Raw genomic sequence first — 139,355 nt, 5'->3', positions numbered from 1 at the left:
ATTTTGTAGTTTTATCTTTTCCTATCTCTGCATATCTGTGCTGACAAGTGATCACAGATCTCACCTGATGAGAAACCCGTGAGCTGTGTCTGGATATGTGTCTGTGTGATGCTCCCTTCCTCGGGGAGGCAAAACCCATTTATTTACACGTACCCCATTGCAGTGTCCCTATTACACAGGATTTGTGTCAGGGAGATGCATGTGAGCCTTGGCAAAGAGCAGAGGAGACAGGGACTCCCAGGGGAGCAGCAGAAGGTCAGTGTTGACACTCAGCAGAGCGATTGTTCACCCTGCATCACCCCTGAGCAGCATGAGGGATACACATTGCTATATTCCCCTCAGTGGCAATGATTAAAAAGGCATGTTGCTTGCAATCCTGATCTGTTTACAGTTTCATGCTAGTCATTCAGGTCAGGGGTTGTAATTAAAAAATTAAGGAAGAATAAACCTACCACTTTCCAGAACAAAACTGCTCTTCTAATGCTCATTAGGCTCATTTGTGCAGCAAAACATCCCCAGGGGACAATTCTGCACTTATAAAATAAACATTTTCCACGCGTGTGATTAAGGACCCTCATAAAATATGTAGTCAAGGCATTTCTGCTCCATGTATGCCTGGCTTCCAGGCAGGAAAGTACTTGCAGTGGATTGAATGCAATGGTGGAAAGAGAAGAGAGTGAGATAATGAGAAATCTATGGATTAAAGACAGAGATTGGCAGGGAACACGACAACCCATTACTCTTCTATTAGTACGTATTTCCACTGGGAACCAGATTCTAAGAAGGATACAGGTTGTTCTCTCCAATTTGTAAGTCAGAGGAGAGCAAATCTCAGCAGACCTTTACTTAAAATTTCTCTTTCTTTTGACTCTCTATAGAAATCAGAATAGAAACAGTTTATTATCTTTTTGAGCTTCTCCCCACAAGCACTGCCTCTTCTGCAAGTTCTGAGGAATTTTCCCTAGAGCAAAACTCCCTCAGCACTCATCACATTCCTCAGTTTTGGAGTGCCTTCTCCTGACCTGTTCTGTGGGTTGCATTTTGTGGGAGAACAAAGCCAAAGCACTCAGGAGTCAGCCTGCTGGCATTTTAGAAAAATCAATGCCACCTGTCAACAGAACTGTCTTGGACTGACAGCAGGAGTATCAGTGAGAACAGCTCACAGCTTCACCAAGTCTAAAGTGCTGCTTCTTCAGGACTGCAGGGAAGAACTCTCCTGATTTATCACACAGCACTTCTAATTACTCATACCCTCCTTTACAGATCTATGGCACACCAGTTTATTAGACAATTACATTAGTTATGAGATCAAATGTGATGAACCTATATTGTCCTTCAAGGAATTTGGTTTTTTTCTGCATTTTTGTTGTGTGAGTAATGTGAAACTGAAACAACAGGGTGATATTAAATAATAGATATATCATATTTAGGCTGCATGAATAATTTATTTTTATGTCTTGTAAGAGGCAGCTTCCTCCCTTTCTCTATAATGCATGTCTAGATTGAAGAAACAGTTTGTTCAACCTCAAACTGATTTTTTTCAATTTTAAGGTGGAATTTTCAAAATTAATTTAGATATATTAGGAAGAAAAAAAATCAAATGGCCTTATTTGACAATGATTAAATAAATGCTCTGACTTTTATAGCACTTCTGCTCATATTTTAATGTATAATTTTATATTAATTCAGAAACACATTTAAAACTTAAATAGGTCTGAAATTGAAAGTTTTACTGACTTGTGAAGAAAACATTTTTCCAAAACACTGCTTTCACTTCAACATTACTCTTTGCCTCTTTGTGAGCCACAGCATCTAAAAGTGATGTAAAAGTCCTGGCCAAACTGGTATTTTATCTTATGGTGCAACTTAAATTTGCTCCAAAGAGTGCCAAAGACTCTGTGTCCCACACAGAGCGCTCCCTGCAAGAGGCTTCCACAGCCAGATGAAACCATTACCTTTTACAGTAAAAGGATATGCATTGTTGACCTTATAATCTGTACCAATTTTTATTATTAACAGCAGGGGAGTGTTATACAGTGCATGGCAAAATATATTACCAGCATAGAGATGGTGTCTTTCTTTATGAAAGATGCATTTTTTGTTAATCAAAAAGTTCTAAAACAAACAACAGCGAGGTTGAGGAGGGATAATGCCACTTACAAGAATCCCAGCTGAGACATTAGCCAAAGAAGCTTTTTCTTTTCCAGTGATTGCTTCATTAAGTACAAAGTAAATAACTTCCTTTTTTTTTTGTTTTTGTTTTTAACATAATTCAAAACACTTTGGGTTTGTCTACCTTTTTGTACTTTTAGTTCTTTCTTTCTAGATGACACAACGTGAGAAATACCAGCTGAATTTGCAGTTTAACCTATCTGAATTTCCATTTTTGGTTAATAGAGTGCTTAATGAAAACAAACATAAACAGTCATCCTCTTGTGTCAGAAAGGATTGTTTCTCGCCTCTTTCCTATTTATTTTTATTTTCTTTCTAAACTGAAACATGGAGGATTATTTAGCCATATCTCCTTGCTCATGTAGGAGGGACTGATGCAGTGACCTGCTCAGAACACTCTGAGCCAGGCTTTCTGCTCTGCTTTCTGAGACATCCCTAGAAGATGCTTTGGAACAAGTATTTAGATCAATTGTATAACACAGCTCTATTCCAGTTATATAGCAAATCACACAGAGAACACCAGCTAAGGATGCCAACGTAACTTAAAGCCATTTGGACACATCATGATAAAACTTTCAATCACCTGAGCACAACACTCTTTCTGCAAACTCTTCTGCCATCAGCTCTGCTGTGCACTGCCCATGGTGGTGGTGACTGCACTTTGTGGAAAAGCCATCCATGCTCCCTGGCTTGCAGCCTGCATCCCTCCCAGCACAGTGCTCCACTGGGAATGGGACCTAGCCTGGTGCTCTGCCTCAGAGAGGATGCAAGGACTCAAGCCACTGAAGCACCATGAAAGAGAAGGTCAACTTGTGCAGCTGCCCAAATCTTTTTGCAGAACTCTCTCCATAGTACCTGAATGTCTTGTGGGCAAAATCTGGATTTTCTTATAGTGAGGATCCTAGAGTGGGGAAAATGGTGATATTCAAAGCTCTATTTATATCTATCTATCTATCTATCTATCTATCTATCTATCTATACATATATATGTATGTATATGTGTTGAAAGCATTTATGCAGTGCATGGGTTTCTAAGTGCTTCTAAAAGCTGATACTCCTCTGTCAGTTTTTGTTTCACAAAAGCCCTTTAAAGTAATTTAATAAATAATTAAGATATGTTTTAGAGGAGGAGTTTGCTTTTGATCAGGCTGACACAAAACGCAGCACTCCCGCATGGCAGGCATTTCACCCTCTCACTTTTATTACTATGTGTCTCGACTGCTGAGTAGAGCAGATGGAGTTCAAGATTCCAGTTCACAAAAACAATAAAGCTGTCTGAGTAAGAAAGAGATAAAAAAGGAGGGATCAGGACCATGGGACTAAAACACACCTGTTGTAGCTGAACTAATATTGAGGAAAGCTGAACATATTCTTTAGTTCTTTCCTGCTGTGAATATTACAGCTCTCATTTTGTGTTGGCTTGTCTTTCTTTAGTTTTTCATTGCAGAATGCCTGTGATGCCAAGCAAAGCCTGCAGGGTTTGGCACTTTGCTGGGAAAAAAAGACAAAATGATGAGAGATGAAAAATACCTGTGTAAATGTGCTAGTTACCTGATAGGGGCAGTGTTATGGTTGAATTAATTTCTATTCATCTAGTGCCTTGGTCTTCGCTCACGTATACAACTTTCATATGATGGACTGAAACTGCCTTAGCAGAGAAAAAGAGATAATGTAATATGTCATATCTGCATTCTTCTTATTCTGTACAGATGCAGCTTTGCCAACCCACCAAATGGAGTCCTTCGAAATGCCTGTCTTCAAGATGGATGGAACTGTTAGAATATCACGACTCTAAAATAGCTTGGTTATTAGATTCAAATAATGTTGCCAGTGCTCAGAGATCATATTCAAACAGAGGCAAACAGCATACAGATGCCAATTGGGATGCCAATCTTGCCTTTCTCTAGCTTTTACAGTAAGGAAGCTGCCTCATTTGTTTACCTCTGAAGGTTTAATCAATATTAGATCTGAAAAGCAAGATGAATATTAATAATAGGCAAGGAACAGAATAACATCCATGCAGCAGCTGCTTTGGGAAGCTTGCTGCTGTGGGAAGACCTCATTTTGCCTTCCTAATCCTAATTGCCAGAAGTATTTTTGCTCACAGCCAGGCTTATAAGCCAAAGCCAAAGTGACGTGATGTGGGCTAAAGCTGGGATGCCCCAAAACATCCCAGCCTCTCCTCGTCTGCCCTGGCTTGTATTGCCAAAATCCAAGTGTGGGCTTGCACAGCCCCAGAGATCTGTGTAATGCTGGAGATACTCCTAAGAGGAGCCTTTAAAGAGAAATCCCATGAATGAGCCAAGTCCCAGCCCCTGAGAGCCTGGCCAAGAACACCGGACAGGATGCACCAGTAACTAGCAAGACAAAAAAATTCTCCTTTGGTCTCATGAACTGGGGACAACCTCCCTGCATCCCAGCAAGGAGGGAGAAGAGAGTCCTACCATGGCTTCTCTGTCCATGGGTCTGCAGGCTCCTGCCTCCATAGGTCTCCATGTCCCTGCAAAGAGCCTGCTCCAGCACTGGATATCAGCTCCAGCATGGGTCTCCATGGGCTGCAGGGGTGCAGCTGCCTCACCAAGGTCTTTACCACAGGATGCAGGGGAATCTCAGCTCCAGCACCTGGAGCACCTCCTCTGCCTCCTGACGCTAACCTTGGTGTCAACAGGGCTGTTCCTCTCACGTTATCACTCCACTCTTCTCTGACCACAGTTACCTCTGTGAAATAACGTTTTTCTTTCTGAAATATGTTATCACCAGGCATTACTACCATCACTGATGGGCTTGGCTTTGGTCAGCAGCAAGTCCATCTGGAGCTTCCAGGGATTGGCTCTGTTGAACATGGGGGAAGCTTGTGGGAAGTTCTCACAGATGCCAGCCCTGTAGCCCCCTCACTACAAAAACCTTGCCACAAAAACCCAATACACTTAGGTTCAGAGCCCCTAAAGCTCCAGAAGCATCATCTCAGTTGCAGCAGAGTAGTGGCTGTCTGTAGCTAGTGGCTGGAAGAGCTTTAGAAAGGCAGCACTTGGTTTTAATTCATAATTTTCAGAAATGTGGGCTGGGGTGGGGGGCAATAAAATTAAAAGAGAGAAAATTCTTTTAAACAATTAAGCAGTTTGGTGATCCATGGTAAAAGACATTGACATATTGGAGAAAGAATCACAGGACATGCAGAGCTGGAAGAGCCCCATTCCTTGAATCCAACTCCTGGCCCTGCACAGGACACACCAAGAATCACACCATGTGCCTGGGATTTATGGCCACCCAAACCACCAAACCATCCTGGGACACACACATAAACACTGAGAGATCTGAGTCTGCTTCAAAAGGGAATTCTAAATAGAGATTTTGCTGCTCTCTTCAGCTGTTTAAGGGGAAATCATACAGAAGATGAATTTGTACTGTTCTCAGACCTGCACAGTAAAAGAAGAAACAAGTTCAAACTGAAGAAAGGGAAAGGCCAACTTCATTCAAGACAAAAGGTTTCACCACAACAGTGGTCAAGAGAAGGAACAGGTGTCCAGAAGTTGTGGAATCTTCATCCTTGTAAGCACCTGAGGACAGACTGAACACCCTAACCTTGATCTTGCTAGGAGCAGAGGCTTAGAGAAGATGGCATCCCATCCAATCTACATGATTCTGTGATTCTAAAAAAAAGTAATAAAAGGTTCACTTTTTGCATAATGTATCTCCATACCCAGCAAAATAACCTCTAAAATATAAAAACAACATTAGGTAAATCAACCTTCTCAGTTTCTCTACTGCTTATTCAACAAGAATAGATCTGTTAAATGATATTATTTTCTGGAAGACCGTGAATCAGTGTCCTTAAAAATAACCTAACCATTTTTTCAACAAACCTTAGTCCATCTGGTTTATGCTAGATACATTCATTTTATTAAATTAAAGTTTGGACATGCTATCTATCCAGCAACAGAGAAAAACATTGCTAAAGACAGTTGGTCCAGTCTGATCTCTCTCTGCTGTGTGAGGGCAGGAGCTTCAGTGAAGTCAAATGAATTTATGTTGGCATAATAGTTGTTTGTGGGGGAGTAGAACCGATCTTGGGTGCCCAAGTCCGTTTGACAATAGAAGAGAGCAGTTCAGCAAAAGCTAATGGGTTTATAGTGCTTACTTCTATAGTCCCTGGGAAGGCAAAATACTTCTGCAACTAAAAATTTCATGTCTAGCTACATTGGGTCAACAGCACAAAATCACCTCTGGCAGAAGAAAGACCTGTTCACCAGGTGCTGATGGGAATTGCTGTTATAGATAGGCAAAGCATTCACTGTGTTTGGTGTAGGGGCTCAGGAAAAAATTCAGAATTCATCTGTCTTTATTTTATTTTCGTTTTTATGTCTCTACTAGTGTGAATTAGCTCTACTACTATCTGAGCCGATGGAAATGTGCAACTACCACATTGATCTTTGAGGAGGCCAGACAGAATGAAAACTGTGGGGGCTTGTTCCCTTTTGTGGATGAAGTTTAATAAAGAATCTGCTTGCGGTTTACTGATGAATTGCTTTGCTTAAAGTGAAGAGAAGGATTGCTTGTGTTTTGTTCTGGGGGCCAGCAGGAGGAGATAAGGACATCAGCTTGTGACAGTCTTCTGGATTGGTTTGTGCTTTCTGCAAACATTAAGTCTGATCTGAGTCTGTTCACTAGTTATGGTCATTATAAATCTAATCAACACACTAGAATCAATGAGAGGGAAGACAATCTAAGGAGATTAAAAGAAAATTCTGGTAAACAAGAGCTGAAGCAATTCTCTTCCAAGGTGACACAGACAAAAAAGTTTAAGATGAGAGCATTGGTAGTATGCATACAACCTCAAGAAAGCAGCTGAAAATGGCTTTATTATAGCAAATAAAAGAACTTAGCCATTTATTAAGATTTCATCTCAAGTTTAAAGCCTTCTATCAATTTATGTTCCAGCAATGCACTGCTTTAAAACTTCTGTAAGTCTTCATAAGGAAGACATGAATAATGATTTCAGAAAATACAGAGGCAAATAGCCAATCTGAAGATTTGTAAAAGCTTATTTGGAGGAAGGAAGAGAGTTACAGAAGCCTGCCTCCATGAAAATTAGCCTTAGAAAAAGGTTTGCATTTCTTAAACTAAATCAGCTGAAGTTTTGTGCGCCTTTAAGAAAATAATGTGAGTATTTTTATATGCTTTTTCAAGCATATTGAGACTAATTTAAATTACAGAAGGTCCTTTCTGGTTGAGCAACAGCTTTCAGTCTGAATATCACTTTTGGTACAATAGACTTTAATACAATTCAAGGTGGGTTTTTGTTACGTCCAAAAATAAGTCATTACTGGGTGCTGCACAATGAATCATTACAGTATATAGAAAATACACATAAATACATATAAATGTATACATATATTTTTTCTACTTCTGGTGGAAGTTCTGGAACTTTCTTTCTTTGTTTTAAGTTTTCTGCTATTGTCTCACATCACACCTGGTATTTTTTCTGAGTCTGTGTTCCTTCAACTTCCAGTCTCTGAGAAGAGATGAATCATCACCACGTGTGAGAGAGAGGCAAATGGAGAGCATCAGGCCCATGTAATTCTGCCTTGGTTTTGCCCTATATCCCCACAAGAGGCTGGTTTCAGGGCAAGAGCAAGGGTAGGAGGGGGTTTAGGTGCCTTTAGATCCCTTTCTGTATTCCAGATGTGAGTATGTTGAGTGAGTACAGACAGGGCACATGACTTGTATTCCTTTGCCAATGGCACATCCCTCCCTCACAACACCATCCCAAGGCAGCTGCAGCTGGCAGGACATGTGGCAGGGACACTGCCTTTGCTGCTGGCGGTCTGTTTGTTGCCATGCTCTTCAATTAAATCACCTGCTGTCCCCTAAAATTTTGGTTTTATCTACACGTGAACAGTAGCTAAGTTATTAAAGTTCTAGCTAACCTTGCTCAAAACAATCCAGCTAAAAGTAAAAGATGAATGGCAGCATTTGCATAGAACACCTCAGATCTTTTTAACAATAAGATACGTTTTAGAAAAACAATAGCACCTTTGAAGTAATTCTTGAGTGCTATAATAATGCACAGGAAAGTGCAAGAGCAATTAAAGAAGGGATCGATTTGAGACTGAGTAATGCAACAACGTGTGCTGCTGACAGTGCCAGAGAGCCATGGAGAATCAGAAATTACCACGTTTTCTGTCTCCATAAAAAAGGAACCAAGACAGCCCTTATTTCCAATAATGCAAGGAAATTTACTGACATCAAGAGCTAACATGGGATTATGTGACCAACATGTGACCGATTATCCACCAAAGTTCCTCTCCATACCAATTGATGTAGCAGGTGGGACCCTGCCTTAGAGGTTATCCAGAGCCCTGCAGAGCCCTCCATTGCAACAGTCTGGCATCAGCCATCAGAATCTTAGCTGGCCATTTCATCTAAAAGGTTGCAACATTTTTACAGGCAGAAGGAGGGCAGAAATTGTAATGAAAACAATATGGTCATTCCTGACAGCTGGTTTGCCCTTCTGAGAACTGAGACAACTTTTCCCATGGGATTTGACTAGAGACTGTACATGACAAGGATATCCCTTCTCTCACTCCAAAATTTATCTGCTCAGGCTCACCAGAGCTGAGCAGCTGCAGTCAACAGAAGCTCTGCCATATGAAGTGTGACGTTGCAATTTAAAATTAGATATAGCACTTAGCCAAATGGAGCCCATTGCAGCTGTAAGGCATTCTCTACCTGGGTGTCTGGTGCTCTGAACCTCACAGGGGCACCTGAGGACACTGAGCACCTGCAGCAGCTAACACAGCAGCTTTCCTTTCCTGCATCCTAACCTGCTGTCCCTGACTCCCAGCACCTGCTCTGACAGACAGCCCAGAGGAAGCTGATCTCCCTCCTGTGGCACAGCAGGAAAAGGCACAGCCAGCTACAGTGGGAAAGCCCTGCAGTGCATCCTAGGGTGCAGTGCTCTGTTGTGCACCTCCTGACTCCCAGCACAGCCCAGTCACTCGAGCTCGTGGTTATCAGTGTTTGGGTTGGAGCTCAGGCTTGGATCCCAAGTACCCTCGATCAACTGTCCTCAATTTTCTAAAAAACAGAGATGGCCTCTGAGCTTACATCAGTCCAGAAAAAGTTTCTGCTTTGAAGTAAGTTTTATTCTTCCCAAGTTACACAGTCCTGGGATTGGAGATGAGTAGATGTTTTCTATTCAGCTGATGTATTGTATTAGCCTGCTCTGTGAATGCCATTATAATTAGAAACAAACCTATACAATTGATAAAATAAGACACTAATTGTTGTATTTATTCCCCTGTGAAGGCACACTCTGGCACTATTAATTGTACTTAGTCACAATCTGTTCATCATCTAATTGTTTTCCACAGAGCTGAAGAGAACCAAATATTTACCCACATGAATTTATAAATATCTACTCATGAATCATAGCTGGTCTACAATGATTTCTTTTTAAAGGCAAGAAAAAAATGCAGAAAATGAGATGTACAAGACTGAACAGACTTTGGGTGTTGGGGCTCTCTGGGGACCAGGAGCTATGGAGCCTCTCTGGAAGCCCAGTGCTCATCCCACCTCCCTGTCCGGGACTGGGACAGCTCCATCCCTGGGCATCACTGTGGGTGCTGCAGCCATGGGGGAAGGGGCTCATGCCCCACCATGTGGGCACCACAGCAGCTGCGGGGGCCTCTCAGCCTGTGGGTCCAAGAAATTCCCTGAGGATGCAATCCTGGCCTCAGCTGGCATCTCTTCCAGACCTTGCTTTGGCTTGTCTGTGCTCTCAGGGTGATATTTCTACTGCATTTAAGTTTAAGGCAGATTAATCTTCTAACTGCTGTAGCGACACCTTCTCTACACCCAGCGTGAATTAAACACATGAGCTGGCACTGCACTGATCAACCAGTAGGGCTAATTGACTTTCCCAGCATGTCATAGAAGAAATGTACCAAAAATACTTCTCTGATAATATACCAGGTATTTTCAAACTCTAAAGGCAGAGTCCTCAAGTCCCCCAGAGAATTGCCTTTGCTGCAGAGGTGTGAGGTGGGCTGTTGGCTCACATTAACTCTTGTTTTTTTCCAGACAGATTCTCCCCTTTACAATGTACATTTATTGTGATCATAGATGTGGTGAATTATTTGATCATCTTGTAGGGAGAAAAATGACAGACTTTTCTTTAAGTGGCAAGGGACATTTTCCTTTTGACACATTGTAAAATATGTAAAAACAATATGTGCTTTGTCAAACACTATTTTTCAAAGGATTGTAAGAGTCAATTTCATATTAAGAATTGCAGGGAGTTTTATAACTTTTATGTTGAAAATAATGCAAACTCTCTCTATACTTGAGCAGCACTCAAATTTAAAGACAGAAAATTGGTACAATAGGTAACTGTAGTACAAACGGAGTCTTATTAAAGCACACACAGGAACTGTGGTTCCCCTGCACATTTCATAGGAGAATATAAATGTCCTCTGTGATCTTAAATTTGGTTATTTGAGGTCTCCCTTTTCCCCTTGGAAGTTATGCAGCTGTGAAATCTCTGGAATATATAGTATGGATAGATATGTAAAAATTCTTCTGCAGAAAACATCTTCCCCTTTGTTCTGGGGTTTGATAGCCAAAATTACAGATCCAAACATGCCTAGGAATATTCTTTCTATAAGTCAAAGTGAAATTTATGTTGTTAAATTATTTAAAATACAAAGTACTAGAAAGTTGAATGTGCGTATGTGTTAAGTTGAGTAGATGAAGTACCTTGCTTGGGAAGCTTGAAAATATGAAGAATTGTAGTTTTAAGTCTGATGGAACTCTGATACTCACTGATAGCGACTGTCTCCCCAGAATCAGATGAAATCCAGAACACAAATTTATATGTGTAAAGACTGTGGACCTCATTAACAGCATCCACCCCAAGACACTATCTCAAAGTAACACTAAATATACTGAAACACTCTTTTCTTTCACCAGTGGCTGTGGCTCACTGTGTAGGAGGTCTGGATAGAACTGCTGCCATAGTACACTTGATAAGAGGGATGTATCACCAAACTAAAATCTCCTGGCAGTAAAAGCTCACTGTAACAATAAAAATCCCAACAAGCGATATCCTTATTTTTTTAAAAAAATTAAAAATAAATAAACACAAAAAAAGAAGTATATATGATCCTGAGGATAATTAGGAAGATACTATAAAATCAGTGTACTGGCATATCCAAGTGAAGTGATTACATAACCAGTCCACATATTTTTGTTGTATATTCCTTGCCATGATGTAAGAATATAAATCAGAGTGTCCACAACTGGTATCCCTCCAGTGAAAGGCTGATCCACCCTGAGTGAAGATTGAAAGAAATAAGTCATGGCCAAAATCCAGTATCCTTTCTCTGGGCCCCACTTTTCCAGCCACAGGAGATGAGTACAGAAACCAAAATCACTTCAAGGCTCCTTCTGCCTCTGTTTCTCTAGGCTGGGATTTTTACACCTCCTGCTACATGGCGTTGTTAAATCCCGGTAACCAAAGTTTGCACTGAAGTAATTCTGGTCAGAAAAAGAGGGAGCAGAAATAAATTATCTGAATGTTTTTATGTTGCTATTTCTTAAAAAAAGGAAGCATTCCACCACAATAATAGCATTCCTTCCAAAATCCTTGTATATCTGGATTATAAGGGGAGACCCAAACTTGCCTGGTAGCTCAGTAAGTTGTTCCCACCAGGCAAGCCTCATACAATTCCACATTACAGTAACTGCAGTATTTTCAAGCCACAAGCAATGGCAGAAAAACCATGAGTATCTCTACTACCATCAGCAACCTCACTCTTTTGTGCAGCTTCACTTCCTTAGGAGCTTCATTAACAGGGGAATTACCATTTTTGAAGGCATTTTGTGCAAGTTCAGTTGGCTTTATGCTTTTTTTTTTGTGAAAAAGAAACACAGAAATTTTGCAATAAACATCAGATTCTTCAGCAGAATGCTTATAAACTATTCTATAACAAATCAGAAAACATTTAAAGTGCAAAATTCAGGAACAGGTTAAAAGAGATGGGGAAAACTGAGCTAAACCCTGGTTCTACCACAGTCCAAATCAGACCTGACTTATTCATTTCAGCCCAGTCCTGCTCATCAGAACACCACATCAGAAATGTCAAACCTGACTATGTAATGAACACTGTAAAGAGTTTTGTGTTACCTTTAAAATAGTGTGTGGATCTGTCCTTTAGCTCTTTTTAATTTCCTTTCTCCCTCATTGTTAAACCCTACATAATAATCTTTGATGCTTGGGAAAGTACAAAGTTATTTTCATAAGGCTTCAAACACCCCCAGTTCACAACCTGCACGATTCTCCTCTGCAAACCAGCAGCCTTTAGCCTGTGCTCTGCTTCTGCACTTGGACTTTTCGCAAACCTGCCCCTCTACTTTGCTCTTATGAGACCCCACCTGGAGTACTGCACCCAGACCTGGGGCTGCCCGAACCAGAAAGACTTGGACCTGTTGGAAGGAGTCCAGGGGAGGCCACCAGGTTGGTCACAAGGCTGATCTCCTGTCAAGGAGACTCAGAGAGCTGGAGCTGTTCAGCCTGGAGAAGAGAAGGCTTTGGGGAACATTCCAGTGCTTAAAGATGGCTTATAAAAAAGACGGACTTTTGCAAGGGCATGTAGTGATGGGACAAGAGGGAATGGCTTCAAACTGAAAGAGAGATGGTTTACACTAGATATAAAGAAGGAATTCCTTGCTGACAGAGAGGTCCCTCAATATCAGACTCTGCTACGAACAAGTTCCCCTGTGTACATTTATCTTTCCGCTTTTTTCATGGTACTGATTTTACAGTAACTGTATCCCTTTTCTCCAGACCCAGGTACACACTCTCACCTCACTGCATCTGCATCACCCTGAATGGCCAGTAGACTTCCCCCTTTCACCCACCGATATCCACAGCTACAAAATGCAGTGTGGCAAGCCTGCAGCCTTGGTGTGTCAGGTCAAGGAGAAGAAAAGCACACCAGCAGTGTCACAAGGACTCTGACCACACCATGTGTGAGTCACTCTGATCCTGCTTTCCACCAGACTACCAGGAGAGGGACCTGTGCCTGGAACCTGAGTTGCACAGCCCTCTTGGGACCTCTATGGCCACTAGGTGTGACAATAATGACAGCATTAAATTCTCCCCTTGCAGGGGAAGTGCTTGGGCATTCCCACATACAGCCAAGCCACATTAATCCATGGAACTCTGTGTTTTGTGGGACCCCCACCGTGAGCTGGCTGAGCCACAGAAGCAGTGACATGGTGAGCTTGGACATGGGGCTTCTTCTGTCTGTGCAAGGCTCCCTCCAAGCTCTGGGTGCTCACGCTGGGTCTGCCAGCAGCTTCTCTGGCACACCTTCAGTCCCACGACATGGCTGTCCCCCAGCACCTCTCTGTGCAAGCTGATCTTCAAGGCTGAATTTACACAGGGTAATTTAATGATGAAAAAATAGAGAAGAGGATGACAGGGCAGGTATTTCAGCTTTTTTTTCCAAATTCTTTGTGGGATTTACAGCTGGTTTAGCGAGGACATATGCCAATGGATATTAAAGAGCTAGAGTAACTACAAATATGACAGCTACTAACAGATTTCCAGAATTTCTGAGGCATATGTTGAAATTCTTAGTGTTATGACAGCCAGCATCCTTCAGAGCTGCTCTTGAACCAAGCATGAATCAACACAGTGGTTTCAGCCATGAGAAACTAGAATATTTATAAGAAACTGATTAACAAAGCACAACACGTACATTCACCTGTCTGAGAAATTAATGTGAAATTTGGGGAGGAAATTAATCAATAATTCCACATTTTTATACATCTCAGTATCCTACCAACACCAAGTTCCCCACAGAGCAAGTCACTCCACCCAAGCTGACAGATATGGGTACTCAGTGGCCTAGAGCAGCAGTGAGAACACTTCCCAAAAGAAATGAAATTGCAATGAATCACTATGACAAATAGCCTGGGGCAACAGCTCATCTTGTGAAGGACCATTTAAAAAATGTTTTTCTTTTCTGTCAATGAAATATTGTCCCATCAGAAAGCACTGATGAATGAGTTGTTCTGGACCCATCTCTGTAGCAAGATGAATCTGCTTATTCCCAGGGAAGGCAACGTGAGGTTTAGTGAGCCCGTCCATGAACCAGGACACTTCTGCAGCACTCCAGTGCAGACAAGGATGCAAACCAGCATCCTTGAGCCAGCATCTCCCTGTGCAGTGTGCTCCAAGAGTCAGCGGGTGCAACAAAAGCTTGCTCATATATGAAATAACAAGGGGAGCTTGGGGCTGTAAAACAAAGCAAAGAGCTGTAAACCTGTTTCTAAGTGAGGCAATCATTTCAAAATCAGGATCGTGTTTTTCAAGTGTATTACAAGGTTTCACAGTGGAAATTAGGTCAAATCTGTGTTCCTCATCTTAAATAGAGGTTACCAGGGACCTATTCAGAACATATGTGCCATTGTCATACATTTCATGAATAAAGCAGATTTGCAAAATGAAATTGAAATAGGGAAAACACCATGCTTTTAAAGACCGGGGAATGTTTCATAAAGACCACGTGCCATTAAGCTCACAGCAAGAAAAACAGGATGAAATATAACCCACTCATGCCTGCACCTATGGAGAACATCCTCTAGCTAATTTGAGCCAAACTGGATCCTGGAAATCTATAATAGTTTGAGACAAGCATTCTTATCTCTCTGAGAAACTCAGGTTTCAAAACAAATCAGAGGAAATTGCTAAGAAATGGAAAGGATAGGCTCTGTGTCTGTCTCAGGACAATATTGAACAAGTCCTTGCCACTAAAACCTGCACCCCATTTAACTCTGTGATTAATAGTCAGACACTACTGACTTTCGGTATATCTTTGGGTGTTTGTGTCAATTTCACAGCACAAAGTCCTCTTCTGCTCCTTTTGTAAATTAACAAAATGTTAGCACTTCATTAATGTTAACTGCATTTCCCAGCACACTTCTAATATTCATTCACTTTTCATGACAGCTCACATTTGGGTGTTTCTGGGTGTCTTGGCCAGGATCCCTGACCTAAGTAAATAGCGTTTTCTATGTCTGGAAAGACTGACATTTGGAAATCTTAGAATCCTTCTCACTGGAGCTTTGGCAGAGGAGAAGGAGGTAAGACACTTGCCCACTCTTGAGGCACCTGTCCCAGTACCTTCTGTCCTTCACATCCTGACAGCACAGTAGCATCCACAATGGCATCCCTAAAATTCACTGGATGGGGCAGAAAATATCCAGCCTGTGTTTTCTAGTGTGGCAGCAGAATTTTTAGATCCATTTGAAAATTATTATTTTCTTTCTTTTCAGAGACCAGAAAGACTCAGGTTTACAGTGATAGTTAATTGCACCTCCATTATAATCTTATAATTTTTTAATTTTTTTTAATAGTTCAGTTGCTAACAAAGGGATTTGGATGTAAATTTGAACTCTGAAAGGGTTAGGATTACTAGGGATACATAACACACATATGTTATATATCCCTATTAATGCTACCCTTTCAGAGTTCAAACAGAACTCTGTATAGAGCTGGTTTTGAAGTACTACCTACAAGAAGCTGGTATCAAACATTACAAATATTTTCAAATTTTGCTGCTGAAAAGAGCCTTCCTCATATGTTTTACCAAGAGGTGACAACAAAGTTTCTTCTCTAACCAGACAGGCTTGGGAGCCCAAGCATCCTGCACTGAAGGAGTTCACCTGGACAGGTGAGCAAGGCTCAGTGCTCCAGCCCTTGCTGGAGGAAGCTGTGCCAGCAGCAAGGAGCTGTGAAAATGAGTGTTGGCAAGGGCAGAGGCACTTGCTACATCTGTGTGATTAATGCAAGCCATGCTTGCAAAAACACACAGCAAACCTTGACCTGCATTAATCACACCAAGAAGGGGAATTACTTTGCCTGTCACTATGATTAGGCTGTGTCAGAAGGAAACTTTTTCCATATTGGCAGTTACTAATATTTACTGAAATGCTTTAAGGCATTATTTAACTAAACTTCATTTCACTGTGACTAAGGCCTTCTTTCTTGCTCTTTTCATCCAATTACCTTCATCATGCTGGTAAGGGGGCTTTTGTCTCCATTTGTTGCAGGGCTTGGGTTTTGTTTTTGTTTTTTTTTACTAGTTGTGGAATTTTTAGTGACTTTTTGATTAAAGTGAATACTGAGCCTTTCTAATTTCTGAATTGTTTCACTTTGCTGTAGAAACAGGAGATAACAATAGTATGCAAGGAATTTTTCACAGTGGCTGTGTTTCTCCTGCCTGCTTAGGAGGACCACAGACCTCTACAGGATATAAGAATTGTCTTTCACTCAGACAAAAAAAAAAAATCTCATAAGGTCTGATTGCATACAGAAAATACAAATTTTTTTCCTGGAAAAAGAAAAGCTAAAAAAAAAATACACATTAGATAGTCTTTAGACAAACCAGTTAAGATTAACATTTGCAGCATCAGCAGGACCTTGAATCTGGGTCTGCTGCATTTCCATGTTCAGCCCACTCCCTCCCTCTGTCTGACTCACCACAATTACAGCAAAAGATTCTATCTCAAGGGATGTAGGGATCTTCATTTGTAGGGATATCTGTAGGGATCTTCATCTCCAGCCAATCTACATTTTGTGATGGAAAAATGTCTCATACTTCATACCTTCAGTTAATTGTAGTATTTCCAGGAAACATTTTTTTTTAAATTCAAAACTACTCTGGATATTGGAGACTTTGCATCCAAAGATTCTCTTTAATTTCTTTTTCTGAATTTCAGCACTGATCCATTAACTTATCAGGGATAATGGAGAGCATGTTCCTTCTTGTGTAACTGTGCTAATGTATTGCATTTATCAGATTTGGTAATTTTCTGTTTACAGGAAGCCAACATTTACCAGTCATTAGTCTTTATCCTTTTCATCCTTTGCAGCAAGGAGTGATCTGTATTTTCTCCAGTGGAGCCACTGAGATTTGTAAGCCATACAGCCTTGAATCTGATATTATTCACAATGGGAGCACTCTCTCAAATTAACTTATTGCAGAGAAATGTAAATCAATTATGTTTACAGCTCTCAACAAACAGAATTAAAATGTTCCACCAGTCTGTTTCGAATTCCTAATCATTTTTGTGATTAACCCAGTGTCTGGGATTTGCAAGAGAGTAGGAGATGAATTGGTTTCTCTTCATTATCTGACACAGTTCAGTTATTCCTGAGGTGTCCTGAAGAAACAAGCAGCCAAGAAAATTCCCCTTAAATAGTTATCCATGAGGAAATGGTTAACACCCGCTGGCATTCCTCAGGATCACTGTGCCAGTCAGAAGGTCATGCTCTTGAGATGGCAAATGAAGCAAATTGAATCCCAGGCCAAGAATGAGCACACAACCAGCCTGGCAAGGCCAGCCTGCTCATGCACTGTGAGAGAAGGCAAGAGAATTGGGTGCATGATAGACAGAAATGCAACTTTGGAAAATAACAAGCAGCATCCAAAAATGTGAAGCTCAAAGCACCACACATCTCCCCACCATAACATTTCAACACTGTTCTCTGCAGCAGCCATCTCCCATTAATTCCATTTCATTTAGACCAGTACAAAAAGAAGGTTTTGATTATCCCTGGGATCTGTCTGCTTTTGCAATCACATTAAAAGCTAATCCCTCAGTGTATGTTTGATTGTCTCCTGGCTCTGAAGAGCCTTTTGGGGCAGGAGAGGTCTGCCTAAAGATTCTGCTCCCTGCTGGCAGCCGTCAGGGCTTGCATCCAGGCTCCCCATCCCTCTCCTGGGGAGAGCAGGGATGTCCTTGGGGACACCTTGTTGCTCTCTACAACAATTTCAAAGAAGGTTGTAGTGAGGTGGAGGTCAATCTTTTCTCTCAAGTAACAAGCAACAGGATAAGAGGAAATGGCCTCAGGTTCTGCCAAGAGAGATTTAGATGAGATATTATGAAAAATTTCTTCAGGGAAAGTGTTAAACACTGGAGCAGCCTGACCAGGGAAGTGGTGGAGTCACCATCCCTGTGGGTATTTAATGGATGTACAGATGTGGTACTTACAGACATGGTCTTTAAGGTCTTTTCCAACCTAAACTACTCTATGATTCTATGATTCCATTTCTGAAGGACATGTGTCTTTCAGATATGCCAAAAAAAAAAAAAAAAAAAAACACAAAAAAAAAAAAAAAAAAAAAAAAAAAAAAAAAAAAACAAAAACCAAAAAAACAACACCCAGGGCTGGAGCATTTTATGTTTTTGTACAGTAAGACACCACCATTTTTAACATAATCACTTTTGTCTTCCCAGCACACACATGAAGCAGAAGCTGCCCCATCAGACAGAGGAGAGGCTCTGGTAGTCTGAGCATGTGACAGCTCCCTATGTAATATTCCAAAGAAGTGCATTAATTCAGGAGAATCCAGTCTGCTCATACTGCCCAAAAACCCAGACAACTTTTTTGAGATGCATTGGCTGGGTCAGCTCTGCACAAAACAACAGCCTGAGCTGCCAGGCAGACTGTGCTCACTCTACCTCATGAAGAATGTGGCCAGCTGGGAGGGAAAGGAGCAGCCTCCAGCCAGAGAAGAGACGAGCCTCCACAGCTGCAGGAGCAGCTCTCCAGATGTGCAGACTGTGTGTGTCTCCTCCTGCTCTCCAGATGTGCAGGCTCCCATGGGACAGGCTCTGCACTAAAGCACCGTTGCACACAGCAGGAGCAATGCTCTTACAAAGAGCTTGCTGTACTCAGCAGCTTCAGCCATCCCTGAATTTCAACAGCCCAGATCCTTCACATCCTTATGTAAATCTCTGCTCAGTCTAGACTGACTTACGCAAAAGCCTGCACTGATTTCTACAAATCCAGCATTTAGTGGCTTGACACACTGATAAAATATCACATTTTTTATTCCAACCTTATAATCAGAAAGTCAGAATTACAGTAAATGGAATCTTTTCTATCCTCTGTTTTAAAAGGTCTAATTATTTTATTATTCAGTGTATGTACACGCAGATAAGTAATAATTATTCAGAGTATTATCCTGCATAATAGAGCCAGTTAATGTTCAGAGATAATAGCACAGAGACAGCTCATTATACCAATTTGTACAAAAATAACATAATTATTTTCTTCTTCTGAACAAACTTGTTCTGGTGTGATAAGAACAAGTTTCAATCACTTCTTTATTTGCTGAAAGATTAAATGCTATGCAGCCAGTAAAGCGATTATTATTTTCATGATGAATCATCATGTGCAACGAGGAATTAGCCATCCAAAGGATTTGAAGACAAACTCATACAAGGCTACATTAAAATAAGGATGCTCCTGAAATTATTGCACGTATGTTTCTAAACAGCCTTCTTACCAGAAATATCACTTAGGAGTTCATCCTGCTAACAGCTGAGAAAACTCAGATGAGTATGGAGAGGCAGAAATGGTGATGTTTCCCAGACTGCGAATTTGAGATGCAGAAAACCAGTTCAGCCATTGAGTGGTTTCACCAAGGCTGAACTTACACTCCAAAGCAGAACAATGGCAACACAGAAGGAGGCTTTCCTGCCAAAAGACAGCTTTGCTCCCTGATAACTCAGTGGCCTGGAGTATCATGGTCTCTGCTGGATCTAGCAGCCTGCTGTCCTCAAAATGGGCGTGGAAGTCCTGTGACAAAGTATGCGTTTTACTTTTCCAGCCATTTTTTCCTTCATTGCCACTAATCCAAGCCCTCTTGGATTCAGTACTTCTTTATCTAATCCCTTATTCCACTTTTACTCTGAAATTAAAAAAAAACTCTGGGGAAAAAAAGGAGACAATATAAAACAAAGCTTGCCAGTCTTGGCTCCTGTCTCTCTTACTCTAGTGTCTCCCCAAAGTCAGCTGTGCCCCAGCTGTGTCCTGGGAGCAGGGCTGAGCAGCAGGAAGGAGACTGACCTGCCATCGCCTCCTTTTCTTGTGGGATGGGGCTGCCAGGGCCAGAGACTCTGGTGAGACAAGTTACTTTCAAGAAGGAAAAAAAAGGAGGACAAAGAAAGAGCTAGAATAAAATCCCCATGGAAAAGGAAGACTTTATTTCAAGCTTTTCTGTCTTGCATACCTTGGAGTCTGTCCTGCAGTGGAAAATCACCATTATACTGAACACAATTTCATCACTCACTTCTGCTTTTGATGAAAACTCATTCATGGTGAGTTTTATTCTGCACCAGTATTTATGCATGTGCTCAGGGAATGGGAAGGTTCCCCTTAACCAAATGAAATACTGTTCATGCCTCTAGACAGAGATTATGGATCATTGTAATTTCTATCTCCCAGCAGAGGACCTGAGACTGTGAATTTGTCTGCAGCCTTAGGTATTTTCTACACCAGCTCTGTGAGGGTGAGCAATGAGCAATGCTGCTCCTTAATCACAACCTGTGCTGCTCTGACTGGAAACTCAGGCTGGTTCTCAGGCCAAGATGCTGACAAATCTCCTTCTCTAACACAAGAGCAGGAGCCTGGCTCCATGGACACAGGTGAACCTTGCCACCCTCTCCCCTGTATCTGGGGCTTACTGGAGGAATGGTGCTTGTCCTTGCTCTGGATTCCAGTTAGTCAGTGACACTGCCATGTGTAAATCTTATTCCTACAGTGCTGATGGATTTATTTTCTGTGGATTAGAAAGGGCATTTTTATCATCTGAATTGCATGAGCCAGCAATAAAATTCACTGGAATATAGTGCCTCTATAAATATTTCATAGAGATATGCCAAGTACTATAAATTGTTTCATACGCTGCTCCCAAGCACCATGGAAGCACAGTGCACACCAAAGGCCTAGGAATGGTCCAAAGTCTAGGAGGATCTGCCTGTCCCACCTGTTGGGAAGAAAATACACTAAAAATCTTGCTCAGACAAGGTGTTCACCAGCATGTCAAGTCTCCATGACAGCTCTGAATTTTCACAGCATGCAATCTGGGCAGAATGTCAGAAAGAGTAGAAAAAACCCTTCATATTTATGGCTGAGACATTTCTGGGGCTTGGGAAGCCTTCTTCTCCATGTTGAGTGAGGCTGACCAGGGATGGCACAGGGCAGGGCAGTGGTATGCATGAGGCTCAGAGAGCAGCTGTACCAAGAGCTGCTTCACGCTCTCCACAGCCTCTTACATCTGCTCATCCCCACCCCTCACCACACCCTCCAAAAATGACCTCTGTGGCTGCCCCCTCTCCCCCTGCTGAGCAGGTGTGCTTTTTATGCAGCAGATGTTGCTACACACTTGGTACTTGGCAAAGGAAGTGAGAATCATTTCTTAAAAAAAAAATACAACAAGCAGCCTATTTTGGAGCTTATTGCAAATGTTTATATAAAAGTCCTTTTTTTATTTAAAGATATGGAATTTGAAGGCCATACTCTTAAAAAATGGTGTTCCAGGTGCTATGCAGTGACCTGCGGCTAAAAAACACATCTAAGCAGCCTGTCCACACCAAAGCATCTCAGAAATTTCTAGAAAGGCTCACTTGCAGTCCACGACAGACGGTGCAAAGGTTCTCTCCTAATCCCCTCTGTGGCATGTTACATTTAATTCAGGAAATCCACACAGATCCCTTGGAGTGACAACAGAAGTTCTGTTCATTTGCACAGAGGCCATTGCAGTGGGTCCTGAGCTCCCAAAGCTTCTGATGTTTCAGTAAAATAGCATCCATTTCAATAATCTTAGCCAAGTTTGCAAACCTCGAGCAGACTTTCTTACCTGCAAAGGGGAAGAGATAAGAAGTCCTTTTTCCCAGCCAGGCTTTCCATTTTCTCAGCTGAAAAGCAAACAGTTCTGGTCAAGAAATTCCTCCTTGGGACTGGAAAAAACACAGTAAGAACAAACGGAGCTGGGACCAGATTTGGTTTGATCCAATTTTCAGTTTCTTCCATTTTGTTTCCCCACAAGGGAAGGTAAAGGTTCGCTGTGGGCACACCACCTCAGCCCACGGATGCTTTGCTGGTGTGTTACACAGGGAAGAAGTGTGGACTTTGCAGTCCAAAACTCAGCCTGCGGAGAGCAATGGGCAGCATAATGTCAGGTTTGCTGGGCTGTGTCAGAAGAGCCCATCAGAGGATGGAGGTGGCAGCCCTGTGTCCCCTGAAGCTGGTCACACTGCCTGGGAAGGAGGCAGGAGTGGGGACCGTGGGGAATGGGTCCCCCCTTTCCATAGGAGGACATTCCCTGGCTCCCACCAGCACAAATACACCATAGGATGTGACACCCAGTGTTTACCTGATTTAGAGGGTAGCCAAATGAAAGACAGGGTATGGCTTAACCTAATCATGGCTTGATATCATGCTTCATATTTCTGAAACATCCATGCTACAGGAACAAGCTGTTAAGGATTGCAGCTATTGGAAAACAGCTATTTAATTCCATATTGATATTTCATGTTTATTGCTTTTCCCCAGCTACCTTTGTGCAGGGAACAAACTTTTGTTCTTATAAATTACTATTCCATCACTAATTACACAGTGATCAGTTAGTTATAATAGAAGGGGTTTTGTGATAAAGATGAGACCCAGAAGTGATTATAAAGCATACATAAGGTTTATGTGATATGAAGAGCTTCACAGGTATCTCATTACACATATTTTGTTCAGGAGTGATTAATAACATTATTCATTTTCTAAGCCTTTTTCATTGTTTTGTGGAATATAGCCCAGGCATTTTCAAATTTCTCATGTCTTAGTTACTTATAGGAACTTTTTATACTGATGTTAAGTTTCTGTATTTATTTCTGAACTTGAAAAAAAATAGCTCCAAATTTTAACTCATCAAGTAGTTCTTACGGGAATCAAGAAATGAATTAAACTAAGCAAAATAAAGAACAGAATCATAGAATCATTAAGGTTAGAAAAGACCTCCAAGATCATCAAGTCCAACCAGGCAAGAGCTGTCTTCAAGCTAGAATCAGTTTCCTAACTTGCACTTAGCACTTGAAGACACTCTTGAATTAAAACAGTTCCCCAGATCCCCTTGCCAGTTCTCTCTCTTACTGATCATGTGCTCTCAAGGAACAGGTACATGTTCATTCCTTACTATGCTGCTATACAGTTGCTACAGCAGATTTTTTTTCAGGTGATGGACCAGCAAGGGAAGACCACATCCACAGCCTTTTAGGAGGAGGTAAAGTCCCAGATTTCATACCCCTGTTGTTGAAAGATGCATATTGCAGATAAAATGTGGGTAGGTTTCACTGTTTAAAAGTGTTACATTGGTCTCTTAGCATCAGACCATGACCAGGCTCCATGAACTGCAGGGCTGGAGCAGTGGCTCTGGATAGGGAACACTGGATCCTCCAAAGAATCTGCAACCAGTGGTTGCTCTTATGTTCACTGTGATCCTAGCTCCTTTTCTAACTTCCTCCTAGTTCCTTTTCTGCAGAAAGAAACTGTCTTGACCCACAAAGACCTTTTCTTCCTTATTCCTGTCAGTTTTATTTTTCTTTGCAATATTGCTGAGAGGTCATTCAAATTGTAATCTCATGTCCCAGAGGTTTTTGTCCGTGATATTTTCATGTTTCTTTTCTCTTTGTTTTGTTGTTTGTTTGGGGTTTTTTTGGTCTAAGATAAAGGAGACAGAAAACAGAACAAGTCACTGCTGCATAAACTCCAGTCTCCATAGCAACAATGAGAAATGTTTCCTTCCTCAGTTTTATAATTCCAATCCTATAGTCTCACCTGATGGTTGGGAGAGTGGGATGAAGTTAAAATATTTTCTAACTTACTTGTTCATTGCAGTTTTAAAAGCAGGCAACTGGGGCGAGTAACATAGGCCAAATTAGACCCAAAAGCTTTCCTGAGATCTGGGGTGTGAGGCAGGGGCTTGGGAAGGGCAGGTAGGAAGTACTGGATTTACCACTGTAGGACTTATATGCAGTAAAGTACGCTGCTGTAACACAAACTGCCTACAACAAAGAAAGCAATGGAGAAGGGAAAATGTTAACACTAAGCAGTGCTGGTCTTCCTCTGACCATTCCACTACTGTGGGATGTGCAGATGTGTGTGCCACACTCCTGTCCACACCACAGCAACGTGTCTGTGACACACCATTAGGCATCCGAGTTGTTTGTGGAGAGGTGTTGATTTCCCCTCTCTCAGTCTGAGCTAAGTTCCCCCATGTGAAATCAGCAACCAACAGCATGACTGGTGCTGTGCTGGCCACTCTCTCTGGTGACCAGTGAGAGGACCTAAGGGATGGCATGAAAGTGTTCCAGGGAGGTTTAGGCTGGGTATTAGAAAAAGGTTCTTCACCCAGAAGGTGGCTGGGCACTGGAACAGGCTCTGCAGGGAAGTGGTCACAGCACAAAGCCTGACAGAGTTCAAGAAGCATTTGAACAACACTCTTGGGCACATGGTGTGATTTTTGTGGCTGTCCTGTATGGGGAGTTGGACTTGATGATCCTTGTGAGTCACTTCCAACTGAAGTGATTTTGTGACTGGAAGGACAAAAGCAGGCTGAAATACAGATGCACCTAAACAAACCTTACTGCACATAAAAATGCCCTTAATTTCTTTTCCAAGCTGATCTTTCAACTGACAATGTTAATTTGGAACAGCTGAACTGGACAGGAATGGTATAATTTAACTCAGAAGGAAAAAACAAAGCAGTGTAGTTCAGTTTCATAATTTGTAAAGAAAAGCCACAAATGCATTTTCCTTTTTACTGTACCTGAGTGTAAGTTCTGGGAGCACTGTACAAGACCATCTTAAGCTTACCATCATACTTAGGACAAGTCCATTTTCCCACTACTTAGTAGTATGTGCTCACATTATAAATTGAATAGGATGGAGTTCTCAAATCAGTTTTAACTATTTGATTAACTAGAGGGGTTTTTTTCAGTTTTGAAAATTTATTTTAATTTACTGGATTATAATCAAAGTTGACGTCATTGATAACAGCATAATATTTTTAATATGTACTCAAGTAGTCTGCTCTGGCAGGCTTTCTGTGCTACAGATTCTGTACATTATTCCACCACAGCAAAGCAAAGTGAAATTCTGCCTTTGATACAATCCCAACAGGGGAATTTCCATCTGACATCAGATTCCTCTGCATGTTTTATTTGTTTTGCTATTAATCTCACAGGATAAACACGTATCATTGTTTCAGATTCTGTACTTGTGTTTTCTCCAGCCCAAACCAGAAATAGGAACTTTTGGGGGGAAAACTGGTAAATGTGCTCATTTGTTTAACACAAATTCACTTCAACCCTCAAGGAACATAACTGGCATAAACCAGAAGGCTCATCACTGATAGAAGTTGTGTTCCAAGTGATGGTGTTTCAACAAACAACTTATTAAGGACTTTACAGTGGTAATAAGCACTTAAAACAAGTTGATAAATACTCAGTAACTAAACTCCATTTTATTAAAAAAAGGATTCTTCCTTGTTTATACTTCAAGTACTAGCTTTGAAATGGTTACGGAGATTAAACACTGAACTCCCCAGACACACATATCAGTTGTGCAGGATCATATATCCTGTAAGTGAGCTTGTTGAAACACCTGACATTTCCTCATAACACACTGTTAAAAGTACCAAAACCATTTAGTTCTTATGCACTGAATTTATGCACTCACTTATAGCTCTCAACTTCAATGAACAAAGAATACTTTGTATATACATACGTAAAGGTTGCATCTAAATAAAATTTGGTTCTGTGATCTACATGTAGCCTACCTGGTAGACAGAGCATTGGAAAAGCTGGAAGGACTCAGCATTGTCAAAGCTGTTCCCAGAGCAGAGCTGTGGCCACTGAAACAGCTCCTACCAAAACCAGTGGTTTTGCAGCAGGTGGTGCATAAACCTCTATGAATAAAAACAGATCATTTACAAGTGCAAATGTTATCACTTCTAACACTTTTTAATTTGTGTCAGTCTTTGCAGCCAAATTCCTGATGTGGCTCTGTTACCATCATATTTTCTGGAAAAATCTCCTTGCCCAGGATTTCTCTCCTGGGAAGCTGAGAAGCCTCAGAGAAAAATGAAAACAATAATTATTTGATTTGCTTCTCCTGTGTTTTGCTGCTGTGGAATGTGTTTGGACATTGTTTACCAACAGGTGGTTGTTTCATGGGTTTCATGCGAATTGTTTTAACTTAATGACCAATCACTGTCAAGCTGTGTCAGGACTCTGAAAGGAGTCACAAGTTTTTCATTAGTATCTTTCTAGATTTCTGTCTGTATCCTTTTGGTATTCTTTAGTATAGTTTAGTATAGTTTTAGTATAGCATTCCTTAATATAATGTAATAGCATAAAATAATAAATTAGCCTTCTAAGAACATGGAGTCAGATTCCTTCCTTTCCTCACCTTTGTTGGGGCACCCAGCAAATAGAAGATGGCTCCACAGGGAAGACCCCTCCATACACCATTGTCTTAGATTACAATGTAAGATGTAACCAAAAGTATGTATTCCATTACCATCTTCATAAACTGCTAAAATAGGTGGGGCAGTATTCTTTAACTTTTCCATGACTCATCCCTGATAACTCCCTCTGGGGGGCTCTCTCTGCTAATGGACCGTCCAGTCTCATGACTCATAAAATTATATCTGCATGACTCATAAAATTATAGCATCCCACTGTGAGATGCCCCACCCAGGGGAGGAACCAGACATTCCTACCTGGATATAATCTGAGGCTTGGAACACCACAGTGGCACTACCACTGCATTCCCAGTGAACAAGAGCACGATACCCACTCCTGGACCTCAAGAGATAAAGACCAGATTGTTCTACAGGATCACCATTTTGCAAAGACACATCCATCACTCCAACAGGACTGTAGCCACCATTTCATCAGACTGTTCCCACCACCCTGACACACAGGGTATCAGGTTGTATTCTGACTGTCAGTTTAAGCCAGTGTTTCTGTACTATTGCCTTTATTTTAATTTTCCTATTAAATTGTAATTCTGCCTTGGAATCTCCCACTGGTTTGTTTTCAAACTCGTACAACCATTGCTCACTGTGAGGTGGGCACACCCAGCCTGGTCCAGCACCAGGACAGCAGTAGGAGATGGATCAGGCAGTCCTGTTTATCAAACAAGCCCAGTAACACCTGAGCTGCTGCATCTATACTCTCCTGCATCTACGCCATCTAACAGGACGGATTTACCCTGAAACTCTTTCCAAGAGGTATGAAAATCAACAGTTAAGCAGGACAACACACAGAGACTTATTTTGCCCTAGAACGTGAGCTGTTTTTCAGTGATTCAGCTTTCACACTACAACAAAGGTACATAGATCCTCTGTGGTCCCACTTGGGTAAATCAGTCTGCTGGAGGATTCAGCCTTCCCTCTGCTATTACTTTAGCTACAGAAAGTAGAAGATAAAATAGATTATGACAGGCAGGGAAATCATGTTTCTTTCATTAATTGTCCAATATTTTTACCTAGAAGCCAATGAAAATTTGGCCACTGACTCATCCGTGCATTGTGTCTCACAAATACATATTCAAGAAGAAATAGAATGTCCACTAATAATTCAAAAATATTAAAAGTCCAAATAGTTAAGGAATAAAACTTCTTCATAAATCCTACCTTCAAGATGTTACATTATTAATTTACTTTTAAGAAATAAATATGTCCTAATATCTCTTGCCAGGCAGTCAGTTTAAAAAGGCATAAACCCAAATCATAGGCGTAACAAAAAACTGAAAGAAAGATATTTTATTTGTTCTTTTTAAGATGTGTAACTTTGCATATCAAAACAGATAGTTTTTAATGAGAGAGATTACTGAAAATTCTTTACTTGTTGATAAGACTTCCAACTTGTGCCTTTTCCAGCTACTTAAAACTTCACTTCCCTCCAACTCATTGTTTTCCTCAACTGTCATTAACCACACCTGTAAGTCAAACAATTTTATTCGTGCATGGCAGTGTTGGCATCATGAAGCTTCTGTGTGGCCCCACCACTCACATAAGCCCAGTAAGACCAGAGAACACCTTACTGTTAGCACTGCTGTCTTAAAGTCAGCAATCTTGAAAGATGCTTCATTCCTGTAACAAAATTTTGGCTTTTGTGAGAGCTGTTTTAAACAAGAATTCAAATATTGTACCAAATACAAACTACTGTTGGGAATGAAAGAAAAAAATTGTTGGATTCACTAGCAAAGGGATTGTGGATGTAAAGATGTTTACTCTCACCTCCAACTCCCTTTAGGTCTCATTATAAGCTGAAGTTTTTCATACCAAATAGTAATTTTTCATTATTAACTAATTTAGCCTCTAAAAATCTAGATGCATACATGAGTAGACAGATGCAGAACAATTATTTTACCTAGCTTCATTGAACTAACAAGTTCCATTAAATGCATTGATAAAAATAATGGTGCTTTAAACTGCAATATTTGAAATAAATTGGAAGCAACTTGGATATTGACTGGAAAGCACGCACAGGTCTACTACCAATCAAGGGCTGGAAACAAACTCTGTTGTCAACACCCAAAAACTACTTTTGGTATGAAAACCAAAAAGATTTAGTGATGGAAGTACTGATTACATTTGACAGAAGTGCAACAGAATAAATCTTTATGCCCTAAACTCCAGAGCTGGATAAGGTTTTTACAGCCTTTAAACTGTAAAAAGAACAAGACTTTAGGAATGTGCAAATGGCAGTATCAGAGACAATTTTCAAGCTTCCTGTATGCACATGCCATTTGCTTCCCACTTTGATGCTGGGGCATCCTAGGTATGGAGCAGGCCAGGAGGGAGCTGCTATCCTCTCCAACCATGCCCCTGAAGCACCAGAACCAATACCTGTGAAGAACCCTGCAGCCTGGATGTCATCTCTGCCCTCCAATCCTGTTTGCACTGGGTGCCTGAGGCTACAGCATGTTCCTGCTGCACACACAACAAACGTGGTGGGTGCCAGAGGAAAATGCAGCAAAGCAACCACATGTTCCTCACAGAGCAATCCTGCAAGGGAACTTTTAATAGAAATGAGCAACCTGCAGCCTACAATCTCATCAAACAATTGGGAAGAGAGGTACAGGAGAAAGAAAGAGGCTGCTCCCCACTCCGTTAGGATCCTGGAGTGCAGCTTTGGCAAACAGCATGTTGTTACAAATTGAGACAGATGGAAATGTGCTTCCTTGTCAAAGCTGTTATTCCCCAAGAGCAAAGAAATTTTGTTGTCTTAAAAATGCTGTGAGTAACAGACAGAGAAAGATCCGGAAATAGAACAAAACTAATAATATAAAACTAGGTTTGGAAGATGAAATTAAAGCTGTCTTTTGCACAAAGTGGCAAAAGGTTTTATCTGTTTTTCTTAACAGATAAAACCCCCTTTCCTTTTAGTTCCAACAATATATGTTACAACAAGCACACGTAGTCTTACTGAAGACTTAATTATTTCTAATTACGAATGTTGGTCGTACAGTATTATCAACAGGATAATTTCTGTGATTGAGTAATTTACCATTTCTGGTCTGTACAAAATATTGCGTAATACGGGATCCCAAGTTTTTCAAGAACCTTTGAATTTAAACTACAGCACAACCAACTCATGAAAGGTTTTTAAAAATTTTAGATACTAACAATAATGTGAATTTAGCTTTGAAAAAAACACAGAATTTTCTGCATAAGAGTGATTCAAGGTAAATTTAATAATCAGCTACATCTTTTATTTTAAAGTCCATTTCACAATAAAGCTCAAGACAAAAACCAACTTCCAATTTCACCAGCAGTATGTTTTCTAATACCACTCATTTCTTCCCCTGAAAACAAACCCACTCTAGTACCATTCCTTTTTCCTACTGAATCCTCACCAGAAAACAAATGTTAATAGCATCTTTTCCATTAAGGAAGAGGATGATAAGCAAACAGAAAGATGTTTTGCCCCGTAGGTGCCAAGATTACAAAACAACCCCAAAACTAACAACTCCATATTTTAAAAATGTCAATTTACTCTCCCCAAATTCTTTCAGTCTTCAACATCCATTAGGAGGAAAAAACAAAAAGAAGAAAAAATAATGCAATTAACATTAAAGTGTGATTATTCCATTTTTCCATTTGGTTCTTGCACAGAAAGCCAAACACATCCACTTCAGACAAGTTATAGCATCAGCAGCATCCATTATCTCACAGAAACCACATTCAAGTACAACTCGAAAAAGCAGTTTCAAAATGCTTCCATATGCATTAAAATAATTATTTTACTCTTTTAGGTTTTGTATTCTGAGTCTTTAGAAATGGTGATTTTTTTTTGAGGTTTGGTAGCCTCGTCCATCAGTTCCTTCAGCTGCCCAATCTGTTCATCACGGAAGTCATTAAGTTTTTCTTCTGTGAGCTGAATTCCATATACAGCCTTTTCTCTCAAGTTTTGTTTGTCCTCTTTAATTTGTTGCTGGATCAGTGCTGCATAGTTCTAATGAGAAAGAAATATAATGGTCACAAAACTGACAAAAGCAAGATTCAGGTCAACTTTTTAAATAGCATTATATTGTAACAGCATACTCTTACACAATCTCCTACAACAGTCTATTAATCAACAACAAATGACTAAAAAAACTGACATTTTTTATAAGAAAGAAAACTTAGTCAAGCATTTCTAATATCTACAGTCATTTTCTGTAGCTAGTTTAAAATGCATATATGTACAGATTAATTCCCTATCATATACTACTCTTGAAAACAAAACAAAATTTAATTATAGATCTAATATAAATATTAAAATAATCTTTCCTATATAGCAGGATATCAACAGGATACACTTTGTAAACTGATACATCCAGAAAAGCATTATTCCAAATTTTCAGCTAAAAGAAACTTTGGCACTGCATACTGAATTGTTAATCAAATTACCAGCAAGGTAACTAACGCCACTACTTCAGCTGTATGTCTAATAATTCCAGAGAAGTGGACAAGAAGAAAGAAAGATATTCATGAGCCTGTGATAAATTTCAAAATGACACCATTTACTAACATAAATACATTAGATTGTTAATGGACCATGTCAAGCCTCACTGAAGTCAGCAGGATCTTACCAGCCCTGTTGCAAAGCTTAATTCATGGCTATTTAAAGAAAATGGACAACTAAAACAAACTGGGGCAAACAAAAGTAAATTTTTATTTGTACAGACTCGGAATCAAACTTATTCTTCAAGGTTCTTCCCAACATCTCCTCTCCTGTTTTTAAATTAAACAGGCATTCAGAAACAGTGACACCACAGTTAATTCCCATGGTAAACCTACACCTCAGTGGTATTGCCTCATGGTAGAGCTGCTGCAGGGTTTAAAAGAAACTAAATAGGTTTTTTCCCGATGATTGAACAATCACATTGTAATGATAAGATAAAAAATTGTAATGGGTTAATCTTCAACTTTGCAATTCACAGCATTTCTTATCGAGACAGACGGACAAATGTGATCTCTGAAGCTACCCAGCAGACCAGTAACACACCGGCAGTTACACATCAACCATTCCACCTCATTCTACTTTATTCTATCTTCTCATTTCTGCACAAAACAATCCAGTCAGTAATGACTCTGGACTAGAGAGAAAAAAAAAAAAACAAACCAAAAACACACCAACAAAAACTAACAAACCCACATAAAAAAATACCAAAACAACAACCAAAAAACCCATTCAAACAAACAAACCAACCCCCCATCGCTTTCATTATACCAAACAACATTCACAGCACATAATTCAGAAACAATACTGAAAGCAAGCAATGCAATACTCTTCACATCTTATCAAGAGATGTGACTGAACATACAAACCTCAAGAACCCCTCCATGCAGTGTCCCACCAGTGCAGGTCCCACAGAGGGAGCAAAGCCCTCCCCACTGCTAATAACAACAACCTGGGAGCAGCATGCAGCTATTGCTGCAGGCATGAGCTGGGGTACCTAGAAATAACTCAAGTCCATTTAAGAAACAGTTACAAATTCACAAACTGTTCAGTGTTTTCCAAAAATATCAAATTAATTACTGGCAAACAGTCTGCAATTTTTTTTTTGGTCTAACACCACAGTATCTCATCTCAAGCATTACAGAACACAGATCTCAGAAGTGGTGGTCCTCAACAAAGCTGCAATTCCCACTCTCACAGGTGCCCTGCACCCAGACACATGGTCATGGACTGTACACGCCCTATTCCTTACACCTGGCGTTCTGCTTCACAGCACTCAGTGGGCTCCCATCTGGACATCACTGGCCATCACTCTTTTTCCCCACTAATTTTCTAGATGAAGAAATGTTTTGTACATGCCACAAAGCCTCAGTGGTTGCAGTTTCACATCGATCTGCAATGTGAACAGAAATTCAATACTGGACAGTGGAAACATACTGGGCTCTGGTTGGCTCCTGATAGAAAATGGAGCTTTCTCACCTCATTTTACCAAAAGTCAGTGATGCATCAAATAAAATATGTTTCAGCCTTTACAGAAATGCTGAAAATAAGATGAACTATGTGGCATATCTCATTTTTTCTGCCAGTGTTACCAGATAAGGAACAAACAAAGCCTGGAATATTTAACTGTTTAATACATTACTGTTTCCTCAGAAATTAATACTATTATTATGTGATCAGTGATTTGTGGAGAGGTACTGCATGATTTGATGGTACACAGTAATTTAAGATTCAGCTTCTATCTAGAAAATGTGCCATTTTCCTAACAGCACATGAACTTAATGTGCTGAACTCCAAAGTTTTGTAACAGGTTTAAAAGCATAATGAAAAAAAAAGGGGGTGGAGAAGCTAACATTTGCTCTTTCAATAATATAACTTTAATCATAAAATACAATGATCACAGTCACTGTCAGGTAATAAGGAGCCACACAGTCATATAAGGTCTAGTTTTCATTAGAACTTAATAAATTCAGAATTTAACTATTTTCCAGTGTCATCTTCCTTACCAGCAGAACTGAAACCAACTCAACTCTTGCTTAGCTTCCTCAAACAAGGAAAATGACTTCACTTCTGCCTTTCATTTTATGTTATATTTAACTGCCTCTTCCAAATATAACAAAACTCCTTTGTTGTCAATCATGACACAAATCCTTAGCAGATTTTTCAAGGGCATCTTATTTTAATTATGGATTACACTGTGCTCACAAAAACAGAGACAGAAGACAAAAAATGGGACAGAAGTATTCCTGCAGCCTCACAGAGCCAGGCTCAACATACAGAGGGATGGCAGAGGGACACAGGAACTCTTCCCCCTGGTGGTTTTCAGGTTGGTAAATTGTTTCTTTGGAAGGAGCTCTTACTACAATGATCCTCTGCCTGTACCAGCTCTAAACTTTCTGGGCTTTTACATGAAAAAAGCAAGCAAAACCCAAACCACTTGTTGAATAGCAACAGCCCTTCTGCCTTGTATGCAGCTGCCACCAGAAACAGAGGATCAGAATCAAGTTCAAGTTATAACCACCTCTCCTGACTATTTACCATCAGAAGATGGCTGATTTATTCTGTATTAATTATTATTACTAATTTGGTATTAATTATTATTATTTATTATTCCCAGCCTGCTGCCCATCCACATCACAGAGACCCTGCTTACCTTAAAGGAGGCCCAAGGAACAGCCCAAGGTGCAGTGGCCATGTCACTGCACTGCCATCAGTGTCTGCAACCACAGAGACAGCCCAAACCCCTCTGTACCACCAGTGTGGGGCAGATCCCTCCCCGAAAGGTCTGATGCACTCCTCACACACAGGTCATGGTTCTGCCTCAGATCACATGCATGCTGAACCCAAGCATCAGGCCCTCTTAAAATCCTCTATAGGTAAATGCCTGAACCTCCAAATTATTTATCCAAAAACCCAGAAGGTAGGTATTTGCTATAATCAATAACCTTAGGGGCTTTTTGTTTAAATTCACTAACTGAAGCAAATACAGAGTTCCCCTCTGTTCTCTGACTCACAGGCATTCATAGAATGCACAAATTCATAAAAAAGGCAAGGGGATGGGTGACATTTGAGGTTTAAAACACCACACACTACAGAAAGAGCATCAGCCATCTTGTTTTCCAAGTTGAGAAAGGATTAAATAGAAAAATAAAAGCAAAAAAACACACAACCAAAAGCCCTACTTCCCTGACTGCCAGATATACAGACTCCTACCAGATCTAGTCCACATTTATCTCATATTCCAATACACACATTTATCTCATATGCTAATACAAAGTGCTGATAAACATTTATTATTTAATCATAAAATTAAATGAGTTAAGAGCCCATTTGTTCATTTTCACTGGAAAGCACAACAATCTAATTTTTATTTTCTCCGGCATCCTCCTAAACATGTACAATGCTGCATTTTAGACAACTGCTCCAAAAATCTCAGTAAGAGATGTCTGTTCACATTAACTACCTGTACAATTCACTTTCTAGTCAGATTTTCTCTTTAAAAAAGGTCTAAAATTTTTATCTCCTTTAAGCAGTTGAAGCATGAAGCTGAAGTATTCATCCATTCCAAAAAGGCTATCTCCACTTGCAGCCAAATTAATGACAGCACTGATAAAAAAATGTTACTGTGGCCAGATCAGAAAATGCTACTCTGAGATGTGTTAAAGAGGGCACAGTCAGGCAGTAGAAAAATGCTATCAGTTTATTTTAAATTTATTTTATTCAGGTTGACGTTAAAAAAAAAAAAAAAATGAGAGAGAGAGAGAGAGAGAAAAGGCAGCATGGCCTGACAGGCCACTGTCATCTCTCCCTGGAAGTTAATTTCAAATTGCAGCATTTCAAGTGTTTCTGCTGCTACTCAGAGCAAAATCAAACACATGCTGTGAAGGGTGGCAGCATGAAGAAACAGCTATGAATGAACAGCACAGCAAGGAGCACCCTGCTCTTATTCTTGTGCAGAGATATGTTGAATTAATTATTTCATATTCATTCAGATAGAATTCTGCAAATTACTTACTATATTTTTTACTGTAAAACTGTTTTGATGTTAAACTGAGAATCAGAAAAAGATACAGTATTACAGATGTGATTTTTAAATGGGGGCTACACCCCATGAAAATCCAGAGTACCTTCTTCATATATTTTACCTGAAGCCAGAAGTATAGTTAGAAATGCAGTAACAAACTCAGGAAAATTCCACCACATTTAAGCTCAGTGAACATTTTCATGCACTCACATACGCATTAACCCACAACAATCTATATTCCACAAGACTATTAAAAATAGCCCTAAACATTTTTTAAATTGCATAAAATACAATTACTGACAAATTAATTAACTGATGTGAATAAACACCTATGTAATGTTCCACATCCTCTAACAGGAGCAGAGTATTGTCAATTTCAAAATTTAAGTATCAAATCACTTTTGGTTTTGTAAAGGTCACACCATTAACACATGAAAAAAGAAAAATCAATATACTACAAAGAGTTCTGAGTAAACCTTCCCCCTGCTTTTGAAAATACCTATCAAATGGTATTTGAATGATACCAATTACTGACATATGGCAGCATTAGAAGAGTTGCTTATGTGAATAACTAAAACAGTAATTGCTGGGAAAAGGTCAACAGAATGAAGAATCAAGACTTTCACTCTGAAGTACCTAGCACAGCAGAGAACCTATAGGGAATAAAGAAGTCCAGCTCCTACTGCAAGTCTTGACAGAAAGTGAAAAAGCAACTTTTTCTTGTGGCATTTGAATCACCTCAGCATCCACCATTTGCGTAACAACACACCAAGCACATACAAGAAAGAAATAGCAACAAGCTACTGTAATTCATGACAAGCTCCAAAACAAGCTGTGTAAAGTGAAGCTTGGACAAGCTATTTTGTATTTCAGTCCATCATCAGATGGAAAGACGTGCAGAGATCATTTCAAGCCAAGTCATGCACTTGCAATTGAACTGCCTACACCTAAATATCACATGCCTAAATGAAGCTAGAGATGTGGCTTGTCTTTGTGCTGGGCACTGGAGAGAGAAATTTCTGTCTTAAACATGCTGTGATGACTGGATAATTGTCCTCCAGAGATGTGCTTCTCACCACTGAGAAAGCTACTACAAATCTCTCTGTCTGTAGCTGGAAATGACTATCTAATCAACTTTCTTGCTTATGGTAAAAGGAAAATGTTCATTAGTTATTTTGTTTCGTGCTTTTTTAATTACAAAAGGCAACAAAAATACCATTTCTCCTTGAATGACTCTGCAATCCTTCCCCTGAAGTTTGTTTTATCTTTTCCTAATGCTGCTGATATCAGACTTGGCAACATCCTGAAGTGAAACACATGAGAGAAAAAACCTGTACTTCCTCTTTATCTTTAGAACTAACTTTGAATTATGCATAATTTCATTTCTGGGGATGAAAGACTATGTCTTACAATGCACAGAGGTAAAACAGATTTCTCCAGGACAACATCTCTGTATCATAAAGAACAGGAACAAGAAAACATCAAAGTTGACTAAAAGTTAATCTGAAAGGAACAGCCATAAGAACTTTTAACAGTATCAGGTTTTCCCAGGATATTCAAGAAGGATGCTAGTATGTGATTATCAATCAATTTCAGGGCACTGATCACGTTCACACAATGATGCACATACTGTAACTATACAGAATTGTTACCATAAGAGGTTTGGTTGGGTTTGGGGTTTTTTTCAGTTGCTTGCTTGTTTGCAGTTTGGGAGCAAAGAATGAAAAAACGTTCAGCTAAAATGGAGCCAGGGAATATAATTATGTAATACTTAGTAATCAGCATGAAGAATTATTATTTGATCCGGAAGGTATAAAATGGACTGCTTTTTCTGAACACAGTTAACTAATATTGTTAAACTTGAAGAAATGACATTTATTTAGAGGAATATGAAAAAAGCTCAAGGACTAAATCAGCTTTCTTTGTAGCTTAAATAACATGTTATTTTAATGTCCTTTTTTAATGTAAGATTTATGAGATCATAATCTGAGGTGGGAAGTTTATGGCCTGGCCATCAAGGTAAGCATATATAAATGCTATTGCATCCAAAATGGAACCCAGCACCATTTGTGGAAAAACAAGCTGTGATTATTTCTTTCTTTCTGAGTGCAGAATACTTATGCCACTATTGTACATCGGAACCAAAACACAGGTCACAAAAAGCTTTTTGCATCATCTGGTACCAACCATAGTCTTTAAATCTTTAAGATTCTCTCTACTTAATTCAATAACCTTCATCTCAGGCCTTACAAAGAAAGCCTGATCTTATTCTAGGGAATAAGGAAGTTAAAAAATTTGGAACACAGCTGAACATTTAAGCAAAAATAAAATGGTCAATTAAATTCTGGAAAAAAGAGATCAATCTGAAATGTGGGTGCATCACAAGAAGTGAAGCAGGAGGAAGAAATCGGAGGTAGAAGGAAAGAAGTGGTCATGCAACTGGGATCCAATGGCTAAACAAGACCTTGCCATGGTTCTCTATCCAGGGACAGCTTGTATCATTCAAAGTGTGAGTTTTACTGAAAAAAAAAATTCTTTTATGAGAGGTTTAAAAAAATTCTTCTCTGATGTACATATCCGAATTTGAAAGCCTTTTAAATTGGTATTGGAGGCAAAAATACTTGGAAGAGAAATATATTAAAACCTCCATTAGAAAACGTATTAAACTTAACAATTTAAGAACAAAACATGGACAATTATTCTCTCTGGACCTTCATCTTTAAAAATCAGGATAAAAATACACTGTTACTAATACCAAACTATCAGACTGCTGACAAATAAGGACAAACAAGCTACAGACCAGAAAAATTAAATTTCAAGAACATTATTTCCAATTTTCATACAAATCCTAAGAAAAACCCAATAATTTGAAAGATGACCATTTCTTGTCTCAGTTTCTATTTTACTTTGACATTTTATGGCGTGCATAGCCAGGCAGCTCTCTGGCTAATAAAAAAGCAATGTTTTATCTGGCAAATATTATGCTACAATCTCACGGAATACCCAAGGATTTAACACATGCTGTTAATTTAAAACAAGGCAAGGGAAAGACTGGAAGTCACAGTATCAGTTAGGTTTTAGGGATTTCATTTCTAATGCATCAGTTACACTGTAATATTTCTATTTAAACATTAAGCTAGGAAATCTTGGCAAAGTGTTTCACTGCAGATAATTCCCAGACAAATATCAACACTAAGTACAGGCATTTTACCCAAAAAAACCACTAAAGACTGTTTTATCAACAAAAGCACACAACTATAATTAAAGCTCACAATGCAAACATCACTTACAGGCTTCTGCATCAATTCTTTAAAAAGAGGACAAGCATCTTAAATCTGCAGTTATTTCTTTCAGAAGTATTATTTATATATATTTTAAGGAAGATGATTTCACATCTAGATATTCACAAAAGGAAAATAAGGCCTGTTTCCAAGACAACCACATTAGTTGCCAGACTGCTAGATACTAAGAACATGCAAAAGATTATATATCCTAGATGATTACATTTCAAAGACTTCCATGCACGTTCTTCTATTCAATTTATACCTAATGATGCATTTGAAGTATACATATATATCCAAAAGAAATTTGGTATTCTTATTTGTCCATTGTACACATTTCTACATGCTCATTAGAAATAAAACCTTAAATTAATACAGCAACAAAGAAAACCTCAAGTATAAACAAAAAATTAATCCACTAATAGGCATTTTGTATTGATTTCCATGGCACCACAAATAACCCTGCTGCTGAGGGTGCACTGAATTTTTTACTTTAATGGTCCTGTAGAAGAAATATGTGCTTGAATGAATTAACTAAAAAGTCATGGGCAATATTTTAAAAACATAAAAAAGGTCATTAGTGTAGAAGCCAGATTCACCCCTCGGGACAAATAGACAGAAATGAACATAGTCCAGTTTTAAATGAACATAGTCAATGTTACCTGTTCCAACACAATACATGAAATACTAATTTAGCAAAGCAAATTTGGTGTCAGAAAGCACTGAATCAGAGGCTGATTTCTTTGGCCAGTATTACCATGGTCCCTCCATAACAGGGGACAGAGACAAGCCCTACCTCAGTGCCTGCAGAGGCATTTAAAACAGACAAACAAGGAGTCGTGGAAATTTTATCTACCTGCTTTTTCAACAAGACACAAACATTCTGAGGTGTGCTCTTCCCAGAGCACTGCCGAGGAGACTACACACAGGCAGACTCATGATTTAAAAAATGAAAAAAATACGGCCAGTGGCAAACACAGGTGAATTCTTATAAGGGTGTTACTTATCTAAGTATGACATTTAGTCTAGAACTTCTGAAAGTTCTACTCTGTAAAAATAAATCAGTGTATTTAGCCACAATCATCCAGCTGCAATTCAGTCCTTCTCACTTTTAAACAGCAGCAATAGGACATCTCTATGAAAAGAAATGCAAATTGATGTAATTGACATCTTCCTTATAACAACAAACAACACACTGGTTTGTATTTGTAAATTCAGTCTGTGGAAAGAAAGCTTGTTACTGCAATTAACATCTACTTCACAGTACTTAATAAAAGGCAAAAAAGGTTAACTTATTACTCTCTGTGCTAGACCCAGTGCAATTTCTTTAAGTTCTTGTTGCGGCAGCAAAATATGTTAAATGGCATTCGAGTCTTAGACCAGACAAATGCTTTGAACACACATACATCTGCATCTGTCAAATGATATTAATAACATACATTGTTATTACATACAAGTCTTCCATATCCTCCAAGCAACAGAATAAATCACAGCATTTCCTTCATCTTTAGTTTTATTGCTCTCAAAATTACAACAAAAAGTTCCTTAATGTATGTAGCCAGAGAGTCCTCTGGTGCAACTGCAGACAAAGATGCTCAGAGAAACTAAAAGTCCTCATTCTAAACCTGGGCTTATTTTTTCAGCAGTTTCTTAAGGTAAAAAACCTCTAAAGCCTACAAATTTATGTATCTTACCAATGGTTTTTAACTTGCAGATTTTTATATAATTTCTCAATTACTTCAGAACTAGCCACAGAAGTTAACTGAAGAGAACAAATGTGTCATCAGTACAGCCAAGAGCTGCTAAAAAGGGAGCATGAATCTTCATTGGCTACATGAGAGCCCTCCAATCTGAGATACCAAAAACCTTCTGCAATCACCTGCAAGTCACCATCCGTTTATCCAACAGCTCTGGCATTTAAGAGGATTTTAGTGTCTGTCACAATACAGCAAGTCATGGCCACACCATCAAAGACTGGAGGGATTAAGCAGAAAATGAAAAAGGAAAATTCAGTCATCTGCTAAACAAGTTTTCAATTCAATAAAGTACTGTAGAGACAGTTAATCTGAAAGTACTTCTGAAAAAATATCCATCAAATATTCTGTACTGTTCTTGGGGAGATCAAATACATATCAAACTCAAGCCTCAACATGTTCTCCTGTAATCTCTATACAACAAATACTTCAAAAGCAACTCACCTATATCTTGTTCTATTTTTTTTCCTGCTATTGCCAGAGGTTTTCCAGCTATTAAAGGGGGCTTGCTTTCAATTAGCAAATGACAGGGAAATCAGGATAGAGGAAAAACACAGGAATGGAAATCAAGTATGTCAAACATCTTATGTATGTACTTCAGTTTTAAGTGAACACTCAGTTAACAAAGCTCTAAGATTTCACAACAAAAATCCAGACTGCCTATATATTCCTAGAAATTCCCACCCACCTCGAACCTCTCCTTTTTTCCTGTGCAAAAACAGGCTGTCTGATCCCAAGCAAACAGGCATATGTTGAACTGGCACGGAAGTTAATTTACCTCAATACTTTAAAAAGCATGTGAAAATACCAGAGCCATGAAAATATCAGGGAAACCTTTCAGAAATAGGGATGCACCACATGAAGATCAGGTGAGCTCAGTTCTGTGCTCTGGCACCCTTGCAGGTGCTTCTACAGACAAGTGCCACAGTCTTCACTTAGAGGTAAAAAAAGCATTAATATTTGGAGCAGAAGCAGCCTGCCTGTGGCAAAGATAGCACAAATGGGAAATGTCACGTACTAGTTGTACTTGTATGTCCAAAACTCCCATGATAAACTACCCCTTCTCTAAGTGGTACTATTTAATCATTTTGGTATGGTGCACCCACATGTGCTCAGCTGCTCTCTCCACACTAACACAATGATAACTCCAATCATTAGCATCAATGTCAAAACACTGTACTGTTTGCTTACACTGGATTAAGAGCTGAGTTCTTTTCCTACTGATGATCAGGAAGGGTTTTAAATTAGAAAAATAAGTTAAGAAAAATCTCTGCCTGCCATCCACTGATGATGCAATAAATATGGTTCCCACCAGTCAGAATACCAAAGGTATTCAAGAGGTTTCATTTGTGTTTCAGGACTTTTCAACACTAAGGAATTATCTCAGCTTATATTTACATGGCTTTAAAATTACTCTGGACTTATTTAAAATGATGCAATGCTATGTGAACAATAAGAACTTGAATTATTTTTGAATTGTTTATATTTCTTAATGGATTTTACTTGCTAGCCAATACAAATATGGAAAAGAAAGTCTTGTGTACATCTGCCCAAAAGCAGAGCAGAACCTCATGGATCACACTGAAGGGCACTTCATGGGGTCTTTGTGAGCAGGGATTTATTTCAGTCTTAAAGGGGTGGGTAAGTATTATTAGCATGATTTGCTGTCCTGCAGAATGTTTCATGTACCTCTGAAAAAAAGTAATTTGTGAAGGCACCAGTTGAGAGGGGAGCCTAGAGCAGTTGCACTACATCTGTTTAGTGGTGTAGGGGAAAGCTCTCCCCCTCACCTGTGCCATGAGACAGCAGGGGAGCACAGCACACATTTGCTGCAGGTCACAGCATGGAGCAGTGGCCATGCATAGAAAGGCATCAGACTGCAAGGGCTCCTCTGCCATCCCAGCACTTGCACCACTGCTATCACAGAAGACACAGGTAAACCAGAATAAACACTTCTTCCAAAAGCCACTTGTGGGCTGCTTGGGAAATGTCCCTATGGGCTAGACATTGCAAGCTCCCATGGACCTCTGACCCTGTACAGGCAGGAGCACTACAGCAAAGTCAGACTGAAGTGTACCTGCTGCTATAGTGAAGGACTAGCATTCCTAGTGACCACTGCCCTAGAAAACTGGAACAAAATGTAACATCTCTGTGTCAAGGCATAACGCTTTAACATGAATTTTTAATGCCTCAATGGGCAAAAACACTGAAACAATACAGCATTGGGGAAAAGCGATGGGATCATTTGTATTATATTTACGAGAAAAATAAAGCGGATTTCCTCATCTTCACTGAACTCTTTGCTATATACACTACAGCAGTGAATTTACAAATAACAACTTTGCAAAACATCTTCCTTTACAGAACCCTCTTGCTAATGCTTTATTTCATCAGGTAGGTAGAGATTTCCCTGGGAAAGTTCTGCTACAGCTGCTGTCAAAATTATCATACCTATTTCAAATGTTTTTCAGAATTTATCTTCCCTCAATAATGCTCCTACAAGCTACCTAATCAAAAATGAAAACAAAAAAGTTGCATTACTGAGAAAAAAGGAAACCTTTGGCAGGTAACTTGGTAAGTACTCAGTGATAGGGACATCACTGTACCAAAAGCTTAAATCAACAAATGGGATATGCTAAATAGTTATACAACAAGGGAGAGAGAGAATTTAATCTCCCTATAGAGACAAGGGATCATGAGAATTTAATCTCACACAATGGAATTGAACATCTGAAGGTGAAGAAAAAAAATACAAAGCCAAATAAAACAAATTCAAAGTGAATTTCAAATTCACAATTAAATCCACTACACACTGCTGCATGCGTTCTGCTAGACTACTAAATAAATTCAAGTGAAACAGATATCAATCTAATGCCATGAAAGACTGGAAATATGTCTTTTAGATACCATGGCATTAATTTTCAAAGCAAAAAAAAAAAAAAAGCACAAACCCATACACTTCATTTATTCTTATACTTGTTACCATGCATTAGAAGTGTGCATTTGTGCAAATAAGTACACAAACAATCCATCAAAAACAATATAATAAAAATTAATAATGATGTAGACAGCATTCACAGCAGTATAACACAGGCTTCCAAGCTCTTGCTAATTACCATGAAAGCTGTTCCATCACAGTTACATTCCACCCTGTATAGCACATTAATCCTCATTTCAATGACATATGCAATCTATATGGTTGACTTGTGTCTCTGTATAAAAACAGATAAACTAAACTGAAGCATATGAAACATATTGTGGAAGCATAAACAGACTGCTAACATCACACCTACACAGTTATATTTCTATATAAACTTAACTAATTATTAGGCAAAACCCAACACCGTATGATTTAAAATGCTTCAGATTCTATTACTCTTGGACTGAAACCAAGCAATTAAAAGTGCCACAAAGGATACAAATGTGTGTCAGTGACCATGGACCTTCAGAGTGCTGAGTCAGCACCTGTACTTCAGTACCATTCAGCTGTGAATAAAACTTAGGTTACAACTGACTTTTAGAATTGTAGTTAGTTTTGCTTGAACCTAAGAAATTTTTGGAGCCTTCTCAGGTAACATTTGATAATTAATACTTTTAGTCAAATCTTTTCTGCACATCCTCTACCAGCAGAATCCAAAAGGGCTTGTGTAAAGGAGTGGATGAGGTCACAACAAACCCGATCTAAAATGGCCTTTCCATTAAAGGTCTTCCAGCCTACCTCTGCTTTATTACTCCATTCATTAAAAACCCAAGATTAGTCCAAGCTATATTTTAATGACTACTCCCAAGATAAAAATATTTAAATTACAAATCTAAGGTTATTGTTAAGATCTGACATTATGTTTCGAGGACTATCAGATTTCAGATTTTTTTCAAATGTTTCAGTACTGAAGATATCATACTACATCAAACAGTTCTCTTCTTCCCCCAAGGCAACTGTTTCAAAATAACTAAATCAACTAGGAAGTTCACTAAGACAGACAAGTTCACACACTTAAAAAATCAGTGATATGACATTATTCAATAATCAGCTGATTTATTCAAACTCTTTTAGTATACAAGCTTTTACTAACACACACAAAAGCTAGTTTCCATTCTATTCTTTCATAACCAACATAAAACTTTATTAGCAGCTATCTTTCAGAAAAGAAACAGACTGTATTTATAATTTTCCTCACTATACCAAAGTCATTGAAGCTTTACTTGTACAATATGCAAGTGAAAAAAAGAACAAAACCTCCTTTCTACTGGAAACACAATACACACGATGCAACAGCACTCAAAAAAAATCTCATCAAAATCTACAAGCAGTACATCTTAACAGTTCACCAAATGAGGCTCAGTGACAACAAAGCATAATTAGAAATCCTCTAATACACAAATTGGCATTACCCAAGTTTTATTTTCTGCCTACTTGCCCTTGAGGTATTGTGTAAGATGATAGTAGCTCTAGTTTTTCCAGAGAACTCGGGAGCTCCCCTATACCCATCACCACCCAAACAAGTTAACAGCTTGTCAACTGGCTCATGCAGCTGGTTCTTCATGCATCTTCTCCTTCAACACCCTCTCAGAGGCACCACACCAAACAATCTTCCCAAACTCAGTCTCATCTCTGTGGCCCATGAGAGTGTAAACCTGGCCCACGACATTTCAGAAGCAGGCCAGTAAAAGGGAATGATGAAAAAGTGAAAGTGTGTGCTTACTTGTCTTACAAACACAAAACACAACCATGAACAGCAGCTGGACTATGTTCTCCAGAGGCCTCTGAAGTAGCAGTGAACACTGTCTTTGAATTGAATCAAAAATGAAATTTTCTAAGATGTTAGTATTCAAATAATATTTGAATGGTACTGAATATTACAGGTCTAGGATGCAGAATAATGAGACACACGTCTGGCAAACCCTCCTGGTTAGAAAGACAGCAAAGGTGGGTTTTTTCACTTTCTTTTCCTTCCAGGAACATACTTTCCACTAGAGCTGAACATTCACAAGTGCTACTGTGCAGACACAGTGCCCAGCTCTGACATGCAATTTCATTATGGCCTAGGGAGTCTCCTCTTGTTTCACCAGACCAGCAGCAGAACAGCACTCGAGAGCTCAGAGCTTGTTTCTCAGACAGCTCAATCTCCACACAGATTTCAGATATGACAACTCTTGATTTGGAGAAAGGTAGATAAACCCAACAGCTGTTAAGAATCTGCTAATGCGTGACAGAGAGAATTCAGAACAAAAGCAGCACTTGCACTTGACAGCAGAGGAGACAGCGCTCTCTCTGCAATAACAACTTATTGCAGTGCCAGGGAATACTTTGAGAAGGTACCAGAACTCAACCACCCACCCTGGGAGCTTGATGCCACAGTACCTGGCACAGGTTTTGACCAAGGATAACCATCTTTATGCAAAACAACTCCCAAGTTCAGCCAGTGAGCTGGCACAGATTGCAACCAGCAGGCAGTTTGGACACAGCCACCCTGCTCTGGAGCACAGGAGTTTAACAGCATGGAAATGGGCTGTTCCACTGCCAGCTGCAAAGCAGCCCAAGCACACCAGCTCAGCTGTACAGACCCACCTTTAGCTCGACAATGCTGTGGCCAAACACTCCTCAGAAAACACTGCAAGAGGTGTTATCTCTATTCCCAAGCAGTATTTCATACTGCTTATTCATACTGCTTATTTCATACCGCTTGTTTTTGTCTTGTCCTTTGTGCTGTGCAGTTTTTGTATTGGGATAACTTCTTCCAAAACCCCATTACTGAGAAGGCTCCAAAGGCTCTGAATGGCAAAGTACAACATTCGGAACGCTTCAAGCAGAATTAATACAAAGGTTTGCTTGCATGCAAACATGTTCCAGTTCTCTCACTGCAAAATTCCAACTCTTTTCTCTTAACCGAACACTCTGATACATGAATGGCTTTACCTTCATACTTCAGTAAAAGAGCTGGAAAGGAACTTCAACTTCACCCACAGCTACTGTCCACTGAGGGACTGTCCAGCACACTTCCCGTTTCAGAAGAACCCACTGAAATCACCCTGTGATTTCAACATGCTTTGCTTCAAGTCAAAGCCATTAAACACTCAATGAAGTAGATGGTGCCAAACCCCTGAAATACACCATGCATGTATACTGCAGAGCTGCAGATCTATGAATACAGAAAAAAAAATCCAAAAGGCTGTAAATAGTTAACATCTAGAAAATTAAGTCTGTGAAACACTTAAGTTTCTTAACACTGGATAATTGACAGTAATCAATGCTCCAGAAAACATCCTTAGGAGAAGCAAGTCTGTTGTAACATCAAATGAAGTCAGAAACACTTTTTCCTGAAAGTGATGGGAATAAAACAAAATGCAGAACACACAATTTCCAAGGAAGAGCTGATGAAACCCAAACTACAGAACACAAAGGAGAACTTTCCCAAGAAACGTGGGAATGCAATAAAACTGCCACTGATGGCTTTTTTCACAGATTTTTCTCCAGGGCTCAAATGGCATCCCCAGATCTTCACAGGTTTCCCATCAACCACAAGAAAGAAGTCTGCATAATTTTTGAAATTGAGGAGGCATAATACATGTGTGTGTGTATATATATATATACACACACACACATATATGTTTAACATATTCTCTCTCACCAGGAATATAAAACAAAACCCTTTAGAACGTAAAAAACAGACACAGGTGGTTCTGTGTGAAAGGTCAAAAACTTGTTAGCTACATCAGGAGTATTTCCATTACTGGCAGACAGATGGAAGGAGTCAAGGCTGGAAAGGTGACACCCATCATCTCAATCCAGGGTCTGGTGGTCCAACCATATTTACCAATTATCAGAATAGTCTTCTACTGCTCTACAGAGGCCAAGACAGGCCTTGCCTACATCCAAAACACCAGCAGCTAAAAACACCAGCTGTTGAAGTTTTGAGATAGCAGTACGTCATTATTCATGTCCCAGGACACATAATCACAGGACAATGTCTTTCCAAAATTTGGAAATTACAAACAGAATATTCTTACCAGGATTTCCTTGTCTATTTTCACTTCTCAGTTCCTTATTACACTTACAACTGGGCCATCTGTTTTTCCATATGCTTAAAGGTTTTACAAGGACTTGGCCTATTGCAAGCCACTGAGACTTCAGCTTCTGTGTCTTTCTTGTTACATATTTTCAGCAATTCCAACACAGACACCTTTACACCTTCTGTACTGAAGCTCCCTGAGCCCTAAAGGATTTCTGGGTCATCCTCTGTTCAACTAAAATACTTTGAAGAGCAAAGGCATCTTACCTCACACACTACCATTTTTGCAGCCTTGGGGTTTAATGCATCAGCAGGAAACAAACCTTTAAACAGTTCCATTGTAAAATATAAATATTTAATTGTTTATAGCATATTTATAGCAATATAAATATTTAATTGTTTTATATCTAAAAGCAAAGGTCTACCACAATTATTTTCTCCTATTTGGTGAAGTCTGGGAAACACTCTGCTGCTGAGGAGTGGCATCTGCTGGTAGACAAGGACTCCACAAAAATCAGATTCACCAGTAAAACAAATAATAATTTTTTTCTTAAAGACAAATAAGAGTTCACATTATTTACAAAGTAACTCTCACTTCTTTCTTGATCAACAGAATGATGATGTTTTTCTCAACAGTGTAAATCCTTTCAGTTACACTGATGGTACTGAACTGCCCATGAACCAGAACAACATTGCAGGTACTACCAATGAAATTTCTTTTCACTTCTCAATCAGCAGCTGAACTGAAGAACAAAAGACATATTTGCTATTTAATTAAAACCCTTCATATCATGGATCTCTTAAATAAATTCTTAAAATGACTCACTGTAATAATGGATGTTAAATAGCTCACCAGGGTACTTCACTGTGAACAATAAACTGAATTTAAAAGGCCCACAAAACAACAGAATATCATGATTTGCTGAACACCTTAAAATTAATTCTAAGCATAAAATCAAGTTTAAACTACTGCGAATAAAGTACATAGAACAAGTAATTGAACATGAACCAAAATATCCTTAATTTTAGAGCAGCCTGTTTGTACCACTGCCAAAAGCTGACCTACACCTTCCACGAGGTTTTATTATTGGAACTGTGGCAATCTGTAACTTTTTGGCTTAAAATATCATGGTGGATGACTGACATATGCCATATCCATTTTGAAATGGGCAGAAAAAAGAGAAAGAGATTCAGTTTAAATGTTTCACTGGCATCCAGGAATACAGCAGGAATAAGCAATATTTTATACTATATTTTCATTTTTAAAAAAAAACTTCCTACTCTAAACAGTACTATGCAATACCAACATACTTTGAACCAGTATCTAAAATGTGACATTACTAACAATAAAACTTTTTATTTGGTGGAAAAAACATTTCCATTTGGCCTATTACAGTACACTTCCAAAAATACAATAGTTTTAAAATTCAATAGATCCATTATAAAAAAAAATTAAAATAGTTTTGTATCTACATATTGAGGCTCCATCTGCTCTTGGGTTACTCTCCTGGGGACTACCACGGCTGATCTGGATTTTATAATCAAAGAATATGCCAAGTTGGAAGGGACCCACAAGGATCAGTCCAACTCCTGGCCCTGCTCAGCACCATCCACAAGAGTCACACCCCATGCCCAAGAGTGCTGTTTACCAATGCAAATCCAAACCAGAAAGCATATCATGACAATATTATGACTAAACCAGGTGGAAAGCCCAGTAAAGTTTTCTAATTGAAAACCCTTCTCGGAATTTGCAGCAGTCAGTTAACAATTCTCAATATATATTTCAATAAATAATTTAACAATAACTGAATCTAGGAATTCTAGTTTGTATCAGAAAATTCAGCAGCCTCTTTTTTCCAGCATAGGAACAAGGCTTCTCTAGCTAAGTATTTGCTGCCATCATGTGTGCACTTTAAAAACTGCAAACTTATGAACAACACTTTTCCTTCATCAGGTCAAAAATCATCCATGAGAGTACACATAAGGGCATTACAGACTTCAGTCAGAAGGTGATGAAGTCTCAAGGATTGTTAATGTAATATGAATTCTTACCTCAATACAGACTGCCTATTAGAATCCAAATTCTACTACAAAGACCACATGCTTTCACTATGCAATCATAAGAAGCAAGAAACTGGTTATAAATAAATGGTATTTGATGGCCCACAAAAACAAATAAACCAGTTTCTCTGGCTTATTCCATGCAAATATCAATACTTTCAACACCACCCAACACCTCCAGCCATGATATCTCCAAAGAAGCAACAGTGATGGGGACATAAACCCTTGCACCACGCTTCTTCTGGTTCAGGAAGAAAAAAAAAAAAAAAGAACAGAAAAAAAAATGTTTCAGTGACCTAATGTTCATTTCCTCTAAATTACTGAATAGAATAGTTCAGCAAGAAGGAAAAAATACAATAAAGTTGTATAAAACTAGTTTAATAAGTCAAGTTTACACCATTCAATAATTCCCACGGAGAAAGAGAAGATGCATCATTGTGTCTCGTGTTAGCCAGCCTTGAAACATGGGTGCAAGATCAATTTAGAAGGAATTTCACAGATTTACCTAGTTACTGCAGTAAGGAAAAAAGAGCATCTCTCTTTCATCTTAGACTGCTCTGTGTCTCACTAATATCCCTGAAACAATAAAAAACAGGACATTAACAGGACTCGACCCCCCGCCCCCCACATTTCAATAAGCCTCAAATCCAACACAAAGTGACTGTGCTTCTAGAAGGGATTCTAATTGTTCATTAGAAATACCTAATTACTATACATTACTTCTGGAAATGACCTTCAAAAGCTAGAAGTTCAAACATTTTATCAGATACTATGTTTAAATATATTTTCTAAATTATATCCTTCAAAAATATAGTTCGAAATTAGCAGCTTTGAGACACAGAAACAAAATATATTTCAACAGGAATTTTCTGCTCGATGGATTCCCAGGAGTGAGCTGCACAAAAAGCAGGATATCTCTAAGAAGATGTATGGCTGTAAGTACAGTCAGCTTCAGCCTCAAAACAGACAAAGCTCTCAGCATTACAAAAGACAGCTAAAGCAACATGAATGGTGATAAAGATGCCACTAAATACAAGATTATGAGGTCAAAATCTGAGGTTCAACTTCTTGCAAAAAACAATATGCAATTAAATTACTTTAATATCAGTGAACTGTGTAAAAAACCCTTTCATTCTTCAATGGGTACACATCAGTATGTCCTAAGTATAGCTCTATATATAAAAAATCTGGGGCTTTAAAATCCTCCAATATCCATAACGCTATTTGTGCAACCTCACATTACACTGAAAGAAGAAAAAAAAAACAGTTTCTAAACAATTATTCTAATGTGCTCCAGATACCATTTTACCTTGCAGAAAATATCAATTTTCTGTCTACACAGGACAGAAAGGCATATCTATACAGTATATGCAATTACAGCACTCATAATATTATTGCAGTAATTACAAAATATGGTACTTGACAGCACTTGTAGAAAGTTGGCAGTGTTTACAGTGTTGATAGTGGAAATGCACTGACAAGGCAGTAAAAAAACCTACCATGCTTACAAAACACTACACGCTGACAATATTCACACAAGTACCAAACAAATGCTAGAAGGAAGGTGCCAATAAAATACAAACAAGCAGAAATCCTCAAAACTCTGCAACTGCAATTCATACTCTGTTTGTTTGTTTGTTTGACCCATGTGGTATTTAAGACACTACATTGTCTTAAAACGCAACAAAGTTCAGACCTCAATACCTTGTGCTGCAGAGCAGAATGAGTTAAAGGACATGAACAACACCCCTGAATTGGTGAAGATTGTACAGCAAGAGCTGCGAGAAAAAGCTGGGAAAAAGAACTGCAGAAATTGAGAAAGATACATGAAGAAGGAACTGCAGAAACCATGTCCCCTTCTCAAAGAACAGAACAGCCTGCTGTGCAAAAGAAAACATATACATTATGGCCTGTACTAACTCACACGTAGACAGAACAATTGGAAATTGTTTTGTTATGCAGAAGCTAAAATAATGTAACTATCTGTGCCTTTTGTCAATAAACATCTTTGCAGCATCATACTGCTTGATCCATCTTTCAATAACTGTTAACCTTCATCTCAAAACCTAATCTGGTAGGTTTTCTAAATTCTACTGCAGAATACTTTAAATACTAAAAATAGGGGTAAAACACTGGGGCAAAAGAATCAGAATACCCATCTGTTCCTCTTTCCTTTTTCTTCTGTTTTGTTTACATATAAGAGAAAGCAAGAAATCTAACAACACTCATACTTGCACACATACAACTTGAAGAAAACCTTTTAAGAAACCTATTTGCTTTCAGTAACCTGTGTTAAGTTAAACTTTTTTAAATGGCTGTCATGGAATAATGAAAAAGAGGAATCAGCCTAATTCACAGCAAATAAGAGTATTTGGATATCTCAATGCACAAAATAACAGACTGCTGGTCATTGCAGCTCTGCCTTTAAAAAAATCTGGAGGTCCTGAGAATTATGTGCTATTACATATATAATTTATACACAATAAAGGCTTTTGATTCCCTAAGTTTCACACATATACACAAGTACAATAGTATGCCAGGAACATGGCTATGCACATGCTGTCTCACATGGCTTGGACAGAATTTTATACCACCACTAGATGGAAACCTGAATTACCTTTTAAACTGACAATTCTGTAAATTCTCCATTACTGGTTCTGCTTCCACTGTGTCTGGCTCTTTTCTTATTTAGAGACCCGTTCTTACACTGCCTGTCACTAGCCTGTACTCATTAGGAAGGTGCAGGTTTCTGCTCATGGAGCAGACATTCACAAAACTTCTACAGTATCTTCAACCCTGAGACATATGGCCTCTCAGTGCTATTCAATGTAAGGAATAAACTGCTAAAACTCATTAGAGATGCATCCCTCTTCTACAGCAATTTAAACTTCTCAATCTAAGCTGGAACTACTAAAATTGCTATGCTCTGCCAAGAAACTTCAGATCAGGGATTCAATTCACGCCACATTTTAAATATCCAAGGCATGCTACGAAACTATCTGAAATTTATAAACCTATTAGCACATCATGTATTTATACTTGCATTAAACCTGAGGTGACTGGCACAAGCAAGTGACTGCCATTACTGTTGGATGTCACCCCTATGACTTGAATATGATTTCCTGCTGTGTCAAAACAGATGTAAATAAAAACTTCAACTAGCACATAAGCAGTTAGAAAAACAGCCCTCTGACTAGCTACATGCAATCATAGATATGATAGCATACTGATAATTGGCATAGTAACATGACAGAAGCATTGAGAATACTGATGCTACAATTTATAAAATTTTTAATTTAGAAAATACACTAAAGGTCTAAAACCAGCATGTACACAAGGAAAAAAAATCCACAAAAAAACAACCAACCCAATAAGAAATCACTGGCCTCAGCAGCAGCCAGGTGAACCTGAAAGACAATGATGCTGCTTTCCAGGTGAGAAGTAACAAACTCCCCTTCCTGCAACAGATGTGCATCATGCACAAGGCAGTGGGTATTCACCTGGCTACCCCAAGTCTAACCACTTCAGAAAGCTCCCAGACTGCCTGGATTCTCTATGGAAGACAAGCAGACACCAGCTCCTGCTTCTAAACCCAAATCTGAAAGAGCACTGAAAGGGTAGAACTCATGGCATAATATGAAAAAAGACGTTATTTGCATGAAACCTCACAAAAGGGATTCACAACAAAAGGTCAACCTTTGCAATTGCACTTAAACACTAATTCAGGACACTCACCAAATCATGGGTGCACCCAAGCAAAATTTCATCAGAGGTAGATTTCAAATCCTACAGCTAAGCAGGCCACCGGGAACGGCAGGTCAGAGCAGCAGCCTGATTTCCTGTTGCCATTCATGCCTAAATCCCACATGCTCTTCAGTTTATCAGCCACAACTCCCTGGCTCTCAGAAAAGTGCAAAATTCCTTCCTACCTTTTGAGAAATACAAAAGAAAATAGAGGAAATTGACTCCAATTTAGTTCTTACAGATTAATAACTAGCGAACACCCTAAGTGGGGGATAAAAACATAGGACTCAGTAGGAATTTACTCTTAATAAGAAGGTTTTCATCCAGATAGCCATAAAAATCACTAAAAGCAAATTCCAATGTATCCAGAAATGTTAAACTGAAATACCACTCTAAAATCCTATTTCACTTAAATAAAAGTAATAAAATTGCAAAAAACTTAAATACATATTTTACTTCAAAAAAAAATTATTTCTCTGTCAGGCCAAGAAAACATCTCTTATATAATGTACTTCACTGAAACTGAGAGCAGAATTCAGAATGCCAGCAGTTGTTTTATACTATCTACATTATTTGCTGAAAGACAGCACAAAAGGCAACCCACACATCCCATTCCCACTTCAGTCTGGCTCCAGTACTGGCCACAATCTCCTCTTCCACCCTCTTGGACTATCTGCTCTTCAAATTCTCCGTTCAACATTTCAACATATTTTTGAGTGCCAGTAGTTTAAAAATAAATCAAGAAGGGGAGGGAAGATTATACTTGCCCAGAAAATTAAGAAGCAAAAAGTTCTGCAAGTGTATCTGCTGATGAGCAGAAAAAGATATATCAGAACTACTATGTTCTCTGAGATATGACAGCACCCCACAATCATCCCAGCAAAGTAAATGCTGCAAGTGACGCAGGCAACTGGAAATAAATTGGATGAATGACAATTATTTGTATTGCATCAAATACACTGATTCAAAAATTTAGTCATTCCTGAGAGGCTACGTGACAGTTCACTTGAAAGCTTGTAAAAAGATTTTCAGGGTCAAGAGTAACCAAAGAATTTCAAAGGCAATTTATTCAATCTATTAAATTGAGAAAATGATGTGTAATTCTGCAGAATGATTCTGCCTGTCCTAGACACAGTCCAGGCCCTCTCATCTACAGGGTCAGGCTTTTAAAAAAGCCAAGTACAAAATGGTCATTTTCAAAATTAATCCTTAAATGTGAAACAAATTGTTACTGAAATTATATAGCTGAATATTGCACCTATTGCAATCTGAAATTAAGTAATCAATACTATTTTAATATTACTTATCTTATGTAAGCATTCTCATCAGCTACCATGATTTAGAAGACTGCTGAACTAATTGACTTATCATACCTGTCAACATTAATTCAGTACCATTCCAAGGTAATAATCAGTATCAATCTAATTATATCAGCAGTCTCCTGTAAACGAGTACCAATTATTTTAATTAAAATATTAAATATTTAGAAAATAGATAGGAACAGATATTAATAATTTATATGCTTAATTTGAATTTACCTGAACAAGTATAATTCCTGAACAACAAAGTTTACTTTCTTTGTATCCCCCTTTAATATTTTCCAGCAGGTTTCCAGACACAAACTAGCAATCCAATACCACAATATTTATATTCTTCTACTTTTACATAAGCACATATGGACTTGCAGTCTACTATTGGTCATACCCACTTAAAAACTCCTCCAAGAATATTCAATGGATAGTTTCCCTATTTCATAAATGCAAATAAGGTCAGCTTAGGTTTCCTACAAAATTTCATTAGCCATCTACATGGTTTGCTCTCATACTAAATCCCTCAATTCCTGTGCATTCTAAACAAGATGAAGGCCCTACTCATCTCCTTTACAGGAAAACAACATGAACCACTCATATACTACAGCCATATAATTTCAGAGCTTTTTACCTCCTGTCTCCCCTCCTTTATTTTTAAAGCTGATCTTAGAAATGTCCCTACAGGTTTTCCACCATGTCTCACAAGAAATAAAGGAAATTTGCTCCATTTGTGAGACACAATCACAGAATCATTCAGACTGCAAAAGACCTCTAAGGTCATGGACTCCAACCTTTGATCAAACACAACTTGTCAACTAAAACACGGCACTAAGAGCCACATCCTGAACTAAGAGCCATGTCCTGAACACCTTCAGTGACAGTGACTACACCACCTCCCTGGGCAGTCTGTTCTTAACAACCATTTTTGCTAAGAAATTCCTTCTGATGTCCAGCCTGAACCTTCCCATGGCACAACCTGAAGCTATGTTCTCTCACCAGGTCACTAGCTGCCTGGGACAAGAGGCTGACTCCCACCTGGCTACAACCTCAATATGCCTGTTTTCTAAATGTTCAGCTAATATGAATCAAATTGGAGGACAAGAAAGCACACCACAGGCTATAAACTTCAGGCAGACCCAGAAGGTCTGACTACCCAAAGAGAGCCTGAAGAGTTTTAGCAACAGTCAAGTAGTTCCATGTTAAAATAAGACATCCTTGGAAATTTTCATTCAAAAAGCATTTCAGATGACTTATTAAGATTACACTTCATACTGAAATCCTCACTCAGACTCAAGAAACATCACTGCAATCATCATATCCATAATCTTTACCCTCTGATGAATATACATCAAGATATATTACTTGAACATAAAATTAAGAATAGTAATTTTCTGTAACACGAGACATCATGCCACTCTGTACCAGATGCCTTCAACAGAAGGCATGAGGGAAGAACATTTCCAGATGGGAGCTGAATACCGAGAACACCAAAGTGCATACAGCAAGGTATATGCTTAGCCTAATGAACAAGCAAAGTTGGAAACACAACATGCCAAAATACTGTTATCAGAGCTGTAAGCATGTATTTAAAAAAAAAAAGACACTTAACAGGAAATTTAAACAACCAGTTTGTATTAATGTTGTAGTGATTTGTTTAGGTGGATTTTTTTTTTGTTTGGTTTGATTGGTTTTTGTTTCGTTTAATAAAATTAGAGGCAGGAAGTACAGTGATGGTACAGGCTACATGAACAGCAGCATTATCTCAGCTTCACTTGTGGCTAGCTGGGTGACTCTCAGGCAAGAACCTAAGCACTTCACAGCTATGCTGGTGTGTCCTGCAAGAACTGTCCTGGAGCTTCCAGCCTATTTCAAAAGAGTGTCCTGCTGCCCAGGAAGGGTGCAAAGAATAAAACAGAGAAGAAGCAAGTAGTGCTTCTCCTCTCAACTGCTCACCACCTGATGACTGATGCCCTGCCCACGCCTGAGCAGTGATCAACCCTCATGGCCAATTTCCCCCAGTTTATATACTGAACATACTACAGGTTGGATGGTGTGGAATATCTACTTGGCCACTTTGGGTCAGATGTCCTGGACATTCTCCCTCCCAGCTTCTTGTGCATCTCCTCACTGCCAGAGCATGGGCATCTGAAAAACACTTGATTTAGAGTAAGCACACGTAAGAACAGCTACAGCAGTGCACTACCAACTTTATTCTCATACCAAATCTAAAACACAGCACTGAACAAACCACCACAAAGAAAATTAACTCTATCTTAGCCAAAACCAGGACAGAGGACTGACTCCAATATGAGTTAATTAGCGGAGTTACCTAACCTCAATTTGTTCACAGTACACTTTCCTCAATTACCTCATTCAAGTCTTCATGGGGCTGGGAATCACAGCATAACATAAGATGCAAAGCAAGTCTCACAGGCCAAAAAATGTGAAAGTGTGATTTAAATTTAGCACTCAATATAAATTATTATTTGGGTGAGAAAAAGACCCCAGAACAAAACAAAAATTAAAGATGAGAAGAGACACATTAACTATGTGCTAATATCTCCCAGCATCTTGTTAAAAGACAGACATATTTGCAAAGTTCTTTATATTCACACACTCAAAACAGTTATTAAATTAGTTTCCTTTCCTTGAACATATCATAGCTAATAGCACTAAATGTCAGGTTTCAAAATTCAGCTTGTTACTTGAAGTCTAATTTTTGTCACCATTTTCCCTATAATCTACCTTTAAAACATTTCAGAACTGAAAAACATTTTCACTACTTGTATACTTCACTTTAAAAATGGCTAAAGATATTTCAATGTAAACATTTCCTTCCTTTTCTAAAACTATTTTAAGGAAGATTTTAGCACTGAAAATAGTAACCTGTAACTTGTCTCTTTAGCTCATGTTAAAACTGAAAGCAGTGATGCAGAAACATTTCAGCAGTATCAAGTAAACGGCAATTGAAAATTACAATAGCATCAGGCATTTGAGAGGTTGATACAAATTTCTCTGATTTGAGGATCTATCAGTTGGCAAGAGGCAATTAAAATACACTTATTCCTTTCCTCTGCAGAGAATACCAGGCAGTCTTCTCCCTGCTTATTCCTGATGTCCCAGTTACTTGAACCCACAAGATTTCAGCTACTGCAGGTAGAAGGGATGGGGGAGTGCTCCCCCACTACCCTTCTTCTGGTAAACTGGGAGGCAATGGGTGCTACCTTTGCTAACCACCTTCCGCTGCAAAGCAGAACAGAATTTCCTCCCATAGAAAGGAAAACAGTTTTGAGATTCAAAAGTACCACCAAGCCAGGAGTTCAAGGAAAATTAATGGGAAGCCTGTCTATACATCTGTCTCTTGCAGCTGTGTTCATGCTTTAACTGAAGCTCCTCCTCTGTGAATTGCCTATACATTTACCTGCATGTGGACTTCTTGGGGACCTATTATTACGGTATCTACTGGGGTCCAGGCATGTGGGAAAAGCACCTTATGGGTCTCCTTCCTCTGCTGCTTGTGGAATTTGTTACAACCTCATCACTCACGAGTGATCTGCTTTTCTCTCCTCGGTGAAACCAGGCAGGAAGTTCAGGGGAAGGGTGTTAAGCAGAGAAGCAATGTTCACATAAGACTTACTTCCTTAGGAAACACTGTAAAAATGTTACTCAGAAATGAAATGCAAGTCACAGGGAAGCTATTTACACCTATACTTAACTAATTATAATCACACAATTAATTATGTATGTAGTTATAAATATTTATATAGACTTATACAATGCATTATTATAGATCATACAGGTAATTGTGAGTACATTTTTAGTTACATATTTATACATAGCTAATTACATAACTGAGGTCACTCTGTTACATATACCTGTGTGTGCATAAGTATGCTCACACACATTTGAGGCAAGGCACTGAGAACCATAAAAGATAACCTGCCTAGAGACATGGAGTTACAGGGCACTCTGCAGCTCTGTAAGGAGCTCGCCCTTCACGGGAGCCTGCCCGAGGAGAGGGGATCAGCTGGGCTGGAAAAGCCCTCTGAGATCAGCGAGCCCAACATCGGAACAGCTGCGGCCGCCCGGCGCCGCTGACCTTGCCGGGGCCTGCGCTGCGCCCCGCCGGGCCCCGCCGCTCCCGGCCGCGTCCCTGCCCCGCGGGCTGCCGGGCACTTGCCTCCCATTCCCGCAGGAAGCGCTGGGCCTCGGCGGGCCCGGCCGCCTTGTGCCTCCGGAACTCCTCCTTGACGTAGCGGTCGCCCAGGTCGCGCAGGGCGGGCGGCAGAGCGCGGTGCAGCTGCAGGATGCGGCGGTACAGGCGGCGCGCTCCGCCCGCCATGGCGGCGCCGTGGGGCGGCCCGGGGGCCGGGCCGGGCCGGGCCGCGCCTCCGCCGCGGCAGCGCTCGGCGCTCCGTGTGGGGCCGCGCTGCCCGCAAACTTGGAGCCTGTGTGTCGACGGTGGCGTTTAGTGCGATACCAAGCAATGGGGGTGCAAATACTACTTGTAAGAATGTAATTATGCCACTAAGCCCAAGCTTCATACGCTTAAATGTGATTTACTTGTATTTTCACTACGAGACGAGAGGAGCCTTGGCGAGAAGCCTTACTGCCCCGTGGGACTTCGTGCCACCACGTTGTCACTACCGAGCTCCTGCGTTCTCCTGCCTCCCCCTTACAGCTCAAACCCCAACTCCCTAGCTCTCCGTAAAGCTTTTTCAGCAGCTTAACATCACATCCAACTCACCCATGTGGAAAAAGCTTCAAATGTCAGCAGTCATAGATACAATGGAAAAAGCAGAGTCAGGCAGTGGCAGCTGTGGCAAAAGTCCTGCCTCGTTGCGGATAAGTGTTAAGCTCCTTCCAGCCAGTGAAATTACTCATGATTCAAAACAAAAAGGAAACATTTCCATAGGGCCAGGGAGCATTAAGCTTTACTAAAATACTGGAAAATGACAAAAATGTACTGCCCAAGTCATTATATAAGAGCAACAGAGTAAAGAGCAAAGTACAGGCTGTTTTACTGACTACTGTTTCTTTGTGTTTAATTGTTGTCCTAAGCACTTAATTGATGGAAAACTGAAGTTCCCAATAACACGAAGTTACTGAAATAAAAGCAAATGCTTATAGGTTCAACTATTCTCAACAACAGTCTCCTGTCCTTCTCATGGTGATGCTGTCAGAGGGAGGAGCAGTGGGGCCCTGGCAGAGGTGGCCTGATCCTCACATTGATTGTCTTGCTATATTTTCAAACTGTATTTTCTGCAGACATTTCTTTGAAGGAGGATTTCTGGACCTAAAGCATTTTGTCTACCATATGTCTTTCAATATGTTCACAGTTTAAAGGTTAGAAAACTGATTTGCTGTATCACTTATTTGCAGGGATGCAACTCCTCTGAATCATCCCAGGGTGCATTCATTTAGAGAATTTATTTAAATATTTTATTATATCTTGACCACCGTACTCATGTTGCACATTGAGAGCTTTGTCCTTGCTACATCCACCCTGTGTGGTTTTTAGGAGTCCTCTTGTTCCATGGCCTGCTTAAGCCCTCTGCTGGACACTGACTTTGCCTCTCAGATACTCACCAGGCTCAAATACCAACTCAGGCAGATCTGTGACCTTCAACATTTCTTACATCTCGTCTTTCTGTCCACAGAGATCAAAAGCCATTTTTGCCCATGCTGTGGGGCAGGCAGTTCCTGCCCAGGAGGATTCCTGCAGCATCTCTGCATCTCCAGGCTGCTTCAGCTGCAGCTCTTGAGCCTCATCCTTGCACCTTCCCTAGGTGCTGCAAGAGGAGTGAGGATTTATCAGTGAATTCCCCCTGGAGCAGAAGATAGAGCTGTAAGTTCATCAAGCTGCTGATAACAGTCTAAGATAACAATTTTTATATGCCTAAGTCCTCGGAGGTCTCTGCACTATCAGGCAATGTTGTGAAGCAGCAGAGGCAATTGAGTGCCATATTCTTTGTGTACAGGCACAAACGGACTCACCGTCAGAACTCATTCAGATATGATACAATATTAGAGGTATTATTTCCATATAATGACTTCTCAGTCATCAATACTCAAAATGTCTGTGCCACACTTGGAATCCAGATACAATTTTAGTTAACACATGAGCACAACTCCTTTGCTTGCCTTTTGTTGGTGCCTCTGCTTCCAGGCAGCACTGCTTCTGTGCAGGGCACTGGGGCATCTGTCCTGCTGCTCCTGGTACTCCACAGCCTGAGAGCACTTCATAGTTTGCATCAAAGAAAGAGGCACCTTAGGAGAGTGTTCATCCCACTCCTTTTTGGGCAGGTAGAGGCAATTAACCACTACTTCCTCAAGTGTCCATAGAAGGCTGTACTGTGGTACATGTGATTTAGACAACCCATAATGGATTATTCTGTGTCTGACTGGGCTTTAGAGCACTGGGTCAGTGTTTGTTTTGCTAGAACTGGTGTGGATCCTACAAAGATACCAGAGTGTCTTTGTGCCATGCTCCATCATAGTGCCCTTGGATCTGGGGAGGCAGTGTCAGCCCTGCACCAGGTCAAGACAAAGGCAGTGGTTTAGCCAATATATTAAATCTCTATTTGCATGGCTAGTGCATGTGTGAGCCTTTTCTCAAGGATATACAAGAAATCTGTGGTAAAGCATGGATGCAAAGTGGTTTCTTAGCCATCCTTCTGAGCTGTGAAACTGTCAGGGTGACCATGTTGTTTGCTACAGTCCTAATTCCAAATATAGAATGACTGGAGGAACACTTCCATGTTTATTTTTTCCTTTTATCAGTAATATGTTGACTAAAGAAGATGAAGCTGAAGTATTTATTGAGCTGGTATAATTGCTGTAATTTTTTAAATTATCAAGAGCATCCTGAGAGAAGTTCTTTTTATGAATCAAAATAAATGATTAAATATAGAATGCAATGAAGTGGTATTTCTTTCCAGAACTGTTGGTACTTCTGATGAAGCTAAATTGTATTGTCATATTTAAAATATACCCCACAGAATAATATGCAATCTTTTCTCTAAATTGTGGATTAATGTTAAAGTACAGTCTCATTTCCTGCTATTAAAAAAAAAAAAGTATAGCCCTGTTCCATGTTTTCTTTTTTGCACTGTGCAGATCACAATAAAATTGCATCTCTCACTTCAGAATTATTAAGTTTTTAACAAACTCTCTAAGTATTTGAATATATCCAAGACAGTTTCTTTTTTCATGCTATTCCAGACCAAGCCAGATTCAAAAAACAAGCCAAAGATCTGTTATGACAGCACAGGTTGGCCACTAAACATTCTGTGGCACCTTCCAATGTGCCTTATAAACTAAAAAGACACTGAATTACCCCTTCTCTGTAGAAAATATAAACAGAAAATTAATACTTTCATAAATTACTTAGAAAAAGCCATGGGTGCTTAGAGATTCTGAGGATGCTTTTGCCTCTGTCAAAGTGGAGTAGAGTTTTGTCCGCGATTCAATAGAAGCAAAATCAGTCCTAGCATGGCACTGTCTACTTCAAAACCCACCCAAAAGTTGGACATGTGACCTACTGTGCGTGGATGCTGCTAAAACTGGAGCAGCTCTTTCCCCAGGGCTTGGGGAAGAGCTGATGACGATACCAGACGTGTTTGCTGCTGGCTGCAGAGGCAGCTGCCTGTCCATGTCTGGCTTGGGGTTCTTCATGCAGCCTGTTCTTGGTATGCTCCAGCCTGGTCAGCAGAGCATAGTAGTGAGAGCAGGACAGATGATTTTCTTCCAAAAGCTCCATTTCAGTGAGGAAAAAAGATGCCATAATAAATGTAATTTGGTGCAGCTCATCTGAATGTCTTCAGGTACTCACACATGCATCTGATAGTAGGATGAAAACAAATAGAGCACACTTCTGATGAAATAAATATAGCACATGACAATTTTGGAAAGGAGAGACAGCTGTTTTTGGACTACAGTCAATTACATGCTTGGCATGCTGATTGCTTTTGGACATTAAAAGGAAGTTCTGCTTATGCTTGAGCTGCTCATTCATTGCAGGATTTCTTGTACTTTCATCTGAAGCACATGATCCATATCATCCAAAACAAATTTTTGACAGTTCCTGAGGAAGCTCTGCTTGCCTCCTGCAGACATGAAAGATGCCAAGTGTGTTAAAATATTCAAAGTATTTAGCTACCAAACTCTTCAAGTTTCTGCTTGAATATGTGAGAGCAGAGCTTTGCAGCAAGCCAAGTGTAGGCAACATCAGCCCAGAGGAGTGCCAGGCTTGCACGTAGACCCTCCTGCTCACCATCTCCCCACCTCCATCTCCTCTCCCTAGTCCAGCACTGGATTTCAAAGCACACAGGCAGCAGCATGTCTCAGGGAAGTGTTGTGAAAGAAAAAGAGAAGATTGTGATTAACCTTGTGAGGGTTTTCTTTAATCTCATTTCAGAAACATCTAGTATTCAGTGGAAATTTTCTAAAAGAGTTCTACTCAGTGAACTGATTCAAAATTAAAATTTTGGGTAGAATGATTAAAGAGCATCAAAACTCAATGTAATGGCAGGCAAGATGGTTTTAGGGGGAAAATCCTACACTCTCTTTTATAGATGGTGCCAAGTCAGACCGTGAGCCGGAAATCTTTTTCATCCTTAAGCTATTGTTGTTTTCAACGTTCAAATAAAGCATCCAAAAGATTGCCTGTATTACAAAACATTTTTTCTACTTTTGAAAATTCAAACAGAATTTTAAAAATGTCATTTATTTGGAATTGCTGTGTGTCTTCTTGTAAACAATCTTTTTGGTAAATACAGTACTAGTTCACTTGGTTAATCTGCCACATGTGCTGTTCTGTTTAACTGCATTCAAATTTTGTAAGAGATGCAATATTCTGCTCTTAATTCACATAGTAGGTGAATTAAGAGCAGAATGTTGATGCTGAAATAAATACAATTGAAAGCACACATTTTGGTATTTCAAATATAATATGAAGTGTGCACCATTCATCGGTAAGGCTTTGTTTTCCTGTTCTACTTAGTAAGTCATTGTAAAACTTAAGGCCACAAATCCATTAAAATTCCTTCCAGAATAACACAAATAGAGCACAGAATTTTTATGCTGATGCTTTTAACAGAGGGTAGAAACAGAACAAGTGCATATATGATCAAATTTTAAAAATTAATATTCTCAAAAGCTGCAGAAAGGACCACATATATGTGACTCCAAAAGCATAGCCCAGCCTCAAGGCATCAGGAGGGAAGCAAAAGCGAGCCCCTTCTGAACAGTAGTGTCCATGGGTCCTGGGAGCTCCAGATCATATGTTGTCAGGCCCTGAAGCCTAAACTCAGGGAATAAAGCTATTCCCTAGGCTACATCACTTCCAAACTTTTAGCCCAGCTTCACATTAACCCAAGAGGAATTTAAAGTGCAACATAAACATGTTTAAATGAAGTTAGAAGAAAGCTTGTTGTCCCGTCTCCCGTTTTCCTTAAATATGTTTTATATGAATAGCATAGCTTACAAATGCAAGCTGTGAGGTTTCTCTGGCAGCATTGCAGCTCTAAGTAAACAGATGATAGTATTATTTAGTTTGCTTTCTTCCCTAATTAAGGTTTTTTAAGTTTCCTCTGCTCTCTGTGTGGCTGCTTCAGTTTTGGCATTAGTCCTGAGCCAAAGGGGACTGGGAAGAAGACTGTGCTTTGTCTTTCTCCCTCCCTCCCTCCCTCCACGAAGTAACCACAGATCAATTGGAAATCCTTTCTTGCTTTTTTAAGATATATAGATAGCAGACTACATGTCACAAATAAAGCATGAGCCCTGTGGTTCTTACTGGTCTGGGAGCCCATACCTTCCCACTGGGAGAGAAACAAAGGCACTGACTGCACTGACCATGGGAGGTGCAGCTGCAAGTGTCCAGGCAGTGCTGCACACCTCAGAGCACAAAGCAGGGCAAACCCACAAAAGTCAAAGCCAAACATAAATTTTGACAGCCTTTGAGAGTGTTTGGATTTCTCTTTTTACCATGCTCAGTGGTTACATGTTTACAGGTTCAAGGCTTTGCTATAACATTGTTATTGTTTCACAAATCCAGATCATTGTCTGCTGTTTAAAATGAAGCATGCATAATCCAACATCATTCATTATTTTGGCATAAACAATATGCTATCAGCAAAGCACATGTTCCATCTCAGGTCTCTAGTGCTTTAAAAGCCTTCTGACTGCATCCAGTCTGTCCAGGACAATTCAACATGCAGGCCAAGTTCTGGAATACTTAACTGGCCTCACGTTAAAACATTTGGCATCACCTTTGATGTGCAGCCTTGGATAGGCATCTCTTGTCTCTATCCAGTTTCTGATGTTGTAATCAATCAGGAAAACAAATCCAACATGAAACTGTGTAGCTCTGAAACTGTTTGTGCTCTTTTGTTGTGTTCCCTGCCCTGAAACTCAGCACCACACTGCAAACTGGGGGTGTATCTGGATGGCTACTCATCCAAGGTTTATTATTCACTGGATCTGGTAATATTTGTAATTACATTTCTTGATAGTCAGGATTTTCCTATGCGGTTTCTTGATATAACATCTTGTGTTAATGGTTGGGATTTCAGGATAGAACTATAGGATACCACATGAAAAAAATATTTTAAAGTATTTAAATAAATACTCAAGGTTCCTTAAACCCTTTTTATCCAACACCACTATCACTGTTAATCAGTTCCTCCCTCCACCCCCTCCCCAAACCACCTGAAGGCAGAATCAGTGGTGATCAAAAGACATGTAGCATTTCTTAGTATTGAAATTATCGCCTCAGTGAGATATGGTTTTTAATAGTGAGTTTATTGCTGTTGCTTTGTGAATAATGGCTTTTCACTTCTCCTAAACCAAAACAAAAGTTATTTACAAGGGGCCACAGGAATAATCTTTAGACTCAGGTAAGTTAGTGATCACAAACTGCTTGTTGCTTTGTGGAAGTGGCATTTGGTTTTTTACTTCTTTGAGATTTGCTTTTAAACTGAGATGTCGAAAGATAACTTGTTCTTGTATGCTATGGAGCAATAGCAGCTCCAGGTGCTATAGAAAGCACAGACCAAAATGTAGAGAAAAAAAATTTGAACTCTTTCAGTCTAATGTGGTAGGCAGTAGGATGGTCACAATCTCTACAAAGGAAAAAAGCTGGAGACTTTTCACTGATGGGATAAAGCAATTACAAAGTGTCCTAGCATTGTTTATTCTCTAATTTTATTTTCCCATCATATACAAGTTATAATTTTTTTATATTCATTAGTAGGGTATAAAGATAATCTACATTTAAAAATCCTTTACAATGAACCTTGAAAGCAAACTGTTTAATGGTGCAGCAATGTACTCCTGGAGTTTATGGTGAAAACAACATTCTGTAGGACAGATGATTTTTCTGTGAGCTCTAAAATTCATATGATTGCTGTGACATCTTGAAAACTTGGAGAATCCCATCGAGGTCCAGGGTACAGTGTCTATTTAAAATATTAAGCTGACATCAAAAGATGTGCTTGATGAGATCAGCACTTCAGAAATTCTTCAAAAGAACAGGAATTGTACCCATTCTGTGTTCAGCTTCATATAGCAAAACTGTACTCTTCTCAGCTTCCAGAGGGCTTTGCTGGGACTCATTTATTTTCTTCCTGCACCCTGCTTTCAAAGTTATGCCCTGGGAGCAAAACTTCTCATTAAAGACCTGGATTTCAAAGTGCTCTGAAATCCACAGGCATCTCCAACATGTTTTGAAAATTGTTACACCTCACCAGAGCCAGAGGCATCATTATCCATGCAGGTCTGAAGTCAGTTGGTCTAACAGGTCTTCAGATAATACCCCTTCTTTTCAACCTTCCCAGGAGAGCTGCACTTCATATGCTTGGAAATCCACTGGGATATGATGATGGTCTTGAAAACTTAGTCGTGACAATAACTGGAACATTTCACAGTGTAAATTTGGAGTAATTCCTCCCTCCCTGTGGAACTGCTAAGCAATTTTTGGTTCTTGATTTTCAAATTTTTTTTTTTTTATAAACAATTCAGAGAAATCTGAGGATATGAAACCTGTGAAATATGTGTATATTGCAGACTGATCCTAAGCTTAATTCTTCAGCTAACCAAACTGACTATTGAATTTTGGTAAACAGCAAGTTGAGAAATACTTAACACTAGTGATGGTTTAGAAAAAGTAAAACAAAATCAAAAATTACTTTTCTGCTACTAGAATATGAATCATTTCTCTTGCTGTCAGTAAATACTTTCAATTCCTTCTCGAGTATTGTCTGTCTGATACATGTGCTGCTGTACAAGCAAAGGAATAGATATGCCACACAAGTAGCACACGCTATATGTGCATATACCTGTTTTTATATAAATGTATGTACATATACGTGCACCCACATGCCCCTCCAAACTCACATATGTATCTCCATGAACACGAATACACACACACACACACACACACACACACACACACAAGTGCACACATAATTTTATTGCTGTAACTTTCTGAAATAACATTACAAAACCATTTTTCCTGGCTTACTTTGCAATCAGATTTTTAAGGCTATTAATATGTGCCTTTTTTTTCTTTCTGGTAACCCTTCCCAGTACTTTCCACAATATTAACTGTGTCCTGTTCATGTGTACTTGACACTCACCAATTGCTTTGCACACTTACCTATCAAAATGTGCCTCCAGGTACACTGAGATTGTCTGAGAGTACCCCATCACCATTCAATATATGGGAAACTTGAGAAACTGAGTCCTCATGACAACCTAGCCTTCAGTAAGAGCGTCAGAGATGGTACAACCACTTAAGGCTTTCCTGTGTCTCAATTCAGTGCTTCAGCCAATAGTTGATATTGTCTCTGAGGTTTGGACAACTTTGTATTATTCCACACTCTATCAATGTGTCAGTTTTTATTTAAAACCTTTTGGACAATACATCATTGTCATCATCATCAGATATATTACCCATACAAATCAATCTAAAGTCTATGAGGATTTTAGTAAATGCTTTCTATACATCCTATAGAGGCTTTCTCAACAACAGAAACGTGCAGCTACTAAGATCTGAAGCCTTAACCCTAAAATGAACTGAAAGGTGTTCCCACAGCAAAGGTGGAAATGCCCTAGCAGCAAAAGACTTGAAAGATACCGATTGTCTCTGGTTGACATTCAGTAACAGAAATATATCTTAAGGCAAGATTAAAACATTCATTAAAGAGTGAAAATAAAACATCATTACAAAAAAATGAGGTTTCCCTCTTACTCTTTAGTAGTTACAAAACATTCTTCTGGTTCTTTAATTGCTGCTTGCAAAGGCTCTGTACTGAGTCATTTAGCTTTGGAAAGTAACAACACTGTCCTAGCCTTCTTATTGGCATCTACTCCTATGCCACCCACATTGAGCTCCAAATCTGGATGCAAGGATTGCTGAGTTGTGAAGACTGTATTTGTGTAATTCTGCCAGCAACCACCCATATAACCTCAGAAGAATCAAAGAGAACTAAAGATATGCTGAAACATTCAAAAGTCATATGAACACCTACTACGACGAGATGCTTACAAGCTTAAGGATATTTTATATACATCCTGTTCCATTTTCTGGTTGGTCTTTTTAGGGTGGAGAAGGATGGGAAGTGGTCAAAGACAACTCTTTGTATTTGGTCATTTGGCAAAGTGGAAGTTTTTTATTCTATCCATCTCATCTCCAGATGGTGGTAAGCCAAATCTCAGCATTGTGCCACACTGCAGGACCAGAGAAAGGCAGTTGAGTGTTGCCACAGGATGAAAAATATGTATTTTAAAGGAGATGAGGACTAAAAACTGCTAAGAATTATTAGTGTGGTTATGTTGTTCAGCCATTCCAATAAGTTGGCTTATTCACTGTCTAGTAGTTGTTCCTTCCTCACTGGGTGTCTCCTTGCTGAAGAAAATGAAGAGATTTACCCAGGAACAACAAAGGATCAAGGCAAGATGAGAGTAGCTTCAACATCAGCATCCTCACCTGCCTCTCTTGGCTTCACCCCTCACCCAGGGTGTTCCTGTGTCCAGTTTTGCATGTCCTAAAGGAGTTTTGTCTTTAGCCTTGACAGATGAAACTCTAAGGCTGGAAACAGTGTTCTTCACGTCTGGAGTCTGGATTAAGTGTCCCAAGGATGGCATGGACTCTGTACTCCCAAAAAGCAGGAACTTCCAGGATGTCTCAAAGTGAGCACACAAAACGAATAATGCAGTCCGCTCCTGAAGTGTACTGTGCAGATGGAGACTGCTGTTCTGTGCATGCAAAGTTCTCTGGTTCATCTCTACATATGTTTATGGAGAAGGTACATATTTATGTATCCACATATGCAAACAGATGTCTGTATTGTAGACAGGAATGAGGAAAATTATGTAAAAGTCTCCTCCTAACTTTTTTTAAGTGAAAATAGCAGTGATCTGGAACACCTAAGGACAAATGTTCTTCCATCTGTGTTTTTAACCAGAGTGCTTAACCCTCCCACATTTACTTTCTAAGATTTCATAAATATTTTTCGAGTATTTAGCTGGCCCTCTGTATTTTCTCACTCTTCCAAAGTAAACAAAATTAGCTGATTTGTTTCAAGTTTAAGTCATTAATTTGTCATAATTTTTACTCCATAACTCCATAATGCATAAGGCTGCACTGTCTGGGATGATTGACTGAGTGGAAGATGTTTATTTGTAATAAGGATTCAAGAAAATCCCCTGTATCCACTGGAAATTATACACATAGAAATGTCTCCAGGAGTCTTTGGTTTTGTTAAAAGAATTATGTTTAAAGTTGCTCTCTTTAGGTCCCATTTTGACATCAGAGTTTCTCTTTAAAGAAATAACCCAGGCAGTTCAATGCTTTTTGGAGGGGGAGTGAAGGTTACCAGTGAACATCTTCTTGGCTGGTCAAGACAGTCAGCAGATTTCTGGGGTTTGGAAGGAAGAAAAAAAAAAAAAAACTAAGCTCACCCTTTGTTATCTAAACAAATATTTTTTAATATTTCTATGTGAGTACGTTCATAGGAAATGTAAATTAAAATCAAATTAGGGAAGACAATAACTAGGGGGACTCCACAGAGTCCTAGTAATTATTCTGGTAATAATTATTCCCTAGTAATTATTCTGGGAATAATTATTACCCAGAATTATTGTGGAATGCACCCATGGACACATGGTGCACCGCCTGCCAGCATGAAAGACAGAGGGTTTATATTAGCACTGAACAGGGACATGAGTGTCGCACTGACTGTTTGCAGGCTGCATCCCAGTTACTGCAGTGTGAAAACCACTAACATACATGACCACTTGCAAAACTCATGGAGGGTGTGGTGACATAGGACCGCAGCCAGAAATCTGCATCTGATTTATTTTTTACTCACAGTTAGGTGTCACTGTGTTTAACATGACAATTCATATCCCATAAGAGCTCTGTTTATAAAAGTTACACATATCAGAGAAATATGGCAGACATTTCCTTGTTCTTGCTTATGTTTTCTTGTCTCGATAGAATGTAGCCTTTCAGAACCGAAATCCAGGATGACATATGCAAACAAGCAGCTTCACAGATACACACATTCCTGTTTTGTCCTGCATCCTGAATGCTGCCAGTCAGGAATCAAATGCCAATTCTGACGCTCTGAAATTATTTGAGGAGGGAAATCCAGCCCACAGTTGTCCCATTGCTATGCAATGTACAGAAGGAATCATCTGATGTATATGGTCCGGTAAGAACTTCCTGCAATATTTTGATGGTCAGATTACTTTTATCACAGATTTCTCTTTTATTGCTATGAGGAGGACCCTTTTAGACCGTTATAATCACAGACTGAACCATTTTTTGCTTGTTTGTGTTGTGCTATCTCCCTTCTCCCTTTTTCTTTTCTTCCTTGCAACAGCACTGTGAAAGGCCCATTGTCAAGCAGTAGGGTTGTGACATTAGGGTCAAATCCCTTTGCTCACATTCCCTCATCTCCTCTGTAAAGGATGAAATCTAAGTGAGGGAGTGACATGCAAAATTGTACAGAGCTTTGGAGCACTCACTTACATTATACAAGATGCTGCTCCAGTTCAAGCACATTCTTGACTCCTGCTAAACCCAATGTGAAACGGTATTAAAGTCTCCGTGGGTTGCGGTGACCGCACTTAATGCATTGCTCATATTTCCTGCCCTTACTTCCACGCACAATATTCATTAATTTTGGACAGCCTCAATTTTCTTGTCACCACCTAGAAGCCTGTACAACCATGGACAGGATCTAGTCTATGCCATATTCCTTAGTTCTGGATTGATTTGATTCCATGAATGGAAGCCAAAGCCTTCTTTTCCACACAGTTCCTCTTCTGGATGCTGCACTGATATACTGGCTGTATAACATTTCCAACCCAGTGGCACTTACTGAGTAAATTGCACAACCTATCCATTTTAGAAAGCAAGCATGATGATTTTCAGAGGTGCTGGTTCTGCTGAACTGCATCATCTTGTTGAGGCAACACAACTAAAACTTATAGGAGCAGAGTTGATGTAAGACAAGGGATTTCAAAATTATACACATTTTGAACATAAGAAGTGTGAGATGTAGAAAATTCCTTCTCATTGCTATTGTTAGCATTCACAGTTTCAGAAACAGACAAGTTTTGATTGCCTCCCTTTTAACAGCACTATTTGCAAGACAAATACCATACCACTGGAGCACCATGCCTTTGGGATCAATTAGATGTAGTCTTCTGCACAAGACTTACAGACATTGCATCATGTTAGAAGAAAAAATGGACTAATATCAATGCCACGCAGAACTGTGTCATTTCAGGGTATCAGAAAGTCCTGCTTACATGTATCCCTTTTTTTAAGAGGAGAGGAGGCACTTGTGCATTCTGGATCTTGTTGGTGAATTTTAGCTGGCTACACCCAGTGTAAGTTGCTTTAACTTTTTTAACTCTGACAGCCACTACTGAGGACAACAGAAAAAAATTTGCACCATCAGAAGATTTACGTTTGTTTGTTTGTTTATTTTTCAGCTAACAATAAACAAGTGGTACATAAATAAAATACCTTATATTTTCTGTTTTTCAATCTCTATTGTATTTCTTGAGATGTCTGTGGGTGTTGTTCTGATTTGTCATCCTGCCTCTCAGAAGAATGTCATCTCCTTTCCTTGCAGAGTCGACTCTGGGCTGTTTTGCTCCAGCAGACACTCTGACAGCCATCTTCATCGGCCAGTAGATGTCATTGTGTTTCCACCGCAGAAGCACATCAAACATATTCATCTGGCTGCAAATGCCTGTCTGGTCCTGCAAACAATACTGTTGAGTATTTAGGATTTTCTCTACCCTGCAGCAAAATATTTGTTAAAAATTCTTAGCCAGAAAAGAGTGAAAATTAAGTTCCAAGCATTTGATAGCTGTGACTAACTAGCCAGAATACCCTTGGCTTCAGCTAATGTAGTGCCAATGGTGTTATACAAACACAGCTTACTCAATAGGACACAAATCATTGTTAATAAACTATTACAAAAGATGCCAACAGAAGAAGATAGAAATAATGTCTCATGGATTAGCCAGCTTCTTTAGGCAACCAGCTCATTCTGCTGTGAGGTCATCTGTTCTTCAATACTCAGACAGGATTGAGAATTTATACTTCAGAACTTTTTAGACCTTTAGAGTGTAATGAAGAGAAGCTGTAGTCTGTTATTTTTCAGTTATTTTATTCTGGACTATGTTAACAGGTTCCAAATTTTCATTATATAATATTTGTGATGTAATTAGAAAGTTCCATTTGAAGTCAAAACTTGGTAGCAATAAAGAAGGAAACACTTGGCAGTGGTACAAGAGGTAGGGTTTTCCAAAAAGTCTGACATATTTTTTATCAGTAAGAACTCAAGAGAAATCATTTAACCATCATCTTGCAACATCCATGCTGGAAATAGCACGGAGGGCCAAATTCCCTGCTGGCAGGAACCCTGATGGCTCTAACAACACAGGAGACCCTTGACAGATTCAGCAGAGAACTGGTGTTTTGCAGCGTGTTTTGAGTCCCAGGGGCCAGTGTGAAACTGAGTGAAGTCAATGGAAATCTTTTGCTTTTTGGCAATGGGCTATGGATGAAGCCATGAATCAGGTTTTCTGCAGGCTGGTGGTGCACATCTGTCTTGGGGTGAGGCAGCTGAAAGGCATAGACTTGGATTTGAAAGGACAAGCTTCATTTCACTCAGGCTCCACTAGCTCAGGAATAACTTGAGATGGCACAAGAGAAACTGTTCCTCCCTTAGAGTGGCTCATCCTCTTGCTTGATCATGGAAACATCTAAAACTCTTCCTGGACTGGGAGACTTCTGAGGTAGGTGACTGGATTGGGTTGAGAGGGTCCTTTAAAGATCATTAGATCCAACCCCCTGCCATAGGCAGGGACATCTTTCACTAAATCAGGCTGCTCAATGCCCCATCCATCTTAAACCTGAACACTTCCAAGGTGGAGAGAGTGGCTGGAGAGTGGCTAGGCAGAAAGAGACCTGGCCTTTTTGGGTACTGGTTGACAGCCAGCTGAACATGAGCCAGCAGTGTGCCCCAGTGCCCAAGAAGGCCAGTGGCATGCTGGCCTGTGACAGGAATAGTGTGGCCAGCAGGAGCAGGGAGGTCATTCTTCCCCTGTACTTGTGTCAACAACTTGGCATTGGTGAGGCCACACCTTGAGTGCTGTGTCCAGTTCTGAGCCCCTCAGTTTGGGAAGGACATTGAGACACTTGAGCGCGTCCAGAGGAGGCAACGAGGCTGGTGAGGGGCTTGGAACACAAGCCCTGTGAAGAACAGCTGAGGCAGCTAGAAAAAAGGAGGCTCAGGGTGACCTTCTCACTCTCTACAACTCCCTGGAAGGTGGCTGTACTTAGCTGGGGGTCAGTCTCTTCTCCCAGGCAACCACTGGAAAGAACGAGAGGACACAGTCTAAAGCTGCACCAGGAGAAGTTTAGGTTAGATATCAGGAAAAAATATTCACTGAAAGAGCAATTGGGCACTGGAATCATCTTCCAAGGAAGGTGGTGGAGTCACCATCCCTGGACTTGTTATAAAAAGACTGGACGAGGCACTCAGTGCCATGGTTAATTGATGAGATAGTGTTGGTCATAGGTTGGACTTGATGCTCTCAAAGGTCTTCTCCAAACTAGTTCATTCTGTGATTCTATGGGTCACCCACAATTATGGCTGGGATCTGTGGCTGTTTCCAAGCTTGGATATGAGATGTATGGTATACATACAGAGGTCCTGTAAATGAGGACCCCTTGGACTATCTGGACCACCAAACTCTTGCACTTGGATGAACTACAACAGTGTCCTCTGGGCTGTACAGTGACAGAACATGTTTAAGTATCACAGGAACCTCACCTGCTGTCTTACAGATAAATTCACTTGCAATTAAAGCTATCCTTGGTGCAGAACTCATCTTTATTAATATTCCAAAGTAGTCTCTTACCAAAAAAAAAAAAAAAGTGTTGTGACAAAACACTTGGCTGCTCACTTCACTTTCCAAAGCACATGGAAGAAACTTTGTACTACTCAACTGAGAGCAGTGTCAAACTGCTGAGCTCCCAGTGCTGTGCCTCCAGACTTTCAATTTACCTGGGATTTCTCATTCGAGTAAGATCATTTAGAACTGCCCCCTGGTAATTTTTTTGATCTACATCAGCTGATCCATAAATATCAAATAAAAAATATGCAGCACTGCCTTAAATAGTTGTGTTCCCAGCTCACTACTTCCTCATCTGATTCCTCTCAGTCCTGTTCCCTATCCCATGCAGCCAGGGCTTGCTGGAACACTTATCTGAGGGTTTAGCTGACTAAAAACACACCATAAATTTTTCTTCTTTCAGGTGAACATTTTTTTCCATGCAACCGACTATATCATTGCAGTGTGAAGGTGTAAAGGAGAAGAAAAATGTAAAGGATAAAATGTAAAGGAGAGGAAAATAGATCTTGTTTTTCTGTCTGCCTGAGGATATCCTCACAGAGGTGGAGACAGTGGCGAGATGGATATGGGAGTTCAAATTGCTGTCTTTAATCTGGACTCCAGTAAGTCTCCTCTGTCTCATTTTTCCATCTAAAACAGTGGAGATAATGCTATTCACTGTCTCATTTCACCTTAGGAAAAACATTATCAAGGTTGTTAAGGCATTTACATACTACAGAAACTAGAAAATTCCCACTCCTGCAAAAGACCATGGAGAAATGACTGATTCTACTTGTTGTACCAAATGCACTAGTGAAGAAGATCACTAATTTTAAAATGACAGTAAAAATACTGACCTATCTCACTTCCTAAGTATGCCTTGGATATCATCGCCAACACAAATGTTCCAATTTATTATTAAAAAAATAGTAGTTGATGATGTAATTAGAGCCTGTGTGAACACACTTCCAGAAGGGAGATGAATGAAGACTTTCTGAATATCATACATTTTGATAAATCTAAATTTTGCTGAATTTGCTTATGCGGCTATTTAAATATCCTACAACTTTCAATGTTATTGTGCATGAGTTTGCATATATTTTCTTGCTTAGAGCAAATCCAAGTCTGGGAACGCTCAGGTACAGGGGGAGGTTTTGCAGCAGGCTTCAGGTGTTAAGGAAATGACCCTTAGATCCCAGATGGCCAGATCCCAGTCTGACCATCCATTCTGAGACCCTCCGCCAGTCACAGTCCTGAGACCAGAGACTGGGACTGCTGGGAGCAGAGGTCCTTCAGAGAAGGCAGCTCCAGTGTGCAGACAGGAGCCCTGCTTGACTCGCTCCACACTGCACTCACACAGTCAGGCCAGGTTTCCTTGCCAGTTTGGCTCTTGTTTTCTCATAGCAGAGTCTCAGATGTCTAGTTCCATTTATTCACAGCACAGTACACAGAAACTCCCAGAGCTGGTGTCCAAGGACGACCCTCAACAAAGGAGCCTTCATCTGTCTTCATCTCCTTTGTTGTCCAAAAGGTCAGCAGTTCCCAGCTCCTGAAGTGTCTCTCAGTGTCCATTCACCTGGACTCTTCCTGGCCTTTGTTATCCCGAAGGTTTGTCTCAGGCTCCCACCTGCTCAATCTGCATTTCCGTCTGCATCTTAATCTGCACCTTGCAAGCCCAGCTACCTGGCTGAGAGGTGTTTCTTGACTCAGGGAACCAGGGACATGGTTCATGGGAACTATGGCACCCAGGGACATGCCTGATCCAGGGGTGGCTGCACTGCTGGCCTACATGAATGTCCCTTCAAGAGCACCTCTGCCACCATGGATTCCCTCTAACCACAGAAAGGCATCTGTCTTAGACTTGTTACTTGGGTTTCCTTTGACACCCTAGCTTGTGCAGCCATGAATCTCTAAGACACCGCACTAAGAGACATAAGAACAGATGTGTTGGAGGTTAGGGGTTCTTCCTTTTTTGTTTGTTTTCTGCCATGGCATCTTTCTCCAGTTTCTTTTTTTTTTTTTTTCCACCTCTTTGGCTAGAACTAGACTCTGCTAAGTTTAATTTTTTTTTTTATTAAAGCAGTGATGCTAATTCACAGAATCACAGAAACATAGAGTGCTTTAGGTTAGAAGGGACCTTAAAGATTACCTAGTTCCAACTGCTTGCCATGGGCAGAGACAGCTTTCATTTCTCCAGCCTCCTTCTGCAGTTGGTACCACCATGGCCCCAACAAAATCCCATCACACCTTAAGAAGCTGGTCTAACACTGACAGGTCAAGCCCCCTTTGGTTCCTCCTGCTGTCTGTGGTGGGAATTGGGACACTTGGGCACCTTGCTGCCCAGCTCAGGCACCTGACTTCCAAGGAACCAAAATGATGAACTGGCTCCTGACTCCTGGTGAGTGCAGTGCCCACTTTTGCTAACCATAACACCAGTCTGTGAACCCACCAGGCTCTGCATCCTTCAGTTGCAAGGTAGCTTTACCTATAACTTGAATCTCTTGACCAGTTGTAAAAGATAGAAAATATTAATTTTTTTTCTATCAGCAGCTGAAAATTTAAGCAAGAAAACGTGTTCATGCTCACGCATAATAATTAAGCTTTAGCAAGGTTATTTGTAATCATATTAATAACCTATTTATTCTAACTGTTCTTAGTATAGCATCATCACAAAAGCCTCTTGGTGTGCTCAGTGTGAAAGTTGAGATGCTATAATGATGTCAAAATGAAATGCTGTCAGTGCAAATCCATAAAATGACATAACGGTGTCAGAAATGAAAGAGAATCATATGAGTGTGTGTTCCAGCATCACACAAACATTTGTGAGAGGAAAGGGTGCCACAACTGGGGGACAATGTTTGTTATGACAGAAATGCTCAAGAAGCTAAAAAGGGAAACCATGTTTGCCAGCCACATCACTTTTAAATCCAGCAGATTTATGAAGAAGTTGTGCTAATTTCCTCTATAAATATCTCAGTGAGCAGAAGAGTGCTTTGTGTTGCAGAAAGCAGTTTTTAACTAGTTACAAATCCAGGTTTCTTTTGCAAGGGAATAGAAAGGTTCATTGCATTGTTTGTGTAAGTAAACATTTTTCTTTTGAAAGAAAAAGAAAAACAAAATACTTCTTATCTGGTTATCGTCCTTAAGGAAACTCGCATCTCATGACTCAAATATCATCCTAAAGAAAGGACTCTCATTGCAGGTAGGACAAATCTATCCCTATATCTATTTTTTAATGGTTACAAGTTATTATAAATTCACACATCCTTTCAGGAAGGATCAGTGTTTTGCAGCTCTCCACCTTCTTACCCTGTGAGATCACGCTCAGCAATAAAACCTGAGGCAGAAGAAGGAGGGATGCAGAGCCAGTTTCCAAGCTGGTCACATTCAGCAACTGTCTGGTCATTGGTCTGCCCTTAGGAGGTGGTGGGTGGTTGCCTTTGCTTTGCTTGCTGTTTTTTGCTCTTTTCTTCACCAATGAAACTGCCTTTATATCATCTTGGGAGTCCTCTTGCTCTTTTTGCTCTTCCTATTTCTTCTGGGTGGGGGCAGTGAGTGAGCAGCAGTATAGCTACTGAGATGCTGGACAAGGCCAGCCCACCAGGGATGTGAACTGAATGAGTTAAACACACACCTCCCAGGTTTAAGGAATAGCTTGCATTTACCTTATTAAGTTTGTGACACAGACTTTGAGAGCTAAGCTCTCTCATAACCAAAACTATTTCTAAACATATCTCAAAGTCCTATTTAAAGCCAGGTGCTGTGGAGAATATAGTAAATGGTGAAATAACATGCTGCAAGAGCAAGCAGCCAGCTTCATCTGCTGCAGTAGACACAAAATTTCATCTGGTCGCTCTCATCCATGCCTTATTCAATGACTGAACTGAGCTCATGACGATAAGCTAGAATTTGGAGCAGCTGGGTGCTGACCTGACTTGGCTTCTGGGGAAGGCCATGGTTAAGTGACCCTGGCACCAGTGGGAACAGCCTGGCTCCAAAACACTTTTGAAATTATTTGCTGATGATAATGAATGTGCCATGACATTTGCTTAGACTATGGTGTCTGAGTTTTTATTATCTTCATAATTAAGAAGAGTTGTGTCACTTCTGTTTGGAGTATTCTGACTTCAGATTCCCCTGAAACCAAACTACACCTGTCCCTGTGATTCACTACCTGTCCATAGTGCCTGGAGTGGCACTCATGCTAGAGGATGGGTTTAAATGAGAGTTTGAAGAGTCAAACATTTGAAGAGTCAAACACTCATGGAATATGTGCACACAGAACAAAACCACCCTTATTTGCTGGTTCTTGGTGATTGTCCTGGATTATATGCCCATACAGTGCTAAATATTCAGATTGTATTACAGGTGATCTGGAAAGTGATCCTGACAGGTTATGATAGCTTACATTAGCATCCACCTTATCCTGAAAACTTGAGTGCGATCTATATTCTTGGTAGAAGTTCAAGGCTTCATCCCCGCTGCTGTCCCATAATGTCTCTCCTAGGAGAGAGTGATTCCACCTTGAGACACATCCAATCCTTCTTCATGTCATCAATGGAAGCTGAAGGTACTGGCCTGGACTTGAAACCTGGATTTTTTGTGGCTAAAATAAGGCTAGCTGCAAATACCATGTTAATGAAGATTACTGACCAGATTATGCCCGAAGTCCATGGGCAGAACCTTCAAACAAGACCAAGGAGATTGCCTAAAATTTCAGCTGCTGAGAAGAACTTTTAGAATCACAGAATCATAGAATAGTTTGGGTAGGAAGTACCTTAAAGATCATTTATTTCCAGCCCCCCTGCCATGGACAGGGATGCCTTTCACTAGACCAAGTGGCTCAAAGCTGCCTCCAACCTGACCTTGAACACTTCCATGGATGGGGCAGCCACAGCTTCTCTGGACAACCTGTTCCAGTGCCTCACCACCCTCACAGTAAAGAACTCCTTCCACATATCTAACCTGAATGTCCCTTCTTTCAGTGTGAACCATTCCTGCTTGTCACTACAGCTCCTGACAAAGAGTTCCTCACTGCCTTCCCTGTGTGCCCCTTCAGATGCTGGAAGGTTGCTATGAGGTTTCTGCACAACCTTCTCTTTTCCTTTTCTGAACAGCCCCAACTTTCTCAGCCTGTCTCCATGGGGAGGTGCTCCAGTCCCCTTGTCAACATCGTGACCCTCCTTTCCTAAGTGTCTGTCTGCTCTTATGCTTCATTGGCCAGTGCTTGATTTAAACATCAAAGGAGGTTCCAATCACTTTTTTTCAGCCAAGGTGGGGTTTTTTTAACAAAAACTGTAAATTTGATTAGTCAGAAATATTTCATCACTGGAATTTTTTTAAGTTTTTATCTTCAGCTGCCCATACTAAGGAGAAAAAAAAAAGACAAAATAGTATGGAAGCCTGAAAAGTCCATGTTGATGTTTTACTATATATTTTCATTCTGTGATTAAAAAGTTTCTTTAATTTCCTTTATACAAAACAAAAGAACTGAAAGCAACACTTGAAGTTGAAATAAAATACTTCATTTTCAGTTAGGAAAAATGTATATTTTACATGACCCAAAAATTTTGTCAGAATTTCTGATTCCTATGGCATTTGGAATAATTATTGAGTGATGATTCAAAGCAAGTTTTTAAAATACCCATAAAACTTTCCAGTGAAATAAAATCCTACCTGAAATGTCTGAACATTTTGAAAAGTTATATCATATTAGCAATGGCTGAAAATCAGAAAACAACATTGATAATTTCAAGGGAATGACACTTTTCTGCAGTGAATTTGCAACTTTTTTCTTCTACAGAAATGGCAGTAAAAAAATTTCATTTTCATTCCTCAACAGATATTCAGGCAGATTAAAACTCTCCTGGAAATCTCTGAAGGTGCTGCTGATTTCAACTAAAAAACAGGTATTTTCAATTTTGACAAAATATTTTTATTTTACTAGGAATAGATCATTAGGCTATCATTTATGTAAAATATGCTCACCAAAGTAGTAAAGAAAGTGGAAAATCATTATTCACATTATGGTAGGATGGGGATCTGTTTTAAAATTTTTCTATTAAAATTTTGATTTCTTCAAGAATGTCTTTTTTTACCCCCTTGTATGAGCAGGATTTCACTCAAAGAAATCCTCCAACATCTTATGTACATTTTAAAAGTATGTCCATTGCTGTGTCAAATGTGTCTCACTGGAAAAAGCTACTGACTTTTCCATTCTATTTCTTTAATTTTACTACTCTTGTGTGTTGGAATACTCCAGGTAGGTGCTGTGTATGCTTTTGATTATGCTGTGTTACACAGCAGGGAAACCTCTTATCTCAGACTGGTTGCCTGGTTGAGGGAAAAAAAAACACATTTAAGGTTGTAAACACAGCTGTGGAAGAAATATTTTCTATTTCCTTGATGTTTGTTTTAATGTACTAAAAAGACATAATTACAGGAGTTTGCAAAAATACCAAAGTGTAAAACACAATAGTAGGTTGGTTATGTGTTTCTATTATATGTCTATATGTCTTCAGATGTAGCTTTAAACAGTCCAAGAAAATCTTTAGAAATGTCTTCTCTACTTTACACTCTGATTTGCCCTCATAAATAAAGTACAGAATTTTCAGAAAAAAAAAAAATTTAAAGTAATCTCATAGCTACACTGGTATTAAGAAGTGTTCAAATCTTGTTCTTACTATTTTTCATGCCAGCTTGAAGATTTGTGTTTCTATTGTTTCCTTTTTGACTCTGTGCAAATACTTTAAAGATAGGAAATTTGCAGATCTGTGGAAAAAAGAAAAAGAATAGAGGTTTTGTAAATCTAACCACTGCAACTTCATTTGAAGAAAATGAAATCTGAACTCTGAAAGAGGACAATGCCTTTTTTTTCTTCAGCTTGCAAAGAAGTAGAGTAATGCAATCCCTTTTATTTCCTATTTAAATAAAGGCAGAAGCGTTTTCATCTGTGGCGTGTAAAGTCTGCTCTGCAAAGAATAAGTTCAGAGCACACACATTGTAAGTATTTGCCAAGAGCACTGGGTTTATATTGGTTGAGTAAACAGCACTATAATATTACAATTATAAAAACAAAATGTGCAGAAAAATGTGATTCTCACTCTTTTGTTAACACTCTATTAGCTCCTGAAGTCCTAGTGAGAAAAGATTAAATGTGAAGCCCTCAGTAAAGAGCTCTGCTCCATTCAAGCTGCAACACCACCAATTACTTCACCGAAAAAAGAACTAGACTTGATAGAGAACTTCAGTCCAAATCCTGTTCACGAACACCTGAAGCCATCTCCCCTGAAGTCCTATGTAAAATAACATTAATGACATCCTGGTCACTTCAGTCTATGGAAGATTTCACCTTTTATATCACAGTGTAAAAGCAAACAAAGGGCTGCATACAGTTCTTTTGACTGTGGCTGGAAAGACTCACACTGGCAGCAGTGCGCATTTGGATGACACTGTACCATCCTTTCACTCCACCCACAACTATTATTTCGTTGCCCAGAATTGTTGTAATATGACTGCTTCCCTTCATAATCTCTGCATTTTATCTAGCTTCTTTTCCAAAGCCAGAGAGGATAATTGTCATCTTTTGTATAACACAGCAGAAAGGCTGAGGACAGGCTTAAGGGCAATGGCTTTCTCAGTCTATCCCTACCTTGTCTAGACTGCAAGTTCACTGAGGCAGAGAGCAACAGCAAGCATGACAAGGTTTTCTCAGCTGCCTAAATACAGTAACAGTGCCAGAGGAAGAAAAGATTTTGTGTCCATCCTATCACAATGGAGTCCTCCAGCAAAATGGGATGGAGAGAGGACAGCTGAGAGCCAAGCACAAGAGATGAAATGAGTAGGGTAAGGCAGAATCTACAGCTTTGAGGTTCCAGGTATTGAACCTGGAGAGGAAACATAGGCACACAAAGCTTCCATCCCACTGAAGCCAGTGGAAACCCTTTCCCTTGGTTTAGCAGGACATGGATCATGGTGGTGGTTTGTGCCAGGTGGGTTCCCTGTGGAGATCAGGGGAAAAGGAAGATGAGGCCATGCACACTGTGTTGGAAAGGGCTGTAGGGTTAACTGCTGTTCTTTCACGTGATGAAAAGTCCTAAAGCCAGGCATCATCACACACACACCATTTCTAATGCAGAATCATTCTGAAATCAGGGTGATGCGATGTTGTTTGGCAGCATGGGAGGAAAAAAGTGGAACTTTTTATGAAACTGACAAAAAGATCTGAAGCCCAGAAGGGAACACAGCAATCATTTGCTCTGATTTCCTGTACAGCATAAGCCATACAACCTTGTTTGGTCATGTCTCCATCATTCTTTCTTCTGCTTGATCCAAAGATCTCACTTGGAAAAGGAGGCGTCTTCATGAAAAAGTATGAGTCATGCAGAAGCAACCATAACCTTTTGGACTTCTTTTCAAAAATTAATTTATGCTCTTTGAAAGAAAGAAAAATTGTAAAACATGTATTATTTCTAATCCAAATGCATTTTCACTTAAATATCTTTAATGAAAATTCTTTTCCTTCTGTAGGTATCCACCCAGGTGATACTTTTCCTCAAAATATGTGCTTGCATATTCAAAATCTGTCTCTGAAGAAAACCACCTTATTTCTCATTCCCAAACCAAGGCACTTTCTTAAAAATACAAGAATGAGCAGGCTTGTAGAAGCCCAAATTATACAGCCCCAAGAGCTATTTTTCAGTCACTGACTAGAGAACATTGTGATAAAGAAATCTTAGCTGAAGAAGAAAATAACCTCCATTTTTCCAATAAATTAAGATCTTCACAGGAATGTAAAATGAATCTTAAAGCGGAGCATCTTGATGTTTCTTGCAGCAGGCCCTCTTTCAAGGACAAAGATGTAATTCAAAGATGAAAAAATGAATACCAGAAAAAGAAAAGTCTTTTCCTCCATGCTTATAAATATGGTGGTGACCTTACAGAGCCCCTTGAAGAGACAGCACTGACAACACAGCCAGTGACATCCAACTTCCCTGCAGGGCTGCTGGCAGCTGCAGACTGGATTGTGAAAGATGAAAGAGAAGAAGGTCCCCCTGTACCACATAGGGAACTTTTAGGAGACCAAATTTGAATTATGGTAGTGTATGTTTCAGTGAAGAACATAAAACCTAAGGCAGGAGATGGGATGAAATTAAATAAAATAATGTTACCCTGAATTTACATGGGGAAAGCCAAGCATATACTTACTTTAGAAGTATTATTAAAAAGGCAAAGCTATAGCTGAAGATCTGAGCACAACATGGGTTTTATGACAGATGCATGTTATTAAGTCATTTCCTAGATCTATTTCACTGCTATCAATATCTACTATTGGTGAGTACATATTGATAAACTTAATAGGTAAGGCCAGGCAAACCATGTAAGGCATAAGTAATAGGGACAGAACCATATGACAAGACATGTGCATTTGCCATTTTAATCTTTAACCTGCAAGGTGTCCTTGTCCCTTGTTCAGTGTCCCTTCTCATATTCACTGCTCCTGCCGTTTAATTGCTGTTGTTAATTTCTTCATGGATTTGTGTATGGTCTAACACTGCCTGACTTGAGCTGATTGCACAGACATTAGCTAAGCAGGAGTTTTCGAGATTTTTTTCTAAGGCTGCCATCATCTGCAAATCCTTCAAGGTCTAAATTATAAAAGTTTGGCTGACCTCTGTAGGAAAACAACATATTAGATCATTATAAAAAGAGCAAAAGGAAAATTGCAAGCTTAATTCCTGAGACTTGTAAGTTAAAATCCACAAGGGCCCGGAGGCAGCCTTCCCTGAGCCCCTCAGCCAGCAGCCCTACCCTGCCCTGCCCCGCTGAAAGCACACCAAAGGGCCTGAAGAGCTGTGCCTCGAATTCTTTGAGCAGTCATCTTTTAACAGGGATGTCAGAGGTGTAGGAAAGCATTCCTGTGGCATTGGGATGCAAAGGGATTTATCTCCCATCTGAAGTCCTGCAGAGAGGCAGCAACAACCCTGCTCCTGTCTGAGAGGCTGACAAGTGAGTTACAGCTGAAGGAGATGTGACAGGCGAGAGAGAATAAGCAGAGTGAATGCCTGTGCTGGAGATGAATCAACCCTCTTCCTCGAGGAGCAACTGCCTTTGGCTACCCAGAGCTAAAAGCTACAGTAATAAATTTTAAGGCCTGAAAAGATCATTACAGTCATCCAGCCCAGCTGCCCACTCATCCAGGATGCTGAATTTCCTGAAGTCGTTCATGCCTGCCCCTCCTGCTGCCACAGCTGAGGTCCTTTCCTCCTCTGCTCTTGGAGGCCCTTCCCAGTATGTCACTGCCATCACTGTCTGCCGTGCCAGATGTCTGCTGTGCCCTCCCTGTGGCACCGCCTCTGGGCAGCAAGAGCAGCTAGAGCAAATATTTTATGTAGTGTTTCTGGCAAAGAGAGGTTTTTCATTCAGCTCTCCAGTGGTGCTGGCTCATGCTCTGCATCAGAGCTGCAGCTCCAGCAGCAGCTCAGCCCAGGCAGCTCCAGATCCATGCTCAAACATCTGTTATGGAAACTCCAGGCAACTGCACAAGGAGCCTTGATTCTGCAGCTCTCACTGCTGACCCAAACTGCAGATCTAGAGAGGGCTTCACCTGGCTTGTGTCTTGACTTTCTTTGAAACCACTGGGCCTCACATCAGTTGAAGCACCTACAGTTCTTGGAATAACAACGTCCATCTACCTGAGGAGCAGGCAGGTAGAAGAACAACTCCGTTGGGAGAAGTTGGGGTTTCTGATGATGGTTCTCTGCTGGCCTCCATGGCCTTAGAAAGAGGCCAGTGTTACATTGCAATGGAAGCATATGGGCTGGAAATGGGAAAAAAAGGACTAGGAAAGACTTTTCCTGAAACATCTTGCCCAGCCCAGGGCACATCTCCATATTTGTTGAGATGGCTCACATCCATGTAGAGCAATGAATGGAAAAATAATGTGAGTTCCCCATCTGCTCCATAAGCTTATGTGGACAGAGCTCCAAAACATAAAAAATGGTTGAGTTCACTAAATATTTCTCTTTCTGGAGGAGCAGGTCATGACTCAGCTGGGACTGTGAGGCAATGCCCTGCCTTGGGAAGGTTGTGATGCATCAAGAAACAGCTCAGCAACCCCTCAGCAACCCTGGAAGGCATGCCCTGAGAAAGGAGGGAAGAGGGCATGCAGGCAGGAATCTTTTAACGTCATCTTGTCCCCTGCATTTTGCTCAGCCTGCTGCAGCTGACCTTAAAAGGAAGCCCTATCTCCCCTCTTCACTCACGCTGGTGCAGTTTGGGGGAAATAGGTGCAAGTGTACTCTTCTTCTGTCAGATCCTTGGCAACTGAAAGAGACAGTAACAGGTTGCCCTAAAAAGCAAATTCTAATTCCTAACATTGTATGTCGTGGTTTTTATGTGCTGTGCAATTTACAGGCTGGACAAGCGAGGCCAGCAGAGCCTAGTCTGTGGCCAAGCCTGGCAGTGAATCCATCAGCCATGGAAATGCCAAAGTGACAGGTTCACTTCATTAGCTGGAGGCCCAGTGATTCTTGGGCATAAGAAACTGGAAGAGAAAAGCTGTTCCGGGGATGGGAAATTACCCTTTTGGATGGATGGCCCTTTTGGATGGAGGACTAAAACAGTGCCTGCACCAGCGTTTGAGGGACCACGCAGGCTTTGATCCCAAGTTCACATGTGCATCCTTCCATAAAGACAAATGGTGACCTTCACGTGAGCACAGATATCCTTTCCTTTAGGAGTGACTTCAGTTCTCCAAAGCAGAGCATGTCATGCCTACGTGGAGACATGCTCATTTTCCTCTCCCTGAACCAGCTGTGCCCAATGCCAAAGGCTCTTCAGAAAGCTACTGAAATGTGACCAAAAAGTCTTAGATGCAAGTTAGACCTTCCTTGAGTTTTCCATCAGGTTTATTTCTCCTTCCCTGCTTGCAATTGCTGCTTTCCAAAATCCTTTCCTGCATTTCTCCCTTTCTTGCTGTCTTGTGAACATTCTTCTGGGCAGTTCACTAGCCCTCTCCACTGGATCCTCAATAGCTTTTGCCCATACTGAACATTTCAAGCATTTTTACTTTGCAGCAGATTTTTTTTTTGCCTTGGGTGAGAATACAAGGACTTTCAGTCCCTTTGCCTTTCCATTCTGAAAACATCCCCCGTAGGTAAACAAATCCTAAGCCTAAGATGAGGAAAGTCCTCAGTTGCAGAAGTTGTTGAATGGCAATCACCATTTTCTGATGCTGTAAAACAAGAGTTAATCTGTGTTTCCACTGCGGAGGGCTGTTTGGGGCTTTTTTTTTTTTAAGGAAGGGAAAAAATTTCCTTTCATTCTTTGCCAGCAATTTCCATGCAAATAAAGTTTCCCAGCAAAAACTCGGTGCCCAAGAGAGAATATTTTATCCAGAAAGTGAAAGATTTTCTGCGAACAATTGCAAGATTTTATCCAAAACTCTGAGAGGCTCATCCGAAATATTTCTCTCGTTGGCCGGAAACAAAGCGCTGCAGAGCGAGAGGGGACGGAGGGTTCAGCCGGTGGGATACTGCCGACCGGGAGCGGGGCGGGGCGGGGCGGCCGGCGGGCACCGGCCGGGGCGCAGCGCCCGTCCCGCCGCGGGGCTCGCTCGGTCGGGGCCCCAGCGCCGCCCCCGCGGCAGCTCCCAGGCGCGGGCGGGAACAATCGCCGCGTTGTCCTGCCGCGGCCGCCGGCCCGGCGGCTCCCGCGCCCCGGTCCCCGTGCCCTGAGGGGACAGCGCTGGCGGGGCCGCCCGGCTCCGCGCCCGCCGCCGCCGCTCAGTCTGGCCCCGGCGGGGGCGGCGGCGGCGGCGGGGCGGGAGGGGCGGAGGCGCGCAGGTAGCGCGGCGGCGCTGCGCGCCCGCGGCCACGGCGGGGCGCTCTTGGCACGGGCACGGCCCGCGCGGCGCCGCCGGGACACACGGACACGCGGACGCGCGGACACAGCGCCCACCTCCCCCGAGGGGCAGCGGGGATCGGGAACGGGCCGCGGGGGCCCCGGGCAGCCGCTCAGGCGACGCGGCGGGCATGTGCCGGTAAACAATGAGCGTATTGTGAAATGGAAAACAGACTCCGGCTCCCTCCGAACGCCCGCTCCCACCGGATGTGTTAAATAAAAACCGCTGGGGGAAAACAGCAGAAAGGCAAGAAAATCGGGTTCGGGCTGGGAAGGACGGGGGGCAGGAAACCCGCAAACAGGCGGATTTGTGTGCCCTCAGCCCGGTAATCCTCGCACGGACTGCAACGGCGGCGGATGCCTTCAGAAAAAAAAAAAAATCAGCTTGGGGGGTTTGCGGTTGGATCTGTTGGGCTTCTGCCTCCTTTTTTTTTTTTTTTTTTTTTTTTTTTTTTTTTTTTTTTTTTTGTCCCTTGCCCTGCTACTGAATAAAACAAGAGGAAACTTTCTCTGCTGCAGAGATCCAGATTTCCCCGGTGAGCTGTGAGCTGTACAAGCAGCCGGTCGGGACGGCTTGGCCGGGACCCGCCGCGGCTCCAGAGCTGCCGAGGCTGGGTGCGAGACCGGCGCCCAGCTCCTGTGCCGTTCTCTCCCCTAAAACGGCACCTTCCTGCCCGAACGTGTTGAAGTGCAGTGCCCTGGAATTTATGACACAAATGGACTTTCCTCCCCCTCTTCTTCTGCTTAAAACCTCTACCGTACCTTCCAACTGGATGCAAACTGGGAGCTTTAATAAACTTACTCTCCCCTTCCCCAGTCATAAACATATATCCCTCTCTGATTCCTCTCTTTACAAAAAAAAATGGGGGGGGGGGAGGGAAAAAATAGAGGGGGGAGAGATATTTCCAATGGATTTAAGTAAGTGAATCATGTAATGAAATGCTTAGGGATTTGTTTAATATGATTTTATATGAGCTGTGGACATTTCCAAAGCAAACAATAAGTTCAAGTACAACATGCACGGTTGTGTTACAAGTGTTACTCAGCTGGCTGGGAGATCTTCGGTGAGCAAACAGGCTAAATCTGGAGAGTAAACAACTTCAGAAAAATCTACAACTCCAGGTCACTGAAAACAGCCTTTTATTTGTTTTCCTTAGTGTCTAGTAAAATTTGATCCTTTTTTTTTTTTTTTTGCAACACTGCTGTAAAATCAGCAGGGTCGGGCATCCCCAGCCCGTGGCTCTCCCCGGCCGGACACGAAGCGCGCTGCCTGGACCTGGGTGCGCTGATGGGTGCGGGAGAGCGACCGGGTGCAGGTGAAGGAGGTGAAGGAGGAGGGTGCTGCTGGCCGGAGTGCTGCGGGGACGATACCCCCGCACGGCTCCGGTCCTTCTGTGGGGCTGTCACCCGGAAAGCGGGCTCTTGCGGCCGAGTGGAGAAGCCCCACGGCGGCCTCACAGTGGTCCTGCCCACGCGTGAGGGTGATTTGAGCTCCCTTCGTGAGGGGCTCCCGACCCTGGGCCGGAGGCAGACCAGACTGTGAGCATCGCCCCGGGGGCTCGAGGAGCGCACGTTTGTGGGGCCGAGCGGTCACAAGCGAACTTTGAGGGGCTCCAGAGCTGGCGAGAGAGTCGGGGGCTCTCCAGCCACGGGCACCGTGCCACGGACAGGGTGCCTTTGCCGAAATCCGCGGGGTAAGTGCCCCTAGGCCGTGCGGTGCCACTGGCAGCTCCCCCACAGCCCGACGGCAGGGCATTATGCCGGGAGTCTCCCGCTGGCTCCGGGCCGTGCTAGGGTCTTGGAAATGCAGGAAATGATGTAACTAAAATTCAAGGTACTTGGGGGTAATAGGGTTTGCTGTATTTAGCGCGGAGGTCCCGGTCGTTTCCTCGGGAAAGGAGGACGGTCCGAGGGAAACAGCATGGTCAGACGGTAAATGGTTATTGTCGCCAGATTAGAAATCGAGTTGGAACCAGGAGCGCCCGGTGCGGTGTTCCCAAGCCATCAACGTAGCCAAGGGGGACCGGACGGCAAATCCGAGCGGCGTGGCTGCAGCCCTCCCCCCGGGCGCTGCGGGTGGAGGTGCGGGGGCACCGGGCGGCGGGGCTGGCCGAGCCCCCCGGCCGGCTACAGGGGTGGGGGGAGCCGGAAACCTCCCAATCGCGGCGCTCCGACTCGGAGATTGCTGTTGGTATTCACTTTAAAAAGAGGTTGAATGGGACTTTTTTTCCTCCTTTTTTTTCCCCTCTTCTTTTTTTCTTTTCTTTTTTTTTTTTTTTTAAGCCAAAGCTTTGTTGTGCTAAACTAGTTGGACGAGTTAGGGTGTCGCTGCTCCCGATTGCTCTGGCCAATGGAACCCGATCCACCCTGCTGTGCGTAAGAGCGCAATTAAGGATTTAACCAAGCCTATGCTGCGCCCCAGCCAGCAGTCTGCCGGAGACAGACACCGCGCCGCAGCCTCCTCCCCCAGACATGTCTGCTTAGAGCCGAGCAGCCCCGCCGCCAGCCCCAGCCCGCCCGGCTCCGAGCTATGACAGGAGTATTTGACAGAAGGGTCCCCAACATCAGATCCGGCGACTTCCAAGCTCCTTTCCAGACGGCTGCAGCCATGCACCACCCGTCCCAGGAATCTCCCACTTTACCCGAGTCCTCCGCTACGGATTCCGACTACTACAGCCCGGCGGGGGGAGCCCCGCACGGCTACTGCTCGCCTACCTCGGCTTCCTACGGCAAAGCGCTCAACCCCTACCAGTATCAGTACCACGGCATGAACGGATCTGCCGGGAACTATCCTGCCAAAGCCTATGCAGACTACAGCTACGCCAGCCCCTACCACCAGTACAGCGGGGCTTACAACCGCGTCCAGAGCTCCGCCAGCCAGCCAGGTGAGGGCCGGGGGCCCGGGGTGTGCGGGAAGTTCCCGCGGCTTTGGGGAGGCTGGGGGAGCGCGCCCCGGCAGATCCCCGACCCACGGAGCACGGGGATGCGGCTTTCCCTGAGCCAGAAGGGAAACTAAAAATAAATAAATAAATCGGGGGGGAAGAAAATTGGGAGGGGAAAAAAGTGGCGAACTGGTTTACTGGTTTGCTTCTTTTGACCATCCCGCATGATCTAAAGTATAAACTGCAGGACTAGTGCTTTAGCTCTTCTGTCAGCTGCCCCCGGGCCCCTACGGCTACCTCCCTCCTCCTTCCCCCTCAGGAAGAGGGAGAAAATAGCCGAGCCTTGTTGCGTGTCTCAAACTCAGGTTCGCGGTGTTGAAGAAAGTTTCCTTCCCCCTGTGCTGGAGGGGCGGGGGAGGAGACTGGGAGGGGGAGACCAGCAGTGGCGGGGCTGCGAAGCCGGGAGGGTTTTTCACCAGAAAGCGTCGCGGTTTTAGTGCTTTACTTCTTTGTAACTTGCTGTAGGGGAAAAAAAAATTAAGATTAAAAAAAAAAAAGAAGGGGTCAGGGAGGAAAAAAAAATAAACAACCCCGTGGTAAAGCCGAGCGGCTGGGGCTTGGCTGGGACGAGCGCGGTCGCGGCGGCGCTTGGGGACACGCCGGCGGCGGCAGGGGGATGGCGCGGCTGTGCGGAGGAAGTGGTCGATGCCTTGGGTCCGACTTCGCTCCGGACAGAGCTCTTCCCGGCAGGGCCCCAGCCATCCTCCCAGCGCCCGCGGCGGCCGCGCATGCCCTGCGCTCCCGCCCGCGCAGCGCTGCGCGCCCGGCAGGATGCCCGGGGCGGGCGTGGGAGGCGGAGGAGGAGGGCCGGGGGTGGCCGAGGCCGGTGTGGAGGGAGCGGGTTCCCCCCCCGTCTCACCGCGGGGAGCGGCTGCGGGAGCCCCGGGGGGAGCCGCAGGGGCCCGTCGGGCCGGCGCCGCTGCCCGGCCCGGGCCGCGGGCGGGATGCCGCCCCGGCGGCGCAGCCTGCGCGGCGCGGCGCGGAGCGGAGCCCGTCCCGAGCTTAACGACTGCGTCTCTCTCCCGCTCTTGCGCCCGTGCAGAGAAGGAGGTGGCGGAACCCGAGGTGCGGATGGTGAACGGCAAACCAAAGAAAGTGCGCAAACCCCGGACTATTTATTCCAGCTTCCAGCTGGCAGCGTTGCAGAGGAGGTTTCAGAAGACCCAGTACCTCGCCCTGCCCGAGCGGGCCGAGCTGGCAGCCTCCCTGGGACTCACGCAAACACAGGTACCGCGAGCGGCTCGGCCCGGCTCGGCTCGGCCCGGCTCGGCCCGGCTCGGCCCGGCCCGGCCCGGCGGGTCCAGAGGCCGGGCTCGGCCCGGCGCGGCGGGAAGGGCTGGATCGGCCCCGCGGAGGGCAGGGAGGGCGGCGGGGCGCCGCAGCCGCGAAGCACCGGCTTGCCAGGCGGGCATTAATGGTGTCGCTTTCCCTCCCCTCTCCCCCTTTCCTCCCTTCTCCTCTCTTCCCGCCCCGCTCCCAGGTGAAAATCTGGTTTCAGAATAAAAGATCCAAGATCAAGAAGATCATGAAAAACGGGGAGATGCCTCCGGAGCACAGCCCCAGCTCCAGCGACCCCATGGCCTGCAACTCTCCACAGTCACCTGCGGTTTGGGAACCTCAGGGCTCGTCCCGCTCCCTCAGCCACCATGCCCACGCGCACGCTCACCCTCCAAACTCCAACCCGTCCCCTGCATCCAGCTACCTGGAGAGCTCCACTTCCTGGTACCCCGCTGCCAACTCCATCAACTCCCACCTCCAACCCCACGGCTCCCTACAGCACCCGTTAGCGCTGGCCTCTGGGACGATTTATTAGAGCCTGACCCTTATTATTTTATTATATTTTTTTGTTGTTCCTTGGACTCCTGTGTTTTACTGTTAAGGAATAATAACGAAAGGAATGCATATGGGGAATTTTTAAAAGGGAAAAAGAAACAAACAAAAAGATTAAAATGTGTAAAGCTTGTGCATGTAACTTATTGCATTTCAAAGGAAACCCCTTTTTTATACAATACGGACGTTTTTTGGTTCAGCTGTGGACACTATCATTGGTGCCTTGAAATCTATGACCTCAACTTTTCCAGAGACTTTTTTCAATGTTATTTTAACCCTGTAAATAATTGTAGATAGAGGAATTAAACTGTATATTCTGAATAAAATAAAATTATTTCGACCAAGAGAAATGTTTCCAAATTACCCCTTCTTCTATTAATAAGAGGAAACAAATATAATACTAATTTGCTTGCAGAAAGACAGTGAGGAAAGAGGATGGGAGCTGGGAGTTCACATTCTGTTCCAGTGCGTGCTGGCAGGATCTGGCCCTTGCAGGTACCCACGGGCGAGCCGAGGGGCGGCGGTGCTCTCTCCCCGCTGGGAAAGGGGCTCTGGCAACACCGCGTACATCTTACTGCACAGTGCTTTAAGCTGAAGGGAAAGCTGCCCATCCTGATGCGAGAAAGCGAATCTCTCGCCTTAAGCCGCCCTGAATCCTTTCCTGAGAGCAATTAGCGTCGAGAGCTGCACACTCCACAGCCCATCAGTCGCCCGTGTGCGCTCGGCTAATTATACAAATTACGTTTCCGTCAAAGGGAGCCACTAAATATGAGAAAAGAATAAAATGAGGGCCCCACTCCCCTCGCTCCTGCTAAAAGCCTGCGGCGGCTTCGACTGAAGGAGGAACGTTTCAGAGGTACTTTTATTGTTTTTGTTTTATTTCTACACGATTTAGGGAAAAACCCTTGCGTCAGAGCAGTCGCTAGCGCTGCCCAGTGCTGGAGGCACGGCTCGGGCGAGATGGCCGGAGAGCTGCCCACCGGCGCGGAGCACTCGCCCGGAGCACGGGCTCTCTTCCAGTGGAAATCCTGGCCCGCGGGGCCCCCGCGGTGGCGCACGTTCCCACGGGGACCCCCATCCCAGGGGGCAGCGGTAATTCACGGCCGTGCGGGGCACGGCGACAGCAGTGAGCGTGCCAAAGGCGGCGCTGGAAGGATCCCCGAGATGAAAGATGCCCCTGTGGCAGCTGAGGCTGGCGGGGAGAGTGCTGGAAGGGGGGGAGGCGAGGCCTGAAAAGGCACGCTCCTGCCCTGGGGCGCACTTACCTATCTCCAGTCTTCCTCCCCTCTGCCCTCCCCCTCCTTTTCTCTCCTTCTTCTCCTGCCTGCCATGTTTTGTGCGTGTGCGTGAGTGTGGTTTGCGCAGTTTTCTCCCCAAAGAAAGAAGCCCGCGTTTGCTGTTTTGCAGCAGGTTTGGGGGTTGGTAAATGTCTTGCAGTACAATAGACCAGTTTGTTGAGTTGTGCTCCCTGCACGCCGGGGCGGGTGCGGGGGTGCCCGAGGCAGGGCGGCGGGGCCGCCGCCGGCTGCCCACCCCTGCCCGCTGCCGGAGAGCGGCCGCCCCGCCGCCGTGCCCCCTTCTCCCCATCTCTTCCGCCCTTCTGGTGACCGTCTGTCTCCTGCTCATTTAACTCGCAAGGTTTCAGGGACTTCCCACGACTCATCTCTTCTGCTCACTTCCATCCTGTGCAATTTTTTTTTTTTTTAAACTTGACCCTTTCATTTTCTTCCGCTCTTTTCCTCATTTCCCTCTAGACAAGCATTCAACCTGCAGTAAGAAATTCTCCCCTCCCGGAGGTCACTTCCCTTTGCAGAAAGGTTTGGACACAAGAGGTGAAAAGCAGTTTCCCAGGTGGGTCCACCCACCCCTTTCTTTGAGGAGCTGCCGCGGAGCTGTTGGGTTGCGGTAACCTGCCGAGGCCGGGACGGCCCGGACGGACAGCGCAGAAACAGCTCCGGGAAGGCGGAATGCCGGCAAGCGGCATACCGGGCAGCAGTGGGAGCTGGACTAGGCATCGCTCGCCTCTCCAAGCCAGCCGAGTCAGCTCTGCTCAGTTTCCATGCCGGTCCCACTCCCTGCTTAATTTCTCCTCCTCCCAGAGCGGGTTGGTGTTGGGCAGGTCGGGAAAAGCCTGGCATCCCTCCCCTAGAGAGGACAAGAAATGCCCTCGCCGGGGCTCCCCGTCGCGCGGCCCCGACCTCGATGAACACTCAGAGTCTACGGCCGCCCGTCCCTCCGGGAGAGCCCCGGGCCCGGGGGATGCTCCTGTCCCCTCTGTCCCCGCACACACAGGCAGGCACAGCCCGGCGCCTCTTCCCGCCTGGATGCACCCCCTGGGCTCCGGCGGCGGCCGGAGGGAGCCTAGCTTGGCCAGGCCTCCCCGCTTTTTCCCCGGGAAAGGGATGGCATGAACTGTCCTTTGTCTGATGCTGGGTTTGGGCTCGGCGGATTGCTGGCTCGGGGCTTTCCCCGCCTCTCCCCCTCTTCCCCTCCCTTCTGTTTTCCTGGCGGCCACTTCCATGTGGAGCCGGGGCAGTTCGGGGAGCCGAGAGGAGCCACATTCCTGTGGGTGCCGAGCGGCTCCAGGGCTGAGCCACAGGGCCTGACACACACACACACACACACAGGCGCGCAGACACACAGACACACACGCACAGAGCAGCCGAGAGCCCCCGCTTCCCCAGACCGAGAGCTCCTGACACTGCCAGCCCCCCTTGGGGCTCTCACACCCACAGCAAACCCACCCGCGGCTGCGCTAGCCCCCGGCTGGGACGCACGCCTACATCACCCACAGCCAGACACACTCAGTGCCCGCCACCCCCACCTCGGGCCGCGGGAGGAGCACCTTCCCCTTCCGCCCGAGCCCCCCGCTCCTGCCCGGGCATCTGCCGCACCGCCCGCGGGCGCAGCCTCCACCGGGAAGTGCCGTCTCGTCGCCGAGCGCCTCGGTTTCCCTCCAGCTCCTTCCCGGGGAAAGAAAAAACACCCTCTCCAACCTGTCACCGCGGCAGGGCAGCCCGCCTGTCAGGCGTTCCTGTCGCCCTCTCACTCCCCTCGGTCTCCCCCGTGCGCTCTCCCCCGCGGCCGCGCTGCCTGCGCGGGCCCCGCGCTCTGCCCGCTCCACCGCCGGCAGCGCTGTGTCCCCAGAGTGCATCCCACATGTGGCATCGATTAAAGATTTCTGCCACGCAATTTTGCGACTGACAGACTTTAGGTGTTTCGGCTGTGGATTAAGGAAAGGAGATCTATTGCTTCAGGAAAATCGGGGCGGGGGGGGGGGTGTGGGAACCCCCTCTTCTTGCTTTCGGTCCTTTAAGCGATTGCTTGCAGTAACTCGATAACCTGTTTTATAGGTCAGATAAGAGCCGCGAAAATAGGAAACGCGACGTTTACATTAAGCCTCTCTTTCTCTCTCTTTTTTTAGGGAAGATCTGTGTTGCATCAGTTAAATAGTTCTCTTTGTTCAGTGATGTGTCTATTTATACGTGATTCGGGGAGGATGATAAACAATAGTTTATCTGCCTGGAATACAGACCTGATAAATCCCGCCACGCACCCACTCCCCGGCTGTCTGTGAGAGCACCTTCCACTGACACGACCTTCAAAGCCGCGGGTAAAACTCATGGCTCCCTCACCTCCTTCAGGTGAGGGCCCAGAGTGCCGGCCCCTGCGACAGATTGGGCATTTGGCGAAGAAGAGCTTGGGGGCGGCTTCTCGCTCCTCTCCCGCTGCTGCCTGCCCCTCGGCGCTCCCGGAGAGGCTGTCTAAACCTCAGCCTGGGCTTTGCAGGATGGCTCAGCCAGCCTCTCCGGGCCGGATGCTGACCCGGCTTCGTGCTCTGCAGCGGCATCATCCGCCTGCTTGCGGAGCTGGCCCTCCATTCCAGGAGATCTTTACGGTCTCATCGATACGTGTACCGCATAACGCGTTTTGTAGGGTTTTCTCCTCCTGCTATCCACTGAGCTTTCTTTTATTCACCTGGTTTTTACTAATGCGCACGGAGAAAAGGGCGCGGAGTTAGACTGCGGGCTGTGGGGAGCGGCTGCGGTCGGGAGAGGCCAGAAGGGCCGGGGAGGCAGCCCTCCTGCCCGTGGGGCGGCCCCGGGCGCTCCCTCCTCTCATCTGGACCCTGCGGAGACTAACCGGAGACCAACCGGTCCGGCGGCAGCCGCGCTTTGATGATTTAGGTCATTAAAAAATGAAGCGGGTTTGTGTATTTCGTGTCCAGGGTTAATAAAAGTTAATCAGGAGTCGAAAGCCAACTAGCCCAGTGAGTTAACCTCGCTAGCTGCAGGTAGTCCAGTTAGCCAGGCTCTTTTGATTAATTAATTACAATTGAGTCGGTTCTGTGATAATTTCCCTAAGGACCCCTGAGGACCGGTCCAGCGGGAGCGCAGAAGGCCGCCGGCTCCACAGCCCGCCGCGGAGAATGCCCGGCGCTGGCATCCCGCACCCCGCGCTGGCATCCGCACCCCGCGCTCTCCTCCGCCCGGTTCCGAAGCTCCCCAGGCTTCTTGCCCGAAAGTGACGTTCAGTCACCTGAGAGGAGGCACAAGACAATGGCGAGCCCTCTTTTGGGGATGGGTGGGGAGCTCGGGGATGCTTCGGGTGCCGGGGAGAGGCTGCCGGGAAGAGCCGAGCCGAGAGGCGGACTGAGGCAAGGCGGGAGCCGAACCAGCAGTCCCTGACTGCACATCAGGCTCGCAGTCGTTGAGATTTGGACACGTAACGCTGCAGACCACTGATTTGCTATTTTCTTAATTCCCGCTCTTCTCATTCCCTATGAATCAAACAGTCTTTTGTCCTTCAGAGTTTGATTTGATCGCTACTGTTCACATTTCACTTTTGTATTTTTCCCTCCCTATACCATTACTCATTGAGTGCCCCGTGAAATTACAATCGTACATTTTCAACTCAGCAACCCATTTGCAGTGCAAAAATAGGGTCTAAATAATGGCTGAATTAGCCCTACTGGACAGTTTCAGATGTAACACTCTGTAATAATTATATTGCAGGCTGGATTAGGATGCTATTATCATAATCTGGACGTTTACAATTATCTGTAATTTGCAAAGATGCGCCAGGTCTTGATTACAGCAGGTTTTTTTTATCAAGCTAACCATCACTAAACAGTGACAGTAATAACAGCTAATTTTGCTGGCAATATAAGAGGTGCTGGGGTGTGCAAACAATTTCACACCTGGATGTGCTCACTCAACCAAGAATATAGAGAAAGAGCTTCTGCCCTGAGACTCAGAAAAATATTCTCCACTGCTTCTGTTCAGTGCAGATTTCTAGACCCCGATCCTTGCTTAGCAGATTTTCAGAGGGGTAAGTTTTGGGGCTCGCTTGGGGTTGGGGCTGGTTGTGGCTGCTCCGCGCGGTGCCCGTCGAGGCTCGCTCCGCCTGTGCTCCCCCGCGCTGCGGTCATTCCGGCGCAGGTGGTTTCCCTCCCGGCCGCACCCCGCCGGAGAAGCGCCCCCTTTCCCCCGCTGCTGCCGGGGGCGGCGGGGATGCGGCGGGAGCCCCGACGGGACGGGCTGCCGGAGGGGCGGCTCGGGACTCGCGGCCGGCGGAGAAACCGTGCGAGCCCCGGGCCAGCCCCGTCCGCCCGCGCCCGCAGCGGGGCGGCGGCAGCGCGCCCTTCCGCGCTCTTCCGCGCCCTCCCGCAGCTCTCCGCGGCCCCGGGGCGGTGGCGGAGCGGCGCCGGCAGCCCGGCGGCGGCAGGTTTGGTGCCGGCGTGGGGAGCTGCCGCTGCTCCATCCATAGATGACGCTGTTTCACGAGAGTCTCCCGGGGCGGCTGCCGCGCGAGTGGGAGCCGCTGCTGCCACTCACTCCCACCCCGCTCCCGGGAAGGCCTACCTTTCCCACCTTCTCCCACGCCGCTAAGCTAATGGGGCTTTTATTATTATTGTTATCGTTTGTTTGCTCGCTCGCTTGCTTGTTGCCTGGGCTTTTTCTTTTTTTTTTTTTTTTGAGGAATCGCTCGCGGGGGAGGAGGGCACGACGCAGCCGGGGGCTCTCCGTGCGGCACCCACGCGCGGCGTGCAGGGGAGGACGAGCCCCCGCACGCCCAGGGAGGCAGCGCAGCCCCGCTCCCCCACCGTGCCCGCCGCCGGGCGCGGGCAGCGAAAGGGTTAAAGCGGCGGCGGGGGCCGGAGCGGCGGGCCGGGCTCCCCGGGCTGCGGGACTCCTCGCCGGGGCACCGCCGCCCTTCTGCGAGGCGAGGGGGAGCCCGCACAGGGGCCGGCCTGCGGGGGAGGGGGGGTAAAGCGGGGTTTTCTGAAAGATGCACACAATGCTGTTGGTTTAAATGTATGGTAGCTTTCTCTCCAGTGTCATTTGAATAATTCAGTGAGCCCCACTACCAGCTGTACTTCTGAAGCCTCTTCCATTCTTTTCAGCATTATAATTTTGGTTAATTTTCAATTTTAGGCCCTACGTCTCTGCAATTTGTGTATGAATAACAGAATAATTTTCCTCTTTTGTTTCGCCTTTCCTGTTCCTGAATCTAAATAAAGATGGCTTTTTAGTATTAAAAGTGGAAGAAAATTACAGGTAATTATCTTTGACGGTAAAAACGCTGTAATCAGCGGGCTACATGAAAAATTACTCTAATTATGGCTGCATTTAAGAGAATGGAAAAAAACCTTCTTGTGGATAAAAACCTTAAATTGTCCCCAATGTCTGCTTCAAATTGGATGGCACTGCAGCTGGAGGCTTTGTTCAGAATTGATCCTGGGGAGCTCTGAACCCAAAGTTTCACAGTGGGAAGGGGAAAAAAAGAAAAGAAAACATTTTTCCTAATGTAACAATACGAATGGTAGAAAATGACAAGACTGATCGGTTTTAAAGCACTCTGAAGACTGACTGAGCGTGGAAGTTGCTCAAAAAAAAAAAAAAACCAAACCAAAAAACACCCCCCAAAAAACTGGTATATTGGTAAGTAGTCTTTGCTTTGTGTCTAATTATAGTGACTGTCCTTTTGCACGACTGTATGTAGCTGTCATTATATGGAGCACTCTGAGGATCTCTATTGACTTCTGATAAATGGCTCAGTGGTTTCAAGGTTCATAATTTGAAGGATGCCCAGGTCTCTAGCCATTAATTCTCGCAGTATGGGGCACCCAGCTTGGATGAGGAAAAGGCTTTTCATTGTCAGTTGTTGCTGTGCTTTCCACGAGCCGGTGCGGCTGAAGCTGGCTGGACAGCGTGTTGTGTGCCTGGGCACCTCTCAGGGCTTTGCAAAACATTCCTCAGCTTGCATTGTCTGCTCTTTGAAACAAAGGAGGGCGCCTCCTTTCTTAATAATTTGGAGTCTCCAACCTTTGGGAAGAAAGACAGGGCTCTGAGCTTTCCCTCGGCGAGAAAGCTCAGCTAAGCAGCGGAGCAGTAAAATCGCAGCAGAAATGGCCGGGTGGTTAGGAACTTCGTCTAGGCGTATCTTTGTGGACTCGGTACCTCCTGTCTTTGAGTCGTAGCCTTAAAACCAACTAAACCACCAGCTACCCCACCCCACTTCATCTTTTCTTTCTTTGCTTGCAGATATATGCTTTGTAGGGGTGTCTGTGCACTCAGGCAAGCTGGGCACAGGGATCCCTCTGCCCGGACTGATCTGGGGGGCAAGTCGGGGCAGGTGGGGATCCGCTAAGGTGAAGAGAAATAGGAGCCAGGCGGGCGTTTTGTGGCTTTTACTCTATATATGAAAGAAGACAAAAACATACAAAGTATATGTACAACTAAAATTCAACAATATATACAGAAAGGTTGCTCGGGGAAAGGTCCCTCTCGCTCAGTGGTTGAGGCTGCCGCCGGGCAGCGCTGAACCGTCCTTCCCCAGCCCGCGGCGGCGGGGCTGGCCGCGAATCCCTCGCTCTGTCTTGGCTGCTCGTCTCCGGGAGACTGTCCGGTGTGTGCGGGTGCGGGTCTGTGCGGTGAGGGGGCTCTTCGAGTGAGAGACGGTGGTTTCTTCTGAGCCGCAGCCCATTACATTTTGAGAAAGCATGCAGATTTTGCTTCGTGGTAATGTTCCAATCTTACAGTATATTTGCATTTTTTTTCAACCAGTTCTTCTTTTCCCCCCCCTCCCCCAATCTTAATTTTTTAAAAATCGCTTCTTCTGTCTTTTAATCCTTTCCCCAGTTCGGATTTGGTGAATAAAAATGAAGGAGCTTTGACTAGTCTCTCTTTCATCATGTAATGTCTTTAGCTCATTAAACAAGTAAAAACGGCTGCCATGGTAGATTCAGGTTCTTGTGGGCAAAGTCTGTAAAAAGTTTGTTTTGACGTATACTCCACAGAGAAAGAGGCTGGTGCCTTGGAGTCCAAAGGAAAATATCCTAAAGAGAAGTGTCTTCTGTGCGCCAGAATGAAAATTGTGTCTTTCTGTTCAAGATCAATCGCTGAGGTTACTTAAAAAAAAAAAATAAAGCCACTCTGTCTCTTTGCCGCATCTACAAGTTCACACAGAGCCTGTTAGCTGGCACGGCTTGGCAAAGCAGGGGAACTTCTTGCCATGTCGAGACGAGGCGTTCTTGGGAGATTATTTCTCTTGGACAATTCACATCATTTGTGGTCTCTGCATTGTGTCTTGATGTGGAGAAGAATACCAGTGAGAATAGCCAGGCATGTAGCTGTTTGGAGGCATATTGACTCCCTTGGCAGAGGCTGAAACGTCCCAGACTGGAGGCAGAGCCGGAGAGCGAGGGGAGAGGGCAGCGGAGCCGGGCAGAGGGTCGCTCTCGTGGGGGTTACTGCCCTGCTTCAGCAGCTTCTTGAATTTGGAGCGCTTGTTCTGAAACCAGATCTTCACCTGTAAAGCGAAACGCATTAGATATTAGGCTGCCGTCAGCGCCCAGGGCACAGCAGGGAAGACCCTGGGGGCCGGGGCTCTAATCTGGAGAAAGTCTTGAGGGCACACGCCAGTCGGGTGTGGAGCTGGGGATGGGGAGAGGGGAAGGAGAGGTGGCTACGGCTGCTCTCGGGCTTTGGATGCAGCTGGAGAGAACGGGGGAGGCAGAGCAGAGCTGGAAAGCGGGAGGGATGCAGGTTTTAACCTGGGACGTTGTTTTCCCTGAGCAGGCCAGATTGTTGTTTCCCTGAGCAGACCATATGCTCTGAGGTCTCCTGTTTTAGCACCTTATTCAGAATTTTGGAGGTCATTTGATCGTTCGGGCAAAGTGTTGTCAAACATGGGCAATCATATGATTTTGTGCCAGGAGACAAGAGCCAATAGACAAAGGGCATCTTACAAAGAAATTGTGCTTCTGAAATCCTCACGATCAGATCAAGCAGTCCATGCTGATGTGGCAGGGGAGGAGGCATAATAGAACCAGGATTGAGGCTTTATATTAAAATGGATTATTAAATAAATAATATTTTTATTTTCTCTGTAAGTAATAGTATATCAACATTGCTTTGGGTCTCATCCTGCTCCTAACCCAGCAGAACTCCCGAAGAGGGAGCTTGCACTCGATAAGGTGTACAAGGATCAGGCCCACTGGCAGGTCAGAATTATCATAGCAATTATATATAGGTAAAATATGTATACAGAATGTATTTTTTTTAATCAATCAAACATAGAAAACAAATTTCCCATGCGTATTTGAACTTTGCAATCATAATATTAGGGGATAAGCAGGGATTCTTCTCTAGCTGCAAGATCAGGAGCAAGAAAGAGAGACAGCAGTGAGACAGAGCGTGCATGCCGAGGGTACTAAAATCCCATTTGCAAAACCATCAGGCCCATTCCCATCATTAATGTTTGCCGAGTATTTAAAAATCGCTGTCTGGAAGAGACTGTTACCAATGACATTGATAAAATCCTGAGGTTGTTTGCTAGGCTCATAGATTCACATGATAACATTTTGCCCGGATTGATCCCATCTATCCGTGCACTTCTCCACAAACCCCAGCCTGGTAAGCCTGTAATGCCTCATATGTCTTTCAAGCTTAAATTAGCAGAATGGCACAGCTACTCCAACCACACTTAACTATGGCTTAACCTGCCATAATTTTGTACACGGCTGTCTTTGATCTTCAGATCTATTATCACCTTCCGTACATTTTGCCCAAGGCTAACCACTGCATTTGCGTTAGTCATCCAGGGTGAATTAACTATTGATTTAACAGGTATTTCCTAACGCGTTCCTGCTTTCCCCTCTACCTATATGCGGTGCGACGAGGCAGCTTTGCTTTTAGCTCTACCTCAGGCCCAGCGATTCCTTGCCTTTGTTTTGTTCTCCTGTTCACAGCTGGGCAATTGCATCTCAGTGCTGGAATTATCCGAAAATATAGGCAATTTTTTAACGTTATGTGAGGCATCGGAAGGGAGCGCTTGCTGGCAGTCGGCTGAGGGAAGGGAGCTCGCAGCTCCTTCTGCGGCTGCCCGATCTCTGCCGCGCTCTGGGTAAGTCCTAGCGTAGAGAGATGGGAACCGTGTGCTTTACCTTTTCTACCGTTCCCGACAGAGGCCAAAATGTTTAGGGAGCATCATACTTTGCTTGGCCTTTGTTGCTCGAGCAGGATTTCAGTGATTCGGAATTCCCAGTAATTACCTGTGTCTGGGTAAGTCCTAATGAAGCTGCCAGTTCAGCTCTCTCTGGAAGTGCCAGGTACTGAGTCTGCTGAAAGCGATGATTTAAAGCCTGGAGTTGTAGACTAGAGTAAATGGTTCGAGGCTTCCGAATCTTTTTCCCTTTTCCATTGAATCTGATTTCACCGTTTTCAATCACTGTGGTTTTTTGCTGATCTGCAAGCAAAACAACACAGCTGAAACATCACCCTCCTCAGCTATTAAACGCGGGTATTTTGGCTGCCACGGCTCCTAAAAACGCCAAAGCCCGTCCCGACGCCTGTTTAACCCCACGGCGGAGGCACAGGCTGCATCTCCTTACAGGCACGCGCGGCACGGGCTGCGCTTGGGAGCTGCCGGCAGGAAAAACAGCTGGCCGGGCACAGTGGGCACGCTCTCCTTCTTCCCGGGAAGAAAAAAAAAAAGAAAAAAAAAAAGAAAAGGAGACATTTTTTAAAATTTAAAGTGCAGCGCTGGCTTTGCGAAGGTATGCCTCATTCCAGGGCCATCCAGGTTTTACTCGGCTAATTGACTTCGCGTCGCCAGTTTGGTGGTCAGTGAATCACCAGTCCGAGACTTTTAACAATGCTTCCCCCCCCCGCACCCCTCCCGTGCCCCTCTGGATGGATATGTGCGTCTCCCTGCAAAAAAGAGAAATACATAAATCAGACGGCCCCCGAGCGGAATGCGACCCGCTCGCCTGGAAACTTTCACTCCTCAGGTGTTAGCAGGAATTTTGCCTAAAGCCGGTCCCGCCGTAACAAAGGAGCGCCGAGCGCAGCCCCGCTCCGCGGCCGCGGGGCGAGCGGGAAGGCGCGGGTGCGCAGCGCCGCCGGCAGCCGCCGCTGGCGCGGAGGGAGCGCGGCGGCCCCGCGCCGGTAGCGCAGCGGTAGGCCCGCGGAGGGGCCGCGGAAAGCGCACCCCCACCTTTCCTCGCCGCCGTCCGCGCACCCGGGGCTGGCGCCTGCCGCGGCGGGAGCGGGGGCACGGCGGGGGTCGCTATGCAGGTGCCCGCGGGGGGGGCCGGGAAGAGGCCCGGGGATGGAGGGAGCGGGGCGAGAAGCTGGCAGCGGGTTCGGGAAGCGGTGCCGGCTCACCTGCATCGTCCGCCCGCGTCTGGCTGGCCGAGCTGCTGTTGTGGTAGGACTGGAGGTAAGGGCTGTGCTGCGAGTGGCTCACGTAGGGGTAGGCGGCCAGCGAGCGGTGGTTGTAGGAGCCGGCGCTGCCGGAGTAGGGCGAGCTGTGGTGGTGATGCTGGTGGTGCGGGTGCGAGCCGGCGGCGGAGTGCAGGCAGTGCAGCGGGTAGTGGGCTCCGGCCATTGCCGGCGAGCTCTGCTGGGAGTGGGGCGGCGGCGGCGGCTGCGGCGGCGGCGGCTGCTGTTGCCCGAACTCCATGAAGGCGGATTTGGAGGAGTCTTGCGCGTCCAGCCCGTCAGCCATCGTAGTCATGGTCATCATCAAAGTTTGGGAGGGAGAGCGCGGTGCTCCCCGGCTCGCCCCCCGCGCTCTGCCTCCTCTCTGCCCAGCCACCGCCGCTCCCCTTACCCGCCGCGGCACCGCTGGAGAGGCGGCGGTGATTTAATTTAATTTCTTTTCTTTTTTTTTTTTTTTTCTTTTCCGCCTTTTTTTTTTTTCCTTCCCCCCCTCCTCTCCAAGGAGCCGTTGTGCGAGGGGCCTCGTTCACTGAGGGAGGGGAGGAAGGGGAGGGCGGTGTGCGGGGTGTGTGAAGGGGGAGGGCGGGCTACTCCCGCCGCTTTTTTGCGCCGCTCTTTTCCTTCATCCCCCCGGCGCGTGGGGTGGGTGTTGTTTTTTTTTTTTTTTCCGTTTTTTTTTTTCCTTTCCTTGGGTGGGTGGGGGGGGGCGCGGAGGGTGGGGGCAGTTTGAGGTGGGAGCCGGGAAAGTTGGGGCTCCGGCGCTGCGACTCCAAGGGCAGGGACGCGCGCGAGCCGAATGGTTCGCCTCCGGAGGGCAGCGCCTCCCTCATTGGTCACTCGGCCCCCTGACGTCATAGCCGGCAGCGCGCGCGGAGCCCGCGCCCGCCCCCCGTGCCCCCCCCCCCCACCCCCAAAGCCGCGCGCGCGTTGCGCGCCCCGCGCGCGGGGGGCAGCGCCTGTCCCCAACCATCCCCGGCCTGTCCCCAACCATCCCCGGCCTGTCCCCATCCCCGGCCTGTCCCCATCCCCGGCCTGTCCCCATCCCCGGCCCTGTCCCCATCCCCGGCCCTGTCCCCAAAACACGCGTCCCCCGCCACGCGACCCCCGCCATCCCCCCACCTCCCCCCCCCCCCCCCCGCCTCCTTGCGCGGTATTTTCGCTGCGGCGAAGCGACGCGCAGCGCATTTTTTCCCCGCTGAACGCAGCAGCGGCGGCAGCAGCAGCAGCTCCCGTAATGGCTTTCAAATATATGCAAATGGCTACGTGCGGTTGGCGGTTTTGGCAAAAAGCTTGATTAGGATATAAACGACCCAAGGAAAAAAAAAAGTGCCTGCGCCCTAAATTTGTCTTTAGATTACAATTCCAGTTGATTTTATTTTATTGTCAACATTGTTAATGATAAAAATAGAGTCGTTTTACAGTTATTTTTACTTTCTGGAAGGAGGCAATTAGACTTCTAATCAGGAATACACAAAAATCTCCCATGATTAACTGCAGTACTTTGTTCAAATTGCTGCTATAAAATTCAGAACAATTTGCCTGTAATGATTATGGACTGGGTTTATTTTGGGAGGTGGAATAAAAGTGGATATAGCATAAATTATCCTCTAATTATACACCAGTGTCGCCTCAATTATCCTCTTATCAAAATGGTTGTCTAACTGCCGCATTTAGTTTCAATTCTCTCCTTTTTTCTATAAAAAGAACTTCATACCTTGTTATTATTAATCCATTTATTATTTGCAAGGGGATTTATATCCGAACATCCAGGTGGTATTACCACTTCTCTTTCAAAGATGGACTAGGGAAAGACATTAAGTTTGATCCAGCACGGCGGAGGATCTCTCTCTCTCTCCTCTCTCCTCTCTCTCCCCCCTCTCCCTCACCCCCTCTCTCTCTTTTTTTCCCCCCTTTCCCTCGCTTAAATCTCCTCGCGTCCAGCTAAGCATGAACTCCAGAGACAGACCCCACCGGAGAGGACTGAGGTAGGAAGGACCCTGCGGAACTCGCTAAGCCTAAAGAAATCCGAAAGTTGCTCTAGATGGGGAAAGGGGCTGGAGGCTTCGGGCTTTGAAAACCAACACCGGCACCAGCAGCCGCTGCTTCCAAAACCTGGCGCAGCCCAGAGACGTCCCCAGACCGATCCCAGGTCTTGACACTGCCTCTCACTGCGACATTCCCTGAGGATTGGTTTTCAGATTCTGCAGATGTTTATATATGTTGGGGTTTTAATTTTTTTTTTTTTTTAACGCGTCGCTTGTGGAAATACTTAGAGGGCTTTAATTTTTCTTTCTGGGATTTTTTTCTCTTTTTATTTTTTTCCCTTTACCTTGGAGTTGTGCTTCCCCACAGCCCGATCATTAGCTCTGGGAAGCCGAAGGATGCGAGCCCCCTCTTCGCATACCGTTGGGCGGGGGGGGAAGAGGGGGAAGGAGGATGCCAAGCGATGCTCTCTCGGTGCAAGGGCATAACCCGTAGTCTCTCTGCGCTTGTAGTTCATATGGCTTGTTTCAGGGGGGCATGGGGGAGGGATGTCTTTTTTTCCTGTGTGGCTGGGATGCTCCGAGCCCCCTTAGCCACCCTCTCATCGTTGTTTCACTTCTTGAGCCCTTGGAGTCGGTTCAGTAACTCTGAATGCAGTTGTAAGTGTCTTGCCTTGTTCTCCGGCTTTTAACAAGGGTTCCACTTTAACACGCGAAAGGGTAACCCGATCCAGGCGTTTACAAATCTACAATGAATAAAAATATAGAGAAAAGGGGAAGAGAAAGGAAAGAATTCCTACTGAGAGTCTTTATTCATAGGTGTAGGTAATGTACTCAACAGGAACAGGTACATTTGGCAGTTTTATTGCTTTATACCCTCCAGCTTGCTGTTAACATCACGAAGGCGTTTTTTTCGCAGGTGCACATACTAGCATTTTCTCCAGCAGCAAGAGCATGCATAACAAAAGATGTCAGAAAATAGGCTGGGGAGTGTTTGCAACACGTTGTTTTCTTGTTTCGAAATAATTCCTGCCTCATAATGGATGCTAACCCCGGAATGGGGGAGAAAGTTGGGCAGAAGAGGAGATCGCTTTGAAATAATACCTATAAGCCGCCTTGGCGGAGGGAATAAGGCGTCTGAGTCAGACAAAAAGGAGAAAAGACAGGGAGAATCTGCAGGAACTGCTTCCTGCGGTAGACAGCAAGCGGAGTTGCATACGCCTCTCTGGCTCAGCCCAGCTGACGGACGAGATGCGGTGGGGCGAGCGGGACGAGCAGCGGCTCCGGCTGCGGGCCGGGGGCAGCGGCGGCGCCGCGGGGATGCGCAGCCCCCGCCGAGCCGTCAGCGGGCGCCGGCCGGAGGGAAGAGCTGCAAACCCACCGCTGCTCTTCCCCCGCCGTGCTCAGACATCCTGCTCTGTCGTCAAGACAGTTGACTCCGTCCAACCTCACACCGATAATTTTCCTCAATTTAATTAGGCCCACCGGGGGTCGCGGGGAGCGTGGGGGTGGAGTGGGGAGCAATAGGGACCCGAGCCGTGCCCTGGCAGAAGCGGCAGCTGCAGGGATGTTTCTTTCCCGAGGTTCAGGCAGGTCCCGGGCCCGCGCTCTGGAGGGGGATGCCAGGGCACCCGGGAGGTCGCTGCCCGCTGGGGACACTGCGCTGCCGGGCACCGGTCCTCCCTGGCTCCCATGTGCGCGCAGCCGAGCTCCGACATCGGCCTCTTTCTGCAGAAATTAGACCTGAATCAATGGCTCTGGACGCATCAGAACAGTGGAGTGTCCATTTCCCAGGGTGGGTGACTCGTGAAAAAGGGGTGGGGACGGGCACCCCATACCTCCTAGTCCCCTTGCCCTGAAGTGCCTCCGAAAGTGAGCGGGCAGAAGTCACGAGTGAGGGGAGGGAGCCCACGAGGGGAGCTGCCTTGCCTCAGCTGAGCTTCCCGGGAGCCGCGCGGGGCCGGACGGGCCAGGAGCCGGGCTGGATGGGGCAACGTGCCAGTCAGGGGGGCCTGGGGACTGTCCTGAGGCGGGGGGCCCTGCACGGCCTCCTGTGAGCACACGTCCGTCCGTGGGAAAAGGCAGCAGGAATTAACCGCATGCCACCCCCCTTCCTGGCTTCCCCACTCTTTCTGCGGCCAAGCCCGAGCTCCGGAGGTCTGGGTTGCAGCCCTGGTCGGGGGCCATGGGGATATGCCCTGCGCACTGTTCTGCGCTCTATTCCCTCCGCACCGCGGGTACCCCCGGGCCCTGCCCGCGCATCCCGAGCCCTCCTCTCCTCACCCCGCGGTGTAATAAAACTAGAGAATGCTCTCCGCAAACCACCCTCGCTCGTCTGGAGAGCAAGGAGGCCTTTGCATCCCGAGCGGGATTAGGGCCAGCATCTCTCCACGCCTGGCCTGGCTGAGAGCCGCGGGGGCAAGGCTACGCTCCCTTTCCCTCTCCCCGCCGTCCTCCCCTGCTCCGCTGACGGGCAGAGAGCGTGGCACCACGCACCGAGCTCCCTGTGCCCCAGGACTGGGTGACTTCGTGCCACCGGTCTTCGGTGTCACCTTAAACCGCGTCGCTTTAATGATGTTTGTGGGTAGCACTTTGAAAGGGCCAAAGCGTGTTTGCGTGGTTTAAGGTCACATTTGTGAGTCGAAAGATGTCACACAACAGACACAACAGTTAGAAGGAGCTGACAAACAACAGGAAACGCGGTTCTATTTTTAGGGTGTAATAGGAAGTTAATGTAAGCGGTCAGAAGCTTCCTATATGCCTCCGAGCATCTTCTGTTCCATTCATTCATTCATCCATTCATTCATTCATGCGTTCAACAACAACAACAGGGGAAAACAAACATTCCCGTTCCGTTCCTCATCCCATCCTTGTCGGGAAGTCCTGCTGAGGTGTTTGCAAGGGTGGGCTCTGCAAGCGGGGTCCCTCTTTCGGGTGGTTTCCCTTGTTTTTTGGTACGTGGGGAGGGGTGCGATAGCTGACGGCGTTCCCCAGGCGAGGTTCCTCCAGAAGGAGTGTGCAGGGGCTCAGGGCTGCGCTCTGGGATTATGTATCCCCTCTTCCCAATTCACACCAGAGTCCGGGGGAGTGCTTTCTGTCTCACACCGGTCAGAGTAGCTGGGAAGGTCCCAGATAAACTTATTTCAGGAATTACGTTGGTTCGTGTGTTTTTGCGCGAGAAGCCCATGTACCCGCGTGAAGTAGATCTTGCAACAGGATTTTTTTTTTTTAAGTGGCAGAGAAATGCTGGGTGGGGCGGGGGGGACGAGAGGGAGGGGAAAAGGCAAATATTAGATTGGTGAGGGATCTCCCGCTTTTTTGGCAACAGTACGGAATCCACAAAGCATTCGAAAGGTGCTCGGGGGAGAGTGGAGGTCTCCGGCAGAGTACTATGTGGAAAATCTCGAGGGAAGCGGAAAGCCAGAAAATATTCCCGCTGGCAGCGATCCGCTCCAGATGCGTTTTTGCGGAGAGGCTCCCTCCGCGATGCACGGGACTTTCCCCGCTGGAGCGCGGCCGTGGCGGCCAAAGGCGCGCCCCCGCCCCGCGCGGCCGGCGCTCCGCGGGTGTCCGCGGCCGCACGACGCTGATGTGCGGAACAGCTGCCCTGCACGGCCCGGCAGCTGCTGTCCTGCCCTGGCAGAGCAGCTTTGCCCACTTTATTTACAGCTCCCAGAAGCTCGGCAAAATATCTCTCCTTGCATCTGCCGATGATTTTTTTTTTCCCTCCCGGTCTCTCAAGGCTGTTTAGCCCAAAACACACGTCCTCCTCTCCTTCTGCTAGTATGTCATATTGCCATCGTCCTAATAGCAGCTGAACGGTGCGGAAAGGCACCCGCAAGAGGAGGTCACCTCCTCACGCTGGAAGATTCTAATTTTAAGGAGAGACTGCGGAATTTGAGCGCTGCCAGCGCGAGAGCAAGAGCGGAGCGGAGGCTCCCCTGGATTTCAACCCACCAACACTATAACAGACAGGCAGGCGTCAATGGCTTTCCATACCGCGAGTGTGAAGGAAGTGGCAGGGAGGCGGAGGGGGGTAAACCCCAGGCCAGCCTCGCAGATGGATCACACACGCCGCTTTCTATATTGTAGCCTGGGTCAAAATAATAGGAGTCAGAAGGGGAAAGATCCAGAGGGAACCAGCCACTGTCTCTTGTACAGATTTGTAGCGAAGCCTTGGCTGTGATTAAAACCTTACAGTAGATTCATTCAATGTGTGGCTCCGTAGAGAGTCGCAGATTGGGGCTTTTTGTTTGGTTAATGTTTTGTTGTGTTGTTGTCGTTGGTTGTTGTCCCTGATGGGGGGTATGTGTATGTGGGGGGTGTATACCTGCTTTAAAATGCAATTAGGTTTCGAGCGAGTGGCTGCTCAGCTGGAGGAGGGAACCCCCGCGGAGGCCCTGGCCGCCCGCCTCTCCCCGCACCTGGTCAGGTGCGCACCCACACCGCCTTCGGTGAAATCCCGGCAGGTCTCCCCCTCTGCCCGCACGGCCAGCCTGCTCTCGCCATACGTGATCCCCGGGAAGGGACCGAGCGGACGGCTGCGCCTCCTTCGCCCCTCCGCTGGGACCCTTACGTGGCAGCGGCGTGGGGGGATCTTCCCTGCGAGGGTCAGGGGACCTCCCCGAACGCAGCCGCAGGTTTGCAGACCGCCGCCTGTGAGGCTTTCACTTGGCAGGAGTCCCCGCCTGCCCGGGTGCTGCTGAAGCAGATGTTTGTTTTAGCGGGGACTTATGTTGTTTTGTTTTCTTTTCAAATGAAAGGAAAAAAAAACCCCAACACAACAACAATTAAATAAAAAACCTTTGTCTGGCAGAACAAGATGAAATGCAATTAAAAAATAAAAACAAAACAAAATACCCAACCCACCAGCGCTCTTAAGTGCCCATCTTGGAAGGGCTCAGAGGAGAATGGAAACTCGAGGCTCTTTTAAGTCATCAGAGAGGCTGCAATTTCTCCTGCGGTAGCGGCCAGTCTCACCCCGAGCCAAGCGCCGCGCCGAGCCCTCCCAAGCCCAGACACGCCGGATTCAGCCTCGGCTCCCCACGGCCACTCGTGTGCTGAGCCGGCGACACCAGCGGGGAACGTGTCACCCCGGCTGCGCTCTGGAAGTCTCGGATTCCGGCGAGAGAAAGCAGAGGCTTTAATTACGGCAAACGAGCGCGGTGTCCTCTCTCTTCAGTCTCTTTGCCTTCGTTTATTTTTAGTACACTTCAAATGTCTACACATTTCCCTTGTTGAGATCACTGCAATTATTTACTCTGCCTTTAGGGATGCATTTACCCAAGCAATGAATGGAAATGTAGTAAACACTGCGCAAAGTCAATGCAGTTATTGAGGTTTATTTATTAGGAAAAGAAGTAAATATCTCGGCTTCACTTGTTTCTTCGGGCAGACTCGTTATCTAGAGTAGATTGCAAGGAGAGATCTTCACTTATTCCCGTGTAATGAGCTTGCTTTATACGTTTGTCTCGTATCTGTATCTAGCTACAGCCTCTTTCTCAGGGTCTCAGCGGACTATAAAAACAAATCTAAAAGTTAATTTAGAAGGATAATCCGGAGGGATGCATAATCTGATCTCTCTATAGAAATTTAGCTAGGTAAGGTCCCGTATCTGAAAGCGTAAAGAGACACATACAAACAGAGCATCGCCTCCAGCAACCTGGATTCCGCCCGCATCCACCGTCCGGAGCGGGAAAGCTGTTGACACTGAGCGCGGTTTCACTGGCAGAGTGAAACTGCTTTGCCGGACTGACTGGTCCTAGTGTGACCACGGCGTTATCCTCCACACCGCAAGAATTATCATTATATTTCGCGAGTTGAGACCGTCACCTTTCTCCACCTGCCTGCCCTGACCCCTCTCCCCCCGCCGTCTCTCTCACGGAATAAAGGCAGGAGGAAGGGACGCTGGGGGACGTGGGCGGTAAGAGCACGTTAGGTATCCGCGGCGTGAGGCGCGGGAGGTATTCCGGGTTTCTGACAGCTGGATCTGAAACAAATCAGATCTGGATTAACTTGCCTGTTTTGTGAATTGTCTGCATTTGAGCAAGCAGCCCTCACCCACTCCGCTTCTGGCAGGTTTTGTTACACGTGCCTCTATAAATATATTATCCCAACCCTCTTTCCTCGTTGGAGATCTCTGTTCAACAAAACAGAAAACAGAACGAGGAGAAGCGATTTTCCTTTTTAAATGAAGACATTTATAAGTAACCTAATTTCGTATCGTGGAAGTAAATTTCATGCTAGGATCTATTTTCCACAACATGTAATCTTTTACAGCCGGAAGACATTTAATTAAAGCCATATTCGGAGAAGTATGGCTTCAAAGCAGTCAGACGACCACATACCTCATTCATATTCAGGATCCGTCCGCGAATTCATATTGTTCTAACGTGGGACATCGCCCCTACGGCATAACTCTGCAAGGCCTGGGCAGCACGAGAGATAACACAAAGGAGGGCAGGCACGGAACAGCACGGGCGCTCTTTACCAGGCGGAGAGGTGTCTGTTTAACCCAAACACCACCGCATTCTGCTTTTCAGCTCTCCACATTCAGTTGGAGGAACTCCCAGCAATTCACATACACTAGCTGGGGGCTGGGAGGAGAGGGAAAAGTCTACCGAGGATAAGCCGGGGTTAAGCATCCCGAGTTGGGTGCTCCCACTTCGTTTCCACACGCTGCTGCCCACTTCATGTCGCCTTGGGAAATACGTGCGTTGGGACAAGGTTTGCTCACACACTTTGCCATCTCCTCAGAGTAAGGCCGGGGATCTTGTGGCAGCCCCATTTCCTAGCATTTTGGGCTGGTGGGGAAGCGGTCATGCAGACTCACACACCCTACAGCTAAAGGGGGATCTCTGGAGAGAGAGGGGATGGCGCCCTGCCGGCACTGTTCACAGGCGTCTGTGAACTTTTATCGCGCTCATACCGTTTGAACGACAAACGCAGTTTCTGTTCAAGTTTTTGCCCAATCTCCTGCTCGACTGTTGGGTTACTCAGCTGAAGATCAGGGACCCCCGAAGGAATGGGGGTGAAGGAAGGGAACAGGCCCTGGTGAGAGCGGGGCTCAGCCTGACGTCCCACGGTCCGCGGGGCTCAGGTGCCGCCTGCCCCCGTCCTTCCCGGCTCTGTCGATGGGACATTAGCTCTTTCGTTGAAATCACTGGTAAAAGCGCCCTGAATTCGGCGAGAGGGGAATCGCGCCCCTCCCTTGCACAATTTCTCTATGGTAACTTTTGCCTCAGCGGGTTCTTGGTGCCTCCCGCCTTTCCCTTGCCACTCCCGGGGCCGCTGGTGCGAAAGCTTTGGTTCTCGGGGAGCCAAGGGACTTGTGCGCTCCGGGGTCGTGTCAGCAAGCACTTTTGTTTTCTTCTCGAAAGGGATGGCAAAATACTTCCAATGAAGCGGGGAAAAGCGAAGTGAAATAAACCCACAACAAATTTTCCCCCTAAATAAATCATTTCCCTGTCCAGCCCGAAGCAAAATTAAACCCGCAGCAAAACGAGTCACCCCTTGAGGCTGCCCTGCCTCGAGTCGGGGCTGCTTCGTTTCAGAGGGGATAAAATTCAGAGGCGAAATCAAATCAGAAAGGTTCTGGTTAGTTTCCTTGTAGTGGTAATTAAAAGTATTAATTGGTTGTGTCGACAGCTTAAAAAGACAGGTGTTGCTTAAAAAGCGCCATTAATCTTCCAGTCATTACCAAGCGGCGATGGGAACCGGACTGGCAGAAGGAGCTGATTGTTTACGAGGGTCTTTCAAGGTTTAAGAATGGAGATTATAATAATACTACTGCTAATCGGACGACTTTCTCCATTCCTTTGAAAAATGAAAATAAATCAAATGGCCTGCCTACAGCCCTCAGCTAGAGCAGGGCAAGAAGTCTCTCATGGGCTTCGACCCGTCTAAGATATTTTAACGTTAATCTTCTGTGCATATATATACGGTTAAAAGTGGGGACAATAATTCATTCTTCCTGTCTTGGGATTTTTTTCTTTTTTTCGGTCAGGTGACCCGTGGCCCGTGAATAAAATAAGTTTTACATAAGTTTTCGGCACAGCAATCTAAGCTTCAAAGGCTCTGACTAGCTGCTTTGTCCAGCGGGCACAGTGAGAGTCAGCGCATGGCGTGTAAAAGTGAGGAAAGGAGTGAATCCAGGCCGGGCATGAGACCCGACCCCAGCGTTTCAAGTGGGCGGCTCGGGGGGTTGTTTGTTGGTTCGTTTGTGTTTTTGGGTTGCTTGGCCACCCAGCCGCGGCTGGCGGGACCGAGCGAACCTCCCTGAGGGGAGCGGCGCGTCCCTGCGCGCACCGCCGGCCTCCGGGAGCCCCGCGCCGCCCTTCGAAGGCGATGCCCGGGGCTTCCCCCGGGGCCCCCCCAGAGAGAAACCCGGTCCCTGCTGCCTCCAGGAGAGTGGGGGCCGGTCCGCTCCCTCTGCTCGGGGCAGCGTGGCCGGGCCGAGAGCCGGGCTCCGGGCCGGGCTCCCCGGGCGCTCGGCGGCCTCCCCGCACGTGACGCGCCGCGGAGCATGCGCGCGGCGCCGGCCCCGACGGCCCCGACGGCCGCGCCCGAGGACGGCCCCGAGCCCCCCGGGCCCCGGCCCGCAGCCGGCCCGCCGGGGCCTCGCGTCCCCACGCCGAGGCGGCGAAGCAGGCTTTGAAGCCATCCCGCCCGTCGGCCTGTTTTATGTCCTCCCGATGGGGCCGTCCAGCCGGCGCGGCCTTGCCCCCGGCCTGTGGCACCGTAGTGAGCGCCGGTGCGTTGCTGTGCACACCGGCCCAGGGCCGGCGGGGGGTTCCGACCACAGCTCCGCACACGGCAAACGCCCCCCGCGCTCCTGCCCAGAATAATCTCCGAGGCCTCCGATGCTCGCACGGGCTGTTCCGCAGCTCTGTGTGTTAGCGAGGGTCCCTCGGCAGCCGGGCGAAGGAGCTGCGGGGGGGCGAGGGCCGGGGCTGCAGCCGAGCACCCGCTCCCGCGGCAGCCTTCGCTCGGGTCCCGGGCCGAGCCCCCTGCAAAAGCGAAGGCAGCACACACACAGCCTTTGCCTACTTGGGATCGCTAATGACTTCCCCCCCACCTCAGTTGTTCTAAAACAACAAAACACAGACTTACCTGAAGTGGTTTTTATTTTCACAACAAGGGATATTCCCTGCATTGCACGCATACACACAACGCATGCACACGCGCTCACACACACACACTCACACACACACACATATTAACCAATAGAAAAGGCAGATATGAGGGTTTGATGCTCTGCTGTGACATGAATAATTGTTGCATCGTGTAACTTCCTACATCTTGGTTTTAATTTGCAGTGAACCAAACAAAGATATTTGCAATTTTTAAATAAGCACTCTATGTAATAAATGGGAACATTGTGCATGAATGCTGTTTCTTCCCCTTTTCTTTAGAAGACATTATTAGCTCTGACAGCATGCAGCTCAGGTTTGGTGGAGAGGATTTTGTAAAGGGATGATAGACAGGAAGGGCAGCAATCATGGGCTTCTTGGGCTAAAGCTTTTTTTCTTTTTTATCAGAATGTTCTGTTCGATGCCATTTATCCTTGATGATAGAAAATTGCTCTGTTGCCAGGACGCTGCTGCTGAAATAGAGGGCAGGAGCCACATTTCCATTTTGCAGCTTGAAAGCTATTCAAATGAATTTGCAGAAAGGGGGAAAAATCTAGAGATAAACAAATGAGAATAAATCGAGTTCCCCTTTCCTCTATTTTCTTTCTCTTTTTCTTCCCTTTTTTTTTTTTTTTTTTTTTTTTTGAGGTGTGTGTGTGTACGTGTGAGGAACCTATTCATTTTCTACATAAGGATTTTAGTTCATCAGTGTTTGCAGCACCTGGAAAGTGCTCCAAATCAGGGAACACTTATTTTGCTGCTGTTCCAACTGCTGAACATATAAACATATTAGAGAAATTTACGTGTGTGTGCAGATATGCAGGCACCCACGATTTCCTTACACGTGTGTATATACAACCAGACCAGAAATGCAGTGCTGTGCTCTGTGTGGATACCAAAGCCATGCACCACCACCTTACAGTAAATGTGATTTCTCCCACATTTATTTGTTGATTCTGGTGAAATAACTCGTCGTTTTAAAGCAATTAAAATCTATGCTTAAGTTATAGCACTGTCCTTCCATCATAGCTAATTGTGTGGGAAATCTTCATTTTCCCTCCTAGTCCATTTAGATATTTCCGGAGTCCCAAGGAGAAGTAATAACGCATCTGGCTATAATCCAGCAAGCAGCCCAAGGGCTAATATTTAATCATTATTTTTAAATTAAGCATTGAATAAAATAAAGCCAGAAACATTATTTATAAATTGGAATGAATATAATGACAAGTAATTATGCTCTTCCTTCACTGGTGATTCAAGGCTCAGCTCAGCTCCTCAGTTCAAATCCAAATAAATGAAACGTGTGAAGCCTGTTAAACACTTCCATTTCTTTTACTTGTTCAGTCTGTAGGCTGCTGATGTGTCAGGCTGGAAATATTGGACATACCTTGACTGGGGCTGTAAAAACTCTCAGAGGTCTGAGAGCCCGGTTACCACAAAATAACTTTAAATGAATTCTAACTTCACTTCTCTGAGTAAAAGCCGGTGCCAGTGAGTCATGGGGTTGAGAGGATTATGCAGCCTTCCCTTAAACGTAGGATTTTAAGCGAGCATAATATGTTTGATGACATACTATATTTGATCACCTTGGGTTTTTTCACTACGTCACTTCAACAGAGTTTCACCTCCTGTTAATCTATAATTAGCATGTTGGCTTCAAACATGATGTATTTCAAAGTGGCATCTTGTTAGATGTGGGTTCCCTTCTGCAAGGAAGAAAATTCTGGAAGTAGAAAAGAAACAAACAGAACTGAAAAAGAAGGATTGATTTATTGGCCTTGGCCAACATCTTTTCCATAAGTGTCCAAGCAGTCAGGCATGTGACTTTAGTATTGATTTTTAAATCTCCCTTCAGCTGAAAAGTTCAGCGCGCAAATAATAATAAACTGTAATCACTGCTGCTATTAGATTAGGCTAAACACGGGGATCGAGGGGCCGGCCGTGCCCAGCTCTTGCCCCCGCGGGGGCCGGCCGTGCGGCGGGGGCGATGCCGGGCCCTGCGGGGCCCCTGGGCCGCAGCCCGCCCGGGCCGAGGGCACCGCGGGGCCCCGCCTGCGGCGCCTCAGGGAGCGAGCAGCGAGCGGAGCGGGCGGCTCGGGGCATCCCCGGCCTCCCTTCCCCGCGTCCCTCGCCGGGAGCCGGGGGCGGCCAAGCTGCTGGGGCCGGGCGGGAGCGGCCACGGGGCCCCGGCAGCGGCGCACCTGGGGGGACTTCCCGGGCCCCGCGGGGCTGGCGCCGGGCAGGCGGCGGAACCCGCCACGCCGGGAACTGCCGCGGCCCCACCCGCGGCCCGGCCCGGCGCGGCGCGGCGCCTGTGGCTGCGGCTGCTCCGCTGTCTGCAGCCCGCCCGGTTGCCGCGGCCCCCCGAGCTCTGTCGTGCGGGTACGGGCGGTGGCACGAGTCCCGCCCTGATGCCTGGCGGCCCATCCCGGCAGATCCCGGGCTGCCCCGCCAGCGAAACGAGCGCTTTGCAGGAGAGATCCATCGGCGGGGGCCGGGCTCCCCCTGCCAGGTGCCTCACTGTCAGTAGAAAGGGATAAATTTTAATTCGAGGGGCGAGATTAAAGCCGGCCTGGCCTAGTCTCCTGCTATTATCTGGGAGATGAGAGCCTCTGTCTGGGCTTCCTCCTGCCATCCTTAATGTGGGGACTTGGGCTCAAGGAAGTCAGTGCCTGCACGTTGAAATGATTGTGGGTGTCAACCCAAATATCTATAATAACCACTGCGGTTCAGAGGGTGACAGTGCATTTGCAGACAGCAGGTGATTAGTTGTAACAATTATTTGTAGGTCTTTTATTTAGAAAAAGGTCAGGCCTACCTGAGTCCATGCTTGTGACCACTTTTGAGTACTAAACAAGCAAAGATAACTAGAGCTGGGTGTAAAGTTTCAAAGGCACAAGGCTGAACAAAGAAATATATAGACAAGAGATGACAAAATCCATGGAACCGCCAGAAAATGCTAGAACCTCAAAATATAAAAAAAAAAAACCCCAAACAAACAAACAAACAAAAAACCCACCAAAAAAACCCCAACAAAAAATTTCAGAACCAGCAACAAAAAACAACAAAAACAACCCCCCCCCCAAAAACCCTCCAGAAAACCAAAACAAGCCACAAAAACCCCACCAAAATCCACCACAACTTTGCCAGTTATGTAGTTGTAATGTGAACCAGATTGTCACAGAAAACAAAATGGGTCATAGACTAGTGAACCTTGGCTGCAGCCTGCCCCTTTCCACAGAAATTCCCTTGGTGGTGTGCAGGAGCCATGTTGCTGCAGGCCCAGCCTGCTGCCTGCATTGCTCCCTGCATTGCTCCCTGCATTGCTCCCTGCATTGCTCCCTGCATGTGTCTGCAGGGGCTTGCTGGCATGGGGAGGGACATGCTGATATGGCAGCAGGGCATTGCACAGCATCCCACCTCCTCTGCCCTGGCCAGGGCTGGGTCTCTCAGCCCATTACTTGCTGTACAGACCTAGTAATGCTCTTTTGTCACAACCATCCAACACATTGTGCTTTACTCCTCTAAGTCATCAGGCTTACACTGTCTTTGTCTTGTGGAAAAAAATGTGTGTGGCCATGTGATTAAAGCATGTCTAATCATGAGTTCACCTAAGGAACTGAATTTGGGTTGCATATGTAACCTCACGTCTGGCACTTTCTACCTTTTGAGTGACTAACTTCACAACCTTATTGTTCTTTTGGCTTAGAGGTATAGGTGTGTGAGAAAGATCTTAGTGTAAACCAAAGCAAAACCGGCAAGCCTGACATTTTTATAAAGTTGGCTTTTTGTTGTTTTGTTTGGCTTTTTTTTTTTTTTTAATGAAGGCTGTCCATGGTTTGGTTTTATGCCCTGAAAGCAGAAGTTTGTCTTCTCTTTGAATTCTAGCAGACACAGTACCTAAAAAAACCTCTCCAATTTGGGTTCAAACACAGCCACAGTTTCATGAGAATGGCTTTAACTCACAGCACAGTTATCACTCGATCTCTGGCGCCTTCTCTTCCCCAAAAGGGAATTAGAATGCCACTTTTCTGATTACACTCATTTAAGAGATTAGGTTTTGGAACATTAAAGAGATAAACATTTGAATATGCATCTGTCTTCTTATTACCACTTTCAAATGGCTAGGCCTTAATAGTACATTCCATCAGTAAACCATTAACTTCAGTTTAAAACCATAAAGTTTTTGCTATATAAGAATCTTTTAAACAGACTTACATTGTTAATTAAGGGCTTAGGAATGCATGAAATCTTCAGTTTACAGATCCACAAACTTTGTGAGACTTCTGTCACTGAGAAAACCACAGAACTGATTTTGTTGTCCAAAGTAACACTGGCTTGAGCAAACTAGATTTTAATTTCTCAACAAGTTCTTTTGCATTTTCAAATACTGAATAGTTCTAGATTCAGTCTGGTCAGATTCAATACCAGTATACTTGTTTATTTCAGCTCCTCCTGGCCTTCTTTGCACCTTCCTTGGGGAATCCTCTTCTCCAACCAGCAGACATGCTTAGGGGATCAACTCTTAGCCAGGTATGGCATCAAAGTAAGGACAGGGCATATACATTCAGACTTCTGAGCCTGAAGAACATTCCGGATCCATCAAATATACAGTTTTAAATTTTTGAAAATTTCTGTTGAAGCAGATTCAGAAGGTTACCTTGGCAGAGGCCTGTTGTGTGAATTTGCTACTGTTATGCAAACAGTAAAGCTTCTGGCCTATAAATGTATCTGTGTTCTACACTGTGTGATTCCAGAGAACTCTCTAAGGTGCTTTAATGGCCCCTCCACTACGTAACTTTCCAAACACTGTTCCGTGGTAATCAGCTACCTGTGAAGACTGCTGTTTTACCATCAAGTCATGTATGTCTCAGATGAACCTTAAGCAAGGTCAGACAGCAAACAAAAATTCATAGCAGCAGTTTTATTTGAAAGCATCCATGGCAGAAAGCAGTCATATTGGCTGCTTCCAGACAGTCTAAGATCTCACACATGTTTCTTAAGCATTTAAAAACTGTGGAGGTAAGGGAAATTAACCTGGCGCTTGTAATGAAAACTTTTTTTTTTCTCTCTGAGTTACTCAGTAAACTGTCTAACTTTTCATAGGCTGCTAGTGAAGAGCTTCCCCCAGCCACCACATGGAAAAAATGTAACCAATTTTATATAATATTTAATATAAAAAAGAAGCACTCCTATGGTTATGTTTTGCAATGGTTGGTTGTGGCACTGAACAGTTATTGTACGAGCTACATAAAAGTGAGGGCTCCTTATGAGGTTAAAAACCTGAAGATTTTTATCATGTACTGAAGACAGTAGGAAAACTGGGTATGGGTATTTTCACAGGCTTTCAGATGACTGAGCAGTTCCTACCCCACTGCTGAATATTCCCACCCCTAGGGAAGACACATTTGCTCACCATCCATAGTGTCCTTTTTGTGTTGCAAATGTAAAGGGAAGTGTGAGCTGGCTTTGCTCAAGCCGAGCACTGTTGACTGCTGGAGGATGAATTACATCTGTTCATTCTACCGATATTATAAATTAGATACAAATTGTAATAATTATGCTTAATTGCTACTTAATTACTGATTAAAAGAAACGTTTTTATGATTCTTTATTACAATCCCATGCATTTTTTTCCAAGGATGTTTAATCAGGCAGACGTTCTGAAGAACAGCCACAAATCATATTTTAGTGGTAGGATTAGAAAGACGGTGTTGTGCACACCATTTTGAATATGAGATTTGCATATGACCTAAACTTCAGTGCAGTTGGAACATTTTTGTCCAAGTGTTGCCAAAAAAATGCTCAGCTTTTCAGAACAAAGATACTGCAGATATCCAGAGCATGCTAGGACACTAAATTAGCAATGCATTCCCTCCCCTCCCCACCACCCAGTATCATAGCTCTTTGTTAAGCAGATGAACTTGCAGGCAGCAAAAAAAAAACCCCAAACTTTTATAATATACCTGGGATTTTTGCTCTTACCAGTAAAGTGAATTAAGAGGAAGAAGGGGAGGATTTTTTTTTGTGTGTTTGGTTGTACAGTAGGGAAACTAGATGGAGATTTGTCTGCTTGAATCCAAAGAGCCAGTAATTAATCAAGATCATGTCTCAATAATTGGCCAAAGAGCAACAGCAGGGTTGATCCTGCATTTACAGCTTTGAGAGTTATGGATATCAAAATGATTTTGACTGTTCAACAAATGCTGATTTGGGCCCCATTCTTCTATATGTATGAATTGACTATCCTTTTAAATGTCAGCACGACATGCTGCTAACAACTGCTGACATTGGACTCTAGGTACTTAAAATCTAAAAAAATCCCATTCTGTAGCTATGAAGTCTATTTGAAATAATTTTTCAAGCATTAGAGAGACTAACTGCTACTAGTGGTTTAGAGTGTTTAGAGTGTTGGATTAATTATGCCCATTGCACTGCACAATATAAAGCACTTATGATTACTACATGGATTGTTTTTCTGGGGGGAAGGGGAGGGTCTTGTCATTCGGAAAGAAAAAAAAATCACATATTTTCTGATGTCTCTGCTTGTTACAGAGCCCATTGAAGTCAATGGGAGTGTTGCCATTTGTTTGTATGGGCTTCCATCAGGTCCTGTATATGCTACTGTGAACTGGAGGGGGTAAAGGAGTATTCTAAAAGGGAAGAGAAGCAAGAGGGGAGGAGTTAAACAGAGGTGAAGAATAGAGTTCTTTGTCTATTAATTAGGATTTGCGTGCCTTGTGGAAAGCAGTGTTCCTCCAGCACTGGATCTCTCTGCCCCACTATTTCAATTTTACATCTTCTGTGCTAGTTGCTCTTCAGATCAATATAGGGCTCATGTATTGTACACTGAGTAGCACTAACCATAGCACTCCACTGCTCTGGTGCATAGGAAAGGGAGGAATTGAATTGAACAAGCTTCTCTAAGGTCAAAAATGCTTTTTGTTTCTGCAGATGATGCCCACTGTCCCTGAAACATATTGTCCAGCACAACACCTACACATATCACCAGAATTTTTCTCTGAGTTATTCTATCTAATCACTTGTTGCCTATGGAGAAATAAGACCTGGTGAAACTATGGAGTTCTCCTGATGAAGTCTTGCCAACATGCTTCAGCTGAAACTGGAAGGGCTCACTGGACAGTGCTAGTTCATTCCTATGTCCATTTTCTCCTGGTTACACCCACCAGAAGACAGTGACAATTGGTTGCAATTAGAGAGGAAAAGTGCCATTGTATTTGACACTAGGCTGGACTCTGGGGATGTTCTGTTGCTGGGTGTGTCTCAAACTGCTGGGTGACCTCGGGTAAGACATTTGGGACTCAGACTTATGATCAGTTTATAACAATTTAACAAGCTATTGTGTCTCAGTTGAACAGCAGTGACTGTCCTTGTGTGCACTTTCACCCAGAGCAAACAGGCTGATGTGACCCAAAGTGTAGTTATATGAACAAATAATTAAATCATTTCAACCAGCTCTTCTGCCATGAGATCGTATCCCTGAGAAGGCAACTAATTTGGTTTAAAATTTGTGAGGTTTTTGTTTTGTTTTGCTTTACTTTCTTTTCTGGATTATTTTTAATCTTCACCAGTTCCCCAGTGCATGTCACTGGAGGAATATAGGTCTTTTGGCAGCAATGTGGGGCATAGAGTGTCAGTGCTGATTTAATCTGTAGTGAAACAGGTCTGGTTACTTTGCCATTACTGTGGAGTAAGAAGATGTGCATGGAGCCAGCAGATCAACTGGTGCTTGAAGATATTTCAAAGTCGTTGTGAGCCTGACCAATCATATCCCAGTCAGCAAGGCACCTAAATGTCTCTATGAATCATAGTATTTGCTCCTCATGTAAAAAGGAAGGAGGTTTTACCTCTCTCTTCTTTCTTTGTCCAGATTATAAATTGCATAGTGGAAATGTTTGTGCTCCATGTTGGTACAGAGTACAACATAGTGAAGGACTGTTCTTGTCAGAGATCTGCATACAAGTACAAATAAATCACAAGACTAACAGAGGGAGAGGTGTGCTCACCTGTCAGTGGAGAAAAGCAGAAGGCAACAGTCATCCTCTGAATTCAGAGGCCTTGTTGTCTGCCAATTAGCACTAACCTCAGAGTTGTGATAAAGGTATATCCCGAGCCTCCTTTCACTAGGCAATTTCCCTCAGTAAGATTTTTAATTATTATCTGAAGTGCTTTATTTATAATTATTTTGGTAGAGAAATATGATCTTAATAGTACAGTGAATAGTACATGTGAATTACCATTTTACACCACACACACACACATACACTTCCCATTCTTGGAGCAGTATTTTACAGCAGTTTTGACTTTTGTTGGTCAGGCAAAATGATGTACATTTGTGTGAGTTAAGGATGACATAGGACCTACTTGAGAGCACTGAAGAAGCATGAAGTCAAAAAAGAGCTCACAGAGGAGGACAGGTATCTGCTACCACAAAGAGGAACCTGCTCCTCAGGAGCTGCAAGGTTATGTCTCAGAGAATAGGAAAGATGAAGTCACTGGGTTGTGGAAATAAACCACTTCTCGCAGAAAAGGCTGTGCATAAATTTTATTGTATCAAGTTAATTTCATGTCTGTAAGTCTGCTGAATTGATATATACTAGTTTCAAAGAAATTGTTCTTTGTTCAGCTGGTTTGCAGTCGAAAGCAGAGTATTTACTGTTTGTTCTTAGGTGCTGAGTAATGACGATGATGTGTTCTTATAATTATGATCACATTTTACTATGACAGTAAATACTAAAGTTTAAAAGAATGTGCAAAGAAAGGGATCTGGATGGGTCACAGTCAAGCTGTCTCCCAGCTCCTCTAACAAGGGCTCACACCAACATGTTCCAGGTCTCTGAGATGATTTCTCTTCTAATATAGTAGCTGCTAGCTAGCAATTAAATTTCTGTCTATAGAAAATGAGTCCAGCTGGCTTTGCTTCCTCTCCCTTGAGAAATTCTTCAAAGTTCTAGGTTCCCACAGCAAGGCTTCCATGGCTTCAAAGGCATAATTTGGCACATGCCCACTGGGCATGCGTTTGTCAAAGTACACACACAAAATTTCACTGTTGAAGATCTGTGCCCCAGGGAAGCTTCCACTCTGAGGTGAAATTACTTCTTTCCAAATGCCATACTTGAACTATGAAAGGATACATCCTTTAACATAATAATAGTGACTTCCAAATGCAAAGACATAGCCTCTGATTTACAGCAAGCATACCCACCGCAGATTAGCTCTTGAGATATCTGAAGGCAAAGTATTATAGCAAGAGCTATTTATCCTAGATTCTGCCTCATTACAAATCATCCTTGTACATTACACAGAAGGAATAATAAAACAACTGCCTATTATCCCTTACAGAGTGGCAGACAGATCAAAACGCTCTCATCTCTTACTAGTCCTCATTCAGACAACTGTGGCTCTGAAGTCTAACCTGAACAAGCCACATCTTTTTGAGACAACACAAGTGCTCTTGTTTCTTCCCACCACACACAACTTTTTATGAGAGAGGGATACTGAATGACAAGTAGTGCTCCTTCATGCAAAGAAGCTATGTGAGGTTTGTTCCTCATACCCACCCAAGCAGCCTGTCTAATGGCTCTTTTCTCTAAGAGCTCTTGGATCCCCTATTCTCATGAGCTTACTGCATTTGACAGTGTCTTTTTTGACACACCCAAGAAAGGTTACACAAGTAACCACAGATGCCCTTGAGAAAGATTTTGAAGTATATCATGGCCCAGTACACAAAAATTTGTGTAGGCCTTGTCTGCTACTGTCCCAAAGTAATGTGTCCAGACTAACTAGCTGTCTGTTCCTACTTCAGTCAATGGGAAAAGACATCCTGTACTATTTTTCAGACACATCTAACTTTAAATTCTCTGTTAGGGTATGGTGATATGTTTCTGGGAGTGAACATCTACCTCCATAACTAAAAAAAAAAGGCAGAGACAACTGCTTTATCCTAGATGCCAAATTCTTAGCTAAATCTAAGTAGACAGGTATCATCCAAGTGGATGAAACAATGCCCAGAGGGAAAGTAAAGCTATGTAAAAATTTCAACTGCAACTGGATGTTTGCCGTCCAAAAAATTTTGTTCTGTGCCTAGTTTGTGAAGGATCAGAATAGCTTCCAATCAGACCAGTTTTGTTTCTCAGTTACAGCTGTGGAAGTACAGTATGGTTTTAGTGCTAGAGATCCTCTTTAGGAGGGTGATATGTACTGCTTGGTGGCATGGAAGAACAGAGCAGGTACACTTCAGGTTACTGCAGAGGTAATTTCTGTGCTCATCTCTCTGAACTGATTTTCATCTCCTTGGCTTCAGCAGGAAGGCTGGTGCAGGCAGGGTTGAAAACAGCAAAATGGTAGACCTCCCTCTGGCATTTGATGTACCATTTGGTACATGACATCTGGTCTCATTGATTATTTCAGGGGAAGGAGTGGATGGGGCCTTAAGCACCTAATTAGGGCTTAGCTGTGTAAGCCAGCTTTGAGTATGAGGCTGGAGCACCTATACAGTGAGCCTGGAGGGACTTTGTTCTCACAGAGGAACACTGCTCTGGATCTTGCCTCCCACTTTTGTCTCACTGAATCTGAACCTCTCAGCCTGCAGAACAATAGCACCTTCTCAGTCTAGTTTTTGAGGTCTCATTTAGGCTTTGGGAGAGCTTCTTTTAGTTAAACATTGAATGCCAGTGTTTCTGTCTGGTAAAGCATTTTGTATTTGCAATAATTTCTGTACATATGACTTTTGATTCATTACAAGAAGATTTAATTTGTTGTAATATCCTTAGCTTTCTCAGAACACCATAGGTTTGTCTGTAGTCATTCCTTTAGTCTGCTTTGTTATCTATAAAATTTCTTCCTTTGACACACATGGTCACACATCAGAGTTTCTTCTGGTTAGGAAGCTAAACCATTGATGGAGTCGGGCCCTTTCTTGTCTTCAGTTCTACCTATTTACAAAGAACATGCCAACTTCCCTTTCTCAGCCTGCAGATGCAATCAAAACCACCAAAGACAGTATCTTTGCTTACAGCATCACAATATTTTTTTTTTGTTCAGTATTCCCAGTAAGTTCACCCTTTAGGCTTTGTGCCCAGATAGTTTCCTTTTAGCTGCTGTGTTTAGCACTTATTTCTCTTTCTGTTTCAACTACCTTGTTTTCTTGTACATACATACACACAAATACACCCTTACCCAAAGCAATACACATTGGTACCATCTGCCTACATTATTCAAGATTTAGGGTGTACTTTTGCCTTGTCTCAGAAACCTGTATTACCTCATCAAAGAACTACTTGGCTCTGTTATCTCTGATGAAGGGTGGTGGTTACTTCCATCAGCCTCAATGCCTCTTCTCCCAGTCTTGAACAATAGTACATCATGTTCACCCTGTCTTTGCCCTCACAGGATTTTCTACTTGCTTATCTTTCATTTATCTCTGTATTGCTTTATTTGGCACTAAAATACAGAATGGACGTGCTGGGACTAAATTCCCCTCTCACTGACAGTTCTACTATCTTCTATCTCCACAGATAATAGATAGTGGAAATACTTTTGATGTACATCCATAAATGAAAGAAGAGATAGAGCTGTGTTTTCTTAATTTCTTTTGTCAAGTTCTGCTAGGGTTTTTGTTTGTTTGTTTGTTTGTTCTCTTTTCTATTTCTCTGATACCTCAGCTTTTTTTTAGCTGGCTTTTTAAAGAGAGCTTGTAACTTTAAGCAACATAAGGGATAAGACTATCTGCAGACTGCAAGGAAATAATATCTGAATTAAAGAATAGAGGTTAAAGCCAGTTTTTTGTCTATCAAACAACCATCTCTGGAATTAGGAAAATAATGCTCTTACAGTTAGGAAGCTATTAGCTGTTAAAGCTTTTAGATGTTTCCTGTGTCAAACAACATCTGATGGCCGAAAGCCATGCTGACAGGGATTCACTTATGTCATAGGCTTTCTTTGGAGAGAAATACAAAGAAACATATGGGTCATTATGACCCACCCCTTCATTACCACTGTGGAAATGCAGGTTTTTTACAACAGAATAACATCTCTGCGATACCTTGGTTGTCAAAAACCACAATTATAGTCATTGTTTATGCATTAGGGAAACCTCATCCTAAATCTGGCACCATATGGGGGTGAAAAGAGCAGCTGCTGACATTTCAGGATAATCATTATGATCTAGATGCAGATATGACTCAGCATGATGAGCCTGACAACAAGAACAGGAAAAAAAAAAAAAGCAAAGCAGCATAGGCAGCTTTCAAATGTCCCTTCAAAGCACCAGCCCAAATGCATTTCTAAGGGGAGAGGCTTTCAACATGCATCAAGTGGGACAGCTCCTTAGGAACTCCACATGGAAAGTCTGAGCAGGGCTCCAGGCCAACATAGCCAAAAGGGTTGTTGATATTTATGTGTGTTGTAATCCAAGGGAGAAAAATAATTATTAACTGCCCAGAAAGAGTTTTAGAATATTGTTTTTTCCTCTTATTTTTGTGAACAATGAAACCATGCCAAACAAAACTATGCAAACAGCCCCACCTCCCTCTTTTCAACCCCTCTCTGAAGCACTAGCTCATCCTTTTCAGTCACTTTGGAATTCAACTGATTCCCTTTTAGCAGAAAATAACAGAGATACTTGGCTTCTTCTATGCAGCCCCACTGATATTATTCACTGAATTCTTTCAGCAGGCCACTACTTTCTCCACATTCCTACCTAGTCTCTTGCTATGATGCCTGCAGAAAATGGCACTGTTGATGGCCTTCTGCATGTTCTACTTCCTGGGTCCTTTTTAGCCCTTCTGTTCTTGGCATGTTATTTCCCAAGGCAGGGATGCTCTTTCTCTTCATGCGTCTGAAATATGGATGTCATGGATAAAACATCGTGACAGAAAAGCACTACACACAACTTCAAGAAAATGCTAGACTGTTGATATGTATATCCAAAGCCTTGTTCTGGTACATTAGATCTGGCAACAAAAAATAGTTGTGTTTACTCCATAAATATGTAGTCCACATTCCTTGTGTCAGTCTCAGTCTTTTGGTTTGGAAGATTTTGTCATTTTTAAGGAAGAAATATATGCTTTAACCTCTAACTCAATGCGAGGCATATCCATTAGAAAATTAAAATACAATTCCTTTCTTCAGAAAATGTTTATTTTAGTAACGGATGAGGAGTTCAAGTAGTGCCTGTAACAAGGCTGAGGTTCACTCACACTTTTGTCACAGGGCTTTTCACATCACCTGTTCATCGTGTGGTGGGGATGTGCCCAGTTAGGATGGATGTAATTCCTGGTTTGTGATGGTATAGAGGCCAGAGAGCCTTGGGCAAAAGCAATGCTACGACTAAGCTTCTGACCACTTTTTAGTCAATTTAACAACTTGCAATTAATCTTTTGCTTCTGACTAAAGGCCTCAGTAAAGGACAGGGCAGCAAAATATATCTGTTGGTTGGATAAGCTATTCTGGCCTTTGGAAGCTGGCCTGGAGGCTATAGGTTGGTCATTTATCCTTTATTCCAAAAATTGACAAGAAAACAAATACCAACCAGACAAATCAAACCCCTCAAACATGAAAAAACCAAACAAATAAAAAACCTCATACAAACCCAGAAAGTCATATATAGAATAAATAGAATAATAATCTGAGTCTCCCAGCTGATTTGTAGGTAGATGCTAACTTTTTCAAAACATTGCAGGGAAATTAGATTTTTCACAACCTCTCATGTACAGCTTTAAAGTAAAGTCTCTGCTGTTTTGGTTATTTCTGGTGATTCATATCAAATATTCTGTTTGGTTCTAATATTGTATACACTCTTAGATTCCCATTAGCAGCGTGATTCTCCAAATTCCTGCTACGCCAATTTGAAAAGATACTGTTTACCAACAAATAAATATATTTCAATATGTTTCTGCCTACTTTTGGATGTGTAGGAGGGAAATGAAGCTAAAGAGTATATGACCTGTGCTCTTACAGTAGACAACTGAATATTTATGTGTTTATAATGGATACATGTTTAAGGTTCAGCATTGCTATCTGTACCTATTATTACTGTTGTGTTAACATCACTATTAGTTTGCACTGTGGTAGAGATCCCTCTAAAGATCAAAGTCCCTTTGTATTATGCTCTGCATGAAGAAAGTGAGAGGCCCTGCTCCCATGCTAATCACCTCTGCTCATGCTTCAGCTGCACAAATGTTATACTTGTAAAGTAGCTTCTGAGTGTATAGTCTTGAACATCAGGGGTGGAAAACACATACCAGATGAACTACCTCTGTCATGCTGTTCTTCAGAGAAACTGACTATGGCTGCATCTTTACAGATGCATGGCTACATCTGGTATTGTGCAGTTTGGCTTGTTTATGTACTCTATTCATTGCTCCATCAATGGTTCGTTAATGATTTGGCCATTTTGTCTGATGCATTCTTGCACAACATTGAGATCTTTTCTCTGTAAAGTCTAAGTATCACATGGCTTGGTATTTTGGAACATCCTCTGGATTTCAGGAGAAGGAATGTGGTTGTCTGATTAGTGTTGAAGGTTTAGAGGTGTGTGAATATGGAGAGTTTTCATACATAAGTTTGGTGTACTTCAATGAGCGGGTGCTTCACTGTTGTTCTGGGAACCTGCTCTCCCATGGTGCTAACAGTTCAGGTGCATACCTACAGAAAATGTAATTTTCCTTGCAGGGAAGAAATATGTGATTCTAATTTAGCATGGACCATGTAGATAATTCTTCTCTTTTTATTACTGGAAACCAGATATATTTCCTTTACATTGCCATGACATCCATGGTGCAGTCAAATGACTGTTGCTTAGTGGAAAGGCCATTTAGAGAAAGCTGTGCCTGACCTGTAGAACTGTTACTCAGGACAGAAGCATGTTTATGACTTAGGTCAAGTATGACTGCTGAGTTGTGTTGTCTGCTCATGAATTTTGTTGCTTCATATTTTTCTTTCTCATTAGTGTGATCTGCTATAAAGAATGGGGGAAATTACAACATATCAGTTAAAAACCCAATATATTTATATCACAGGCAGGACCTTGCATTGTGACTGGATACATGCTTTGTAAGACCAGTGAAACTGATACGAATAACTCATGAGGTTCTTGCTCACTTTCAGCAACACCTTCTAAACAGTTGCAATATCTCAACTGAAGCTTCATCCTCAGCAAGCTGCTGACTCTAAATCCTACAGTGGGAGAGCTGTGTTTGTGACAGCCCTGGTTAGAAAAGACAGCTGCTTTTCCAGCTGTGATGTTGAAATCCTGATTTAGATGCCAAAGTAGAAAAAGTTGTTTTTTAAAAACAACAATGGTAGCAAAAACTGTCCTTCTAACAAATGTATGGTATTATTCCTCAATTCATTTTAAGACATTTTGTTTCACTTCCCACTTAACAGTATACAGAAGGAAACAATAAAACTTGCATCACAGATCTGAAGAGTAGCTCTTGGGCTGGTCTAGAGGAAAATAAGGAGCATGAGGCTAAGCCAAGAACATGTGTGGAGACTTGGCACCATGAAAATACTCCAAATTCCTGCACCGATCCCCTCTGCTTTTTGTATGCCCATTCCAGGCAATGTGACAATGTGTTTTCTTACTGGGTACATCACCGCTGGAGACAGGATGTCCTCTGGGGCTCCTCCAATAGGAGGATGATTTGTTGGTTTAGCAATCATTAACTCATCCCTATTTTTTTTTAACACAAATTAAAGTTGGCAGCAAAGTAACCTCATGCTGCTCAGTGGCAGCTCCTTGGCAGCTCCATGTTCTCCCTGGTTAGGTCCCCTATGCCAGCCAAGCCATGGACTTCAGAATTTGTTTGGAGCACTTCAGCTGGCTTGCAATCAGATGTATGTTCCCAGATCTGTACTGGCAGGTAACTGAAAGGCCTCTCAGAAAGCATCTAGGGTTTTCATTAAAACCACAAATGCATATATTAGTGAAGTTATTTACAACGAAGGAAGGACATGGATACCATGTACAAGTATCTATCTAGTAAAAGAAGAATTTTAGGTTACCAAGCAGTTAGAACTAGAGTATTTAGATACATGCAAATAATTTTGGGTTAGGCTGAGGTCAGCAGTCTCCACTGGTTTCTAAGGCATTGATGGGAAGGTATCTGTAACATTCAAAAGGCTGCTGACAACATCAATCAAAACCTATTACATGACATGTTATTACTTGGAGATCTGCTGTATTAAGATGCCATGTGGTTGGAATCAGATAATTTTAATTGTTATCACATGTAATTGTCAGCCACATAATCGGGTCTTACCGATCTTTAACAGTGTTTGCTTTTCAGACTTCTTTCCTGAGGCCCAAGCTCTTTGTGGATTATTTCAGTGGTCTTTTTAATATCAAAAGGAAAACTAAAGTTTTCAGAGACCGGACATCACAGTGATCCTACATCTAAACAATGGACTGTCTGATGTTAAACCAACATTGTAATCCGGATTTCCCAAAAATTTCAGAGCTCATTATAAAATGCTCTTTAGCTGTAAAAGCAGCAATGGAGCTTTTTGTTCTAACCATGCAAAAGCAAACAGACAGATTCTGCTTTTACTCACATTGTTGTGAATGGATTTACTCTCTGTTTTCATTAATGTCACTGGCCTAGCAAGTTTCTGAAAGATATAACATGTTACAAAATGGAAGAAGGAAGGATGCTAACAGCTATTAATTGTTATTTGATAGAAGCAGAAAGTTTCTGAAGATATATTATAGTCCTAATTATTTTAAAAATAGCACTGGGGCACACATGTATTTTGAAGCATATATGGTAGCAGTATTTTCCTGATTAATCTATTAAGATTTGTGAAATTGAGATGAATTCCATTTCTTCACTCTGTTTTACTTCAGGTTTGTATCTGAAAAATAAAGGCTGCTCTCTCCAGAAATTTGCAATGTTGCAAGACAAGTTGTATTTTACACTGTACTAAACTTTCTAAACTGTACCAAGATGTTTGATAAACCTTTTATTTCATAATATCTCTTGAGATTAAACAATGATAACCCATCTCTTTGGAAGACAGTTCTTAAAAGACAGTTTTCTTAATGAGACATATCACAAGCTGATGAGAAAACATTGGCTCTGGTTAAATTTGCATATATTTATACTTATAAAATATTTGCTTATATCTGCACTATCTCCACTATCTCTTCTTATGTTAAAAAAAATAAATCTAGTTTTGGCTAAAGCAATATTCCTTTTGGCCTTAAGAGCTCATAAAATGTATCTGGTAATTTGTTCTCCAACTCATAATCACCTTTATTCTAAGAGAGGCACCTTACTTTCAGTCTCTCTGGCTTAAGTTTCCAGCCCTTGGTGCTCCTGCTGGATGAAAGAGTCCTTTTAAACTTGGTATTTCCCTGCTGTGAATCTCTCCTGTGAACAACTAATGGCTTCCCATCGTCCTCCTGAAAAAATCAACATGGAATTATTTATTTTCTTAGTTTGATTTTTGTTTACTGCAAGGAATTCTTGTTTGAATAACTTTGTGGTTCTTTCCTTTACCATTCCTGGTTTCTGTTGACTGCCCAGTTTTCATCATCTGCCAAACTCATGTCATTCAGAGATTGTATTTAGGGATATGTTTACAAGGCCATTGGTGAAGTTGTTACAGAACATGAAGCCTTGCACAGAACTCAAAGGAACATTGGGAACATCCATTCAACTGCAAATTCCAGCTGATGCCTATTTTTTTGAGATCTGTCAGACAGTTTTTAATCCATTTCATATGTTTTATTGCTATTATAAAATAGTAGAATTATAATAGTATGTCAATTCCTGTGGATATGAATTTAACCCTTCCTTTCTTCTTGTTCCTTCTGTACTACTGTACTAGCAAAGGGCCTTCCATGTAGAATAATACCAGTAAAGGACTCCCATTGAAGAGTCTTGATAGACTTGACCTGGCACTTTCTCTCCATCAGGATTGAACAGCAAATATTTTTATTTGGCTGTTGAGCACGTTTTTTTACTGGTTGAATAACTATTTAACTAATCTGATATCAGTAAAGAATTTGGTGGTGTAAAAGCTTAACTGCAAATATCCATTGTGAGTTGCCTTCCAGTCTTCACTTCGATTTGTGCTGAATATTATAGTATATATCCAGAAAGCAGAAAGAGAAAAGCCATTAATGACACACACACAAAGACAGTATTACATTTGAAATTGTGACTCCGAAATTCAAAGCATGATGATTTTAGTGTCTTGTGCTAAAAGCTGATCCATTGTAAGCATTAAAACAAGCATATGCACAATTGAAATCAGGAATCTGTGTTGTTGGTATTCTTCAAGTTGCATAATTGAATGAGACGTGTGCTACCAATTTAGCTATAATGCAATGACAGAGAAATTAGCTTCTACCAGCTCTGACTATTGAGTATGTTTAATGTACCTAGGGCCCCAAAATATATATATTTGTTACCAAACCCTGTGGATAAACAGAAGTAAATTGCCCTGAGAAAACCTGCTGCTAACAGTATTCTGTGGTTGGCATTCAAGTTAAATTGTTTTCAGTGCAACTACTGTGGAGCATTTGTACCTGAGGTCTGAAAGACGTTAAATACGAGACTAAGTAATGTCCTATAGCTAATATACATTGATACTAACAGCATGTATAACATAAACGTGCCTAAGCAATTAGCATAATGGTGCAAAAGGGGCTGAGAGGAGTTAGATGCTCACAAGGCAAAGGTCTGTGTATCTCCATGACCTTGCCATGGCCATTACAGGTTTTCTGACCTCCAGATTTTGCAGATGTAAGGAATCATTTTGGTGTCTCTGAGCACAAGACTTCTTCATTTGCATCAGATTTGATTGTTGTGGTTTTTTTCAACACGTGTGTCTCTGGCACCTCCTCTCTAGTTAAATATCTAAAGAAGCCACTTGACTTCATCAAAAATGCCAGGGCAAATTAGGACAAAGTCTACAGAAAATTGTTGTTTAGCTTAGAAGGAATTTCAGTTGAGGGCAAAAATCTTCATTCTGCTTAAAAATAAATTATTTTTTGACTGTAGCAACCTTAAAAGTGATCAGACAGATCAAATGACTCCTGAAGTCTAGAGGGAATTAATGGTCTTCAGCTTTAAAAATACACAGAGATATTGTTGCAATAACCTGGAGCACTGACTGCACATCAGAGGATGGCTCTTGATAATTTTCTTCCAGATCACTGTTATGAAAGGGGATTCCTAAACAGAAACATCTCCACCTCCCTCAAGCAGTAATTAAAAAAACCCAGCAAACCAAACAAGCACTTGGCTGAATTCAGTGTTCACGTACATGTGCCGTTTCCCGTTTGCAATCAATGAGTAACTTCTGCATACAGCCCAGGGCAAAGTTTGGCTCATCATAGTAACACTTTAACATTAATTTAGGATGATTAATGATTAAGTCAGTAGCTGTGTAGTATTTGTGACTTCTATCCTAACACTGCTTAACTTTATATTATTTTTTAATTTACAGCTGCCATGGAAAATGACCAGAAATCTACTATCTGAGAAAACCCATCCATCATCTTCAGGCAATCTTCCAATCTGTTAACTTTAGCGGCTACTAATAAGTGTCTCCATCCAGGAAAAGCAATTATTACGATGTTTCACAGAACAGCTTCCAGATAACATATGATGTAAACTGCTCTTGGGCAACATTTCTTCTAAGGAAACTAGCTTTTTTTTTTTTTTTTTCTTCAGTAAGCAACTTTACCAATGCAAGTGTAATAAAAACAGAGTAAAGAGGAAGAGCTGTTGGAAATGGGATTTGACCATAGCTATTGCACCCATTTACACCTCCCAAAGACTGGAATCACAATGCTTTATAAAGGCCTTGTTATGGGTTTGATCAGTGTGCAGACTCTGTTAGTGAGATCCTACATGTGACTGAGATGTGGTCATTAATGTGTTACATCACACAGAGCCAAACCAAGCAACCTGGTTTGACTCCAGGTTCACATCCAGAGAGTGATATCTCATCTACAATCTAACACAGCAACCAGCAATGGAAAACAAGCCAGGCTGTGTCTGTTGGCATCTCTATTTTGATTCTTGCTATTTCGAGGCCCTTACTGAACATGCAGCACCAGAGTGGGCTGCTGCCTGCAGTCAGTCCCCTGCTCAGTGTGCTCACACGTGGCAGTCCCTTGCATTTCTCCTGGTCGTGTCTCCACAGCACACAGGAAGGCTGCTGTGGTGGGGCAGGTGCCACTGGGAGGCATTGCCATGAGGGTTGTGGAGAGATGGAGGCCTCTCCAAGGTAATCATGGACCATTATTAGGTGGCTTAGATGGATATCCTGATGGAGGATGCACCTACCTGAGCTCCCAGTGCAGAAAGCTTCCTATTAGAAAAGGGGAAACCAAAGCAGGAGAGTGTCAAAAGGGCAGTATATGGTTTATCTATGGCTACCTTATCTGCAGCCTAATTTCTGTAACAGAACACCTCTGTCAAGGGATTGAGGAGGAAAATTTTGACAACTCCCCTGTGACAAAATACATACATTGATAAAGTCTATTTTCAGATCCTGGAGCCAGTACATTTAGGATCAGTCAAATAATAATATGGTGGCATTTCACCAAGCCTCTTTGATTGGTATTGGGGGCTGGTTAATATCACACATATTTTTAGAAAGTTCCTCATGGCTAATACCTGGCTGTTCTTCACATGTCCTTGTAAGCAGATGTTACCTTGTGGCTGACTTTCTGTCTGCCTTTGCTTGACTCCTTGATCTTGAAGCCTGACAAAATTTAGCATGATTCCAGATACCCATCTACCTTGTCAGACTGAATGACTTGTCTTTTCAATTCCACTTCTCTAGTGTATTATAGATTCTCTTGGTTTGTTTAGATTTCTGGTTGTAGACTTGCTTTCTGATCCCCAAAGAATTAGATACTAAAAGGAAAGCATGATCTCTATTCCATCAAAAAATTTCAGATTAGTGTGCTAGATCTTTCTGTGTCATATGTAATCCAAACCTGGATACCCTTTACTTTCTGAGCAAAAGTTTGGTCTTGAGTACCATCATTAAGCTGTTTGCCTTTAATTGTCAAAGATGGATAGATACCAGCAAACAATTTGATTTTGATGTCGAACAAGAGGGTAAGATACATTGCTGAAAGGTCAACAGTCGGTGTTTGGGAGTTCTTGGCCCCTTGGACACCCTGCCAATAAGTGCCTGGAAAGGCTGACTTTTCCATATGGCATGAAAGTTCATCAGGGTTTGGTTATAGGAAAGCCTACATTCTTCTTTCAGTTCTAGGTGGTTTAAAGTATTCACCAATTTAGTTAAGATTCTTTTGTTCTCCTAGGCAGTAGTTCTACTGTAGTGAGATGGAAAGTGTTAATATTACTTTCCCTAGGATATGACATATTGAGAACTTCTGCCTTGTCTTTTTTCTTTTTTAATTTTTTAAAAAATTTTCTTCATGTGAACAGTTTTTGGGCATCAGTGATGTAACGTATTAAAATATGATCATGAAATTGTGAGCAGGAGACACTTAATGGTGCCTGCTTGATTCCTGACAGCATTATGCTGTCTGTAATGATGAGAAAGGTAAAAATAAAAATGACATTTCCAATTTGGCAGGTGCCCTGTAGCATTAACAGGGAGTCCATCGATTTCAAGGACAGAAATTCTTATATACCTAGTGAACTGAAAAAAGTGCTGCTTCTTTCTGTATATTATAGGAGGAGATTCTTTAAAAAATAAGTAAATTAAGATATCAAATTTAAACTCATTCTTTGCTGTTAGTTTGAAACCAGAAATTGTCACTTCTTTCCTAGAGACATCCATTTTCATTGAGAGTGACTCTGGCCTTTCTGGTATTACTCTGGTATGTTATTTCTCAGCAATGTGCTCAGCCTCTACAGTGCAAACCATTAGTGGATATATATTTTTTTCATCCAGATATTAATTTTCTTGTATAAGACAGTTTTATTCCCTAAATATTTTTCCCCGAATCTATCACTCAGTTTATATGCACAACAGGTCTTTAACAGTTCTGTATTTCTTCCTAAGACAGAAAGTCAAGAGGAAATAAAAATGAATTCTTATGCCTAAATATTTGAAAACTCTGGTCTAGATGTCACTAAGGCACAAATGTCATACTACATATTAAAAAGAAATCACCAGATGCAGAATACAACATTCCAGACACACCGGATTGCATTCCAATTCATACAAGCCTTTTGTCTGAATAATTTACTCTCCTGAGAGTTAAAGGAAATTGGGTGACAATTTTTCAGTTTTGTATTTTGCAACTTATTGAGGCCCCCAAATTAATATTTCCTTACATATTTCTTTGGTACTGACTGTGTTTGTCAGAAGACGTGTGAATGAAAATAGATCTGAAATTTGCATTGCTTTTGGGGCTTGGTTCAAATAGGATTAGCAGATAGAAAGATCTCACCAAAGGTTTCCATGACTTCCAGTTGGGTATTAATGAAGACCTTTTAAATACTTTGGTCTTCTGCCTTTCATATGAAGAGGAATAATGATCCTGCATTTGAAAAACATTTTGATATTGCTAGGGACATAGACATTAATGACTGTTATACATCTTTACAAAGAGTAACAAATAAAATACTGTTTAACAGAAAGACCATGCTTCATTATATTTATAACAATGGAAACTGAAATATAACATTTTTATTTAAAAATCAAGCCACAGATTAAGTTTTGATTGCAGTATTTTGTACTGAAAATAAGAATAAGAAAGCAATTAAGTATTCATAGTCATGCTCTCACACAAACACCTTCCATGGTGAGCCTGTTTATGCAACTGAGGATGCCATACAATTGCTTTTATTACCTTCTTATAAAACAGCCTGTATAAACCACTTTTTTTTGATTGTTTCTTTGTGTATTGTTGAGCGTGTTTGCATTCTAAAGGGCTTTGCCTCATTAAAGCAATTACCATAAACTTGCTGTAGTTTGTTTTTTTTCCCCTTCTCCCTCAGAGCACTAGAAATATCCATAAAGAGCTCTTGCCCAGCCGGGATGTTCTGTGTCTCCCAAGGCTAGCAGTGGGAAGCTTCATTCTGAGGACAAAAAAAATCTGCAGAGATTTTCTTTAGCTGGAGCATCAAAACAGCAGTGAGCCTGGGCAGGAAGGGGGTGAATGGGGTTGAGCTCTGCCAGCTCTAGCAGGGCTCCTGACCTCTCTCTTTTTGACACATGCACAAGAATAGTGGAGACTTTCAAATACCAGTTTTGCCATGTGAGGGGAGGAAATAAAGGAAAGGTGGATGGGTTTGTTGTAGGGTAAAATTTTGATTGATTCTCTTATGGGTTTTGTGGTGTTCAAGGAGGCAGGGCCATTGTTAACCTGCCCATGATAGTGCCTACCCTCTGCATGCAGTTAATCAGATGGAAGGGACCTCCAGTTTAATACCTTAATACCTCAGGTACAACTGCTGAGCTGGTGAGATGTAAGATATGTATAACTCCTGTCAAGGATTCTAGCAATTTGTTTCCTACCAGTGTTGAGGGATGAAGAGAGAGAACTCTCTAGGGTTGCACCTGGGTGAGCATAAATACAAATTGGCCTAAAGCATGGTGAAAACAAAGGCAGAGCTTATCCTATGGAAAGGCTGATGAAACAGTCTAGAAATAATTTTCCTTGAATAAGCTTAACAAAATTTTCTTAACAAAACTAAGGCTCACAGGTAGAGGAACCTGCTGAAGATAAAGGTGACAGGGAACACAGATGGCTGGAAGGTCTTTGAAATACAATCCTTAAATCAGAAAACACAGATTTGTCAAACTCAGAACTTCCAAAGGGAAGGTGGTTGTAAGTTCAGTGAGTTTCTGGTCCAAGTAAAAGACTTTGATTTGCTGTCTCAGGGCAGCCAGAACTCTCTGGATCAGATATTCAGATTCCAAACAGCAGACCACATGTAGGACTATAATCTTTCTAAGATGACCCAGGGACGTGGAAGTCAGCACCCCACAGTCGGGGTGGGTTCTGGGCTCCAGTCTGCTTCAAAATGAGAGCTTCTCCTGTTGGCGATGCTCCAATTTGCATAGATGCCAAGGCTGTCATTAGGCAAGAGAGTGAAAAAGCCTGAGTTGGCAGTCCAGGAATTACATTGCCACGCTGAGAGGAGCAGATGGAAGTCCAGGTCTCTTCTCAGGCTGACATGTCATTGCTTGTGTGTAGTGAAACTGCTTCAGCCAGGGAAATGAGCAAAAGCATCCCGCCCTCTTCCAGCACACTGAGCTCATCCTGGACTAACGCAGATTTTATTCTGTCTTTTCTTTATAGAAATATTTTTTTACCCAGTTCTTCAATAGCTCCAGTGAGAGTCTTAATCTCTGGCTATTGACTGCTCAGAGCAGGCCCTATTTGAAAGGACTTAGTAGCACCCTGAAGTAGAACAGCAGTGAGAACACTTGAAATTGTGAGATCTTTCACTCTGCAGGGAAACATTTTTCCTACCTAGCTCTAATAAGGGACATTTCAATGAAAAATTAAAAAGATTTTAAGGCCAGGAAAATATATAGCACTATAGCACTGAATAAAGTGGCCCTTTATTTTCAGGAGTACACAGAAGTAACTAGCATGAGTCTGTTGATATCTACAGAAATCCTAAACAGAGGTGCAGGGAGAAGAATTAGGCAGGCCTGCAGTGTGCTCAGGGACTGCCCCAGGGGTGGAAAGCTATTATAATTACTGCTGCCAAACAACATGCAGTGCCATACCCACAGAGGTTCTTCCTTTCAGATTGCAATCTGAGGCAGTGGGAGATGCTAGGGCTTATTTCTCACCATTCCATAGTCTCTTCAGTCCTTCACTTTTATGTAAAGAAGTTCTAAAGGCTCAGTGGCCTTTAGAACCTTTGCCTGACCACACTGTCTGTTCTGTCCACTGTGTGCTGTGATGAAATACCTGAGACAGGGTCACATCAAAACTTGATGGGCCTTGTTAAGAAGCCAGTAGAGAACCATCTGTGTGCGAATGTAAAAAAATGAATTTAATCCTGCTTTCCTGTTTCACACATACTCCTCTTTAACTGGAATATTACCATACATTTTCTTGGATTACTACAAACAGGAGGCTAACTCTGCTTTCCTATTCCAGTGGTGATTGAAAAGGGTTAGTCCAGAAATCTATAATCCCCCTCCTTTCCTGGTGAGTAGTTGCCTGTGCTGTTGGCTGTAATCCCCGTGAGG

At 43.3% G+C, this 139,355-nt stretch overlaps 3 protein-coding genes and 3 long non-coding RNA genes across 8 annotated transcripts; 2 read left to right on the top strand and 4 right to left on the bottom strand.

Moving 5' to 3' along the window:
* Positions 1–29,767: 29,767 nt before the first annotated feature.
* SDHAF3 (succinate dehydrogenase complex assembly factor 3) lies at positions 29,768–58,691 on the bottom strand. 2 transcript variants are annotated; one of them, XM_064410805.1, is made up of 3 exons: positions 58,402–58,691; positions 52,907–53,092; positions 30,323–30,552 (listed from the first exon to the last, which is right to left on the bottom strand). In XM_064410805.1, exons 1-2 carry the CDS (start codon positions 58,565–58,567, stop codon positions 52,938–52,940), a joined length of 321 nt encoding a protein of 106 aa, XP_064266875.1. In that variant the 5' UTR covers positions 58,568–58,691; the 3' UTR covers positions 30,323–30,552; positions 52,907–52,937. The 2 variants fall into 2 exon arrangements, with proteins under 2 accessions (XP_064266866.1, XP_064266875.1); XM_064410796.1 differs by lacking the exon at positions 52,907–53,092 and having other exon boundaries at positions 29,768–30,552; positions 58,406–58,612.
* On the top strand, positions 58,593–86,172 carry LOC135294920 (uncharacterized). Its single transcript, XR_010356900.1, has 5 exons — positions 58,593–58,732; positions 59,886–60,073; positions 69,728–69,944; positions 71,379–72,552; positions 79,496–86,172. It is a non-coding gene; the product is annotated as an uncharacterized LOC135294920 (long non-coding RNA).
* LOC135294912 (uncharacterized) lies at positions 71,225–95,990 on the bottom strand. Of its 2 annotated transcripts, XR_010356898.1 has the most exons (4): positions 94,325–95,990; positions 81,943–82,086; positions 80,337–80,424; positions 71,225–71,508 (listed from the first exon to the last, which is right to left on the bottom strand). It is a non-coding gene; the product is annotated as an uncharacterized LOC135294912 (long non-coding RNA). The 2 variants fall into 2 exon arrangements; XR_010356897.1 differs by lacking the exon at positions 81,943–82,086 and having other exon boundaries at positions 94,325–95,988.
* On the top strand, positions 88,864–137,103 carry DLX5 (distal-less homeobox 5). Its single transcript, XM_064410772.1, has 4 exons — positions 88,864–89,441; positions 90,541–90,725; positions 90,979–92,184; positions 133,653–137,103. Exons 1-3 carry the CDS (start codon positions 89,087–89,089, stop codon positions 91,309–91,311), a joined length of 873 nt encoding a protein of 290 aa, XP_064266842.1. The 5' UTR covers positions 88,864–89,086; the 3' UTR covers positions 91,312–92,184; positions 133,653–137,103.
* DLX6 (distal-less homeobox 6) lies at positions 99,007–103,734 on the bottom strand. The gene is made up of 3 exons (XM_064410784.1): positions 103,001–103,734; positions 101,887–102,080; positions 99,007–100,142 (listed from the first exon to the last, which is right to left on the bottom strand). Exons 1-3 carry the CDS (start codon positions 103,359–103,361, stop codon positions 99,891–99,893), a joined length of 807 nt encoding a protein of 268 aa, XP_064266854.1. The 5' UTR covers positions 103,362–103,734; the 3' UTR covers positions 99,007–99,890.
* Positions 110,366–114,224, bottom strand: LOC135294890 (uncharacterized). The gene is made up of 2 exons (XR_010356877.1): positions 114,151–114,224; positions 110,366–111,028 (listed from the first exon to the last, which is right to left on the bottom strand). It is a non-coding gene; the product is annotated as an uncharacterized LOC135294890 (long non-coding RNA).
* Positions 137,104–139,355: the final 2,252 nt, after the last annotated feature.

The sequence above is a fragment of the Passer domesticus genome, chromosome 1 (assembly GCF_036417665.1).
Source record: "Passer domesticus isolate bPasDom1 chromosome 1, bPasDom1.hap1, whole genome shotgun sequence".
NCBI lineage: Eukaryota > Metazoa > Chordata > Aves > Passeriformes > Passeridae > Passer > Passer domesticus.
This window is presented reverse-complemented; position numbering and strand designations above follow the sequence as displayed.

Coding starts and splice junctions, on each gene's coding strand:
- DLX5 (XM_064410772.1), top strand. CDS start 89,087: ATGACAGGAGTATTTGACAGAAGGGTCCCCAACATCAGATCCGGCGAC. Junction 89,442..90,540: donor GAGCTCCGCCAGCCAGCCAG/GTGAGGGCCGGG, acceptor GCGCCCGTGCAG/AGAAGGAGGTGGCGGAACCC. Junction 90,726..90,978: donor TGGGACTCACGCAAACACAG/GTACCGCGAGCG, acceptor CCCCGCTCCCAG/GTGAAAATCTGGTTTCAGAA.
- DLX6 (XM_064410784.1), bottom strand. CDS start 103,361: ATGATGACCATGACTACGATGGCTGACGGGCTGGACGCGCAAGACTCC. Junction 102,081..103,000: donor GACGCGGGCGGACGATGCAG/GTGAGCCGGCAC, acceptor TTTTGCTTGCAG/ATCAGCAAAAAACCACAGTG. Junction 100,143..101,886: donor TAGGACTTACCCAGACACAG/GTAATTACTGGG, acceptor TTCGCTTTACAG/GTGAAGATCTGGTTTCAGAA.
- SDHAF3 (XM_064410796.1), bottom strand. CDS start 58,567: ATGGCGGGCGGAGCGCGCCGCCTGTACCGCCGCATCCTGCAGCTGCAC. Junction 30,553..58,405: donor GCTTCCTGCGGGAATGGGAG/GCAAGTGCCCGG, acceptor CTTTCTCATTAG/AACTATGCAGCACTGATCCA.